This window comes from Hordeum vulgare, chromosome 2H, assembly GCF_904849725.1.
Source record: "Hordeum vulgare subsp. vulgare chromosome 2H, MorexV3_pseudomolecules_assembly, whole genome shotgun sequence".
NCBI lineage: Eukaryota > Viridiplantae > Streptophyta > Magnoliopsida > Poales > Poaceae > Hordeum > Hordeum vulgare.
In genome coordinates, this window is record NC_058519.1 from 456,388,477 (window position 1) to 456,532,655 (window position 144,179).

A 144,179-nucleotide genomic window follows, 5' to 3' on the forward strand; every position below is an offset into this window, starting at 1 on the left:
TGGGTTCAAGGAGTTTATATGATGACCAAGGTGGTATTCAAGGTATTATCCAAAGAATGGTCATAGAGACACAAGGTTGATCAAGATCGTCACACAAAGAGTAAATCAAGATGATCAACACACAAAGCATACAAGATGTACTGAGAGGGATCAAGTGATCCCATGGTATGGTAAGCGTTGTCCATTACGTGTTTGTGTACTAACCCATGGTCTTTGTGAGAAATCTATGTGGGGTTTGGTGTGTTTCCATGGGCTTGCATCAAGAGGAAGATCTCATACAACCCATGGAGCATGACGTCAAGTGGTGATCGTCATCAAGATTGCGGTGTGCAAGTTCAAGTGGATCAACATGAAGATATCATACTTGAAGCTAGACATCCATTGTGGTGGCAATGGATTTCTGAAGATATGATGAAGAGTGATAACCCCCAAGTGTAGGGGATCGCAATAGTTTTCGAGGGTAGAGTATTCAACCCAAATTTATTGGTTCGACTCAGGGGAAGCGTAAAAATATTCTCAAGTATTAGCAGCTGAGTTGTCAATTCAACCACACCTGAAAGATTAGTGTTTGCAAGCAAAGTATCAGTAGCAAAGTAGTATGATAGCAACGGTGCCGGAAACAGGTCTGTTGACGGCAGACTATTCCTAACTTGTTGTATCAATGGCGCCAGTAAAGTGTTGCGGCAAGGAACGGCAAACTAGCAAGTAACAACAGTAGTGACAGCAGTAGCAAGTAACAGAAGTAGTGACAGCAGTAGCAAGTAGCAGCAGAGTAACAACAGTAGCAACAGAGTAACAGCAATAGCGACAGCAGTAGCAGCAAAGTAACGTAGCAAGGACCAGTAGTAAAAGACTCGTAGGCAGTGGATCGGTGATGGATGAGTATGTCGGATGTGATTCATCATGTAACAGCTATTACACGGTGAGATAAGTAACTAGCTCCCGTTCGTCAATCTAATGTAGGCATGTATTCCGTATGTAGTCATACGTGCTTAGGGAAAAGAACTTGCATGACATCTATTGTCCATCCCTCCCGTGGCAGCGGGGTCCTAATGGAAACTACGGGATTTTAAGGTTCTCCTTTTAATAAAAAACCGGACCAACGCATTAACACTTGGTGAATACATGAACTCCTCATACTATGGTCATCTCCGGGAGTGATTCCGGCTATTGTCACTCCGGGGTTGCCGGGTCATAACACATAGTAGGTGACTACAACTTGCAAGATAGGATCTGAAACACACACATATTGGCGACAACATAATAGGTTCAGATCTGAAATCATGGCACTCAGGCCCTAGTGACAAGCATTAAGCATGGCATAGTAGTAGCAACACCAATCTCAGAACATAGTGGATACTAGGGATCAATTCCCGTCAAAACTAACTCGATTACATGATAGACCTCATCCAACTCATCACCGTCCAGCAAGCCTACAATGAGATTACTCACGAACGGTGAAGAGCATCATGGAATTGTCGATGGAGGAAGGTTGATGATGACAATGGTGACGATTTCCCCTCTCCGGAGCCTGGAACGGACTCCAGATCTGCCCTCGAGATGAAGAACAGGAGGTGGCGGCGCCTCCGTATCGTAAAACGCGATGAATCCTTCTCTCTGGCTTTTTTCCGGGAGAGACGGAATAAATAGAGCTGAGTTTGGAGGCGGTGGCGCCACGTGGGCCCCACAAGCCCTCACGGCGCGGCCAGAGGGGGTGGCCGCGGCCTGTGGGCTTGTGGCCCACTGGTTCACCTCCTCCGGTGGATCTTTGCGCAGGTATTTTTCATTAATTCCAAAAAAATTCTCCGTAAATTTTCAGGTCATTCCGAGAACTTTTATTTCTGCACAAAATCAACACCATGGCAATTCTGCCGAAAACAGCATTAGTCCGGGTTAGTTCCATTCAAATCATGCAAATTAGAGTCCAAAACAAGGGCAAAAGAGTTCGGAAAAGTAGATACGACGGAGACGTATCAAAGAGCGGCTCACCCATATTGTGTATGGGGGAGAAATCAACTAGTCTTCATCAAGACAACGCAATCAAGAAAGGTGGTCCATCTTGAGGAAGCCAAGATCATCGTCATCTAGCTCAAGAGGATGAGGTGCAAGGTATAGGTTTGCCCTTGGTATGTTTCTCTTGTAGGATGGATTGTCGTACTATCAAGGGGGGCCCTAAAGTGAGTAGCTTGATCGTATCGTTCGTGAGAGATCAAACCATTTGCATCCTTGCATCATACTTGTTGGTTCTTGTTTGGTGTTTCTCTTTGTTAGTTCTAGAGCTTATGGTCATCTTCATGACAAGCTCGAGTTCATCGAAAACGGAGTCCATATGCATCTTCTATGATGTTTTTGATGTTGGTGTTTGATACGTCTCCAATGTATCTATAATTTTTGATGGTTCCATGCTATTATCTTGTCAACTTTGGATGTTTTGTATGCATTTTATATCTTTTTTGGGGCTAAGCAATTAACTCCGTGCCAAGTGCCAGTTTCTGTTTTTTCCGTGTTTTTGACCTTTTTCAGAGGAGAATATTAAACGGAGTCCAAACGGAATAAAATCTTTGGAACAATATTTTCCGTAACAGAAGATACACAGGGAACTTGAGAAACAAGGCAAAGGATCCCGAGGGAGGCCACAAGCCCCCTAGCCGCGGCCTGGGGGGGCGCGCCTACGAGGCTTGTGGGCCCCCCATGGCTCCTTTGCCCTACTTCTTCCGCCTATAAATTCCCTAAAAATCCAAAACTGCGAGAGAGAGCCACGAAAATATTTTTCCGCCGCCGCAAGCTTCTGTCTCTGCAAAATCCCATCTAGGGACCGTTTTGGTGCCCTGTCGGAGGGGGATTCGGACACGGAGGGCTTCTTCATCAATACCATTGCCTCTCCGATGAAGCGTGAGTAGTTCACCACAAACCTTCGGGTCCATAGCTAGTAGCTAGATGGCTTCTTCTCTCTCTTGGATCTTCAATAAAAGCTCTCCCTGATTTTCATGGAGATCTATCCGATGTAATCTTCTTTTGTGGTGTGTTTGTCGAGATCCGATGAATTGTGGATTTATGATCAGACTATCTATGAATATTATTTGTGTTTCCTCTGATCTCTTATATGCATGATTTCGTATCCTTGTATTTCTCTTCGGGTTGTGGGTTTCATTTGGCCAACTTGATCTATAATTCTTGCAATGGGAGAAGTGCTTGGTTTTGGGTTCATACCGTGCGGTGTCCTCACCTAGTTACAGAAGGGGTAGCAAGGCACGCATCATGTTGTTTCCATCAAGGGTAAAAACACGGGGTTTATATCTATTGCATGAATTTATCCCTCTACATCATGTCATCTTGCTTAAGGCGTTACTCTGTTTGTTATGAACTCAATACACTAGATGCATGCTGGATAGCGGTCGATGTGTGGATTAATAGTAGTATATGCAGAAAGTATCGGTCTACTTGTTTCGGACGTGATGCCTATATGTATGATCATTGCCTTAGATATCATCATGACTTTGCGCGATTCTATCAATTGCTCAATGGTAATTCGTTCACCCCACCATAATACTTGCTTTCATGAGAGAAGCCTCTAGTGAACACTATGGCCCCCTGAGTCTACTTCACATCATATTTTCAGCTCTACACTTTTACTTTGTTGCACTTTCTACCTTCAGATCACACCTTGCAATTAATCGTGAAGGGATTTACAACCCCTTTATAGCGTTGGGTGCAAGTTTGTTTGTTTTTGCAAAGGTACATTGGTGACTTGCCTTGATACTCCTACTGGATTGATACCTTGGTTCTCAAACTGAGGAAAATACTTACTGCTACTATGCTGCATCACCCTTTCCTGTTCAAGGGAAAAACCAATGCAAGCTCAAGAAGTAACAAGAATAATTTCTAGCGCCGTTGCCGGGGAGTATCAAGTCAAGAATAGTCTTCCTTCAACGTGTCAATTTTTGGCACCGGGGACTATTCTAAGTGAAGCTTATGCAAGTAAGTGTCGCAAACTCAGCTTTTGCATTCACTTTTTTGCCTTTTGCCTCTCGTTTTCCACTCCCCCACTTCTGAAAACCAAAAATTTACAAAAATATTTTCCTTTTTCGTTCGCCCTGTTCTTTCGCTTGTTTTCTGTTCGCTTGTGTGCTTGTGTGCTTGCTGAAGTCACCATGACTGAAAACACCAAATTGTGTGACTTCTCGAATACTAATAATAATAATTTTATTAGTACTCCGATTGCTCCCTCCACTAGTGCGGAATCATATGAAATCAATGTTGCTTTGCTGAATCTTGTTATGAAAGAGCAATTTTCCGGCCTTCCTAGTGAAGATGCCGCATCCCATATTAATACCTTCATTGAGTTATGCGATATGCAAAAGAAGAAAGATGTGGATAATGATGTGTTTAAATTGAAGCTATTTCCGTTCTCATTACGAGATCGAACAAAAACTTGGTTTAAATCTTTGCCCAAAAATAGTATTGATTCTTGGAACAAGTGCAAACATGCTTATATATCCAAGTATTTTCCACCAGCTAAGATTATCTCTCTCCGTAATGATATCATGAATTTTAAGCAACTAGATCATGAACATGTTGCACAATCTTGGGTGAGAATGAAATTGATGATTATAAATTGTCCCGTTCATGGCTTGAGTCTTTGGATGATTATACGAATCTTCTATGCTCGTTTGAATTTTGCTTCTAGAAATATCCTTGACTCCACCTCCGGTGGAACTTTCATGGAAATCACATTAGGAGAAGCCACAAAACTCCTAGACAATATCATGACAAACTATTCTCAATGGCACACTGAAAGGTCACCTACTTGTAAAAAAGTGCATGCTATAGAAGAAATTAACTCTTTGAGTGCTAAGATGGATGAGTTAATGAAATTGTTTTCTAGTAAAGGTGGTCCTTTAGATCCAAATGATATGCCCTTGTCTTCCTTGATTGAGAATAGCAATGAGAGCTTGAATGTTAATTTTGTTGGTAGGAATAATTTTGGCAACAACAACTTGATTCTATCGCCTTATGCCTAGCTAAGGGCGTTAAACAATAGCGCTTGTTGGGAGGCAACCCAATGAATTTGTTTTTGATTTTTTATTTCTATTTTGTGGTTTCCACACCATCATAATTCTGTTATGATTGTGTTTTTTTGGGTTTGAGCCAAGAAAAACCTTTATGACTAGTTTTGGTGATGGTTGTTTGATCTTGCTGAAAAAGACAGAAACTTTGCGGTCACGAAATAATTTTTAAATTCCTATCCAAAAAGAGCTTTTGAGTTGATTCTTTTTGCAGCTGGTTGATATGCCAATTGCCCTAATTTTCATAATTGTTCAGAATTTTTGAGATAATAGAAGTATACGAAGTATACAGATTGCTACAGACTGGTCTGTTTTTGACAGATTCTGTTTTTGTTGTGTTGATTGCTTATTTTGATGAAACTATGGATAGTATTGGGGGGGGGTACTAGCCATGGAATAGTGAGAATACAGTAATCTAACATCAGTCTAAGTAGAAATCAAGTTTACTACAGTACCTAAAGAGTTGGTAGTTTGTTTTCTTGTGCTAATGATATCACGAGTTTCTTTTGAGTTTTGTGTTGTGAAGTTTTCTAGTTTTGGGTGATGTTCTCATGGACAATGGGATAAATAGTGGAAAGATCTCAAGCTTGGGGATTCCCAAGGAATCCCAAGCCAAATTCAAGGACACAAAGCATAAGCTTGGGGATGCCCCGGGAAGGCATCCCCTGTCTCGTCTTCAATCCATCGGTAACGTTACTTGGAGCTATATTTTTATTCACCACATGATATGTGTTTTGCTTGGAGCGTCGTGTGTTATAGGAGTCTTTTCTTTTTGTTCTGTCATAATCATCCTTGCTGCACACATTTTTTAGAGAGACATGCACTCATCATGAATTTACTAGAATACTCATTGAGCTTCGCTTATATCTTTTGAGTTAGGCAATTTAGCTCACATGTGCCTCACTTATATCTTTTGAGCTAGATAACTTTGCTCTAGTGCTTCACTTAGATCTTTTTAGAGCACGACGGTGTTATATTTTGGATAAATAAGAACACTCGATCTTCACTTATATATTTTTGAGAGTGCTCTCTCTCAGTAACTTGATAATTGGCTTGTGCTATGAAAGTAGTCCTAAAGATGATAGGCATCCAAAGAGGATATAATAAAAACTTCCATATTCAAGTACATCGATTAGTAAAGAGAAGTTTGATTCCTCTCAATTAGTTTGGAGACATTGATACGTCCATTTTGCATCATGCTTTCATGTTGATATTTATCGCTTTATGAACTATTATTATACTTCGTGGTACCATACTTATGCCTTTTCTCTCTTATTTTGCAAGGTTTATTTGAGGAGGGAGAATACCGGCAGCTGGAATTCTGGACTGGAAAAGGAGCAAGTTTGATTCCTCTATTCTGCGCAACTCCAAATGCCCTGAAAATCAACGTGGATTTTTTTGGGAATATATAAAAAATATTGGGCGAAAGAAGTGCGAGAGGGGAGCTGCCTGGGGCCCACAAGCCTGGTGGCCGCGGCCTGCCCCCTGGCCGCGGCAACAGGGCTTGTGGGCACCCTGGTGATGTTATGTGAACGTCGACTACATAACACTTCACCATATTTGGGCCTAGAGGAAGGCATTGGGGAGTAGTAAGTAGATTATGGGTTGCTAGAGTGACAGAAGCTTAAACCCCAGTCTATGCGTTGCTTCGTAAGGGGCTGATTTGGATCCACTAGTTTAATGCTATGGTTAGACGTTGTCTTAATTCTTCTTTCATAGTTGCGGATGCTTCTGAGAGGGGTTAATCATAAGTGGGATGCTTGTCCAAGTTAGGGCAGTACCCAAGCGCCGGTCCACCTACATATCAAACTATCAAAGTAACGAACGCGAATCATATGAACTTGATGAAACTAGCATGACAGAAATTCCCGTGTGTCCTCGGGAGCGTTTTTCCTCCAATAAGACTTTGTTCAGGCTTGTCCCTTGCTGCAAAAGGGATTGGGCCACTTTTCTGCACCATTGCTATTACTTGTTACTTGTTACTTTTCACTTGCTACGTTTCACCTCACTACACCATCACTTGTTACCGCTACTTTCAGTGCTTGCAGTTATTACCTTGCTGAAAACCGTTTTATGAGAGCCTTCTGCTCCTCGTTGGGTTCGACACTCTTACTTGTCGAAAGGACTACGATTGATCCCCTATACTTGTGGGTCATCAGACATGGATTTGGTAATACTAGAGTTATGTAGTAGGGTGTTGTGAATCTAGAAATACTTGTGTTGAAGTTAGTGATCCCGTAGCATGCACGTATGGTGAACCGCTATGTTAGGAAGTCGGAGCATAATTGATTTATTGATTGTCATCCTTTGTGTGGCCGACGGGATCGCGCGATGGTTAACACCTACCAACCCTTCCCCTAGGAGTATGCGTTTAGCACTTTTTTTTGATTACTAATAAAAACTTTCGCATTAAGTAAATGAGTTATTCATGACTAATGTTAGTCCATGGTATAAATACACTTTGACCTTCCACCATTGCTAGCCTCTCTAGTACCGCGCAACTTTCGCCGGTGCACAAACCCACCATATACCTTCCTCAAAACAGCCACGATACCTACCTATTATGGCATTTTCATAGCCATTCCGAGATATATTGCCATGCAACTCCCACCGTTCCGTCTCATGACTTGTGCCGTCACTTATATATTGCCATTGCATGATCGTACGATAGCTAGCGAGATGTTTCAACGTCATACGCCAAGCTAGATCGTTGCACATCCCGGTACACTGCCGAAGGCATCTCCTATAGAGTCATTATTGCTCTAAGCATTGAGCTGTGAGTAAATAAAAGTGTGATGATCATCATTATTAGAGCATTGTCCCATGTGAGGAAAGAAAAAAAGGCCAAATATGCCCACCAAAAAAATGAAAAGAGGCCAAAGATCCGAAACAAAAGAAAAAAAAGAGAGAGAAAAAGAGAGAAGGGACAATGCTACTATCTTTTTCCACACACGTGCTTCACAATAGCACCATGTTCTTCATGATAGAGAGTCTCTCGTTTTGACACTTCCATATACTAGTGGGAATTTTCGTTATATAACTTGGCTTGTATATTCCAATGATGGGCTTCCTCAAAATTGCCCTAGGTCTTCGTGAGCAAGCAAGTTGGGTGCACACCCACTAGTTCTCCTTTTGAGCTTTCACACACTTATAGCTCTAAGTGCATCCGTTGCATGGAAATCCCTACTCATTCACATTGATATCTATTGATGGGCATCTCCATAGCCCTTTGATACGCCGAGTCGATGTGATCATCTCCTCCTTTTTGCCTCACAACCTCCACCAAACTCTATTCCACCTATAGTACTATATCCATGACTCACGCACATGTATTGCGTGAGAGTTGAAAAAGTTTGAGAAAGTAAGAGTGCGAAAACAATCACTTGGCCAATACCGGGGTTGTGCATGATTTAAATTCGTTGTGTGGGGATGATGGATCATAGCCAAACTATATGATTTTGTAGGGATAACTTTCTTTGGCCTTGTTATTTCAAAAGTTCAAGATCACCTTGCTAGTTGGCTTGAAGTATTATTGTTTTAATTTCAATAGTAAACTATTGTTTTGAATCTTACGGATCTGAACATTCATGTCACAAGAAAGAAGTTACAAGAGACAAATATGTTAGGTAACATTCCACATCAAAAATTCAGTCTTTATCACTTCCCTACTCGAGGACGAGCAGGAGTTAAGCTTGGGGATGCTTGATACGTCTCCAACGTATCTATAATTTTTGATGGTTCCATGCTATTATATTGTCAACTTTGGATGTTTTGTATGCATTTTATATCTTTTTTGGGACTAACCTATTAACTCAGTGCCAAGTGCCAATTTCTGTTTTTTCATGTTTTTGACCTTTTTCAAAGGAGAATATTAAATGGAGTCCAAACGGAATAAAGTCTTTGGAATGATTTTTTCCGTAACAAAAGATACGCAGGGAACTTGAGAGCCAAGGCAAAGGATCCCGGGGGAGGCCACAAGCCCCCTAGCCGCGGCCTGGGGGGCGCGCCTACCAGGCTTGTGCCCCCCCCTGGCTCCTTTGCCCTACTTCTCCCGCCTACAAATTCCTTAAAAATCCAAAACTGCCAGAGAGAGCCACGAAAATACTTTTCCGCCGCCGCAAATTTCTGTCTCTGCAAGATCCCATTTGGGAACCTTTCTGGTGCCCTACCGGAGGGGGATTCGGACACAGAGGGCTTCTTCATCAACACGATTGCCTCTCCGATGATGCGTGAGTAGTTCACCACAGACCTTCGGGTCCATAGCTAGTAGCTAGATGGCTTCTTCTCTTTCTTGGATCTTCAATACAAAGCTCTCCATGATCTTCATGGAGATCTATCCGATGTAATCTTCTTTTGCAGTGTGTTGGTCGAGATCCGATGAATTGTGGATTTATGATCAGATTATCTATGAATATTATTTTAGCTTCCTCTTATCTCTTATATGCATGATTTCGTATCCTTGTAATTCTCTTCGAGTTGTGGGTTTCGTTTGGCCAACTTGATCTATAATTCTTGCAATGGGAGAAGTGCTTGGTTTTGGGTTCATACGGTGATATGTCCTCACCTAGTGACAGAAGGGGTAGCGAGGCACGCATCGTGTTGTTGCCATCAAGGGTATAAAGATGGGGTTTATATCTATTCCATGAATTTATCCCTCTACATCATGTCCTCTTGATTAAGGCGTGACTCTGTTTGTTATGAACTCAATACACTAGATGCATGCTGGATAGCGATCGATGTGTGGAGTAATAGTAGTAGATGCAGAAAGTATCAGTCTACTTGTCTCGGACGTGATGCCTATATGTATGATCATTGCCTTAGATATCATCATGACTTTGCGCAATTCTATCAATTGCTCGACAGTAATTCATTCACCCACCGTAATACTTGCTTTCATGAGAGAAGCCTCTAGTGAACACTATGGCCCTCGGGTCTACTTCACAATATATTTTCAGCTCTACACTTTTACTTTGTTGGACTTTCCACCTTCAGATCTCACCTTGCAATTAATCGTGAAGGGATTGACAACCCCTTTATAGCGTTGGGTGCAAATTTTATTTTTGCGCAGGTACATTCGTGACTTGCCTTGATACTCCTAGTGGATTGATACCTTGGTTCTCAAACTGAGGAAATAGTTACTGCCAATGTGCTACATCACCCTTTCCTCTTCAAGGGAAAAACCAACGCAAGCTCAAGAGGTAGCAGTGCTTTTGCCGGTTCTTCATTCATAGAGGTCTCACATCTCTTTACAATTGGCTTTTTCATATATGTTTGATAGCTCGTGTCTTCCTGAATCCAACAAGAATGGGTTTGCTCAATTCGGAGCTCGTATGCGAAAGTTATGGCTGTTTCAGTGGCGGACGATAGTACCACTCTCTAGGCAGCGGTAGCCTTTTTACTGCCACTCCGTCAGACTTTTTGCGCATCTTTTCCCAGCGATGGTAGGCCCGGTAGTAAGTTTTTACTACCGTGGTTGGTGTGCCTACCAAGTGGTAGTTCCGCTCCCTGCCAAATGGTAGTACCGCTAGGGGCAGCGGTAGTACCGCTCCTCACCTGCGGTAGTACTGGTCCTCACCAGCGGTAGTAGCGCTAGAGGTAGTGGTAGTACCGCTCCTTGCTAGCGGTAGTACCGCTGTGCGCGGGCTGTAAGTGGGCGTAACAGTCTGATTCCTTCCCTCACTATATAAAGGGGGTCTTCTTCCCCCTTGGACTGATCTACCTGCCAAGCTCGTGTTCTTCCCCCATTATTGACCTTCTTTGAACTTGCTAGTTCTGGAGGGAAAAGAGATAGGAGATCTAGATCCACATCTCCACTAATCAATTTCTCCTCTATATGAGGGGAACCCCTTGGATCTTGATCTTGGAGTTTTTTGTGAGCTCCTTTGTTATACATATTTCTACATATGTGGTTTTGGTAATTGATGACAATTCCTATGGACTAATGGTTGCCTTAAGTTATATTTATTGGATTTGTCCATAGGCACTTCTCGAAGTCCATATGTTGGGTTCAAGGAGTTTATATGATGACCAAGGAGGTATTCAAGGTATTATCCAAAGAATGGTCATAGAGACTCAAGGTTGATCAAGATCTCATACAAAGAGTAAATCAAGATGATCAATACACAAAGCGTACAAGATGTACCGAGAGGGATCAAGTGATCCCATGGTATGGTGTGTTTCCATGGGCTTGCGTCTAGAGGAAGATGTCATACACCCCATGGAGGATGACGTCAAGTGGAGGAGGACGGTGGCAATGGACTTGTGAATATATGTTGAAGAGCGGCTCACCCATAGTGTGTATGGGGGAGCAATCAACTAGTCTTCATCAAGCCAACACAATCAAGAAAGGTGGTCCATCTTGAGGAAGCTAATATCATCGTCATCTAGCTCAAGAGGACGAGGTGCAAGGTATATGTTTGCCCTTGATAGGTTTTCTGTTTTACGATAGATTGACGCACTGTCAAGGGGGCCTCTGAAGTGAGTGTCTTGATCATACCGTTCGTTGAGAGATCAAACCATTTGCATCCTTGCATCATACTTCTTGGTTCTTGTTTGGTGTTTCTCTTTGTGACTTTTAGACCTTATGTTCATCTTCATGACAAGCTCGAGTTCATCGAAAACGGAGTCCATATGCATCTTCTATGATGTTTTCGATGCTGAGAGTTTTTACCGGTCTTATTCGAAGAAGGGTTCTCATAATTTTCTTATGGGACTTTTCTCACTTGGTTCTTATTGATATTTCTATCAAGATCGTGTTAGCCCATGTCTTTAGCTTTTCAACGAACTTGGTTTCGTTGAATTCGGAGTCCGTATGCGCAAGTTACAGCAGTTTCACTATCCAATGGTAGTACCGCTCGTGGTGCGAGCGGTAGTACCGCTCGTGTAGCGGTAGTACCGCCCCCGGAGAGATAGTACTGCCCCCGGAGTGGTAGTAATTTTTTACTACCGCTCCATAGCGGTAGTACCGCTCCGTCGCACTATTTTTTGTATCCTTTTTGGCCTCGGCATGGTTGGTGAACCTACCGAGCGGTAGTACCGCTCCATGAGCGGTAGTACTGCTCTGTGCGGGCTGTGAGGCTTAACGGTTGAATTTTTCCCCACCTATAAAAGGGGGTCTTCTTACCCATTGAACCTTATCTCTTTAGCTCGTGTTCTTCGCCCATTGTTGACCTTCTCCGAGCTTGCCAACTCGCAATCCCTCCAATGATTCTTGCTAGTTCTTGAGGGAAAAGAGAGAGGCGATCTAGATCCACATTTCCACCAATCACTTTCTCCTCTAAGTGAGGGGAACCCCTTGGGTCTAGATCTTGGAGTTCTTCGTGTTCTTCTTCGTTCTTCCTCTCATTTTCCTCCCTAGCATTAGTTGCTTTGGTGGGATTTGGTAGAGAAGGACTTGGGCACTCCATGAGCCCTTGTCGTTGCATTAGTTGCATCGGTTTGAGTTCTCCACGTTGATATGTGGAAGTGAAGTTTGAGAAGCTTATTCCCTTTGGTACTTAGTACCCTAGATATTGTTCTTCGTGGATGCTTTGGTGTCCTACAAGCTTGGTGGTGTCTCGGAGCTCAACCATTGTGGTGTAAAGCTCCAGGCAAGAGTCGGGGTCTCCAATTAGGTTGTGGAGATTGCCCCGAGAAATTTGTACGGGTATCGGTGACCGCCCCCAAGGTTTGACATTAGTACGGGTTCAGTGACCGCCCTCAAGGGTCCCTTAGTGGAATCACGGAATCTTGCATTGTGCGAGAGCGTGAGGAGATTACGGTGGCCTTAGTGGCATCTTAGGGAGCATTGTGCCTCCACACCGCTCCAAGGGAGATTAGCATCCGCAAGGGTGTGAACTTCGGGATACATCATCGTCTCCGCGTGCCTCGGTTATCTCTTACCCGAATCCTTTACTTATGCACTTTACTTTGTGATAGCCATATTGTTTATTGTCATATATCTTTCTATCACTTCGTTGTTTATCTTGCTTAGCATAAGTTGTTGGTGCACATAGGTGAGCCTAGTTGTTGTGGGTTTTGTGCTTGACAAATTAAACGTTAGTTTTATTCCGCATTTGTTCAAGCCTATACCGTAATTATTTTAAAGCGCCTATTCACCCCCCCTCTAGGCAACATCCATGTCATTTGAATTGTTATCAGAGCTAGGTCTCTCTTTATTAGGTTTAACCACCTAGAGAGTAAGGATGTCGACTTGGGGTTTAGGATTCACTGACACTCTTAGTTTCGATGGCACAAATTTTGATGTTTGGGTAATTCGCATGCTTAATTACTTTCGGGTCTTGGACCCAAATTTAGAACGAATTGTAGATATGGGTTTTTCTCTTCCAAAGGATTCTCAAAACATATATTTAGAGGATGAGAAAAACTATTATCTCAATGCTCAAGCTTGTAATGTGCTTTTTGATGCTTTGAGAAATGTAGTTATATTTCAACTCATGCCATTCCAGGGTGCTCATGAGATGTGGACAAAGCTTCAAGATAAATATGGTATGTCCAAGATTTGTGGGAATGATTGTTCTCCCTGCACCTCCGGTCGTGTGGTCTTCTCAACTTCATCTACTTCACCTACATGTGGATTGCCACAAGGTAATGATATGGTGAGTGGTGGTGATCATTGCAACGATGATAGTGGGTTTATTGTTGATGATCCTTCATCACTATATTATTGCAATGCTTGACCTTTGGGCATTAACACTTCGAGCACTCTAAATGTTTTACATGCTTGTGTTGACAGTCCTTGCATATCATGTAAAAACTGCTTGACTAAATCTCATGATGATATGCTTCCTATATCTTGTTGCCATGATAAAAATGTATATATTTCCTCGAGTTGTTGTGCTAACAATGTAGAGGAAATTCATCACTCCATGGGACAAGATGTGGCCCTGAATGATGCTTCAAGGGATCCTACATCATCATCTATTGTGACTCACTTTTGCCTTATGGCTAAGGCTTCAAAGGTATCTCCTACTTTGAATCCCAATATATCTCGTGATGATGATGTTGATGATAATGGGGATGGGAATAATGATGAAGAGAGTGATAATATTGCATCCTTAAAATTTAAGGGTGAAACAATTTTTAAATCTATTTATAGGAATAAACTTGCTTGTTCCAAGTTCTTAGAAATCATGTCTATTGCCACTGAGGACAAGAAATACATTGAGGAGTTGGAAGCTCATCTCGAGGAGCATGAGGCCACCATTGAGACAATGGAAGGTCATGAGCGTGAATACGCTAACGAGATCGCGGATCTATCTCAAGCTCTTGAAAATGAACAAACCACCAAGGAATCTCTTGAGCAAACCTTTGTTATAGAATTATCTAGATTAAAGGAATCCCATGATAGAGCTCTCAAGGTCGCTAATGATTTTAGAACTAAAAACGATAAGCTTGAAGTTGCACATGCTAAACTCGTTCAGGACTATGAGCACCTCGAAAATGGCTCAAAGGCTATTAAGAGTTCGCTCATCGAACTCACCGAGTCTCATGCTCAACTTGAAGCTTCATATGCTAAAGAGCTTTCCAAGTTGCCTTCTCCTCTTATTGTTAATAATGATACTTGTGCTACTAATTCTACTTCTTGTGAAGCATCCATTTTAAAGGAGAATGTTGAGCTAAGGGCTGAACTCGAGTTGCTATCTAGCAATTATGGGAAATAGGAAGAAAGTCATGTAATGCTCACAAGCTCTCATGATGATCTTCTAGTATCCCATAATGTGCTAAAATTAGCTCATGAAGCTATTACTACCAAGGTAACATCGAGTGAGCCTCATGTGGACATTAGCACTACTTCTACTCAAAAAGGTATATTGCCATGTGCTAGTCCTCGTAATTCATCTACTCACAATGTTTCTACATCTTGTGATGAATTACTTTATATGCCTTGTTTCCCTAACAATGAAGCTTATACTTCCTATAGTACTTGTGTTGATACTAACCATGTAGAGGAAATCAAAGAGCTCAAGGCCCAAGTCACTTCCTTGAAGAAAGACTTGGAAAAGAGTCATGAAGGAATGTCCACACTCAACAATGTCACGTGTGGGCAAAAATCCCCAAATGACAAATATGGACTTGGATTCAACTCCAACAAGAAGAATAAGTCCAAAAGATTCAAGAAGAAGGGCCAGGAACAAGTCAAGAATTCAACCAAGATTATTTGCTTCAAGTGCAAAATTGAAGGGCACCATGTTAGATCTTGCCGACTAAAGAAGAAGCCCCAAAGTCACAAGCAACAAGGGAAGAGGCCACAAGTGCACTCACATGCTCAACTAGAAGTTGAAGAAAGGCCCCTTCCCAACAAGACCCAAGCCAACACTCCTCATGTTGAGAAATCAATAGGGAATAAATTAAAGGGTAGATGTTGCTACTTAGTACGTGAGAATGGTCACTTCGCTTATTCTTGCATGAGAGGTAATTTATCCAACCCAATCATTATTGATGATATCAATTCACTTGGGAAGGATAAGGTTGGCAATGTGTTTGCCAAGTTTGTTGGTACTCAAAGTGGTGTCAAGAAAAGTACTATTTGGGTTGCCAAGCCTATTGTGACTAACATCTTAGGACCCAACATGGTTGGGGACTAACAAGCTCAAACTTGATCAATAGGTGTTTGTGGAGGACATTACAGACTTGGATACATAATGAAGAATTAAGGGGTCTTCATCATTCATATTTTCTCAAGCCAAGTCATTTGGATTATCGAGTTTCTATCTTATATCCAATGTGCCTCCTTACGGTAACTTGTACTTAAACTATTTACATTGTTAGTTGCTTGCCCCTTTGCATGTTGTGGTTTTGTACCTTGCATGTGTTTGTACATGTTGTGCTTCCAACTTGCTTATGTTGAGTAATTGAGTATGTGTATGTTGGTTTGCATATCATGTACATGTGAGTCTTGTATTGAGCCTTTTTGCATCTTGTTTGTATCTTTGTTGGCTCTTGTGAGAGATTAATGGATTATCCCATTGTGGGGGAGTGATGTGCTTTGCACACCTCACAATCCTATAATTGTGTATACATGGGGAATACCACTTAGGATTTATATTTCAAGATTATCTAGTTTCTATGTGGTATGTCTTACTCATGACAAATTCAAATTCTATATGGTCCATTAATTATCTCTTGTTGGTTTTAATTTGCCACTTGTTAATATTGTTGGGTTATCACATTATGGGGGAGTAATATGCTATGTGCATATTACAAGCCTAGAGAATGTGTACATTTGAGGTATTGCCACTTAGTGTTGATATTGTTAATTATCTTGTTCCTAGGTGGCATCTTTGCTCTACAAGTGTCATTTGCTTACGTTTTATGGGTAAAGATGATCTTGGATATATTTGCGATCTACCAATGAGTATCATTTCCAAAATACTTCTTGTCCTTGACAATTGGTATTCCCATCATGTGCTAGGAATTGCTAATCGTCTTTACATTGGATTTTGTGTTTCGTTTGTCTTCCTTGCCTCTTGTGGATCTATTTTAACATGTCTAGTGTTTTTATAGATATAGAGAAAGTGATGATCCCATCTTGTGCATTTTGTATTTAAATGCAAATTCTATATAATGCACATCCCTTGGGGGAGCTATCCTATTTTCTTTAGAACACTCTCTTTATTCGCCCATCATAAAATCTTTTGATCCTCATCAAGTGTGTGTTGATGGGAGGCAAGTCTTGCTCTTTACGATGCTTTGTGGCATCATTAAAATTTGTCGAGGGTTTGGTTTGTTGGAACCTAGCTCTCTTTTGGAAACTAGATACCTCATGTTTGTTTTCCTTCAATTGCTATCTTGTTTCCTTTTATTTGGCATGTGTAAATGGATATCTCATTCCTTGAGGTATCTTTTAATTGATATACTTCAAGTGATAGTTTTTCGTTTGGTATCTTATTATCACTTGATACCTTGTCTTTTGGTGTGTTATCAACTTTGTGTTGAGTTGATTCTTGAAAGCCTTGAGCATGCATATTTACTATATACAACTTCTTTTTCTTGCTTTCTTTCTTTGACCCAATTTGTAGGGGAAACTCCACCTTTTCATAAATTGGCTAAAGTGTGCATGAAATTCAAATTCATATCCTTGTGCACATATGTATGTGGAGTTTGTCCTATGTAATGTTGGTTTTCTAACTCTTTGGTCCCAATGGGCTTGGGCACCATTTTGTTTGTTTTTTTGTTCCAGGAACAATTGGAGATGCATTGGATGCTTGACTCACCTACAAGGAAGGTGTTGAGACCATGTGCTTATTGGAGCCAAGTTGGGACGATCAACGAACAAATATCTACTACATCAATCCAGTGTTGTCTCGGTAACAAGTATCTACTTCATTTATTCATTTCTTGCAAAGGCCCAAACCGGTCTTTTCTTTTCCAGGTTGCATCATGGCATGAATCTCTTGATTCGTTCTTGTAGTACTTGTTTCCTTTCTCAAAGCATCCGAACGATGATGTCTTATTGCTAGTTGGGATGTCTTTGATGTTCGTATGTTGGAAGTTCATATTGTACAGTAAGAAAATATTAGGCCATGTGCTATGCTTCCAAGCAAAGATCTTATTGATATATTTATGACTTCCTTTTGTATATCTTGTTTGTTCCTTCTTGTAACCATTTCGTGTGTACATCCTTCTTTGTGGATACATATCATCATGATTGTCTTCCACTTAGAATATTTTACACATGAGAGAAGTTACATCTCTAATTGATATCCTCTTTTCTTTCACGTCCACTATTGCATTTCCTTTTTCAGTTTTTGGTGGCTTCGTGAAAGGATATGTCTTGATTGCGTATCTTATTTTCCTACATCTTGATGCACTCTTTGGCTGTGAAGATTATTTTTCCTCATGCTTGTCTTGATGAGGGTTTTGCCATTTCGATTGGTATCCCTCCTCTTGACAAGGTTCTTATTTTCTAGTATGTGTGTGTGGGAATGATATGTCTTGCACTTTGTGTCTCATTTCATCAAGACTATGTTGATGAGTAATTCTCATCCTTATCTTAGTCTTCTCAAGTGCTTTGCCATGACTCACACACATTATTTGGTTGAGCCTATTCTTAAGTTGCTTCTTTTACATGTTGCTTAACCATTTGTTTCGTGCAAAGTGATATGCTTATTGTCTCATCTATCCTCTTGCAATCGTTGTGTGTTTTTATTAATTTTGGGGGAGCAACGACCCTATTTTGTGCACTTGTATCAAATACGAAAATCTCTTATTAGTGCACAAATCATGGGGAGCTTATCTAGCTTTGATAAAACACTTAGTTGCCTTTATCATAATATCTTTTATTCATGTAGTTCGAAGGACCATATGATTGTTTGTTCCATCTGGTATCTTTTGATTGCTTGCCTCTATTTTTGTATGTCTTTGTGGCATACGATCATTTTATTTGGAATCTTTAGGTCCTCGATATAGTTCGTTTTCCTCCAACGTCTTATCATTGTATATGTGTATTTCTCTGCACTCGTTTGTTGAGAAGTACACAATTTTTGGAGCACTACAAGGAATATACTAATACACGACGCTATTTTTTCGTCGCTACATCGTCACGGTTTTTAATTTACGATGATCTCACGACGAAAAACCAAGCGTCGAAAACGGAGCGTCGCATATGAACAACAGCGATGTTTTGATCAAAATCGTCGTAAGTTTTACGATGATTCTTGGATTGTCGTAACCTTTACGACGATCCTGAATCGTCGTTGACAATCTAACCCAGTCCTACGTGGCAGTCCTACGTGGCAAAATTACGATGAAATCGAAATGTCGTGGTTGAAATCAGCCCAACCCATTTCAATTGATCACATGGGCTGCTTTTATTTGTTGGGCCTTTTTCTTGTTGGGGTTCTTTTTGGGCCTTAGCTTATTTACAGCCACTTTTAATATATTTTTCGAATTTTTTTGTATCATTATAATTTGGGTCCTAGCCTTTTAGTGCCCAAATACATTTGATTCAGTTCAGTTTGGCCTTTTTCATTTTTTAATTCAGCAACATTTTTTTATGCTATTAATGGATCTATAAATAACAGCCCATACAACTTTCAAGCCCATACACATAAATCTGAAGCATCTCTAAATGACAACCCACACTACAAAATTTAAAGCATATTTCAAGATCTGATAATATAGCCAAAACCTGTAGCACAACCAAAATCAACTACCAAATCTGTAGCACAAGCTGATACAAAATTACACAACCAAGTGCACAAAATTTGTTACCAAACCAAGTGCTATCACAAAATCTGCTACCAAACCAAGTGCTATCACAAAATCTGCTATCAAGTATACAAACACGGCTACCAAATCTGTTTTGCTTGATGGGCGATGCTTGGTCAGAACTTCCGCAACAACTAAAAAAGAAGACTTTCGCTCTTCGCCTTCTTGTACAGGAGCAGTCATCTTCGCCTTCTTGTACATGACCCTTTCACAGAAGCAGATCAGAGGGGAGCAAACTACCTGCACAAACCGGATGCTCGAATCAGACCATGTGTGTTAGTTACACACATACACTACAAAGTACCCAGCACACATATAAAGATGCATATTATGATCATTCTGCCCTATAAAACCTGGACTTAACATAGATATCTTTGTAACATTACTTCATATGACAAAAAAACTACATGACCTGCACATATACTACTATCAATAGGAGTCAAGTTACCAGGAACTGAATTATAGGAACTGCTAGTGGTTCTACTGCAGCATAAATTGGCTAGGCATCATCACTTGCTAAAGCAAAAATTGGAAATGTTGTAATAATAACATACAAGACACATTTCCATAAGTCTGAATCCTTGTACAAACCTACTTCAAGTGATATTCCCATTGATCGGAGAGTTACTATGAAATTTCAGTCATCGTGTGTCCTATTATGTTAAGCCAGCTCGTGTCCTAGTAGGTTAAGTTTAGAATTCGAGTAGATTCCCTATTAGTGGAAGGTTTTGTTCGTGAATGACCTCTACCAGCACAGAATATAGAATTTCAGAAGTGGTCTACGCGTCTAGTGACGAGTTACTCGTACAATTACTAATTAGGTAAATGAACCCCGCTCTCAAAGTTGTACAAAAGTTTCAGAGCACAGCATCTAATTGATGGTTTCAGTATGATACAGAAGATATTCTCTGAGGTTTACACAAAGGAAAATGAATAAACATGACATTAACAGTTAGCTAACCTGATAAATAGAGTTCCTGCTATGTGCGTTTAATGAGATGTAATCTTGCTTACATGATTGAAAATGATCAAGCCACATCTGCATAATTGTGTAAACATGATCTTGTGAGTATCAGCATCAGCACAAATCTCATTGTGTATGATAACAAGATTAAATCTCAAAAGAATCACATGGTGAAAGTTTCAACAAGAGATGGTGCTTCCAGCGTGAGGAGGTCGACGAAACTGCGGAGGTGCTTACATTCATTATATTGGGATTCACAAGATCTTTCATGTTTAGAGCAAGGATATGCCTCTTGGCCGCAAGCACGGGCTCAAGGTTCTGGTTGGCTGAGGACAACGGAATCTGATCATAAGTCACATCAGTTGCGAGGAAGCGATCATCAGACAAACAGAGAAACACAAGAGTCAAACAAACACACTCGTGGAATAGGAGGGGAGACATGCTGACAGAAATGGTTCGAGTTGCACGCAGGAAAGACATGCTGACATATCTGAAAAAGGCAGAGAAGGAAGGTCAATGTACATTGGGAGAATTATTGAAGGAAGTGTGAAATCTTAGTAAACAATTAAGCAATATTAATAGGCGTCTCTGTCAAAACAAAGTTGAGAGTAACAAAAACTATGTGAATATCCTAACATCAATAACACTAACATCACATCACATCTCAAAGATAGCTGGAATGCGGAGAACATCTGTCTAAGCAGTTGCACCAAAACCCTTAATTACCACTGACTATGCTAGTTAGCTAGCTAGTTCAAAGTGCATTCACATATCACTTTTCCTAGCTTCAGTTCACTAGAGGCCATTGCCTTTCTCTAAGAAGAAGGATCAATGTGAAAACATTAAACTTTCAGTATGTAAGGCCTTAATGACATAATCATAAGCAGGAACCCACTGTGAACTTTCAGTATGAAACATTGACTCAATAGTGTGCATCAGCCTGGAATGAATATCTATCAGAAGAGTAGAAGTGTCTATAATACACCGTAAATTATACATACTGTATGTATCAGCATTATTTAGTTCTGAATGTTCTATCCAAGAAGAACCACACTGATGCAAATTTGAAATCCAGCAATTTCCTCTGCTGATCGGGAGGGTTCACAATGTGGTAGTACTTGATGGCCTGGTACTCCGAGTCGGGGATACCGAGGTGCTCGCTGTCGATGTCCATGAGCTTCATCTCGAAGTCGGCAATCTTATCCTGATCTGTCCATCCATCCATCCATCCAGATCGGGGTCACCGACGTAACCACAAGGAGCAAAGGGGAGAAAATAGATCGAGCGGGGGGGGGGGGGTCGCTTCCTTGACGACTCTAACATGAAGGTGACGGTGTCGGAGCCGTCGTCGGCCTTGATGGTGATGATGTCGTTGCTACCGGCGCAGCGGAGCATCGTGGCCATGTTGCCGAGGTTCATGCCCATGGAGAGGTTGCGGTCGCAGCGGTAGTGCTCGAAGCCCTCGGAGCGGAGGAGGAGGGCGACGAGCGTGACGTGAGAGGAGTCCATGGCCTGCAGCGAGAACCCGGGCCGGAGCAGTCGAAGTTGGCGTCCGTCACCAGCTCCATATTCAAGCAAGTAGTAGTACCATAGTAGGCTGCACACACATTCAAACAACTAGAGAAGCACAACATGAAAAAGTAAACTGTTGAGATCAGTGACTACAACTACTGAAACGAAGCGATTCAACCATCAGGAAAACGAAGCACAACTACTGCTTGCAAAACAGAAACAAAACCATGACCCATTTTTCTCAAAACAAATTCAGCAACCGCGATGAGATTAAGAGCCATCAAGCCCGATCGTGGAGCACGCGTCGAGAATGGTCAGCATCCATGTTCAAAAAATGAAATCAGATGGTCAGCATCCATGTTCAAAAACTAGCAAAACAAAAAATCAGCTGCTACCCGAACTTGTTTTGACTTGGTACTGATTAAACCACTTTTCAGTTTCTTCTTCACTTGGATTGCAGGATTGTAAATCTGCAGATATATTCTCTGTGAGAAAGACAGCTCAAGAGAATATGTCATTCAAATAAGAGGGGGAGTTGAAGGTTGTCTTAGTTGGCTTCACCTCACGTCTCACAGGCCCAAAATTTAACATGACTGTATGATTACAGTAATAAGGACTGAAACCTTTTAGTTGGTCAAAAACTGAAACACGACGGCAAGCGGCGCCATGAGAATTTACAACTAATAGCCAAATGCATTCTCAGAGGTTTTGGTATGCATAAATCTGTGAGACATCGAAATGGCGTACGAAACCATGCTAGGCGCATATCCGAATGGATACTGAGAGCTCCTGGTAACAACATGATTTGTTCTCATTTGCGCTCTCCTGTAATCACGCTGCATCAAAATGTCATCCTTAACTCCTTGATGCATGGAAACCAGTTGATAAATGAGCTACGATGTGTCAAAATAAATCTTATTTCATTTTTTGGTCATTTCTTGATGTATAGGAATCACAAATGAACATGCATATGCTGCTATGCTTGAACACGAGGAAACAAGATGGGCTCTAAAGTTTGTATTCCCAATTCCAAAACTACCACCACTCCCCAACGTATTGTACGCCTTGTCAAAGCCGAAGCAAAACGGAACTCGAATTCAGGCCGGTTCGATCCCCCGAGGCGGCAACGATGGGGAAATTAACAGTGGTTGCTTAGTGTAGTCTGCTTAGAGTTTTCATTTCACACTACATATTTTCACTGAGAATCTGCAACTGAATTGTTACTGCTATGGTAGGACGCTTTAGAGGTTTTGACGCTAGCTTAGAGGGGATGCATCCTACGTATCCCCCACCGACACTGAAATATTCAGACTGTACGAAAACAAAATCTGACAGGCCATAGACGACAGCACGAATTCGGCAGCAGCGACGGCAAAGCTAAAAATGGGGAGGAGCAAAATGCACATCGATGCCCTCGATCTTGACGGTGGACTACATCACCCCCTTGAGCTCACCTCCTTGTTGGCGGCCTTCATCGCGCTCATCTGGACAGACCAACAAAAATCAAGAAAAATGAACAACCGGACTGCAGACGAACTAAACTACAGCAATCAGCAGTGGGGAGGAGGAGGACTCCAGCGACTACATCGGCTTCCTCCCCCCCTCGCAGACGAGGAGAGGACAGGAAGTCACGAGAAGGGGTTTGGCGCACCGGGGAAGAACTTGCCGACGATGCGGATGACGGCCCGGTCGGATCTGTCCGCGCCCTGCACGCAGATGACCCGGAGCTCCTTGAGGTCGGAGAAGTCGTCGCCGAGTTATAGGACACAGTCCTGCCACTCCTCGTGGTCGGCGGGGGAGGTGACGAGTGCCGCGCCGGCGTCCACAATGAAGAGCCTGAAGCGAGCGCCATGGCCGCCCTTCCTGCTGCAGACTGCCCGCAAGCCCGGCGGCGTGCGTGTGTGCTGGGAGTGTGGGAGCCGCAGCGGGTGCGGTGCGAAGGGAGGTGGCGGCGGCTATCTGGAAGGGGAGGTTCGCGAGGACGCGTTGTGGGGATGGGATCTGAGCTAGGGTTTGTGCGGGTGGGGTATCTCTTTTTCATTTTTTTTATTTTTTTCTGTGGATAGATGAACGTATAGATGTGGGATGGAGAGATGGATGGATGGATGGATGGATGGGCGCCATGTCATCGATCCGTGGGTTCGGAAATCAGTAATTTAAAATAGTTTTCAAGTACTAAAAATAGAGTAATTTTGTGAAACATTTATCAAAAATCTTTCCCTAATAATAAAGCACGGAGTGGTTCTGTCGCCCGTCGTTTTCGCAGTTCACCGTCTGATTTATGTTATCCCCTACGAGCCTTTTTTATCACAGACAAGCAAGTAGCAGGGTGGTTTCTCTCTTTCTAAGCTAGCCCGAACACCTAAGTTCGAGTCCCACCTTACACCTTTTTTCGTTTTCAGTTTAAAATCAATTTTTTTACCATGCGGTTATTAAACTACGAGACCGTGAAAACTTAAGAGTACACACGAGTTGTGGTGGCAAGAGCGAACAGACCCAGGTTCGATCCCTCGTTGCCTCAATTTTTTTCATCCCTCACTTTTACTATTTGTTATGTAATTAAAATGCATATATGTATTGTATTGTCCCACCTCGCTCCCTTCCACGGAATACCATCAACTTATGTACCTTTATAACTTGATATCAATATAAGCAGCCCATAAATTCTGTATGGAGTCAATCTGTCTCTCCATAGGAAGAAAAATTGTGGGATTATTATGGGGGAGATTACCGGAAGAAAATTGACACGCAAAAGAAGATGACATGCTTAATGTTTCCAAAGGTAGACACGCTAGAGGTGGTATGGAGGAAAATTGTTAAAACAATATTCACAATTAAAAAGTTGTTTGCAAATAACAAAAATGTTCTTGATTTTCAAAAATATCAAAAGATTGTAAAATTGTTGATGAATTTGAAAAATATTCACGATTCCAAATATGTTCAAGAGTTTAAAAAATATTCTTGATTTCACGGAATTGAGAATGATAGTGTATCTCGATGATGCAGCAAAATGTGATCATGATCATTGAACATTATGAATTTGTTTTGTCCCGTTGCAACGCACGGGCCTTTTTGCCAGTAATTTACAAAAGGGCACCATACAAAATGTCACTAGAATTAGACCACATTTTAAGAATGAGAACCAATTTGTATGCATTTTTTATATTTCTAGCTATTTTTAATCATTTTTCGAGTGATAAAAATATTATCAGAAACAAAGATTGGATGATGAGCTCACATGGATTGTTATATGGGGCTAAAAATTTGTGGAGAGCTATGTTTTGGGCACATAGAAGATGTGGAAAAAATTCAACAAGTGAGGATATTCCTATCTAGTACTTCCTTCACAAAGCAGTTAGCTGAACGAAAACTTTGGAAATTTGTTCAGAAATATTTACTAGGAAAATGGTTTCGAAAGTTTTCATGTGGCGCTGATTTGGATAGGAAAGAGTGCCCAAGAAATATGAGGGTAATCAAATAAATAGAAATATCACTTCCTTCACAAAGTGTAATTCTGAACAGAATAGGAAAATGAATATTTCTGAATTATTTTTGAACTATGGAAGGAAGATTTTTCACATATTTGAGAATATATGATCCAAAGTATTTATGAGAATTTTTCGAGAATTTTTGGAATGACAGAATAGTAGGTTGCTTCACAAACTAGACGGGTTTGGCGCGTGAAATAGAATGGACCCACGAGTGACATGTCAACATAGTTAGAACATGTTACGACATTTTTATAATCGTCGTAAAAGTTATGACGATCTCATCTTATCCGGTTATGACGTTTTTGACTCACATCATCGTAATTTATATGTAGATTTGATCCCCTCAAATGGCTTACGACAATCTCGGATGAAATCGTCATAGATTTATGACGAATTCATCAACGACGTCTTAAAAAACATCATCTATGAGCATATTTCTTATAGTGGAGGACCACCTACTATATTGGCTTTCTAAACTTTTTGTCCATTTTGGCAATCGATGCCAATGGGGGAGAAGTTTAGAGAGTTTAGTTTGGTTATGCTTAGAGGGTTTTGCTTTTATTGCATAAGCATTTACATCTTGTACGCATGCATTACTGCTTTGCATGTGTGTGCTTGGTTATGCTTATTTCCTTATATAAACTCTCTTTAAGTGGTTGTCATCAATTACCAAAATGGGGGAGATTGTTAGAGCATATTTCTCCATATGTGGTTTTGGTAATTGATGACAATTCCTATGGACTAATGGTTGCCTTAAGTTATATTTATAGGATTTGTCCATAGGCACTTCTTGAAGTCCATATGTTGGGTTCAAGGAGTTTATATGATGACCAAGGAGGTATTCAAGGTATTATCCAAATAATGGCCATAGAGACTCAAGGTTGATCAAGATCTCATACAAAGAGTAAATCAAGATGATCAACACACAAAGCGTACAAGATGTACCTAGAGGGATCATGTGATCCCATGGTATGGTGTGTTTCCATGGGCTTGCGTCTATAGGAAGATCTCGTACAACCCATGGAGGATGACGTCAAGTGGTGGAGGATGGTGGCAATGGAATTGTGAAGATATGTTGAAGAGCGGCTCACCCATAGTGTGTGTGGGGGAGCAATCAACTAGTCTTCATCAAGCCAACGCAATCAAGAAAGGTGGTCCATATTGAGGAGGCCAATATCATCGTCATCTAGCTCAAGAGGACGAGGTGCAAGGTATATGTTTGCCCTTGATAGGTTTTCTGTTTTAGGATAGATTGACGTACTGTCAAGGGGGGCTCTCAAGTAACTAGCTTGATCGTATCGTTCGTTGAGAGATCAAACCATTTGCATCCTTGCATCATACTTCTTGGTTCTTGTTTGGAGTTTCTCTTTGTGAGTTTTAGAGCTTATGGTCAGCTTCATGACAAGCTCGAGTTCATCGAAAACGGAGTCCATATGCATCTTCTATTATGTTTTTGATGCTGAGAGTTTTTACCTATCTTATTCGAAGAAGGGTTCTCACCATATTCTTATAGGACTTTTCTCACTTGCTTCTTATTGATATTTCTATCAAGATTTTGTTAGACCATGTCGTTAGCTTTTCAATAAACTTGGTTTCGTTGAATACGGAGTCCGTATGCGAAAGTTACAGCAGTTTCAGTATCTAGCGGTAGTACCGCCCGTGGTGCCAGCGGTAGTACCGCTCTTGTAGCGGTAGTACAGCCCCCGGATCGGTAGTAATTCTTTACTACCGCTCCAGGAGCGGTAGTACCGCTCCGTCGGACTATTTTTTGCATCCTTTTTGGCCTCAGCATGGTAGTACCGCTCTGTGCGGGCTGTGAGGCTTAACGGTTGGATTTTCCCCACCTATAAAAGGGTGTCTTCTTACCCATTGAACCTTATCTCTTTAGCTCGTGTTCTTCGCGCATTGTTGACCTTCTTCGAGCTTGCTAACTCTCAATCCCTCCAATGATTCTTGCTAGTTCTCGAGGGAAAAGAGAGAGGAGATCTAAATCCACATTTCCACTAATCACTTTCTCCTCTAAGTGAGGGGAACCCCTTGGGTCTAGATCTTGGAGTTCATCGTGTTCTTCTTCGTTCTTCCTCTCATTTCCTCCCTAGCATTATTTTCTTTTGTGGGATTTGGGAGAGAAGGACTTGGGCACTCCATGTGCCCTTGTCATTGCATTAGTTGCATCGGTTTGAGTTCTCCACGGTGATACGTGGAAGTGAAGTTTGAGAAGCTTATTCCCTTTGGTACTTAGTACCCTAGATATTGTTCTTCGTGGATGCTTTGGTGTTCCTAGAAGCTTGGTGGTGTCTCGGAGCTCAATCATTGAGGTGTAAAGCTCCGGGCAAGCGTCGGGGTCTCCAATTAGGTTGTGGAGATTGCCCCGAGAAATTTGTACGGGTATCGGTGACCGCCCCCAAGGTTTGCCATTTGTACGGGTTCGGTGACCGCCCTCAAGGGTCCCTTAGTGGAATCACGACATCTTGCATTGTGCCAGAGCGTGAGGAGATTACGGTGGCCTTAGTGGCATCTTAGGGAGCATTGTGCCTCCACACCGCTCCAACGGAGATTAGCATCCGCAAGGGTGTGAACTTCGGGATACATCATCGTCTCCGCGTGCCTCGGTTATCTCTTACCCGAACCCTTTACTTATGCACTTTACTTTGTGATAGCCATATTGTTTATTGTCATATATCTTTCTATCACTTAGTTGTTTATCTTGCTTAGCATAAGTTGTTGGTGCACATAGGTGAGCCTAGTTGTTGTAGGTTTTGTGCTTGACAAATTAAACGTTATTTCTATTCCGCAGTTGTTCAAGCCTAAACCGTAATTATTTTAAAGCGCCCATTCACCCCCCTCTAGGCGACATCCATGTCATTTCAATTGTTATCAGATCTAGGTCTCTCTTTATTAGGTTTAACCACCTAGAGAGTAAGGATGTCGACTTGGGGTTTAGGATTCACTGACACTCTTAGTTTCGATGGCACAAATTTTGATGTTTGGGTAATTCGCATGCTTAATCACTTTCGGGTCTTGGACCCAAATTTAGAGCGAATTGTAGATATGGGTTTTTCTCCTCCAAAGGATTCACAAAACATACCTTTAGAGGATGAGAAAAACTCTTATCTCAATGCTCAAGCTTCTAATGTGCTTTTTGATGCTTTGAGCAATGTAGTTATATTTCAACTCATGCCATTCCGGGGTGCTCATGAGTTGTGGACAAAGCTTCAAAATAAATATGGTATGTCCAAGATTTGTGGGAATGATGGTTCTCCCTCCACCTCCGGTCCTGTGGTCTTCTCAACTTCATCTACTTCACGTACATGTGGATTGCCACAAGGTAATGATATGGTGAGTAGTGGTGATCATTGCAACGATGATAGTGGGTTTATTGTTGATGATCCTTCATCACTATATTATTGCAATGCTTGATCTTTGGGCATTAACACTTCGAGCACTCTAAATGTTTTACATGCTTGTGTTGATAGTCCTTGCATATCATGTAAAAACTGCTTGACTAAATCTCATGATGATATGCTTCCTATATCTTGTTGGCATGATAAAAATGTATATATTTCCTCGAGTTGTTGTGCTAACAATGTAGAGGAAATTCATCACTCCATTGGATAAGATGTGGCCCTGAATGATGCTTCAAGGGATCCTACATCATCATCTATTGTGACTCACTTCTGCCTTATGACTAAGGCTTCAAAGGTATCTCCTACTTTGAATCCCAATATATCTCATGATGATGATGTTGATGATAATGGGGATAGGAATAATTATGAAGAGAGTGATAATATTGCATCCTTAAAAATTAAGGGTGAAATGATTTTTAAATCTCTTTATAAGAATAAACTTGCTTGTTCCAACTTGTTGGAAATCATGTCTATTGCCACTCAGGACAAGAAATACATTGAGGAGTTGGAAGCTCATCTCGAGAAGCATGAGGCCACCATTGAGACAATGGGAGGTCATGAGCGTGAATACGCTAACGAGATCGCAGAGCTATCTCAAGCTCTTGGAAATGAACAAACCACCAAGGAATCTCTTGAGGAAACCTTTGCTATAGAATTATCTAGATTAAAGGAATCCCATGATAGAGCTCTCAAGGTGGCTAATGATGTTAGAACTAAAAACGATGAGCTTGAAGTTGCACATGCTAAACTCGTTGAGGACTATGAGCACCTCGAAAATGGCTCAAAGGCTATTAAGAGTTCGCTCATCGAACTCACCGAGACTCATGCTGAACTTGAAGCTTCATATGCTAAAGAGCTTGCCAAGTTGCCTTCCCCTCTTATTGTTAATAAAGATGCTTGTTCTACTAATCCTACTTCTTGTGAAGCATCCATTTTAAAGGAGAATGTTGAGCTAAGGGCTGAACTGGAGTTGCTATCTAGCAATTATGGGAAATTGAAAGAAAGTCATGTAATGCTCACAAGCTCTCATGATGATCTTCTAGTATCCCATAGTGTGCGGTCTCCGTCGTGGGTGCACAGTCAAGTCTTGGGTCGGGCGCGCTGGTCGTCGCGTGCGTGCATGTGGCTGCTGAGCTCTTGCGTGCGTATGTGTCGGCCAAGGCGTTGCCAACTCATCGGCTAGTGCGAGTGCATGCAGATGCATGCACATGACTTGTTCGAGAAGATGTCACACACAAAAAGATCAAATTAGGGATTGAAAGTGAGGGATGTACTTCTTTTAGGGAGAAAATAAGGATGAAAATGGACACGTCAAGTCACCGACCGGACGGGTCCCCGGCTGTTTTGTGTGGCCAAATTAGGTAGACTTGGATTTAGATACTCTTAGGATTGTTTTTTTACGTTCACGCGTCGTGCCCTGAAAAGCAATAACATCATAGACTTATTTTTTATCAAAACCGAATATAAAATATGAAGCGTACAGTCGAACGAAGCAGATTTTACAAAATGTTTAACCCGTTGCAATGCACAGGCATTTGTACTAGTTAGTAATCATATAAAGTTGGCATTCATTCGATATTTTGATGATATGTATGTTGTTCTTCCTTTAGTGGTGTCATGTGAACGTCAACTACATGACACTTCACCATGTTATAGGCCTACGGGAAGTCATTGTGGAGTAACAAGTAGATGATGGGTTGCGAGAGTGAGATAAGCTTAAACCGCAGTTTATGCGTTGCTTCATAAGGGACTGATTTAGATACACATGTTTCTTGCTATGGTTAGATTTATCTTAATTCTTCTTTCGTAGTTACGGATGCTTGCGAGAGGACTTAATCATTAGTGGGTTGTTAGTTCAAGTAAGAACAACACCTTACCGCCAGTCCACCCGCATATCAAATCATTAGAGTAGCAAACGTGAATCAACTTAATATGATCAACAATACTACAAAGAAATTCCCATGTGTCCTCGGGAGAACTTTCTTTACATAAGAGAACTTTCAGGCCTGTCCTTTGCTATAAAAAGGATTGGCCTACCTTGCTGCACATTTGCTACTATTGTTACTTGTCACTTGTTACGAATTACCTTGCAACAAAACTATCTACCATTGTTACTTACAACACTTGCAGAGAATACCTTGCTGAATACTGCTTATCATTACCTTCTGCTCCTTGTTGGGTTTGACACTCTTACTTATTGAAAGGACTATGACTTATCCCCTATTCTTGTGGGCCATCACTTGCCAAGAGGGAAGCAATGAGAGAGCCTTCCTATTTGGGGGAGGCGACGAGCGAGGGCTCTTCCTCTACCTCATCCAGCAACGCCTTCTTGGGCTCGGCCCGGTCCTTAGACAACAGGGGCTTCTTCTTCACGGGTACCTCCTAAGAAAGCCTTAGGATGTCTTCATCGACAGGGTACATGGTGGCGGTGACCTTCTAGGCATGCTCGAGGGTGTGCATTGCGTCCTTCTCATCATAGTTAATGGTGATGGTGCCACCGCACCCGGGCATCTTGATGAGGTGGTAGTCGTGGTAAGTCATGGCCATAAACTTGGAGAGCGCCGGGTAGCCCAATGTGGCGTTGTAGGGCAGGCTTATGTGAGCCATGTTGAAATTGATGAATTCTATGTGGTAGTTCTTGCGAGTGCCAAAGGTGACGGGTAGGTGCACCTATCCCAGTGGGATAGTGGAGCTGTTGGTGCCACCCGAGAAGGGCCTGGTGGGCATCCGGCGCTCGTAGGGCACTTGAAGTGTCTCGAAGGTCTCCACAGAGAGTACGTTGAGCCCTACTCTACTTTAGATGATAGTCTTGGTGACGAACACGTTGTTAATGGTGGGAGTGCACAGTAGGGGAACGATGCCTATGGTCTTCGTGGACTTGGGGTGGTCGCTAGCGTCGAAGGCGATGGGGAGCTCAGACAACTTGAGGTGGCTGGCGGACTCGACCGTCGAGAGGGCCGCGTTCACCTCACATAAGAAATGCTTGAAGTGGTGGTTGGAGGGAGGGACCAGAGCCTTGCCAAGGATGCAAGCCACCCTGGGGGGCTCCTGTTAGCCCCCAGCATCGTCACTGGGAGGGAGGTCATTGGTGCGCGATGGGCGGGCGTTGGCCTGAGGGTTGGCTTGCCGCGGCAGGTTCTACCATCCGTGGCGGTTGTTGTTGTAAGTGACGTGTTTGTTGTTGTCACTCCAGCATCCACCTCCGTTGTCGCTGCCACGCTCCTTGCATCCACGGCAGCGATCGATGCGGCCCTCGTGAAGCTCCCTAAGCTCGTAGCAGTGCTCGATGCGGTGGGAGTTCACATTGTGGTAGGCGTAGAAGGGCTTCGTGGGTGCTTAGTCGCGTCTGCGCCTACGCTTCTGCTCGGGCTCCACCGCAAGCACAACGGGGCCCTTGCGCTCGGAGTCCTTGCCCTTGGACTTTGCGGTGGGGGGCTTGGCGTAAGGGTTGTTGTGGAGGAAGAGGCATCCTTCTTCGACTTTGGTGTAACAATAGGCGAAGATGAAGAACTGTGCCGGAGAGTCCAGGTCGTCCCTGAGAGAGAGCGTCTCACACATCTTCATGTTGGTGACGACATTGGTGAACGCGGAGACGATCGCAACGTCAGAGGGCCTCGGGATCCGGTTGTGCAACTGCCTAAAGCGTTGGATGAACTTGCGAAGGTGCTCATTGGGGCACTAGCACATGACCCGCAGATCATTAAGCATGAGCGGACGGTCGCTTGTGCCTGCCAAATTAGCGACGAACTTCTTGTAGAGGTCCTCCCACGAGGATATGGACGTCCCGGGTAGATTCATGAGCCATACACGCGCAGCGTTCTTGATGGCCATGGGGAACCAGTTCGCCATGACATGGTCGTCCTCCCTTTCGGCCTAGACAGTGATGGTGTAGAGCAGGAGGATCTTTGTGGGGTTGTTCCTGCCGTCTTAGCGAGGGGGAAGCTTCGGATTGAAACTATCGGGCCAGACCACATGACGCAGCTCAGGAGCGAGGGCTACATAGACCCTCATGGTGAAGGGGCCTCCAGCGAGGGCCACGCAGTTATGGCGCCTGGAGGACATGATCCTCGCGGTTGCGCACCTTCTCGAGGGTCACCTAATCGTTCGGAGGCGCGCACTGGACGATGTGGTAATTGTCGCCGTCGTCGGCTGGCGCTGAAGCCTCGTGGGATAGCTCCGGAGCGCGTGCCATAGGGCGACGTTCGGCCATGTCATGGGCCGGAGGAGGAGGACTATCGTGCTCGGCCTGGTCGACACGTGGCGACGGAGTAAGCAGGGAGCAGGAGGGCACGTGACCACCGTGACTTGGAGCATGACGTGCGGCATCTACGAGCTCGGTGATGCGCTTGAGACGCACGTCATAGCCGTTATTCGAAGGGTGGTAGCGCAGCAGCTTATGGCCCAGGAGTAGCACGACACATGGATCCAGAAGGTCATGACGGACGAGTGTGGAGAAGGTGGCGGAGCGGCCACACGTTTTCTCATTCGCCGATGGGTGAACGGAGGAGAACACCCGCTCCTCGACGGGCTCGGTGGCGGCGCGACGCCGAGCCGGGACACCTCGTACAGCGGGAGTCGCGGGGTTCCTGGTGGTAGCTCAGCATGCAACATGTTCCACGCGAGCGGTGACTTTGTCCATGTTGATGTTTATGTCGAGGTCGAGGGTGCAAAGATGGGAAGTGCCCCCACTTGGCGTGCCAAATATATGAGTTTCGGATCTACGTCTGTGAACTTCTCCAAAGAACAAGGTTCAAACACTAGTGGGCTTGGCATGGCAACCTGCAACAGTACGACAAACACGGCAAGACCAACATTGAGCTCACACCGTCTCACCGGGAGACTATGGGGATGCGCAAGCTACCCATGTTCAGGCCACCAAGTGGTGTCAAACCCTACTCCTGCATGTACTGAATTGATATGTGATGGAGAGCTTGTGGCTTAGGTACGCAAGGTGTGGGGAAGAGAATGGCTCAATCCCCTTAGATGGAAGTGGCCCTGCCCCTCTTGTAGAGCCTTGGTCCTCTTCCTCAAAAATATCAGCGGGAAAGAGTGCACACGGGATGGAAATTCAAAGGGGACATGAGTTCAGAACTATCCTGACTAAAGGTGGTCTTCGCGTGCTAAAGTGGTCTACATGACACGCAGGTGGGCTCGGTGATGACCTCCATCCTAGTGCGCCGATCCGTCCTGATCTCCCTTCACTGAAATGGCAAGATTTGGGAACGTGCTTTTGGAGGGGCAGCGGGCATTGCACCTTAATCACTAAATAGGAAAACCTCCCTATCCACGCCGGCTCGCGCGGTGTCTATCACACCCTCTGTCGGGGATATACCCTGCGGTGCAACCCGGCTTGAAGTATGACCCACCTGGGACTGAGAGACTCACTGGTGACCCGACAGAGCTTGGCTACTCACTGGTGGCTCGACACCTGATGACCCACAAGTATATGGGATCTATCGTAGTCCTTTCGATAAGTAAGAGTGTCGAACCCAACGAGGAGCAGAAGGATCTGACAAGTGGTTTTCAGCAAGGTGATATCTCCAAGCACTGAAATTATCGGTAACAAGTAATTGTGTGACAAGATGATTCGTAGCAAGTAGCAAGTAACAATGGTAACAAAGGTGCAGCAAAGTGGCCCAATCCCTTTTGTAGCAAGGGACAAGCCTGGACACACGGGAATTTCTATCATACTAGTTTACATCATGTTCATATGATTCGCGTTCGTTACTTTGATAGTTTGATATGTTGGTGGACCAGCGCTTGGGTACTTCCCTTACTTGGACAAGAATCTCACTTATGATTAACCCCTCTCGCAAGCATCCGCAACTACGAAAGAAAAATTAATACAAAGTCTAACCATAGCATTAAACTAGTGGATCCAAATCACCCACTTACGAAGCAACGCAGAAACTAGGGTTTAAGCTTCTGACACTCTAGCAACCCATCATCTACTCACTACTTCCCAATGCCTTCCTCTAGGCCCAAATAAAGGTGAAGTGTTATGTAGTCGACGATCACATAACACCACTAGAGGAAAAACAACATGCAACACATCAAAATATCGAACAAATACCAAATTCACATGACTACTTATAGCATGACTTATCCCATGTCCTCAGGAACAAAAGTAACTACTCACAAAGCATAATCATATTCATGACCAGAGAGGTAATGAGTAGCATCAAAGATCTGAACATAAACTCTTCCACCAAGTAATCAAACTAGCATCAACTACAAAGAGTAATTAACACTACTAGCAACCTTACAAGTACAAATCGGAGTCGCAAGACGGAGATTGGTAACAAGAGATGAACTAGGGTTTGGAGATGAGATGGTGCTGATGAAGATGATGATGGTGATGAGTCCCCTCCGATGAGAGGAGTGTTGGTGATAACGATGGCGATAATCTCCCCCACCGGGAGGGAAGTTTCCCCGGAAGGATCGTCCTGCGGGAGCTCTAGATTGGTTCTGCTCAAGTTCCGCCTCGTGGCGGCGGCGAATCCTCCGAAAAGCCTCCTCTTGATTTTTTCCAGACCGAAACCCTTCTTGTAGAAAAAGGGGGGAGCCAGTGGGCCAGCAGGTAGCCCACAAGCCCCCTAGCCGCGGCCAGGGGGTGGCCGCGCCTAGCAGGCTTGTGGCCACCTACTAGCGCCCCTCTAGCACTTCTTTGGCCCAGTATTTTTTATAAATCCCAAAAAAATCCACGTTGATTTTCATGGCTTTTGGAGTTGCGCAGAATAGGCATCTCAAACTTGCTCCTTTTTCAGGCTAGAATTCCAGTTGCCGGCATTCTCCCTCTTCACGTAAACCTTGCAAAATAAGAGAGAAAAGGCATAAGTATTATACCGTGAAGTGAAATAACATCCCAAGAAGCGATAAATATCAACATGAAAGCATGGTGCAAAATGGACGTATTAACTCACCCAAGCTTAGACCTCGCTTGTCCTCAAGTGAAAGCCTAGATCAATAAACATGCCCACATGTTTAGGGAGAGAGGTGTCGACAAAACAAGATACGAACATGCAGGCATCATGATCATGATCAGAACAACAATACCATCATATCAACTCTTATGATAAAGTGACAATTCCTTCACAAAGTAAAGTATGGATCAAGAACCTTACCGAGAATTAACAACCGATAGCCTTTAGTCATTGAAGTAATTGCAATTTATCACAACATCAGAAAGAGTCAAATAAGATCTTTTAAAGCAAATCCACATACTCAATCATCCTTTCGTCTTCTACAATTGCTACAACTCACATGGTACTCATGAGATCAAAGTTTCAGTCGGACACAGAGAAAGATCGGAGCTTATAGTTTCGCCTCCCAACAATTTACCTCAAGGGTAATGTCAAGAATAATAATTCATGAATACTTACTTCCAAGTTGACATATGAATATAGATCTTTCCCTAGCATATGACGTTAGCCAAGACAAAGGCAAAACAAGGAATTGGTGAAGATCACAACGACTCTTTCAGGGGAAAAAAGTAAAGGTACAAGAAAGGCCCTTCGCAGAGGGAAGCAGAGGTTGTCATGCGCTTTTGAGGTTTGGATGTGTGTCCTCTTAGTGTGGAGGAACGTCACTTTATATTGCCTCCTGTGATAAAGAACTTTATTATACAGTCCGTCGCTTTTATATCTTCCTCATCACAGGTTCGTACAAGCTTATTTTCCACACACTAATAGATCATACAAAATTAGGGAGCAATTTTGATTGCTTGCACCGATGAAAACTTACTTGAGGGATCTTATTCAATCCATAGGTAGGTATGGTGGACTCTCATGGCAAAACTAGGTTGAAGGTTTATGGATGCACAAGTAGTATCTCTACTTGGTGCGGGAGTTTTGGCTAATATGAGGTGGAAGCAATCGTCACATGCTAAGGGATCTCTAATCATATAACATTGTTCGGAACCAAGCAAACACAATTAATTATGTTGTCTTCCTTGTCCAACATCTACTTCTAAGCATGTAATAGTTTAGTGAGTGTTCACAATCATAGATGGTGTCCAAGATGATATATTTATATGTGAACCTCTCCTTCTTTATCACTTCCTATTAATTGCAACAATGACCAAGGTCTACGTTTGTCTACCCTCTGCAAGTTTCAATCATCATTCTTTTTATATGTGAAGCCATCACTTCCCATAAGATCATTACATGATCTTTCATGCTTTTGTTCTTTTCTCACACTTTTGATCATGGCAAGAGGCAAAGCCCTCAACTAAGACACTCTTTATTATATGGCTCACGAGCTCGAATACATCGGGGGTGACACAAAGCAAAACTCAAGCCTAAAACACTAAGACCTTTATTCTACTAGAGAAAGAGAAAATTGAAAAGGAACAAACTAAAACAAAGGTAAAGGCAAAATATGTGATGGTGATACGATACCGGGGCAACTCCCCCAAGCTTGGTACAAGCCAAGGGGATTGCCCATACCCATGCTTAGCTGTCTTCCTTTGGAGGTGATGGTGGTGGAGTTGTTTTGTCCTTTGATTCCAAGAGGGTCATCAATCTTTGATTTATACCTTGGAGATCTGTGATATGTTTCTCTAGCAAAACAACTTCACGATAGATATAAGTATTGCTAGCACGAGTTGTTTCACAAAACCTCAAGAGTTCAATCAAGGATGGAGACAGTAGGTGGAGGTAGGGTTGAAGGAAATCCACTTCTTCAACTTCTTCCTTGTTGAACACAGATTTCCCTTCGTCCCACACCTGATTCTCCTTCTTAGTTTTGCCCTTGGTTTATTTAGGTAGCCTTTCCTTAGCCTCCTTGACCTCCATTCTTTTCAGATCAACATTTACTTCTCCATAGACTTGAGGGAGATTGTTCTCCCCCACAAATTCCTGGGACAACATCTTGCTTGAAATCTGCGGCAGAAAACAGGCTCGAAACGATAACACAGGAAATCTGCGTGATACGAGGGTCAGACATTACGGGAGAATATATAATGATTTTTTTCCGACGAGAAGGAGTACTCCACATGAAAACGGAGTCCGGGAGGCACACGAGGTGGCCACAAGCCCCCGAGGCGCGACCAGGGGGTGGGCCCACGCCTGGCAGGCTTGTCGCCTCCTCATGCGCTTTCCGGACTACTTCCAACTTTTCTATTTTTCAAATATTCCAAAACGAAGAAAAATTCCTACTTGAAAAGTTTTGGAGTCTGTTCACTTACCGAAACACATACCTCTTCGTTTTCGGGGTCTGAAACAGGCTGATAAATATCCCTTAGGTATTCCTCCGGAGTTATGCTATTGATAATATTGCTTTCAACATTTATGGGAGTACGTGAGATATATTGTTTGATTCTCTGCCCATTTACCACTCTCGGACAATTACATTCCGTGTTGTTGATCTTGATAGCATCGGAACGATATACTTCCTCAACAATATAGGGACCTTCCCATTTAGAGAGAATCTTGCGCGCAAAAAAATCTTAAACGAGAATTATATAGCAAGACATAATCAACTACATTGAACTCACGCTTTTGTATCCTATTATCATGCCACCTCTTAACCTTTTCTTTGAACAACTGGGCATTCTCATATGCCTGACTTCCCCGTTCATCAAGCAAGCTAATATGAAATAACCTCTTCTCACCAGCAAGTTTGAAATCAAAGTTGAGCTCTTTGATTGCCCAATAAGCTTTATGCTCTAGCTCAAGAGGTAAATGACATGCTTTACTCTACACCATTTTGTACGGAGACATGCCGATGGGATTCTTATAGGCAGTTCTATAAGGCCACAGTGCATCATCGAGCTTCTTACACCAATCCTTTCTAGACCTATTGACAGTCTTTTGCAGAATTAGTTCAATCTCTCTATTGCTTAGCTCTGCTTGACCACTGGACTGAGGGTGATAGGGAGACGCAATTCTATGGTTGACATCGTACTTGGCAAGCGTTTTACGGAAAGCACCATGAATGAAGTGTGAACCACCATCGGTCATTAGATATCTAGGGACTCCAAATCTAGGGAAAATAACTTCTTTAAGCATCCTGATAGAGGTGTTGTGATCAGCACTACGAGTGGGGATAGCTTCTACCACTACTGGAATTCAGAATTTTGCCGTCTGCCTTGCCTTTGACGTCTGCTGACGCATGGCAAAGGTACTCTTTGCCGTCAGCTGTCATAGTGCTGACGACAAAGAGGTGGCTGATGGCAAAGGTTTAATTTGCCGTCGGCCACCTCTTTGCCGTCCGCTGGAGGACGGCAAAGGAGCCCTATGTGGAAGGCAAAGGGTGGGCAGATGGCAAAGCCCCCACCCCCCCAAACGACCGAAACCCCACCCCACCCACCCCGCCCCTTTTCCGTCTGCCTGGGACTCCTTTGCCGTCTGCCTGGGAGCACGGCGAACGGCAAAGGGGACGACGGCCCACCAACCCCACTAACGGCTGCCCCCACGAGATGCCTCCCCCACCTCGTCGCCCTCCTCCCGCACGCCCGCCCCCTCCCCTGGCACCTCCCCCACCTGGCGCTGCCACCACCCTGCACCAGCACTCCCTGCACCGCCCCTCCCTCCTCCGCCCCTCCTCCCTGCGCCGCCACCACCCTGCACCACCCCTCCTCCCTGCGCCACCACCTCCCTGCTCCGCCCCTCCTCCCTGCACCGCCACCACCCTGCTCCGCCCCACCTCCCTACGATGCCCCTCCCCAGCACCCTTCCCTCCCCCGTGGCCACCCCTCCCTGCGCCGCTCGGCACCCTGCTACTGCGACAACAGACCTTCCCCGGCAATGGCGCTAGAAATCCTTCTGCTACTGCGACAACAGACCTTCCCCGGCAACGGCGCCAGAAATCCTTGTGCTACTGCGACAACAAACCTTCCCTCGCAACGATGCGAGGAATCCTGCTGCTACGGCTATGCCTATAGGGACTTCCTTGGCAAATATGCAAAGGATTTCCCCGCGGCCTTGGAGCCTTGCGTTGGTGTTCCCTTGAAGAGGAAAGGGTGATGTAGCGCAGCGGCGGTAAGTCAATCCTTTATAGGTAAGTCAATCCTTGAAGAGGAATTCAGTTTGAGAACCAAGGTATCAATCTAGTAGGAGGAGTGTTCATGTCACAAGTACCTGCACAAACACAAAGAGCTTGCACCCAACGCTATGAAGGGGTTGTCAATCCCTTATAGATTGTTTGCAAAGTGAGAACTGAAAGCAACAAAGTAAACAAAGCAAAGTAAAAGTGAAAGTGGAGATGATAGTTGTGAATAGACCCGGGGGCCGTAGTGTTCACTAGTGGCTTCTCTCATGAAAGCAAGTTGACGGTGGGTGAACGAATTACTGTCGAGCAATTGATAGAACCGGGCAAAGTCATGACGATATCTAAGGCAATGATCATACATATAGGCATCATGTCCGAGACAAGTAGACCGATACTTCTTGCATCTACTACTATTACTCCACACATCGACCACTATCCAGCATGCATCTAGTGTATTGAGTTATCTAAGGCAATGATTATATATATAGGCATCACGTCCAAAACAAGTAGACCGATAATTTCTGCATCTACTACTATTACTCCACACGTCGACCGCTATCCAGCATGCATCTAGTGTATTAAGTTCATGAGAACAGAGTAACGCCTTAAGCAAGATGACATGATGTAGATGGACAATCTCATATCTACGATAAAAGCCCATCTTGTTACCCTTGATGGTAACAACATGATGCGTGCCTTGCTGCCCCTTCTGTCATTGGGAAAGGTCACCAGACAGTATGAACCCAAAACCAAGCACTTCTCCCATTGCAAGAATCATAGATCTAGTTGGCCAAACAAAACCCAAGAGTCGGAGAGACATACAAGGATATCAAATCCTGCATATAAGAAATCAGCAAAGACTCAAATATAATTCTTAGATAATCTGATCACAAATCCACAATTCATCGGATCTCGACAAACACACCGCCAAAGAGGATTACATCGGATGGATCTCCAAGAAGATCATGGAGAACTTTGTATTGAAGATTGAAGAGAGATAAGAAGCCATCTAGCTACTAACTACGGACCTGTAGGTCTGAAGTGGACTACTCACGAGTCATTGGAGAGGCGATGATGTTGATGTAGAAGCCCTCCAACTCCAAAGTCTCCTCCGGCAGGGCACCGGGAAGGGTCTCCAAATGAGATCTCGCGGAAACGGAAGCTTGCGGCGGCGGAAAAGTGTTTTCGTGGATGCCCTGATTTTTCTGGAACTTTAGGGAATTTATAGGCCAAAGAGCTAGGGCAGGGGAGCGCGAGGGAGGCCACAAGCCTGGTTGCCGCTGGCCCCCCTAGCCGCGGCAACAGGGTTTGTGGGCTCCCTGTGGGCCCACTGCCTTGGCCCTCAAGCCTCCCGATCTTCTTCTGTTATGGAAAAATTTATTTCGGGGATTGTATTCCATTTGGACTCTGTTCCAAAATCAGATCTGAAAAGAGTCAAAAACACAGAAAACCAGGAACTGGCACTTGGCACTGAATTAATAAGTTAGTCCCAAAAAAGATATAAATGGTATATAAAACATCCAAAGTTGACAAGATAACAGCGTGAAACCATCGAAAATTATAGATACGTTTGAGACGCATCACGCCCCCTCCCCTAGGTCGGATCCACCCGGCCCCTCCCTGCACCGCTCCCCTCCGTCGTGGACTACCTCCCCCACGACCTCTCCTGCCAGCGCTGCCCCTCCCCTAGGTAAATTTGTTTCTTCTTTTTTTGTTTCTTTTTCTCTTTTGTCATTTTTAGGTTCATGGTAATTAGTTTGTTAGGTTATACTGTATATGCCAATTGTTTATGGTAAAATTAATGACACGAGGATGATAACATTAGTTGTCAAGCATGATGTGTTTTTTTGGTTTTGTTTCTATTTAATGGTATTTGTTGCTTGAAAACGCCAATGTGTTCTGTGTCACACATGTGACACTTATTATTTACAAAAAATAATTTTTTTCTCACAATACCTCTTCATCGGAAAGGCTAACAAAATATAAATTTTTTTGACTCGGGAGTACTGATGATGTGTTTCAAGAAAAAAGTGGTGTCATTAGAAAAGAAAAAGGTTTAGGGTTGAGCACATTATTCTATCTTCGAAGATCGACCCGGTACCCTCCCAAAACAAAAATCGACCTGGTCCAGCTGATTCATGAGCACAACGACGTGGGAAGCAGTATGTTGTGGTGTGTGTGCTTCCACCGGACAAAACAATGAAATTTTGAAACATCCCTCTCAACCATAATATTCTCAACAAAAATACTACTACTACTACTATACGGTGCCATGCGCCACTCGTGCGAGATTTCTTGGACCAGTAAACTTGTTATCGTTCAACCAAACGCTACCGAAAAGATCCACATAAAAGTTCATTGAGCAGAAGGAAGAAAGTTGTGCTTGGCGTCGACGAACGAATCAGGGGGTGTTGTGCGGAGTTGGCTGACCATGATGTATAGCATGGAGGAGGCGACGATGGTGCGGTAGCGGCCGAGCCACGAGTCGGCGACGGTGGCACCGAGCAGCCGCAGCATGGACACGGCGCCGGACCAGGCGTTGACGGTGGCGGCGGCGGCGACCGTGCTCTCCCCGAGCGGGCCGGTCAGGTAGCTGATGAGGTTGGAGGAGATGCCGTAGTACGCGAACCCCCGACCCCCGACCCCCGACGCCACTCACCCTCGACCCCCGACCCCCTACCCCGACCCCGGACGCCACTGACCCCCAACTCCCGAGCCCCGACACCTCTTAGGCCTCTTGTTGACCGAAAAGACACCAACCCCCGACGCCAGTGACCCTCGACCCCCGACGACACTGACCCACATAGTTATGAGTTAGGTCACATAGTTATGTTAATTATAAATACATCATATTTATGTTGATCGTGTGAATTTCAATGTGCAGTTGTTCGACGACCTCCACGTACGTTGGACGAGCTCCGCCCTTGCGTTTGTTGGTGAGCACAAATGACTTCTCCTCCTACCCCCTTAATTTGCTCTGTCCCGGTCTTCGTGCCGATGAAACTTGCAAGCTATAGGTTTCTTCAATCATGAGTATGCGTGACCAGTATGTGTCTCCCGTTCGAAAGGGTGATCTATAAATATGCATTTCTTTGCATATTTATAACCTCCATCCTTTCGAATTGTCCAACATTATCCATGGACAACCCGAGTATGGGTAGATTGGGTTTGTTTTCCCGTATGCTGTGCTCTGGATACGATGCAGAATTTCGTCAGTGCCTCCCTGTTGTTCTCCGGGTACACATCCTCTCTACTTATTGCCGAGACATGTATAAGGAGAACAGCGGGGAGGTGCTGCCGAAATTCTGCGTGGCATCTGGAGAAGAGCATGGGAAAACGAACCCAATCTACACATACTCGGGTGGGATTAGGACCTATCTTTACCTATTAGCGTGTAGGTTGCATGGACGTAATAAAACTGACAAACTTGATTAGCGTATGAATATAGATGATGAATTATATATTTATTTCTTGTGCGCCCATAGGTAGCTAGGCAACATGAGTGATCGTGCTTGGATGTACACTGGTCACGCTAGTCAGAAAGACATGACCCATGAATGGTTAACAAAAACGAGGGGGTTTATGGGAGCCGCATTTGCAAATGGCGAGCAAAAAACATGGTTCCCCTGTCCCAACTGCGACAACTGGAAAAAGCAGACAGAGTTTGAAATGGGTAAACACCTGCAGAAGTGGGGTTTTACGCCTAATTATATGGTGTGGACTTTTCGTGGTGAGTCTGACCAACGTGCCAGAGCTGAGGTGATTCGTCGTCACACCGACGAGCATGGTACCGGGACTGAAGACATGGTGTAAGACTTTGATGATGCTCGGGATTCGGACGATGAGATGGAGGAATGTGCAAAGGCCTTCTATGAAATGTCTTCAAAACGTCCTCTCCACGAGCAAACTGAGCTTTGTCAGTTGGATGCCATCGCGCAAGTAATGGCTCTCAAGGCTCAATTCAACCTAGGCAGAGAATGCTATGACGCGATGATGACGATATTTGGACGCTTTCTACCCAAATGCCATGTACTGCCTGCAAACATGTACCAGTCAGAGAAAATCCTCCGTGTACTTAAGATGCCCTATGAGAAGATACATGCCTGTGAGAATGGATGTGCCTTATTTAGGCTTGAGTATGCGGCCTTGAACTTTTGCCCCATTTGCAGTTCTTCCAGGTATATTGTGGTCGACAATGGTATGGGTGAGAAGAATCAGACCAAAATCCCCATTAGTGTTCTTCGGTATCTGCCAATCGTACCAAGACTTCAAGGTATTTTCATGGTCGAAGAGACGGCCAGACAGATGACATGACACAAATTGGGCAAAAGAACCGAACTAGATGCGGATGGGCACAAGATGCTGGTACACACTTCAGATGGTTTTACGTGGAGGCACTTCGATGCATTACGTAAGGATAAATTGGAAGATCCAAGGCAACCTAGAGTTGCCATCAGCACGGATGGGTTCAATGTGTATGGTATGACGGCAGCACAATCCAGTTGTTGGCCTGTATTTGCCATTCCACTCAATTTGCCACCCGGAGAAATTATGAAAAGAAAGAACATTTTCTTGACGTTGATAATTCCAGGGCCCAACTATCCAGGGAAGAATATGAATGTTTACATGCAACCGCTTAAGGATGAGTTGCAAGAAGCCTGGGATAATGGGATCAAGACCTACGACGCGGCTACCAAAACAAATTTCAAAATGCATGTGTGGTACATGTACTCGACACATGATTATCCGGCGTTTGCGCTATTCGCTGGCTGGTATGTGCATGGAAGGTTCCCATGCACCACATGCAAGGAAGCTCTTCAGTTCCGTTGGATGCAGGCTGGTGATGGCCCACAAGTATAGGGGATCAATCGTAGTCCGTTCGATAAGTAAGAGTGTCGAACCCAACGAGGAGCAGAAGGATCTGACAAGTGGTTTCCAGCAAGGAAATATCTGCACGCACTAAAATTGTCGGTAACAAGTGATTGTGTGGTGAGATGATTCTTAGCAAGCAACAAGTAACAAAAGTAGCAACGATGCAGCAAAGTGCCCCAGTCCCTTTTGTAGAAAGGGACAAGCCTGGACAAAGTCTTATAGGAGGAAAAATGCTCCCGAGGACACATGGGAATTTCTGTCATGCTAGTTTCATCATGTTCATATCAGTAGCGTTCGTTACTTTGGTAATTTGATATGTGGGTGGACCGGTGCTTGGGTACTTCACTTACTTGGACAAGCATCCCACTTATGATTAACCCCTCTCGAAAGCATCCACAACTACGAAAGAAGAATTAAGACAAAGTCTAACCATAGCATTAAATTAGTGGATCCAAATCAGCCCCTTACGAAGTAACGCATAAACTAGGGTTTAAGCTTCTGTCACTCTAGCAACCCATCATCTACTTACTACTTCCCAATGCCTTCCTCTAGGCCCAAATAATGGTGAAGTGTTATGTAGTCGACGTTCACATAACACCACTAGAGGAAAAACAACATAAAACATATAAAAATACCGAACGAATAACAAATTCACATGACTACTACTAGCATGACTTATCCCATGTCAGGAACAAAAGTAAGTACTCACAAAGCATAATCATAATCATGATCAGAGAGGTAATGAGTAGCATCAAGGATCTGAACATAAACTCTTCCACCAAATAATCCAACTAGCATCAACTACAAAGAGTAATCAACACTACTAGCAACCTTACAAGTACCAATCGGAGTCGCGAGACAGAGATTGGTTACAAGTGATGAACTAGGGTTTGGAGATGAGATGGTGCTGATGAAAATTTTGATGGTGACGAGTCCCCTCCGATGAGAGGAGTGTTGGTGATGACGATGGCGACTATTTCCCCCTCCAGGAGAAAAGTTTCCCTGGCAGGATCGTCCTGCTGGAGCTCTAGATTAGTTCTGCTCAAGTTCCGCCTCCTGGTGGTAGCGAAACCACGAAAAAGCTCCTCCCTGATTTTTTCCTGGACGAAACCCTCCATATAGCAAAAGAGGGGGGCCAGTGGGCCAGTGGGATTCCCACAAGCCCCCATGGCGCGGCCTGGGGGTGGTCGCGCCGTGCAGGCTTGTGGGCACCCCCTGGTGCCCCTCTGGCACTTCTTCGGCCCAGTATTTTTGATAAATTGGGAAAACAATCCCCGTTGATTTTCACGGTGTTTGGAGTTGCGCAGAATAGGTATATCAACTTTGCTTCACTTTCAGGCCAGAATTCCATTTGCCGGCATTCTCCCTCTTCATGTAAACCTTGCAAAATAAGAGATAAAAGGCATAAGAATAGTACCGTGAAGTGAAATAACAGCCAAAGAAGCGAGAAATATCAACATGAAAACATGATGCAAAATGGACGTATCAGCTCGTCGCAAGTATTCTTGCTTCGACATGCATAGACAATTCCTGGATCCTAACCATATGTTCAGAAAAGACAAGAAGAATTTCATCAAAGGTAGAGTTGTCAAAAACACAGCACGAGCTGCGTTGACAGGCCAACAGACCCTTGATCAGTTAAACGCTCTCGAGCCTCATCCTTTGCGTACAAGATACTTTAAAGGGTATAATACGGAACACGCATGGACTCACAAGTCATGCTTATGGGATCTGCCTTACTTCAAAGACGTCCTTTGCCCACACAGCATCGACGTGATGCACGCTGAAAAGAATATTGCGGAGGCCATTTTTGGTACATTGTTCGGCATAAAGGGGAAGTCAAAAGATAATCCTAAGGTTTGAATCGACCTGGAGGCTCTATGTGATAGACTGTTGCAAAACTTGCGACAACGGAAAGGAAAGCAAAGCATAGCGAAGCCAAAGGCATGGTTCAATCTTGAAAGGCCAGCTATGAGGGAAATGCTATTGTGGGTGAAAATGCGGTTGATGTTCCCCGATGGGTATGTTGCGAATCTAAAGAGGGGAGCGAGTCTTGAGAAATTGATAATATTTGGTCTCAAGAGTCATGATTGGCACATGAGGATTGAGCGGGTAATGCCGGTGATGTTGCGTGGCTTTATCCCTGTGGATGAATGGCTAGTACTGGTAGAGCTGAGCTATTTCTTCTGTTCTCTTTGTGTGAAAGAACTATCGCCTCGCGTGCTAGATGAAATGGAAGAGTTGGCGGCGGAGTTGATCTGCAAATTAGAAAAGATCTTTCCACTGGGCTTCTTTAATCCAATGCAACATTTGATTTTGCATCTCCCGACCGAGGCAAGAATGGGGGGCCCGTTCAACATTGATGGTGCTACTCAACTGAGAGGATGCAGAATACGCTTCGAGCTAAGTGTAAAAATAAACGTAGAATTGAAGCATCGATGGCCGAGGTATTCATTACTGAGGAGGCGGCAAACTACGTGATAGCACACTACGAAGCCAAAAATCATCATTTGCATAAACAGAAGCCTCGGTACAATGATGGCGATCCAAAAAAAGTTCGATCCAACCTCAGCCTATTCCAAGGTAAGCTCGCACCATCCAGTGCTTCAAAAGGGAAATCGTTGGATGTCGAAGAATGGCGGACTATTTCATTGTATATCTTCACCAACCTAACAGAAGTGCGGCCGTACATTGAGTAAGTTCTCGGTAAATTATTGTTCCGCAACTTCTAATTGCTTCGAACTACTCTTATTCCTGGATATTTGATATAGTCGATACATCGCCGAATTCTCGGATGGAGCGGCCATTGAAAAGGATTCCGTCGAAGAGTATGAGCTTCTCGCAAAGCATGGAGGCGACTATCCCGGTTTCATCTCTTGGTTCAAACAAAGGGTAATTCATTACCATTAAGGGCCAATTTGATTTCTTGGTCTAATTTGTGGCTAATGCATCCATTCTTTCGTATTAAACTTGTAGGCGGATGCAGAGTCTATGGACGCCGAGTTGAGACAAGTCGCTAATGGTTTTGACTATAAGGTTTGTTTATTTGAATACAACATCAACGGGTATCACTTTTGTACCTTTAGCAAAGAGCTATCTAAGCCCGACCTAAAGACTACAAATTGTTCTGTCTCTGCTATCGGCGAAGGAGGCACCGAGTATTATGGAAGAGTTGAATCAATTTATGAACTTCTATTCTATGGTGAAAACCCACCGACCGTCGTAGTCTTCAAATGTTATTGGTTTGAGCCGAGGGAGACTACTCATGAACATATAGGACTAGTCGAAATCAACAAAAACACCCACTTAGATGTTCCCGATGTCTATATTATGGCTCAACAGGCGACACAGGTTTTCTATCTACCCTGGGCCTGCCAAACTAATCCAAATCTCAAAGGTTGGGATGTCGTTTATGAAGTGCCACCACATTTTAGACCACCTACCCTCAATGAAGAGGATTACGAACCTCACATTAACCCAGACACATATGAAGGAGAATTCTTCCAAGAAACACGTATGTCCAAGAAACGTTTCAAGAACCGCTCTACTTCTCCCCACAACATTGAAGTATACAGCGACAGTGAATCCGTCTTAACCCCTGAGCCCGAACAGGAAGAGCTGGAAGAAAAAGAGGTTACTGCTGCGGATGACCTGCCACTTCTTGACCGATTACATAATGGTGGCCTTCCACATGTTCTTCCTGATAGTGATGATGATGATGCATTTATTGATGACAGTGATGATCATGATGCATTTATTGACCCCGAAGCATATATAGACGAACACGATTGTTATTAGTTCATGTCAGATATTCAACTATTATACTATACATATATTTTGAGTTCATGTTAGGTATTTAATTTTTATTAGTCATGTTGGTATTTATGACGATGATACACTTAAATTATATACATTTTATTACTCATCTTGGTATTTATGTTGTACTAATTTCATTTACACTTTGTCATGATACGTGTTGAAAGATGGTGGGAAAGGGTCGAAAGCACTCTGCGGCTCTGCTGCTCGCTACGCCTATAGGGATTTCCTTGGCAAATATGCAAAGGATTCCCCCGCGGCCTTGGAGCCTTGCGTTGGTGTTCCCTTGAAGAGGAAAGGGTGATGTAGCACAGCGGCGGTAAGTATTTCCCTCAGTTTGAGAACCAAGGTATCAATCCAGTAGGAGGATCGCCTCAAGTCACAAGTACCTGCACAAATATAAAGAGCTTGCACCCAATGCTATGAAGGGGTTGTCAATCCCTTATAGATTGTTTGCAAAGTGAGAACTGAAAGCAAAAAGTAAACAAAGCAAAGTAAAAGTAAAAGCTGAGATGATAGTTGGGAATAGACCCGGGGGCCGTAGTGTTCACTAGTGGCTTCTCTCATGACAGCAAGTAGACGGTGGGTGAACGAATTACTGTCGAGAAATTCATAGAACCGCGCAAAGTCATGACGTTATCTATGGCAATGATCATATCTATAGGCATCACGTCCAAAACAAGTAGGCCGATACTTTCTGCATCTACTACTATTACTCCACACGTTGACCGCCATCCAGCATGCATCTAGTGTATTGAGTTCATAAGAACAAAGTAACGCCTTATGCAAGATGACATGATGCAGATGGACAATCTCAAATATATGATGAAAGCCCATCTTGTTACCCTTAATGGCAACAACACGATGCATGCCTTGCTGCCCCTTCTATCACTGGGAAAGGTCACGACACAGTATGAACCCAAAACCAAGCACTTCTCCCATTGCAAGAATCATAGATCTAGTTGGCCAAACAAAACCCAAGACTCGGAGAGACTTACAAGGATATCAAATCATGCATATAAGAAATCAGCAAAGACTCAAATATAATTCATAGATAATCTGATCACAAATCCACAATTCATCGGATCTCGACAAACACACCGCCAAAGAGGACTACATCGGATAGATCTCCATGAAGATCATGGAGAACTTTGTATTGAAGATCCAAGAGAGAGAAGAAGCCATCTAGCTACTAACTACGGCCCCGTAGGTCTGAAGTAGACTACTCACGAGTCATTGGAGAGGCAATGATGTTGATGTAGAAGCTCTCCAGCTCCAAAGTCCCCTCCGGCAGGGCACCGGGAAGGGTCTCCAGATGAGATCTAACGGAAACGGAAGCTTGCGGCGACGGAAAAGTGGTTTCGTGGACGCCCTAATTTTTTCTGGGATTTTAGGGAATATATAGGCCAAAGAGCTAGGGAAGGGGAGCGCCAGGGAGGCCACAAGCCTGGTGGCCGCGAGCCGCCCCTGGCCGCGGCCACATGGCTTGTGGGCTCCCTATGGGCCTCCTGCCTTGGCCCTCAATTCCCCCGATCATCTTCTGTTCTGGAAAAATTTATTTTGGGGATTTTATTCCGTTTGGACTCCGTTCCAAAATCAGATCTGAAAAGAGTCAAAAACACAGAAAAAACAGGAACTGGCACTTGGTACTGAATTAATAATTTAGTCCCAAAAAAGATATAAAAGGTATATAAAACATCCAAAGTTGACAAGTTAACAACATGAAACCATCAAAAATTATAGATACGTTTGAGACGTATCAGGCTCCTTTTTCGTCGGCGGGTGATGGGATGGGTACTTCCATTCGTGCCTCGCCTCTTCGGAGAGTGTTGCTCTCTACTATGCAAGGAGCACCCCCCGTGAGAGGAGGTCGACCCCCCGCGAAGCCGAGAGGTACCAAAGGTACACGTTGTATTCATGTTGGTATTTATGTTGTACTCATATTCTATGCATATTGGTATTTGTATACATTTTATTACTCATGTTGGTATTTCTGTTGTACTTAAGGTACACGTGGCCGCGAGAGAGGTAGGGTGGTGGGTGCCACGCCTTCTAAGCTGGAGGCTACACGGTCTCCGCCACCACCCCAGGCTGATTCACCTGAGCACAGGACTTCTAGGGTGGATTCGTCTAAGGTTGAGGCTACATGGTCTCAGGTTCACGAGCCTCGGGTCGACGAGCCTCAGGTCGACGAGCCTTCGACCCACAAGACTCGTGTCCCAAAGGCTTCGTTCCAGGCGACTCCGGAGCAAAGCACGGATGAGGGTACGTCCCTAGAGACCCAGTGGGATACCTGGGCTGAGCCAAGTGGCCATGCTGGTAGCGACGAGGAGCTGGGTGAGGGGGCTACCGTCTACCAGCGTGGTAGTTTGGGGCTCCCGCTCGTGCTGGCCTATAGTTAGCTCCAAAATAGTTAGCTCCAAAATGACATATTTAACCCAAGTTAGCTCCAAAACGACCTATAGTTAGCTAGGCTTCCACCTAAATGACATAATTAGCTTAGTTAGCTCCAAAATGACCTATTTAATAAAAAATGACCTATAGTTAGCTAAGTTCCCTCCTAAAATACATAATAAGGCTTAGGTAGCTCCAAGATGACATATTCCCCCTAACTTAGGTATTAAATGGCCTATAATTAGCTTAGCTAGATCCAAAATGGCTTAATAAGCATAGTTTGCTCCGGAATGACATATTTTACCCAAGTAGCTCCGAAATGACCCATAGTTAGCTAGGCTTCCACCTAAATGACATAATTAGCTTAGTGTGACAGCCCGATGTCGATGTCCCAGAAGATTCCCCTTCATTTCCGTTTTCGTCGTGTGGTTATTTTTATTTGTCGCATCATCATCGCATCATGCGCATCATCAGCATTGCATCGGCATCTCCGTTGCCGCCAGTTTTCAAAGGTTGCATCCGTTGTTAGTTGCCGGTTCTCGTCATTGTCCGTTCTGAGCCCGACCGCACTCGCACGCGCCCGCGGCATCGTCAAATCTTGTTTTCAAAAGTGTGCATAAAACATTCTCTGATTGGGTTTAGATCTAACGTGCGGTGTTATTTTAATATAGCTAGGCCGCCTGTCCAGTTTCCTCGCAATCGGAGTCCGTCTGGCACCCGAACGGTCGACCGTAGCGGCACCGTATTCGTTCTACCGTTGGACGTTTGTCGGTGTTCCAAATCGCGTTGTCGCACTGCCCGTTTTCCCTCTCTTCTCCGGATAACCACTCTACACTGCCCACTAGTTCCACCTAGCCACTTCCTCCGTTCGTGGTCATCGGATCGCGATCGGACGGACGAGGTCCACCCCAACAAAGACCAACCCTATATATGTAACACCCCCCTAGAGAGACCGTCTCACTTCACTAGGGTTTCCCCTAGTCATTTTGCAGCCACCCCCTAGAAAACTCCACCTGCTAACCCTCGCCCTTCAAAATCCCGCAGCCCAAATCCTCTGGAAAAATCTGGCCATTGGATTCACATCTAATGGCTCAGATTCGCCCAAAAATCCACCTACCAGACATGTCCGTGGTCAAATCCGACATGTCCGCGCGACCAGAGCTTCTCCCGAGCCCTCCCCGTGCATCCCGAGCCTCCCATGGCTGCTCCTCGTTCCGCGCGCCCTAGCCCGAGCTCCACCTGCTCGCCTCGCACGCCGCCCCACCTGGAGGCCTCGCGCGCCGCCCCACCTGCCTTCTTCGCCGCGTGCCTCCCTCGCCGCGTCTGCCCCCGTGGCGTGCCGCTCGCTGCGTGGAGCCGCGTCCCCGTCTCGCGCCAGAGACCAGGTCCCGCCATGGATCCGACAAGATCCCCGCTGTCTTCACCATACCGGTCGCAAGAGCTCCGGCCGCCATTGGGAATGGACGGATCCGGCGATCCCCGTCGAGGATCCTCCTTCCCCCGCCTTCCTCGCCTCTCTGGCCGGAGCCGTCATCGCCAAGTAGTACCGCCGCCAGCCTCGCTCCCGGGAGAACGAAGAAGCCCCAAGCGCCGGCCGCTCGCGACCTGGGCCCCGACATCCCTTCGGCCTAGGAGTCCCTCGGCCTTCCTTCTCCCTCGCCTCGGCCCAGGCTAGGCCAGCGCCAGCAGTCAGGTCCACCATCAGGCCGCCCCGCCTGGGCCTCCTTCCCCAGCTAGGGCCCATCTCGAGCCGTCCCAAGAGACCCCCAAGGTGAGCTGAGATCTTTACCTTCCCCGTGTGCACATTTTATTTAGGTTGCGCCCTGTTACGCCTGTTAGTTATTTAGGTGATTTTCGGAATTAGATAAATTCCAGAAAATAAGCATATATTCTTTTTCCCGTAACTTTTTAACCGTTAGTCGGATCGAGGCGTTTTGTATATGATTTTGGTGTAGAATTTCGCATAGAATCCGAATTTATAACTTGCATATTTGATTGACATCGTTTAGAGTGTCGTATACCTAGAAACACGTGTTGTCCCAATATAAATGCATGTTTGGGTGTGGTTTGCATGCTCTCAAGTTTCTAGAAATAGTGCTGATTTGGAGGTGCTGAAATATTTCTAAGTCTGGAATCTGTTATATTTTGTTGTTGTCCTTGCATGAGTGCATCTTTTGATCTGTAGCTCTTTTGAGCTTGGTCGAATGGAGTTAGTTGTAGACTTTGTCTTTATCTAGCACGCCGTGAACTTTCATGCCATTTGGAGAGTTGTAGCTTATGGTTTTGCTGCTGTCAATATGCCTTCAGATCGAAAACTGCACTTTCATAAAGTGTTATTTCCACTAAGTCTGAAATAGTGTGTGAGAAGCCATTTTGTGACTTCTTCTCCTAGTGATTCATGATGCCATGCCAGTTGTTGTTAGTTGTATGTTTTAATTCTTCTTGCCCTCTATCGTGTCATGCCTTGCTTTAGTTTATAGGAGTTGATTAGCTCGTACTTGTGGGGTGTAGAAAATGCTATGTTGCTGTTTTTGGGAGATTGTAGTGATTTCTTGTTTTTCTCGTAGTTGTCTAACCGTAGCTCCGTTTTGATCGTGTCCTATATGAAACTTGCTTAGAATCTCATGTAGTTTCATTTTCTCTTGCTGGTTGTATGTTTTGAAGTGCTCGTGACCGTCGTTGCCCACATATTGCATTCATGCCATCATATCTTGCGGTGCTTGTATCTTTTGATCCGTAGCTCCGTTGGAGATGTTCTCTATGTGTAAATTGCTTGTAACGACGCGTAGAATCACGTGAACCTATTTGTTTTTCTGTTTAACAACTAATTAAATGTGTTAGTTCATATCTTGACAGAATTGTAAATTAACATGTGAGGTCGTCTCGGAGATGCTATATGTCATTTCCAACCTCATTTAAAATGCCTAGATAGGTAATTTAATTACGCTTCACCTCTTGCCATGTTGAACCACATTTAATTGTTGTGTATCTAATCGTGATAAAACTAAAAAATTAAACGTGGAGTTTCGTCAATATGCAACTCGTTGCATATTGAACTTCACTTAATGTGTAGTGTTTGATTGTGTGATGTGTCATGTCGTGTCTTGCTTGTTTTCAGCTGCTCATGCATCATTTGTGTTGTGCATCGTGTGGTGTATATCGTGTGTTGATTCTTGTTTCCAGTTTCCTTCGTCTCGATAGAGTGCCGCAAGCGTGTCGGATTGTGAGGACCCGTTCGACTAGATCGGTTCGTCTGCTTCACGAAGTCATTCTTCTTCCAAGCGGGATCTCAGGGAAGATGACCATTTCCCCAGATACCATTACTATCATTGACATGCTAGTTTTACCGTTTCTATCGATTATGTCTCGTTGCCTACCACATGTTAAATATCAGCCTCTCAACAATGCCATGAAAACCTTCAACCTGTTCAACCTAGCAAACCACTGATTGGCAATGTTACCGCTTGCTTAACCATGTGTTAGCGTTGCTAGTTCCAGGTGCAGTTGCTTCCATGTGCTAATATGGGATCCTTGTTATATCACCCTATTAAATGCTATTTAATTTAATGGACCTATATACTTGGTAAAAGGTGGAAGGCTCGGCCTTTCTAGCCTGGTGTTTTGTTCCACCTTTGCCCCCTTAGTTTCGGCTACCGGTGTTATGTTCCATAATTGAGCGCTCCTAACACAATCGGGGTTGTTATGGGGACCCCCTTGATAATTCGTTTTAGATTAAAGCTGGTCTGGCAAGGCCCAACTTTGGTACTATATTTGCCTAACCACCTAATAACATTGCATAGGGACTTTCCAGACCCCGAGGATAATTTAATCAACCCCCGGGCCAGTGCTCCTCATGAGTGTTGGTCCAAAACAGAGCAGCTTATTAACGCTACCCGGGGCAACTCAGCGTTTGGCGTGGTAACCATCGCTCATCCGTCGTGTCCTGAGAACGAGATACGCGGCTCCTATCGGGATCGTCGACACGTCGGGCGGCCTTGCTGGATTAGTTTTACCTTTGACGAGATCACTTCTGCATCGGGATTCCACTAAGGAATCCGACGAGATTGCGAGCTTCGTGATCGAGGATTTCTATGCGGCTTGTGGTAATTTGTGATGGACTAGTTGGAGCACCCTTGCAGGGTTAAATATTTTCGGAAAGCCGTGCCCGCGGTTATGTTGCAACGTGGAAACTTTGTTTAACACTGGTTCTAGATAACTTGAAGTTAACTTAATTAAAAATATGCCAACTGTGTGCGTAACCATGAATGTCTCTTTCGGGAGTTCCTTCTCCGATCGAGGACACGGTGGGGTTATGTCTGACGTAGGTAGGTGTTTAGGATCATTCTTTTGATCAACAGTAATTCACGTCTGCTATGCGTAGAACTTCCCCCCTCTTATTTCTTGTACTCGTAAGTTAGCCACCAAATATATCCTTAGCCGCTGCTGCAACCTCACCACTTAAACTTGCCTCACCTATTAAGCTTTGCTAGTCTTGATACCTTTGGAAATGAGATTGCTGAGTCCCCGGTGGCTCACAGATTACTACAACACCAGTTGCAGGTACAGGTAAAGGTTACTTGACGCGAGCGCGTTGATTGTTCATTTGGAGTTGCTTCTCCTTCTTCTTCTTCGTCGATCTAGGATGGGTTCTAGGCCGGTAGCCTGGGATAGCAAGGATGGACATCGTTCTTATTTTCTCGTTTGTTTTCGTCTGTAGTCGGACCCTACTCTTCTTCATGATGATTAAGTATTGTACTACTGTGACTCTGATGTAGCTTGTGGCGAGTGTAATCCAATTCTATATATATATATATATCTCTTCTTTTCAGTACATGTACATGTAACGATATCCATTCTTGCGACACGACGAGATGCGCTTCTATCCCTGACGAGGCCCTCGTGCCAAATTGAGGATAGGGTCGAATCTTGGGCGTGACAGTTAGTTAGCTCCAAAATGGTATATTTAATAAAACATGACCTATACTTAGCTAATTATCCTCGAAATGACATAATTAGCTCCAAAAAGGCATTCTTAGCTAATTTAGCCCGAAGAAGGGGACAAAAGGAGAAGAAAGAGGAAAATGGAAAAGAAGGAAGAAGAAGAAGAAGACAAGAAGAAGACAAGAAGAAGGACAAGAAGAAGGAGAAGAAGGAGGAGAAGAAGGAGAAGGAGCTCCTCCTTCTCCTTCTTCTTCCTCCTTCTTCCTCCTTCTCCTTCTCCTTCTTCTTTTCTTCTTATTCTCCTCTTCCTTCTCCTTCTCCTCCTCCTCCTCCTCCTCCTCCTCCTTCTTTTACTTCTTCTTCTCTTCTTTCTTCTTCTCTTTCTCTTCTTCTACGTAGCTTAGACTGGTCCAACAAAGACCAAATTGGATAATTATCCTACAAAATGACATAATTAGCTTAGTTAGGTGAAAACAACATAAGAACCTTGGTTTGCTCATTAAAATGACCAATTTAGCTAAAAATGAAATAATAAGCTCAAAATGGCATAATCACCTTGGTTTGCTCATGAATATTACATACTTAGCTTGGCTTCCACCCAAATGATATAATTAGCCAATTTAGCTCCAATAGGGCTTAATAAGCATAGTTAGGTTCAAAATGACATATTTAACACAAGTTAGCTCCTAAACGACCTATAGTTAGCTAGGCTTCCAGCTAGATGACATAATTAGCTTAGTTAGCTCCAAAATTACCTATTTAATAAAAAATGACCTATAGTTAGCTAAGTTCTCTCCAAAATGACATAATAAGGCTTAGGTAGCTCCAAGATGACCTATTCCCCCTAACTTAGGTATTAAATGGCCTATAATTAGCTTATCACGATCCAAAATGGTTTAATAAGCATAGTTTGCTCGGGAATGACATATTTTACCCAAGTAGCTCCGAAATGATCTATAGTTAGCTAGGCTTCCACCTAAATGACATAATTAGCTTAGTTAGCTCCAAAATGGTCTATTTAATAAAACATGACCTATACTTAGCTAATTATCCTCGAAATGACATAATTAGCTCCAAAAAGGCATTCTTACCTAATTTAACCCGAAGAAGGGGACAAGAGGACAAGAAAGAGGAAAAATGAAAAGAAGGAAGAAGAAGAAGAGAAGAAGAAGAAGAGAAGAAGAAGGACAAGAAGATGGAGAAGAAGGAGGAGAAGAAGGAGAAGGAGCTCCTCCTTCTCCTTCTTCTTCCTCCTTCTTCCTCCTTCTCCTTCTCCTTCTTATTTTCTTCTTCTTCTCCTCTTCCTTCTCCTTTTCCTCCTCCTCCTCCTCCTCCTCCTTCTTCTTTTATTTCTTCTTCTCTTCTTGCTTCTTCTTCTTCTCTTCTTCTACGTAGCTTAGACTCATCCAACAAGGACTAAATTGGCTAATTATCCTACAAAATGACAAAATTAGCTTAATTAGGTGAAAACATCATAAGAACCTTGGTTAGCTCATTAAAATGACCAATTTAGCAACAAATGAAATAATAATCTCAAAATGGCATAAGAACCTTGGTTAGCTCAAGAATATTATATACTTAGCTTGGCTTCCACCTAAATGATATAATTAGCCAATTTAGCTCTAATATGGCTTAATAAGCATAATTAGCTCCAAAATGACATATTTAACCCAAGTGAACTCCGAAACGACCTATAGTTAGCTAGGCTTCCACCTAAATGACATAATTAGCTTAGTTACTCCAAAATGACCTATTTAATAAAAAATGACCTATAGTTAGCTAAGTTCTCTCCTAAATGACATAATAAGCCTTGGGTAGGTTCAAGATGACCTATTCCCCCTAACTTAGGTATTAAATGGCCTATAATTAGCTTAGCAAGATCCAAAATGGCTTAATAAGCATAGTTTGCTCCGGAATGACATATTTTACACAAGTAGCTCCGAAATGACCTATAGTTAGCCAGGCTTCCACCTAAACGACATAATTAGCTTAGTTAGCTCCAAAATGGTCTATTTATTAAAATATGACCTATACTTAGCTAAGTATCCTCGAAATGACATAATTAGCTCCAAAAAGGCATTCTTAGCTAATTTAGCCCGAAGAAGGGGACAAGAGGAGAAGAAAGAGGAAAAATGAAAAGAAGGAAGAAGAAGAAGAAGAGAAGAAGAAGAAGAGAAGAAGAAGGAAAAGAAGAAGGAGGAGAAGGAGCTCCTCCTTCTCCTTCTCCTTCCTCCTTCTCCTTCTCCTTCTTCTTTTCTTCTTCTTGTCCTCTTCCTCCTCCTTCTCCTCCTCCTCCTCCTCCTTCTTCTTTTACTTCTTCCTCTCTTCTTGCTTCTTCTCTTTCTCTTCTACTACGTAGCTTAGACTCATCCAACAAAGACTAAATTGGCTAATTATCCTACAAAATGACATAATTAGCTTAGTTAGCTCAAAACATCATAAGAACCTTGGTTAGCTCATTAAAATGACCAATTTAGCTAAAAAATGAAATAATAAGGTCAAAATGGCATAACAATCTTGGTTACCGCATGAATATTATATACTTAGCTTGGCTTCCACCTAAATGATATAATTAGCCAATTTAGCTCCAATATGGCTTAATAAGCATAGTTAGCTCCAAAATAACATATTAACCCAAGTGAGCTCCGAAACGACCTACAGTTAGCTAGGCTTCCACCTAAATGACATAATTAGCTTAGTTAGCTCCAAAATGACCTATTTAATAAAAAATGACCTATAGTTAGCTAAGTTCTCTCCTAAATGACATAATAAGGCTTACGTAGCTCGAAGATGACCTAATCCCCCTAACTTAGGTATTAAATGGCCAATAATTAGCTTAGCTAGATCCAAAATGGCTTAATAAGCATAGTTTGCTCCGGAATGACATATTTTACCCAAGTAGCTCTGAAATGACCTATAGTTAGCTAGGCTTCCACCTAAATGACATAATTACCTTAGTTAGCTCCAAAATGGTCTATTTAATAAAACATGACCTATACTTAGCTAATTATCCTCGAAATGACATAATTAGCTCCAAAAAGGCATTCTTAGCTAATTTAGCCCGAAGAAGGGGACAAGACGAGAAGAAAGGGGAAAAATGAAAAGAAGGAAGAAGAAGAAGAGAAGAAGAAGGAGGAAGGAGGAAGAAGAAGGAGACCTTCTCCTTCTCCTTCTTCTTCCTCCTTCTTCTCCTTCTTCTTGTCCTTCTTCTTCTCCTCTTCGTTCTCATTCTGCTCCTCGTTCTTCTTCTTGTTTTTATTCTCCTTCTTCTTCTCATCTTGCTTCTTCTCTTCTTGCTTCTTCTGTTCTTGCTTCTTCTCTTTCTTCTTCTACGTAGGTTATTTCCCCAACAAAGACATACTTAGCTAATTATCCTCCAAAATGACATAATTAGCATAGTTAGGTAAAAACATCATAAGAACCTTGGTTAGCTCATTAAAATGACTAATTTAGCTGCAAAATGACTTAATAAGGTCGAAATGGATTAATAATCATAGTTGGCTACAAAATGACATATTTTATCCAAGTTAGCTCTAGAATGACCTATACTTAGCTAAGCTCTCTCGTAAATGACATAATAAGGCTATGTACCTCCAAGATGACCTATTCCACCTTACTTAGCTATTAAATTGCCTATAGTTAGCTAAGTTCTCTCCGAAATGACCTATATACTTCTTCATCTAGTATTATTCTTCTAACTTTCTTATTTCTCATTTTGCAGATTACATTCACTTCACGGGAAGCTTGGATTATATTGATGGAATGCTTGAAGATGATTTCTTGTACCATTGCTTCACGGAAGCTTGTATTGAAACTATTGTAGTATACGGATATATATGAAACTTTGTATGCATGTGGATGAAACTGGTGTAATATATGGTTTGGTACGCATGGAACTTGCATAATATGTATGTACTATGGTTGAAAGTTATTTTAATATGGTTATGAGTATGGAAACAAATTTATTTTCGTCAAATATATATATATATATCCTGATTATTGTGAAAAATGATGGATATAATATGAAATAAAATAAAAAGGGGTTGGTTCCCCCCTTTCCCGTCTGCCCCCACATGGCAAAGGGGGGATGGCAGACAGGAAAGAGGGGAGAGAGAGGGGCTTAGTTCCCCCCTTTGTCGTCTGCCCGCACATGGCAAACGGGGATGGCAGACGACAAAGAGGGGAGAGAGAGGGGCTTAGTTCCCCCCTTTGCCGTCAGCCCCCACATGGCAAAGGGGGGAGGGCAGACGGCAAAGAGAGGAGGCCTGCCGTTAACACTTAACGGGACCATTGGTGTATCTGCCGTCCCATTTAATTTGTTGTCTGCTCTCTCATGGCAAAGATTCTTTGCCGTCCGCTTTAAAAAAGCATACGGCAAAGAACCTCTTCACCGGATTTTTTTTGCCGTCTACTTTGTCGTCTGCTGACCGACGGCAAAGCCTTTGCCGTCCGTGGTTCCCCCTTTGCCGCCAGCCATGGCAGACGGCAAAAATATAAATTCCAGTAGTGTACCCACTTAGTGACGTAATCAACAGCAACTAGGATATGAGTATACTTGTTGGATTTTGGAAAGGTCCCATATAATCAAAACCCCAAACATCAAATGGTTCAATGACAAGTGAATAGTTCATAGGCATTTCCTGACGTTTACCGATATTACCTATTCTTTGACATTCGTCAAAAGACAGGACAAACTTACGGGCATCCTTGAAGAGAGCGGGCCAATTGAAACCTGATTGCAATACCTCGTGTGCAGTTCTATCTCCCGCATGGTGTCCTTCGTAGCCCTCGGAGTGACACTTCTGTAGGATATGTCCCTGTTCATGTTCAGGTACACAATGTCTAATAACACCATCTACTCCTTCCTTATAAAGGTGAGGATCATCCCAAAAGTAATGTCTCAAGTCAAAGAAGAATTTCCTCTTTTGCTCGTATGTGAAACTAGGTGGTATATATTTGGCAACGATATAGTTTGCATAATCAGCATACCACGGTGCACTACGTGAAGTATTGATGACATTCAATTACTCATCAGGAAAGCTATCATCAATAGGTTGTGGGTCATCAAGAATATTATCCAACCTAGACAAGTTATCTGCTACTTGGTTATCAGCACCCTTCCTGTCGACAACGTGCAAATCAAACTCTTGTAGCAAGAGAACCCATCTGATGAGTCTAGGTTTAGCGTCTTTCTTCTCCATTAGGTACTTAATAGCAGCATGATCAGTGTGAATAGTGACTTCGGAATCAACTATGTAAGATCTGAACTTTTCACATGCAAACACAACTGCTAGAAATTCCTTTTCCATAGTAGCATAGTTTCTTTGGGCACTGTCTAGAGTTTTACTAGCATAGTGAATAATAGTCAACTTCTTATCAACTCTTTGCCCTAGGACAACACCAACAGCATAATCACTATCATCACACATGATTTCAAAAGGTAAGTTCCAATCAGGTGGTTGAACAATAGGTGCGGTTATCAAGGCCTTCTTAAGTATTTCGAAGGCTTCCTCACAATCATCGTCAAAAATAAAAGGAATATCCTTTTGCAAGAGATTGGTAAGAGGCCTAGAAATCTTAGAGAAGTCTTTAATGAACCTTCTATAGAAACCAGCATGAGCAAGGAAACTTCTGATACCTTTGATAGCTGTGGGGTATGGCATTTTCTCGATTGCATCAACCTTAGCCTTATCGACTTCAATACCTCTTTCAGAAATTTTATGTCCTAAGACGATGCCTTCGTTAACCATAAAGTGGCACTTCTCGCAATTCATGACAAGATTGGTGTCTTTACATCTCTGCCAGACCCGATCAAGGTTGCTGAGGTAGTCATCAAAAGAAGACCCGTAAACGGAGAAGTCATCCATGAAAGCCTCAACAATCTTTTCACAAAAGTCAGAGAATATAGCCATCATACATCTTTGAAAGGTGGCAGGTGCATTATATAAGCCAAAAGGCATACGTCTATAAGCAAAGCTACCGAAAGGGCATGTGAAAGTGGTTTTCTCCTGATCAGATTGTGCAACTGGTATTTGGGAGAAACCAGAATAACCGTCTACAAAGCAGAAGTGTGTGTGTTTAGACAGTCTTTCTAGCATTTGGTCGATAAAAGGCAAAGGGTAATGATCTTTCGTAGTGGCTTTATTCAATTTCCTAAAATCAATCACCATCCTATAGCCAGTAATAATCCTCTGTGGGATCAATTCATCCTTATCATTAGGGACAATGGTAATACCTCCCTTCTTAGGGACGCAATGCACCGGACTCACCCAATCATTATGAGCGACATGATAGATAATACATGCTTCCAGGAGCTTTACTATTTCTTTTCTTACTACCTCTTTCATCTTAGGATTTAATCTGTGTTGATGATCAACAACTGGTTTGGAATTAGGATCGGTTTTAATCTTGTGCTGGCATAGAGTGGGACTAATGCCCTTAAGATCATCAAGAGTATATCGAACAGCAGCACAATGCTTCCTCAAAGTTTTTAGTAACTTCTTTTCTTCATCCTCTGAGAGGCTAGCACTAATTATGACATGATATATCTCCTTTTCATCAAGATAAACATACTTAAGAGCATCAGGCAACTGTTTAAGCTCGAACATAGGATCACGCTTTGGTGGGGGTGGATCCCCAAGCAGTTCAAATGGCAAGTTATTCTTAAGGATAGGATATTGTTCTAAGACAACTCTATCTATCTCATCCCTCTCATCCATATGCATATCATTTTCATGCTCAAGCAAGTATCGCTCTAAGGGATCAGTAGGAGGCACGGCAATATAAGCTAGGGAAATAGTTTCATCCTTACTAGGCAACTCTTTTTCATGAGGTTGTCTACCAAACTTGGAGAAATTGAACTCGTGTGACACACCTTCAAAGCCAACAGTGACAGTTTGCTTCTCACGGTCAATATGAGCGTTCACAGTATTGAGAAAAGGTCTGCCTAATATGATGGCACAAAAGCTATCTTTTGTGGTAGCAAGAACGAGGAAATCGCATGATACTTTGTTTTACCACACAAGACTTCAACATCCCTAACAATTCCCACATGGCAGATAGTATCTCTATTGGCAAGCCGAATAATGACATCAATAGGTTCTATCTCGACAGGTGCAATCTCGTCTTTAATTTCATCATATAAGGATTGAGGTATTGCACTAACACTAGCACCCACATCACATAAACCATGATAACAATGATCTCCTATCTTAACAGAAACAACATGTGTGCCAACAACAGACCTATGTTTGTCTCTAGCATGGGGTTTAGCAATTCTAGCAGCATCTTCACAGAAGTGAATATCATGGCCATCAATATTGTCGGACAGGAGATCTTTGATAATAGCAAAGCTAGGTTCAACTCTAATTTGCTCAGGAGGTGTAGGTGTTCTAATGTAGCCTTTACATATCACAGTTGAAGCTTTAGAATGATCCTTTATCCTAACAGGGAAAGGTGGTTTCTCAATGTAAGCACTGGGAACAATAGGATCATTATAGGCAATGACTTTCTCTTCAACTAGATTGGGATTAACTACATTGACTTCTAAGGGCAGATGATATTTAAACCACTTCTCTTTGGGGAGATCCATATGAGAAGCGAATGATTCATAGAATGAAGCTACTATCTCAGAGTCAAGCCCATACTTAGCGCTAAAATCACAAAAGATATTCGTTTCAACAAAGGATTTAACGCAATCAAACTTGAAATTCATACCTGACTCTTTACCTTCATCAAGCTCCCAATATTCAGAGTTGCGTTTAATTCTCTCCAATAAATTCCATTTGAAGTAAATATCTCTCTTCATAAAAGAACCGGTACAAGAAGTGTCAAGCATGGTGCGATCATCATGAGAAAGCCGAGCATTGAAGTTCTGAATGATAATTTCTCTCGAGAGCTCATGGTTGGGGCATGAATATAGCATTGATTTAAGCCTCCCCCAAGCTTGAGCGATGCCTTCTCTGTCATGAGGCCAAAAATTATAAATATAACTCCGATCACGATGTACTAAATGCATAGGATAAATATAGTTCCATGATCATGTGTCATCACATAGCGTATACCATGTCAACGCCCTATCGCTCAAAGATAAGGGAAAGACCTTCTTCTTGACCCCATCCTCGGGAAAACATGCAAGCTTAAATAAACCACAAACTTCATCTACACAGATTAGATGCAAGACTGGATGTGATGTTCCATCTCCTGTTAAAGGAATAGCGAGCAGTTTCCCAAGCATACCCGAAGGAAATTCAAAGAAAATATTTTCAGTAGGTGCAGCAGGTTGAGCAGCAACTCTTTGTGCTTCCATTCGAGGTGAATATACCCCGAACAAGCCCCTCAAAGGATTATTTTCCATAGTGACAAATTTCAGCACACTTATATGAATGTTTCCTTACCAAGTTCCACTTACCAAAGGTGCTTCACTCCCCATCAACGGCACCAGAAAAGAGTCTTGATGACCCACAAGTATAAGGGATCTAATGTAGTCCTTTCGATGAGTAAGAGTGTCGAACCAAACGAGGAGCAGAAGGATCTGACAAGTGGTTTTCAGCAAGGGAATATCTGCAAGCACTGAAATTATCGGTAACAAGTAGTTGTGTGACAAGATGATTCTTAGCAAGTAGCAAGTAATAACGGTAACAAAGGTGCAGCAAAGTGGCCCAATCCCTTTTGTAGAAAGGGACAAGCCTGGACAAACTCTTATAGGAGGTAAAACGCTCCCGAGGACACACGGGAATTTCTGTCATGCTAGTTTTCATCATGTTCATATGATTCGCGTTCGTTACTTGGATAGGTGATATGTGGGTGGACCAGCGCTTAGGTACTGCCCTTACTTGGACAAGCATCCCACTTATGATTAACCCCTCTCGCAAGCATCCGCAACTACGAAAGAAGAATTAAGACAAAGTCTAACCATAGCGTTAAACTAGTGGATCCAAATCAGCCCCTTAAGAAGCAACGCATAAACTAGGGTTTAAGCTTCTGTCACTGTAGCAACCCATCATCTAATTACTACTTCCCAATGCCTTCCTCTAGGCCCAAATAAAGGTGAAGTGTTATGTAGTCGACGTTCACATAACACCACTAAAGGAAAAACAACATACAACACATCAAAATATTGAACGAATACCAAATTAACATGACTACTTATAGCATGACTTATCCCATGTCCTCAGGAACAAAAGTAACTACTCACAAAGCATAATCATATTCATGACCAGAGAGGTAATGAGTAGCATCAAAGATCTAAACATAAACTCTTCCACCAAGTAATCCAACTAGCATCAACTACAAAGAGTAATTAACACTACTAGCAACCTTACAAGTACCAATCGGAGTCGCAAGAAGGAGATTGGTTACAAGAGATGAACTAGGGTTTGCAGATGAGATGGTGTTGATGAAGATGTTGATGGTGATGAGTCCCCTCCGATGAGAGGAGTGTTGGTGATGCCGATGGCGACGATTTCCCCCTCCGGGAGGGAAGTTTCCCCAGCAGGATCGTCCTGCTGGAGCTCTAGATTGGTTCTGCTCAATTTCCGCCTCATGGCGGCGGCTGATACGTCTCCAACGTATCTATAATTTTTGATGGTTTCATGCTATTATCTTGTCAAACTTTGGATATTTTGTATGACTTTTATATCTTTTTTGGGACAAACTTATTAACTCAGTGCCAAGTGCCAGTTCCTGTTGTTTCCGTGTTTTCACCCTTTTCACAGGAGGATTTTAAACGCAGTCCAAACAGAACGAACCTTCCAAAAAGATTTTTTCTGAAACAGAAGAAGATCGGGAAGCCTGAGAACCAGGCCAGGGGCCACCAGGGACCCCACAAGCCCCCTACCCGCAGCCAGGGGGGCCCGCGCCTCCTAGGCTTGTGGGCTCCCTGGGCCACCTCTGCACTAGGTCTTTCCACTATATATTCCCAAAAATTCCAGAAAAATCAGGAGATCATCGTAAGTACTTTTCTGCCGCCGCAAGCTTCTCCATCAACACCATGACCTCTTCGATGATGCGTGAGTAGTTCACCATAGACCTACGGGTCCATAGCTAGTAGCTAGGTGGCTTCTTCTTTCTCTTGGATTTTCAATACAAAGTTCTCCATGATCTTCATGGAGATCTATCCAATGTAATCTTCTTTTGCGGTGTGTTTGTCGAGATCCGATGAATTGTGGATTTATGATCAGAATATCTATGAATCTTATCTGAGTTTCTTCTGATCTCTTATATGCATGATTTCATATCCTTGTAATTCTCTTTGAATTGTGGGTTTTGTTTGGCCAGCTTGATCTATGATTCTTGCAATGGGAGGAGTGCTTGGTTTTGGGTTCATACCGTGCGGTGACCTCACCCAGTGACAGAAGGGGTAGCAAGGCACGCATCGTGTTGTTGCCATCAAGGGTAAAAAGATGGGGTTTTCATCATTGGTTTGAGATTATCCCTCTACATCATGTCATCTTGCTTAAGGCGTTACTCTGTTCGTCATGAACTCAATACACTAGATGCATGCTGGATAGTGGTCGATGTGTGGAGTAATAGTAGTAGATGCAAGAAGTATCGGTCTACTTGTCTCGGACATGATGCCTATATGTATGATCATTGCCTTAGATATCGTCATGACTTTGCCCGGTTCTATCAATTGCTCGACAGTAATTTGTTCACCCATCGTAATATTTACTATTTTGAGAGAAGTATCTAGTGAACACCATGGCCCCCGGGTCTACTCCACACCATATTTTCAGCGTTACTCTTTTACTTCGTTGCACTTTCCGCCTTCAGATCTCACTTTGCAATCAATCTTGAAGGGATTGACAACCGCTTTATAGCGTTCACTGCAAGCTCATTTGTGTTTGCGCAGGTACTCTGGACATGACGAGATTCTCCTACTGGATTGATACATTGGTTCTCAAACTGAGGGAAATACTTACTGCTCCTGTACTGCATCACCCTTTCCTCTTCAAGGGAAAAACCAACGCAAGCAAGTCTCCGTCAACGTGTCAATTTTTGGCGTTGTTGTTTGAGAAGTAGCAAGAAGAATTTATGGCGCCGTTGCCGGGGTGTATCAAGTCAAGAACTCATCCAAGTAAGTGTCGCAAACTCATCTCTTGCATTTACTTTTTTGCCTCTCATTTTCCACTCCCCCACTTCTGAAAAACAAAAATTTACAAAAAGATTTGCCCTTTTCTTCGTTTTCCTTTTCGTTTGCCCTTTTCTCTCCTTGCTCCTTGTTCTCTTGTGTGCTTGCTTGCTTGCTGAAGTCACCATGACTGAAAACACCAAACTTTGTGACTTCTCGAATACTAATAATAATGATTTTATTAGTACTCCGATTGCTCCCGCCACTAGTGCAGAGTCATACGAAATCAATGCCGCTTGCTGAATCTTGTTATGAAAGAGCAATTTTCCGGCCTTCCTACTGAAGATGCCGCATCCCATCTTCATACCTTCATTGAGATTTGCGATATGCAAAAGAAGAAAGATGTGGATAATGATGTGATTAAATTGAAGCTTTTTCCTTTCTCGTTGCGAGATCGAGCAAAAACTTGGTTTTCGTCTTTGCCCAAAAATAGTATGGATTCTTGGGATAAGTGCAAAGATGCTTATATATCCAAGTATTTTCCGCCGGCTAAGATTATCTCTCTCCGTAATGATATCATGAATTTTAAGAAACTTGATCATGAACATGTTGCACAATCTTGGGAGAGAATGAAATTGATGATTAGAAATTGTCCCGCTCATTGCTTGAGTCTTTGGATGATTATACAAATCTTCTACGCTGGCTTGAATTTTGCTTCTAGAAATATCTTGAACTCCGCCTCAGGTGGAACATTCATGGAAATCACGTTAGGAGAAGCCACAAAACTCCTAGACAATATCATGACGAACTACTCTCAGTGCCACACTGAAAGGTCACCTACTAGTAAGAAGGTACACGCTATAGAAGAAATTAACTCGTTGAGTGCTAAGATGGATGAGTTAATGAATTTGGTTGCTAGTAGAAGTGCTCCTTTAGATCCTAATGATATGCCCTTGTCTTCCTTGATTGAGATTAGTAACGCTAGCTTGGTCGTTAATTTTGTTGGTAGGAATAATTTTGGCAACAAAAATGCTTTTAGAGGAAACTATGTTCCTAGGCCTTTTCCTAGTAACCCCTCTAATAACTTTGGCAACTCCTACTACAATACTCATGGAAATTACAATAGATTACCCTCTGATCTAGAGAATAATATCAAAGAGTTATCAACTCGCAAAAGATTTTCAATGCGTCCATAGAGGAAAAACTACTCAAAATTGACGAGTTGGCTAAGAGCATTGATAGAATGTCTAGTGATGTTGATGCTTTGAAAGTTAGATGTGCTCCTCCCAAGATCAATATGGATCAAACTTTCAAAGCTCTGCGTGTTTCCCTGAGTGAGAGCAAAGAAAGAACCGCCCAATCCGTGCTAGACATGAATGGCTTAAAAAGGCGTGTTCTCGTGATAAGAATCACGAAGATCTTAAAGTGCTTGGTGTGACTCCCATTTAATCTTTGTTTTCTTGTGTCAAACCCAATGATGATAGGGCTGGATATCAATCCACTTTGGTTGAAAAACACCCCAATGATTTGGAGTCCATCTATCTTGATGCTAAAAGCATTGAAAGTTGAGTAGAAGACATTAAAACTTTGAGTAGTAATGAAAATACTACTTTGGATTTCAAGGAATTCAATTATGATAGTTGCTCCTTGATTGAACGCATTTCCTTGTTGCAATCCATGCTAAACTCTCCACACGCTTATAGCCAAAACAAGGCCTTTACCGATCATATCGTCGAAGCTATGATAAAACCTCTTGAAGAGAAACTTGAAATGGAAGTCTCTATCGCTAGAAAGCTTCATGATGAGTGGGAACCTACTATCAAAATCAAAATAAAAAACTAAGAATGCAATGATTTGTGTGATTTGGGTGCTAGTGTTTCCATGATTCCAAAGTCTTTATGTGATGTTCTGGGTTTTAATGAGATTGAAGAGTGTTCTCTTAATTTGCATCTTACGGATTCTACTGTCAATAAACCCATGGGAAGGATCAATGATGTTCTTATTATTGCAAATAGGAACTATGTACCCGTGGATTTCATTGTGCTTGACATTGATTGCAATCCTACATGCCCTATTATTCTTGGTAGACCTTTCCTAAGGACTATCGGTGCTATCATCGATATGAAGGAAGGGAATATTAGATTTCAATTTCCTTTAAATAAGGGCGTGGAGCACTTTCCTAGAAAGAAAAGAAGATTGCTTTATGAATCCATTATGAGGGCTACTTATGGTTTGAGCACCAAAGATGACGATACATGATTCTATCACCTTATGCCTAGCTAAGGGCGTTAAACAATAGCGCTTGTTGGGAGGCAACCCAATGAATTTATATTTTTCTTTCTGTTGTGTTGCGTCCACACTATCATAATTCTGTTATGATTGTGTCTTTTGTGTTTCTTTTTGTGTTTGAGCCAAGCAAAACCTTTATGATTAGTCTCGGTGATGGTTGTTTGACCCTGCTGGAAAAAGACATAAACTTTTCGCTCACGAGATGATTTTTCATTTTTATTAAGGAAGAGCTTTGGAGTTGATTCTTTTTTTTGCTGGTTGATATGCCTTTTGCCCAAGCAGTCGTAATTTTTCAGAATTTGTGAGGTACCAGAAGTATACGAAGTATACAAATTGCTACAGACTGGTCTGTTTTTGACAGATTCTGTTTTTGTTGTGTTGGTTGCTTGTTTTGATGAAACTATGGATAGTATCGGGGGGTACTAGTCATGGAAAAGTGAGAATACAGTAGCCTAACACAAATATAAATAGAAATCAAGATTTCTACAGTACCTAAAGGGGTGGTAGTTTTTTTTCTTGTGCTAATGATATCACGAGTTTCTGTTTAAGTTTTGTATTGTGAAGTTTTCAAGTTTTGGGTGATGTTCTCATGGACAAAGAGATAAGGAGTGGAAAGAGCTCAAGCTTGGGGATGCCCAAGGCATCCCAAGACAAATTCAAGGACACCAAAAAGCCTAAGCTTGGGGATGCCCCGGGAAGGCATCCCCTCTTTCGTCTTCAATCCATCAGTAACATTACTTGGAGCTATATTTTTATTCACCACATGATATGTGTTTTGCTTGGAGCGTCTTGTATCGTAGGAGTCTTCTCTTTTTGTTGTGTCACAATCATCCTTGCTGCACACCTTTTTGAGAGAGAGACATGCACTGATCGTGATTTTGCTAGAATGCTCACCATGCTTCACTTATATCTTTTGAGCTAGATAGTTTTGCTCTATGTGCTTCACTTAGATCTTTTAGAGCACGGCGGTGCATGACTTGGTAGTTAGCTTGTGCTATGAAAGTAGTCCCAAAGGTGATAGGTACCCACAGAGGATACAAAAACCTCCATCTTCATGTCCATTGAGTAGAAAGAGAAGTCTTGATTCCTCTCAATTAGTTTTGAGACATGGATTTGGTAATATTAAGAGTTATGTTAGTAGGGTGTTGTGAATCTAGAAATACTTGTGTCGAAGATAGTGATTCCCATAGGATGCACGTATGGTGAACCGCTATGTTAGGAAGTCGGAGCATAATTGATCTATTGATTGTCATCCTTTGTGTTGTGGCCGGGATCGCGCGATGGTTAACACCTACCAACCCTTCCCCTAGGAGTATGCGTTTAGAACTTTGTTTCGATTACTAATAAAAACTTCCATAACAAGTATGTGAGTTCTTCATGACTAATGTGAGTCCATGGTATAGATGCACTTTCGCCTTCCACCATTGCTAGCCTCTCTACTGCCGCGCAACTTTCGCCGGTACACAAACCCACCATATGCCTTCCTCAAAACAGCCACCATACCTACCTACTATGGCATTTTCATAGCCATTCCGAGATATATTGCCATGCAACTCCCACCGTTCCGTCTCATGACTTGTGTCATCACTCTCATATTGCCATTGCATGATCGTAAGATAGCTAGCGAGATGTTTCAACGTCATACGCCAAGCTAGATCGTTGCACATCCCGGTACACTGCCGAAGGCATTTCCTATAGAGTCATCATCGTTCTAAGCCTTGAGCTATGAGTAAATAAAAGTGTGATGATCATCATTATTAGAGCATTGTCCCGTGTGAGGAAAAAAGAGAGGCCAAAGAGCCCAAACAAATAAAAAAACAGAAAAAAGAGGCCCAAGTGCCCAAACAAAAAAAAAAGAGAAAAAGAGAGAATGGACAATGCTACTATCTTTTTGCACACTTGTGCTTCATAATAGCACCATGTTCTTCATGATTGAGAGCCTCTCGGTTTGTCATCACCATATACTAGTGGGTATCTTTATTATATAATTTGGCTTGTATATTCCAATGATGGGCTTCCTCAAAATTGCCCTAGGTCTTCGTGAGCAAGAAAATTGGATGCATACCCACTAGTTCTCCTATTAGCTTTCACATACTTATAGCTCTAGTGCATCCTTTGTATGGCAATCCCTACTCATTCACATTAATATCTATTAATGGGCATTTCCATAGCCCTTTGATACGCTGAGTCAATGTGACCATCTCCTCCTTTTTGTCTCACAAGCACCACCACACTCTATTCCACCTATAGTGCTATATCCATGGCTCACGCTCATGTATTGCGTGAAAGTTGTAAAAAGTTTGAGAAAGTAAGAGTGCGAAAACAATTACTTGGCCAATACCGGGGTTGTGCATGATTTACATTAGTTGTGTGGGGATGATGGAGCATAGCCAGACTATATGATTTTGTAGGGATAACTTTCCTTGGCCTTGTTATTTTGAAAGTTCATGATAGCCTTGCTAGTTTGCTTGAAGTATTATTGTTTTCATGTCAATAGAAAACTAATGTTTTCAATCTTACGGATCTGAACATTCATGTCAGATGAATGAAGTTACAAAGGACAACTATGCTAGGTAGCATTCCACATCAAAAGTTCAGTCTTTATCACTTCCCTACTCGAGGACGAGCAGGAGTTAAGCTTGGGGATGCTTGATACGTCTCCAACGTATCTATAATTTTTGATGGTTTCATGCTATTATCTTGTCAAACTTTGGTTTGTATGCCTTTTATATATTTTTGGGACTAACTTATTAACTCAGTGCCATGTGCGAGTTCCTGTTTTTTCCGTGTTTTTGACCCTTTTCAGAGGAGGATTTTAAACGGAGTCCAAACAGAACGAAAGTTCCAAAAAGATTTTTTCCGAAACTGAAGAAGATCGGGGAGCCTGAGAACGAGGGCAGGGGGCACTAGGGACCCCACAAGCCCCCTAGCCGCGGCGAGGGGGGCCCGCGCCTCCCAGGCTTGTGGGCTCCCTGGGCCACCTCTGCACTAGGTCTTAGGCCTATATATTCCCAAAAATCCAGAAAAAACTAGGAGATCATCGAAATTAGTTTTCCGCCGCCGCAAGCTTCTTTCTCCGCAAGATCGCATCTGGGGCACGTTCTGGTGCCCTGCCGTAGGGGGGATTCAGATACGGAGGGCTTCTCCATCAACACCATGACCTCTCTGATGATGCGTGAGTATCTCACCATAGACCTACGGGTCCATAGCAAGTAGCTAGATGGCTTCTTCTCTCTCTTGGATCTTCAATACAAAGTTCTCCATGATCTTCATGGAGATCTATCCGATGTAATCTTCTTTTGTGGTGTGTTTGTCGAGATCCGATGAATTGTAGATTTATGATCAGATTATCTATGAATCTTATTTGAGTCTCTTCTGATCTCTTATATGCATGATTTCATATCCTTGTAATTCTCTTCGAATTGTGGGTTTTGTTTGGCCAACTTGATCTATGATTCTTGCAATGGGAGAAGTGCTTGGTTTTGGGTTCATACCGTGCGGTGACCTCACCCAGTGACAGAAGGGTAGCGAGGCACGCATCGTGTTGTTGCCATCAAGGGTAAAAAGATGGGGTTTTCATCATTGGTTTGAGATTATCCCTCTACATCATGTCATCTTGCTTAAGGCGTTACTCTGTTCGTCATGAACTCAATACACTAGATGCATGCTGGATAGCGGTCGATGTGTGGAGTAATAGTAGTAGATGCAGAAAGTATCGGTCTACTTGTCTCGGACGTGATGCCTATATGTATGATCACTGCCTTAGATATCGTCATGACTTTGCGCGGTTCTATCAATTGCTCGACAGTAATTTGTTCACCCACCGTAATATTTACTATTTTGAGAGAAGCCTCTAGTGAACACTATGGCCCCCGGGTCTACTCCACACCATATTTTTAGCCTTACTCTTTTCCTTCGTTGCACTTTCCGCCTTCAGATCTCACTTTGCAATCAATCTTGAACAGATTGACAACCCTTTTATAGCGTTGGGTGCAAGCTCGTTTGTGTTTGCGTAGGTACTATGGACTTCACGACATTTTCCTACTGGATTGATACCTTGGTTCTCAAACTGAGGGAAATACTTACTGCTCCTGTGTTGCATCACCCTTTCCTCTTCAAGGGAAAAACCGACGCAAGCAATTCTCCGTCAACGTGTCAATTTTTGGCACTATTGTTTGAGAAGTAGGAGCGGCGAATCCTCCGAAAAGCCTCCTCTTGATTTTTTCCAGACTAAAACCCTTCTTGTAGAAAAAGGGAGGAGCCAGTGGGCCAGCAGGGAGCCCACAAGCCCCCTAGGAAGGGCCAGGGGGTGGCCGCACCTAGCAGGCTTGTGGCCACCTGCGGGCGCCCCTCTGGCACTTCTTCGGCCCAGTATTTTTTATAATTCCCAAAAAAGGCCCACGTTGATTTTCATGGCTTTTCGATTTGCGCAGAATAGGCATCTCAAACTTGCTCCTTTTTCAGGCCAGAATTCCAGGTGCCGGCATTCTCCCTCTTCATGTAAAGCTTGCAAAATAAGAGAGAAAAGGCATAAGTATTGTACCGTGAAGTGAAATAACAGCCCAAGAAGTGATAAATATCAACATGAAAGCATGATGCAAAATGGACGTATCAACACGCGACTAAGACAAACTACAAGGACCCAATGGCCGAGAAGGCGGCTCATGGGAGGGCCGGCTCATAGAGAAGGCCCAAAGAAGAGGAAAGACTCCCTCAAAAAGAAAACAAGACTCGGATTAGGATTCAAGAGAGACTAGTCCTAGTCCTACTTCTAGTAGGACTCTACATGTAAACCGACCCCTTCCACCTATATAAGGAGGGGTAAGGCACTCCAAGAGGGACAAGTTAGCTTGAACCATGACAAGTTCAAGTCATTAGAGATAGACAAATTAGACACCCTCGAGATTAGAGGTAGCGCTTCCGCACCCTTGTAATCGAGATCATCATCTTCATCAATGAAACACAAGCAGGACATAGGATTTTACCTCAATAGGAGGGGCCGAACCTGGGTAAACTCGCGTCTCTCAATTCCGACCAACCCCTCTCAAACTGCCATACAACTGCGATGGCTCCAAACCTAAGTCCTTGCATGAGGATATATGCCGTGACAAAACCACGATATTTCATGCCCACCGTGGGGCAGATTGCAAGATGATATTGTGTTCTTGGAGGGAGATTATCGGGCATCAAAGGGGTGAGGGATTGGTCGGATGAAGAAGAGCCATCAAGGAAACAAATTCCGGTCGATAACCCGGATTACGTTGGGAGCGTCACTGTCGTTGCAAGTCAAATCCGAAAAGAGATCAATTTCTGCTTCTATTGGCACATGTCGGCGAAACCAATAGGAGTTCTAACACGTATAGGCGTTATCCCACCAAGTTAGAGCAACTGCAATGGGGAGACCCACTTCATCTGCCGCCGTCCGTTTGAGTCGGCGCGGACATAAAAGGCGGCCCAACGCGCCGACCCAAATGGACGCACGTCTGGTTTTCGTCTCTGGGTGACCCATTCCCGGCCCATTTTTGAGTCGGATTTGCATCGATGCGGACACGCGATGGGCGCGCGCACGCTTGCCTTCTCGTCCCCCGGGCCCGCATGTTGGTGGCACATTGGCCTCCCCCTATCCAACCCTCGCCCATCTCCTTTGTCGCCGACACCACTGTCCATTTTTGCCGGCGACTCTGCCAGCTGCCGGCGCCTCCACATCCGCCTAGCAATGCCGCACACTCCCACGTCGCCCGCCGCCGCCGTCTTGCCGCCGAGGAGACGACTGCTTCCCACTCCCGCGCCCCCAACCACATAGCCTGCCCCGACCAAGAAGTCGCCAGGCCGCCAAGCCAGATCCTCACCGGCACGCTCATCAGACACCGGCCCACTCGTTGGACGCCGGAAGGGCAGCTAGCTGGTTCGTGCGCACCATGACTCCCCGACGCCGGCCCACTCCTTCATCGACGCCCGCAAGTTGTTCGACGATTTGCCAAGGTACAAAATGGACTCCGCTGACGAGTCCTTTTTTCACAATTTCCTTGTCGACTCCGACGATTCGTCATCCGATTACGAGGAGGAGATATTGGCTGATGTGTTGGTCCATCACCACCTCAACAGCCAGCGGCCGTTGTTCCGTGGATCCATTCCAGGGCACCTTCCGGCGTTGAATCGCAACCGACGGAGCGGGCATTTCTTTCTTTGGAAGGACTACTTTGATACAACAAACACGTTGTTCAAACATCAAAAATTCCGCCACCGTTACGTATGAGTAGGCATCTTTTCAACTATTAGAGAGAGGATGGTCGGCTATGATGACTATTTCGAGTGCAAAGAGGATGCCGTTGGCAAGATAGGTTTTTCCTCTTACCAGAAATGCACTTCCACCATCTGAATGCTTGCATACGGATTGCCCGATGATCTCATTGACGAGTACGTCCTTATGAGCGAGTCTACCTGCCTAGAGTCCCTCTATAAGTTCTGCAAGGTTGTTACTGCTGTGGTTGGCCCTGAGTACTTGAGAGAGCCGACTGTTGAAGATACAACCCGTTTCTTGGCGATGAATGCCATCAAGGGCTTCCCAGGGATGCTTGGTAGCATATACTGCATGCACTAGGAGTGGAAGAACTGCCCTTTTGGTTGGCAAGGGCAGTATAAGAGCCATGTCAAGGCTTGCACTGTCATACTAGAGGCCGTGGCGTCTGAAGATCTCTGGATCTGGTACTCTTTCTTTGGCATGGCCAGATTACACAATGATATGAACGTGCTTCAGCGCTCGCGGGTGTTGGCAAGGCTTGCCGAAGGCAACACCCCACCGGTGAACTTTACTGTCAACGGCCACAAGTACGACAAAGGATACTACCTGGGTGACGGTATCTATCCTCAGGGGACCACTATTGTCAAGACAATACCCAACCCTATCGGAGAGAAGAGGAAAAGATTTCCCAAGAGAAAGAGAGTGCTAGGAAGGATGTCGAGCATGCCTTTGGTGTTTTGCAATCTCGATGGGGCGTCCTTTGGTATCATGCTAATACCTGGAGCATGCAGAAACTATGGAAGGTGATGACTGCTTGTGTGATCATGCATAATATGATCGTAGAAGACGAGCGCCCAAAATGTCTGTACGATCAAGGGTTTCAGTTTCAGGGTGAGAATGTTGTGCCTAAGCATGAAGGAGCGGCAATGTTTGAACTTTGAATAGTTCACCCAATTTCATCAAGACATGCATGATTGGGAAACTCACGTGCAACTGCAAAATGGTTTGGTAGAGCATATGTGGGCTCATGTTGGCAACCAATAGATTTATCTTCTTTTATTCGTTTGCAAAACTATGTGAGAACTATGTTATTTTTATTCGCTCCAAATTATGTTATTTGATTCAAACTATGCAAATTCATGCAAAATAGGGCGGCCAGCCATCCACGCCGGCACATATGGGTCGGCGCGTTGGGCGCGCTGCCGATCCATATCTAAAACAGGGCGGATGCTGGGCGGGCAGCCGACCCAAACGGACAAAAAGCGGACGAAATCGCCGTCCGTTTTGGTCGCCCCATTGGAGTTGCTCTTAGCAATGCTCCTCCCAATGAGATCAGAAGTAACTACGGCCACTACTATTCACGGGTTCAATAGCTACCACTACTGATCAAACAGAGCAAAGCTATCAAAGTGACCAAATTGTAGGATCATGTCCACCATGAGGTCGACAAGAAACCAGATCGGAACATGGGGATTCTATTGAGCAGAGGCATCACAACAACTCCAATGCGGCGACCCATTTCGTCCGTCCGCGTCCGCTTAGGTCGCCGTGGACGAAACAGGCGCCCAACGCGTCGACCCAGTCCCAAATCGCGTCTGCATCGCGTTCGCGCCTGATGACCCACAAGTGTAGGGGATCTATCGTCGTCCTTTCGAGAAGTAAGAGTGTCGAACCCAACGAGGAGCAGAAGGATCTGACAAGTGGTTTTCAGCAAGGTATTCTCTGCAAGCACTGAAATTATCGGTAACAGATAGTTGTGTGATAAGATGATTCATAGCAAGTAGCAAGTAACAAAGGTGAAGCAAGGTGGCCCAATCCCTTTTGTAGCAAGGGACAAGCCTGGACAAACTCTTATAGGAGGTAAAGTGTAACATCCTGTATTTTTTTCTTCCAAGATTTTTTTTTAAAAAGCAAAGGATATTGAAACATAATACTTTATTATGTTGTGTTTAATTTGGTGTTGCTCAAATTATTTTTCGAGGTCGTTAGAATTAATTTAGCATATGTAGGACGAACAAAATCCGTAATATTTTGAGTTGAATTACTTGCTCATAGTTTATTTATTTATTTAAGTTCTTATTTATTTTCGCGCATGTATTCTCAGTTTTTTTAAAGACTTTTGAGTTGTATTTCGTTTTGATTTTGGTGTAGAAATCTTAATAAAAAATAATATTATAATATATTGATTTTCCAAAAATAATCCATTGTTGGCATGTCTCTCTATACATGCACGTAACATCTCCTCTTCTATCTGTTTTTCTTTTTCTTCCTTTTATTCTCTAATCAGCCTTCAAGCTAAACCTGGCCCAAGGCCCATTTCATCCAACACAGGCTCGGCCCATCTGGCGCACGAGCAGGGACGCAGCCCAGCGACCGACACCAAGCGTCGTCTTCTTCCTCCACGATGTGCACGTACAGAAACTGCACGTTCATAGCTGCCACTTCTGCTCCAGATCCCATCAATTTGTTCATGAATTCCATTAGACTTCAACACGAACATTATTCCCCATGACTCAACGGTTCATTCAGTCTGTTCGTTCTTTGTTTGATGGTCTTAATCAAGCACCGGAAACTGACGAACTTAAAGGCCGGCCATTGACATTCGTCCATTGATCTCCTTCCTCCGGCCATCATTCTCCAGACCATTCGCGTCACGGTGTGCGCCAGGAGATCCTCTATAAAAGCCCTCTCATCTCACCCTCCAATTCATTTCATAGCTCTCTCAATCCATCCCGCAAGATAGCGCCATCTGCACTGTTCCTCGCCTACCGTCGCCTCAGGTTAGACCTCAAGTCAAATTACTTCCAGTTTTGGACTCCTCTCATATCAGGCTACCTCATAGACATCTTTTCTAGTCGTATTATCATCGTTGGCCGCGCACGCAATAGCGCCATGTTGCTGCCACCGTTCGCGACCGACGCCATTGTCATTCGTTGACCGTTCGTCGAATCGGTGAACCAAATTCAAACCTATACCATAGAGCGAATATTCAATGATGCTAGGAGCGAGTTTTTGGTTTTCATTTTTGTTTGAATGATTAAATTATATATTGACTTAGCAAGTACGTATATGTTTTTGTATGTATTGTAAATTATATGATTTTATTTTAAAATTATTCATCTCCTTAGCATGCGTGGAAATATGTTCGAATTATTGTTATGATTTTAGGATTATTTTAGAATGTCGTTGAATTAGTTTCGCCTAAAAAAATGATGCATCATAAATGGTTTGGTAATTTTTTGTTTGTATCCAGAAGTAATATATGCATGCGTACTTTTGAATATTTCTATGTTTGGTTTAACCTAACATTAACTTAATTTGTATAGGATAGTATAATTGTTGTTGAAGTGTTAATGAGTATAGGAGATGTGGTGATGCATATCATGAACGATGACTCTTATATTTTTGTTACATGAAATAGCACATGAAATGATCATGTCATGCCTAGGTTATTTTCAACGTGTTGATACATGTGCATTTAGATTATATTATATGGATGCCACATGAGTTGACCGCATAATATGTTGTAATCCTTTTAGCATCATGTATGGTACGTATGACGTTCGTAGCCTATAGTTTACTTTGGTCTTAGTTAGCTTGGTTGACTTTTGCGATGTTTGTTGTTAAAATGAAATAGTTGATGTTTTAACCATTATAAATATTTAGATGTTCGTCTAAATATTTATTTGTGGTTAAATAGGGTATTTTCATGCCATGTTGAGCCATGTCATTCCAATGCATAGGATAGTTGTTTATTTCGTGTGTTCATGCTATGATGTGGCCTTTTATCTCTTTTTGCGTGAGGCTTATATATATTGTGCACTATAAAATTTAGTTAACATGCGAATCAAAACGTTAGTGGGACGACAAAGTTCGACTTAGTGACGGTAGAACCTAAACCCAACCAACCATTCAAATCCATCTACTCATCTTCAATCGTGCCACCTCCTTTGAAATCTCTATTTCCATCCAGATCTTGCTACCCATTATTCTTTTATTTTTTTTTGTTTTTCATTCTGGATGTTATTGGATTGTATTGTTTGTGTATTTATTATTGCTTCGACGTTACTACGAGTAGGAGGTGACGGTACGGGAGAGGAACACTACGAGGAAGAAGGAAAAGGAGAACTGGACAACGAAGGCATGCCTCCTTCTTTGATCATACTTATCCTATGTTTTATAAATTGCATTAAGTTTTTGGTTAAAATATGCATGTTTTTAATATTATAGCTAGCGTGTCGATTGACACATTACCTTGACCGCTTGTCGCCTATCTATTTGACACCTGAGTAGAAGTATATAGTATTCGGGTAGAGTAGAAATGCTTAGGCATGCTTATTACCTATAGGTGCTTTGTTGAATGACCTTTGAGTCATTGACACTTGAAACTTGTAACTCAGCTAGCCAGTTGGACTTGGTGACCTTCTCTATCCTCTTCTACTCTAGGGGAAACTTACCATCTGAATACTAGCACGGGCGACAGCTGAATCAAGGATTGAAGGAGCGATTGGCTGCCCAAGGTGAAGGGAGCAATCAGTCGTCCGTGCCGCATGAGGCCTAATAAGTCTTGGATTTGAAGATTGTGTAAACAGTACAACCACATGCTATATGGGCACTGGCTTGGTCAAGTAAGCTAGTCAGCCTTAGGTGTCGATGTCGCCGTACCGCAGACGGGATAGCTGCCTTGCAAGGAGTATCCTCGGCACAGATGGGGGGGACCGGTTTGAGGACGTACTCTTAGTTCCGTGCACCAGACCCGGTGGGCATGTCACATCTTTGGGGGATCTAGTCCAAAGATGTCACGCCCAAGATGCGACCCTATCCTCAATTCGGGACGAGGGCCTCGTCAGGAATAGAAGCGCATCTCGTCATGTCGCAAGAATGTGAGCCTAGCTCACTTGGCTAGTGGAGTGGATGTACAACCCAGCCACCCAAGTTCAAGTCCCCACGGGCGCGAATTTGGGTTCTTATTATTTAAAAAAAAACTTGTTGTGGGGGGGGTTCCCTTACAGCTTTCCTTCAAAAAAAAAAGAATGGATATCGTTACAAGTACATGTACTGAAAAGAAGAGATATATAGAATTGGCTTACACTCTCCACAAGCTACATCAGAGTCACATGAGTACATTATATAATCATCAAGAATAAGAGCACGGTCCGACTACGGACGAAAACAAACGATAAAAGAAGTATGACGTCCATCCTTGCTATCCCAGGCTGCCGGCCTGGAACCCATCCTTGATCGATGAAGAAGAAGAAGAAGAAGAAGCAACTCCAATTGAACAATCAACGCGCTCGCGTCAAGTAACCTCTACCTGTACCTGCAACTGGTGTTGTAGTAATCTATGAGCCACAGGGGACTCAGCAATCTCATTTCTATAGGTATCAAGACTAGCAAAGCTTAATGGGTGAGGTATGGTTAAGTGGTGAGGTTGCAGCAGCGACTAAGCATATATTTGGTGGCTAACTTACGAGTACCAGAAATAAGAGGGGGAAGATCTACGCATAGCGGACGTGAACTACAGATGATCAAATGAATGATCCTGAACACCTACCTACGTCAGACATAACCCCACCGTGTCCTCGATCGGTGAAGGAACTCACGAAAGAGACAATCACGGTTACGCACACAGTTGGCAAGTTTTAATTAAGTTAACTTCAAGTTATCTAGAACCAGTGTTAAAAAAAGTATCCACGTTGCCACATAACCGCGGGCACGGCTTTCTGAAAGATTTAACCCTGTAGGGGTGCTCCAACTAGTCCATCACAAATTACCACAAGCCGCATAGAAATCCTCGATCACGAAGCTCGCGATCTCGTCGGATTCCCTAGTGGAAAACCTCAACTCTGAGATTACCAAAGCATCACCAGAATCCCGATGCACAAGATATCTCGTCAAAGATAAAACTAATCCAGCAAGGCCGCCTGACGTGTCGACGTACCCGATAGGAGCCGCATATCTCGTTCTCAGGACAGGACGGATGGAACTAGCTACAGGTGCCAAACCTCGAGTTTCCCCGCGGTGGCCCCGCAGGAAAACCGTTTGGGACCAACACCATCAGCACTGGCCCCCCCTGTTTATGTAAAATTACTCCTCGGGTAGCGCTAACTCCCTATGCATTTCAATTTAACAGAATTATTATGTTGGGAAAATGTAGAACCAATGTTGGGCCTTGCCAGACCAGCTTTAATCTAAAACGAATTATCAAGGGGGTCCCCATAACAACCCCGATCGTGTTAGGAGCGCTCGTTTATGGAACATAACACCGTTAGCCGAAACTATGGGGGCAAAGGTGGAACAAAACACCAGGCTAGAAAGGCCGAGCCTTCCACCTTTTACCAAGTATATAGGTGCATTAAATTAGATAGCATTAATATGGTGATATCACAAGGAACCCATGTAATCACATGGAAGCAACTGCACCTGCAACTAGCAATGCTAACACAGGGTTAAGCAAGCAGTAACATAGCCAATCAGTGGTTTGCTAGGTTGAACAGGTTGAAGGTAATCATGCCATTGTTGAGGGGCTGATATTTAACAGGTGGTAGGCAACGAGACATAAACGATAGAAGCGATAAACTAGCATGGCAATGATAGTAATGGTATCTCGGGAAATGATCATCTTGCCTGAGATCCCGCTTGGAAGAAGACTGCCTCCGTGAAGCAGACGAACTGACGTAGTCGAACGGGTCCTCACAATCCGGCACGCTGCGGAACTCTATCGAGACGAAGTAAACCGGAAACACAAATCAACACACGATATTCACCACACGATGCACAACACATATGATGCATGAGCTACTGAATACATGCAAGTCACGGCATGACAATTCACACAAACAAACACTACACATTAAGTGAAGTTCAATATGCAACGAGTTGCATATTGACGAAACTCCACATTCATTTATTTAGTTCTATCCCGATTAAATACACGACAATATTAAATGTGGTTAAACATGGCAAGAGGTGAAGCGGAAGTTAAACTACCTATCTAGGCATTTTAAGTGAGGTCGGAAATGACATATAGCACCTCCGAAACGACCTCCATGTTAATTTACAATTCTGTCCAGATCTGAACTAATGCATTTAAATAGGTTCTCGTGATTCTACGCATCAAGGCAAGCAATCTACACATAGAGAACTTCTCCAACGGAGCTACGGATCAAAAGTTACAAGCACCGCAAGATATGATGGCATGAATGCAATATGTGTGCAACGACGGTCACGAGCACTTCAAAGCATGCAAATAGCAAGAGAAAATGAAACTACACGAGATTCTAAGCAAGTTTCATGTAGGACACGACCAAATCGGAGCTAGGGTTCAATAAATACGAGCAAAACAAGAAATGACTACAATTTGCCAAAATCAGCCACATAGCACTTTCTACGCCCCACAACTACAAGCTACACGACTCCGATAAACTCATGCAAGACATGGCACGGAAGAGGGCAAGAAGCACTACTACGAACAGCTAACAACAACTAGCATGGCAGCAAGGAACACTAGGGAAAGAAGTCACAAAATGGCTTCCCACACACTATTTCATGAGAAAATAATACCTCATGAAAGTGCAGTTTTCGATCTGAAGCAATATTGACAGCAGCAAAATCCTAAGCTACAGGACTCCAAATGGCATGAAAATTCCAGCATGCTAGAGAAACACAAGGGGTACAACTTACTCCATTGGACCAACCTCAAAAGAGCTACAGATCAAAGGGTAGAAGCAAGACAAGACGGCAACAAAATAATAACAGATTCCAGACTTAGAAATATTTCAGCTCCTCCAAATCAGCACTATTTCTATCAACTTGAGAGCAAGCAAAGAACACCTAAACATGCATTTCTATTGCAACAACAAATTCCAGGGGCTAAACAAAACATCCAAGATCAACTCTCTAGTTGACAACTCTGTCAAACGACGCACGGAATAAATCCTAGGAATTAAACAAAAGGGCATCACGGCAAAATATCGCGCGAACTAACTTACTCGAAAGCCAAAACTAATTGCACAGAAATATCCATGGGATTTTTCTACCCCGGAAACATATAAAATATGTGGGGTTGCAACACAAAATAAAGCCACACAATAATGCGGGAGAATCACCTAGATACGGGAAAATAAATTACATGCAAATCCTACACGCAAAAATACGAGTGACCGCTCTAAAATACATGGAAAAGTGATTCCTAAAACGTGGGCATTTCTAATACGGCATCCGGGCTATCCGAACACGCGCGGAAAAATAAATACCGGACGTTCCCCTATTGGGACAGCATGCTAAACAAGGCATTGGCACGTTATACTACGTCAAATAAATGTGCAAGTTCTATAAACAGATTCTACGTGCAAATCTACACGAAAAGCATATAAAAATCATCGTGATCCGACACATGTATTAAAAGTTACGGGCGAAACAATATTCATCTATTTTCCTGAAATACAACTAATTCGAAAAAAATCCTAAATAGAAAATACTACCGGGCCGAATTGGGGCGCAACTTAGCTAGGCCACGCTCGGGCGCAACATAGGGTCTGGGGAAACTTACCTCGGCCTACGAGGCCGCCTGGAGGAGGAGGCCCAGTGGGGCAGCCTAGCTGGGCCGGATCGGCCGCAACTGGCCCACGAGGCCGGGGCGCAGGGGAGCCGTCGCAGGAGAGGGCGGCCCAGGCGATGGGCGGCCTGGAGGGCGTGGTCAACGCCCTTCTCTCCTTCCTTGCTCGCGACAGGGAGGCCGGCCACAGCGACGGAAGGCACGGGCAGAGCCATGGGCAGTTCCACGATGGGGAGGCGCTCGCGACGGCGGGGATCGACCCGGATCTGAGCACCTCCGGCCAGATATGGACGATGGCGGCGCGCAGAAGCCCGGCGGTAGGACAAAGCAACATCTCGGCGACCATGGGGATGCGGCAGCGGGGTCTGGCGAGGTAGGGCTGGTAGGCGGCGGTGGCGGTGACTTAGCGCGCCGGCGGGGAACGGCGACGAGGAGCTACAGGCGGAGGCGGGGCCGACGAGGCACGCGGCGGCGCGCAGGCACCGACTCGGGGCTGGAGGCGGCAGGAGCACGGGCTCTCCCCCCGATGCGGGTGCGCTGCGGGCGGCGGCGACCGGATGGGCCCGGAGGGCCTCGGGCGGGCTGGAGCGGGCCAGCGGCGCTGGTGGGGAGAGTGGCTGCGGCTAGGGTTAGGTGGGGGCTGCACGGAAAAATAGGAGAGATGAGAGGGGGCTGTCTAATTAATGGCATGGGGCTATATATAGACAAACGGGGGAGCTCGGTTAACCGGAATCGCGCTCCGGATCCAACCGCGGGGTCGGATTCGGACGATCCCGAACGCGGGTATGGGTACGCGGCCGTGTAGAGGGAATATCCGGAGACGAGAGGGAGAACGGGCAGCGCGGCACGAATTTTAAAACACCGACAGACGTCCGAGGGTAGACCGAATACGGTGCCGCTACGGTCGACCGTTCGGGTACCAGACGAACTCCGATCGCGACGAAATTCGACAGGCGGCCTAGCTATAACTAATCACGACCGCACGTCAAGCTTCGACTCAATCAGAGAAAGTTTTACGCACGCTTTTAAAACAGGGTTTTGACGGTGCCGCGGGCGCGTGCTAGTGCAGTCAGGCTCGGAACGAACAACGACGAACGCGAAGAGAAGCGGCAACTAATAACGGATGCAAGTTTTGAAAACTGGCGGCACGGAGACGCTGATGCGATGCAGATGATGCGCATGATGCGATGATGACACGACAAATATAAATAGACACACGACGAAAACGGAAAGAGAGGGGAATCTTCTGGAACGTCGGCATCGGGCTGTCACAAAAGACCTCGGCATAATCTCCCTGCCGGTATACCAAATGGTGTACTATGCTAGCGACGGCTAGTGGCAACAAGTCGGGATTGTGTCGTGTGGGTAAAGTGTATAAACTCTGCAGAGTGTAAAAACTATTCGAATAGACGTGTCCACGATCATGGACGACACATGAATCTTTCTTGACATACAGGACCTGTCTTGCTTATTCCCTCTTTGCCCCAATTATTGGAACCTATGATGAGTGTGAGTTGATCGAGGATCCTCACTTTGATGAGAGTTATTCTGAATATTATCATGTTTTCATCAAAAAGTGCTCTTATTCAAAAGATATTGTTTACAAATAAAATTAGCTTTTATGCAAATGAGCCATTTAGCCTTCCTTTGAAGCCACATGTAGCTATTAGGTCCTTCTCCGAGGGAGGCATGTTGAGTACGTAATGTACTCATGGCAATAATTTTGTTGAACAATAGAGATCTATGAAGACGAGGGTGGCGACTACGATTATTATGATGATCCTGAGGAGTGAGGTCACGTGGACTACATCGACTGCGTGTGGCTGAGATGGAGTCGCTACGCATTTTCTTTTCCGCTATGTTTTTTTCTTCTGAATGTAATAAATGTCATGAGACATTCGTTATGTATGCCTTGTGGCAAGATTTACTAAACTCATATTGTATTATTTTTAACGTTCTGCCATGATACCATTTCGCTGTGTTGTCAACAATGATCCTGGGGTTGACGATTAAAGACGGGAGGGTCTGGAAGTAAATTCCAGGTTCTCACATAAAGCACTCTCGAGGACACATGGTAATTTCTGTCAAGCTAGTTTTCATCTTGTTCATATGATTCACGTTCGCTACTTTGATAGTTTGATATGTGGGTGGACCGGTGCTTGGGTGCTGCCCTTACTTGGACAAACATCCCACTTATGATTAAACCCTCTCGCAAGCATCCGCAACTGCAAAAGAAGAATTAAGACAAAGTCTAACCATAGCATTAAACTAGTGGATCCAAATCATCCCCTTATGAAGCAACACATAAACTAGGGTTTAAGCTTCTGTCACTCTAGCAACCCATCGTCTACTTACTAATGCCCAATGCCTTCCTCTAGGCCCAAATAATGGTGAAGTGTTATGTAGTCGATGTTCACATAACACCACTAGAGGAAAAACATCATACAACGCATCAAAATATCAAACGAATACCAAATTCACAAGACTACTTATAGCAAGACTTATCCCATGTCCTCAGGAACAAAAGTGACTACTCACGAAGCATAATTATATTCATGACGAGAGAGGTATTGAATAGCATCAAGGATCTGAACATATAATCTTCCACCAAGTAATCCAACTAGCATCAACTACAAAGAGTAATTAACACTACTAGCAACCTTACATGTACAAATCGGAGTCGCGAGACGGAGATTTGTTACGAGAGATGAACTAGGGTTTGGAGATGAGATGGTGCTGATGAAGATGTTGATGGTGATGAGTCCGCTCCGATGAGAGGAGTGTTGGTGATGACGGCGACGATTTCCACCTCCGGGAGGGAAGTTTCCCCGGCAGGACGGCCTTGCCGCAGCTCTAGATTGGTTCTTCTCAAGTTCCGCCTCGTGGCGGCGGCGATTCCTCCCGAAAGCCTCCTCTTGATTTTTTCTGGAACGAAACCCACCTTATAGCAAAAGAGGGGAGCCAGAGGGCCAACGGGGATCCCACAAGCCCCTATGCGCGGCAAGGGTGGTAGGTTGCACCTAGCAGGCTTGTGGCCTCCTGGTGACTCCTCTCTGGTACTTCTTCCACCTAGTATTTTTCATAAATTCCAAAATCATCCCTCCTTGATTTTCACAGATTTTGGGGTTGCGCGGAATAGGTATCTCAAACTTGCTCCTTTTTCAGGCCAGAATTCCAGCTACCGGTATTCTCCCTCTTCATGTAAACCTTGCAAAATAAGAGAGAAAAGGCATAAGCATTGTACGGTGAAGTGTAATAACAGCCCATAAAGCGATAAATATCAACATAAAAGCATGATGTAAAATGGACGTATCAACTCCCCCAAGCTTAGACCTCGCTTGTCCTCAAGCGAAAACCGAGATCAATAAACATGCCCACATGTTTAGAGGTAGAGGTGTCGACAAAAAAAATACGGACATGCAGGCATCATGATCATAATCAGAACAACAATATCATCATATAATCTCTTATGCTAAAGTGAGAATTCCTTCACAAAGTAAAGTATGGATCAAGAACCCTATTGAGAATTAACAACTAATAGCCTTTAGTCATTGAAGCAATTGCAATTTATCATAACATCGGAAAGAGTCAAGCAAGAGCTTGTAAAGCAAATTCACATACTCAATCATCCTTTTGTCTTCTACAATTGCTAAAACTCACGTGGTACTCATGAGATCAGAGTTTCAATCGAACACAGAGAAAGATAGGGGCTTACAGTTTCGCCTCCCAACTATTTACCTCAAGGGTAATGTCAACAATAATAATTCATGAATACTTACTTCCAAGTTTACATATGAATATAGATATTTCCCTAGCATATGACATTAGCCAAGATAAAAGGCAAAATAAGGAATTGGTGTCGATCACCCTGACACTTTTAAAGGCAAAAAGTAAAGGTACAAGATAGGCCCTTCGCAGAGGGGATCAGAGGTTGTCATGCACTTTTGAGGTTTGGATGTGTGACCTCTTAGTGTGAAGGAACGTCACTTTATATTGCCTCTTGTCATAAAGAACTTTATTATGTAGTCTGTCGCTTTTATGTCTTCCTCATCACAGGTTCGTACAAAGCTTATTTTGCACACACTAATAGATCATACATATTTAGGGAGCAATTTTTATTGCTTGCACCGATGACAACTTACTTGAGGGATCTTGTTCAATCCATAGGTAGGTATGGTGGACTCTCGTGGCAAAACTGGGTTGAAGGTTTATGGCTGCACAAGTAGTATCTCTACTTAGTGCGGAAGTTTTGGCTGATATGAGGTGGAAGCAAGCGTCACATGCTAAGGGATCTCTAGTCATATAACATTGCTCGGAACCAAGAAAACATAATTCATTATGGTCTCTTACTTGTCCAACATCTACTTCTAAGCATGTAATAGTTTAGTGAGTGTTCACAATCATAGATGGTGCTCAAGATGATATATTTATATGTGAACCTCCCCTTCTTTATTACTTCCTATTAATTGCAGCAATGACCAAGGTCTATGTTTGTCCACCCACAACAAGTTTCAATCAAAATTATTTTTATATGTGAAGTCATCACTTCCCATAAGATCATTAGATGATATTTCATGATTTTATTCTTTTATGATTCTTTTCTTTCAGATCATGGCATGAAGCAAGGCCCTTAACTAAAACACTCTTTATTATATGACTCACGAACTCGAATACATCGGGGTGTCACAAAGAAAACTCAAATCTAAAACACTAAGAGCTTTATTCCACTAGAGAAAGATAAAACCAAAAAGGATCAAACTAAGAAAAGGTAAAGGCAAAAGATGTGATGGTGATACGATATCGGGGCAACTCCCCCAAGCTTGGCACAAGCCAAGGGGATTGCCCATACCCGTGCTTAATTGTCTTCCTTTGAAGGTGATAGTGGCGGAGTTGTCTTGTCTTTGGATTCCAAGAGGGCCATCAATCTTTGATTTATACCTTGGAGCTCTGTGATATGTTTCTCCAGCAAAACAACTTCACGAGTGAGATAAGTATTACGAACATGAGTTATTTCACATAACCTCAAGAGCTCGACCAAGGATGGAGGTAAAAGGTGGAGGTGGGGTTGAAGAAAATCCCCCTCCTCAGCTTCCTCCTTGTTGAGCACAGATTGCCCTTCGTCCAACGCCGGATTCTTCTCCTTACTTTTGGCCTTTGTTTCTTTAGGTAGCCTTTCCTTGGCCTCCAAGACCTCCATTCTTTTTAGATCAGCATTTACTTCTTCATAGACTTGAGGGAGATCGTTCTCCCCTACAGATTCCTGAGACGACATGTTGCTCTAAATCTGCGACACAAACAGGCTCGAAACGAAAATAGAGGAAATTTGCGTGATACGAGGTTCATACCTTTCGGGAGAATATATAATGAATTTTTCCTGACCAGAAGGAGTACTCCACAAAAAAACGTAGTTCAGGAGGCACACGAGGTGGTCACAAGCCCCCCAGGTGCGGACAGGGGGGTGGCCCGCGCCTGGCAGGCTTGTCGCCTCCTCGTGCGCTTTCTGGACTACTTTAAATTTTTCTATTTTTCCAAAAATTCCAAAACGGAGAAAAATTCCTACTGGAAAAGTTTTGGAGTCTCTTTACTTACCGAATCACATACCTCTTCATTTTTGGAGTCTGAAATAGGCTGATAAATATCCCTTATGTACTACTGCAGAGTTATGGTATTGATAATATTGCTTTCAACATTTATGGGAGTACGTGATATATAATGCTTGATTCTTTGCCCATTTACCACTCTCGGAAAATTACCTTCCGTGTTGTTGATCTTGATGGCACCGGAATGATATACTTCCTCAACAATGTAAGGACCTTCGCATTTTGAGAGAAGCTTGCCTCCAAAAAATCTTAAACGAGAATTATATAGCAATACATAATCACCTACATTGAACTCACGTTTTTGTATCCTTTTATCATTCCACCTCTTAACCTTTTCTTTGAACAACTTGGCATTCTCATATGCCTGAGTTCTCCACTCATCAAGTGAGCTAATATCAAATAACCTCTTCTCACCAGCAAGTTTGAAATCAAAGTTGAGCTCTTTGATTACCCAATAAGCCTTATGCTCTAGCTCAAGAGGTAAATGACATGCTTTACCGTAAACCATTTTGAATGGAGACATGCCCATGTGATTCTTATAAGCACTTCTATAAGCCCACAGTGCATCATCAAGCTTCTTAGACCAATTCTTTATAGACCTATTGACAGTCTTTTGCGGAATTAGTTTAATCTCTCTATTACTTAGCTCTACTTGACTACTGGACTGAGGGTGATAGGGAGACGCAATTCTATGGTTGACATCATACTTAGCACGCGTTTTACGGAAAGCACCATGAATAAAATGTGAACCACCATCAGTCATTAGATATCTAGGGACTCCAAATCTAGGGAAAATAACTTCTTTAAGCATCCTGATAGAGGTGTTGTGATCAGGACTACTAGTTGGGATAGCTTCTACCCACTTAGTAACGTAATCAACAGCAACTAGGATATGAGTATACCCGTTGGATTTTGGAAAAGGTCCCAGATATCCAAAACCCCAAACATCAAATGGTTCAATGACAAGTGAATAATTCATAGGCATTTCCTGGCGTTTACTGATATTACCTATTCTTTGGCATTCTTCACAAGACAAGACAAACTTACGGGCATCCTTGAAGAGAGTGGGCCAGTAGAAACCTGATTGCAATACCTTGTGTGCAGTTCCATATCCCGCATGGTGTCCTCCGTAAGCCTCGGAGGGACACTTCTGTAGGATCTGTCCCTGTTCATGTTTAGGTAGACAACGTCTAATAACACCATCTACTCCTTCCTTATAAAGGTGAGGATCATCCCAAAAGTAATGTCTCGAATCAAAGAAGAATTTCTTCTTTTGCTGGTATGTGAAACTAGGTGGTATATATTTGACAACGATCTAATTTGCATAATCAGCATACCACGGTGTACTACGTGAAGCATTGATGACATTCAATTGCTTGTCAGGAAAGCTATCATCAATAGATTGTGGGTCATCAAGAACATTCTCCAACCTTGACAAGTTATGTGCTACGGGGTTCTCAGCACCCTTCCTATCAACAACATGCAAATCAAATTCTTGTAGCAAGAGAACCCATCTGATAAGTCTAGGTTTAGCATCTTTCTTTTCCATGAGGTACTTAATAGCAGCATGATCAGTGTGAATAGTAACCTTGGAATCAACTATGTAAGATCTGAACTTTTCACATGCAAACACGACTGCTAAAAATTCCTTTTCAGTAGTAGCATAGTTTCTTTGGGCACTGTCTAGAGTTCTACTAGCATAGTGAATAACATTCAACTTCTTATCAACTCTTTGTCCTAGAACAGCGCCAACAGCATAACACTAGCATCACACATGATTTCAAAAGGTAAGTTCCAATCAGGTGGTTGAACAATATGTGTAGTTATCCAGGCCTTTCTAAGTATTTCCAAGGCTTCCTCACAATCATCGTCAAAAAAAAGGAATATCCTTTTGCAAGAGATTGGTAAGAGGCCTAGAAATCTTAGAGAAATCCTTAATGAACCTTCGATAGGAACCAACATGACCAAGGAAACTTCTTATACCTTTGATATTTGTAGGGCATGGCATTTTATCGATCGCATCAACCTTAGCCTTATCGACTTCAATACCTCTTTCAGAAATTTTATGTCCTAAGGCAATTCCTTCATTAACCATAAAGTGGCACTTCTCCCAATTCAAGACAAGGTTGGTATCTTTACATCTCAGCAAAACTCGATCAAGGTTGCTGAGGCAACCATGAAAAGAAGATCTGTAAACGGAGAAGTCATCCATGAAAACCTCAACAATCTTTTCACAAAAGTCACATAATATAGCCATCATACATCTTTGAAAGGTACCAGGTGCATTACATAAGCCAAAAGGGCAGGTGAAAGTGGTTTTTTCCTGATCAGATTGTGCAACAAGTATTTGGGAGAAACCAGAATAACCATCAAGAAAGCAGAAGTGTGTGTGTTTAGACAATCTTTCTAGCATTTGGTCAATAAAAGGCAAAGGGTAATGATCTTTCCTAGTGGCCTTATTCAATTTCCTAAAATCAATCACCATCCTATAGCGAGTAATAATCCTCTATGGGATCAATTCATCCTTATCATTAGGGACAACGGTAATACCTCCCTTCTTAGGGACGCAATGCACCGGACTTACCCAATCACTATGAGCAACATAATAGATAATACCTGCTTCCAGGAGCTTTAGTATTTCGTTTCTTACTACCTCTTTCATCTTAGGATTTAATTTATGTTGATGATCAACAACTGGTTTGGAATTAGAATCGGTTTTAATTTTGTTCTGGAATAGAGTGGGACTAATGCCCTTAAGATCATCAAGAGTATATCCAATAGCAGCATGGTGCTTCCTCAGAGTTTTTAGTAACTTATTTTCTTCATGATCTGAGAGGCTACCACTAATAATAACAGGATATATCTCTTTCCTTTCAACAGGAAAATTATTCTTAAGTATAGGATGTTGTTCCAAGATAACTCTATCTATCTCATTCCTTTCATCCATATGCATATCATTTTCATGCTCAAGCAAGTATTGCTCTGAAGGATCAGTAGGAGGCACATCAATAGAAGCTAGGGCAATAATTTCATCCTTACTAGACAATTCTTTTTCATGAGGTTGTCTACCAAACTTGGAGAAATTGAACTGATGTGACACTCCTTCAAAGCCAATAGTGACAGTTTGCTTCTCACAGTCAATATGAGCATTGACAACATTGAGGAAAGGTCTACCAAATATGATGGGACAAAAGCTATCTTGTGTGGTAGCAAGAACGAGAAAATCAGCAGGATACTTAGTTTTACCACACAAGACCTCAACATCTCTAACAATTCCCAAAGGGCAGATAGTATCTCTATTAGCAAGCTGGATAGTGACATTGATCGGTTCCACCTCGATAGGTGCAATATCGTCTTTAATTTCATCATCTAGAGATTGAGGTATTGCACTAACACTAGCACCCACGTCACATAAACCATGATAACAATGATCTCCCATCTTAACAGAAACAACAGGCGTGCCAACAACAGGCCTATGTTTGTCTCTAGCATGAGGTTTAGCAATTCAAGCAACATCTTCACAGAAGTGAATATCATGGCCCTCAACATTGTCAGACAGATGATCTTTGATAATAGCAATGCTAGGTTCAACTATAATTTGCTCAGGGGGTGTAGGTGTTTTAATCTAGCCCCTACGTATCACAGTTGAAGCTTTAGAATGACCCTTTATCCTAACAGGGAAAGGTGGTTTCCCAATGTAAGCATTGGGAACAATGGGATCATTATAAGCAAGGACTTTCTCTTCAACTGGATCGGGTTTAACTACATTGACTTGTAAGGGAGGATGATATTTAAGCCAGTTCTGTTTAGGGAGATCAATATGAGCAGCAAAAGATTCACACAATGAAGCTACTATCTCAGAGGCAAGTCCATATTTAGCGCTAAAATCACAAAAAGTATTTTTTTTCGACAAAGGATTTAACGCAATCAAATTTGAAATTCATACCTGACTCCATACCTTCATTAAACTCCCAATCTTCCGAGTTGCGTTAATTCTTTCCAATAATTTCCATTTGAAATCAATATCTCTCTTCATAAAAGAACGGGTACAAGAAGTGTCAAGCATGGTGCGATTATCATGAGAAAGCCGAGCATGGAAGTTCTAAATGATAATTTGTCTCTAGAGCTCATGGTTGGTGCATGAATATAACATTGACTTAAGACTCCCCCAAGCTTGAGCGATGCTTTCTCTGTCACGAGGCCACAAAATATAAATATAATTCCGATCACGATGTACTAGATGCATAGGATAAAACTTTTGATGAAATTCCAATTTCAATCGGTTGTAGTTCCATGAGCCATATCATCACATAGCCTATACCATGTCAATGCTTTATCCCTCAAATATAAGGGAAAGACCTTCTTCTTGACCTCATCCTCGGGAAAACCTGCAAGCTTAAATAAACCACAAACTTCATCTACATAGATTAGATGCAAGTCGGGATGTGATGTTCCATCTCGTGTAAAAGGATTAGCCAACAGTTTCTCTAGGATACCCGAAGGAATTTCAGAGCAAATATTTTCAGCAGGTGCAGCAGGTTGAGGAGCAACTATTTGTGCTTCGTTCGAGGTGAAGATACCTCGAACAAGCTCCTCAAAGGATTAGTTTCCTTACCAAATTCCACTTACCAAAGGCGCTTCACTCCCCGGCAACGGCGCCAGAAAAGAGTCTTGATGAACCACAAGTGTAGGGGATCTATCATAGTCCTTTCGATAAGTAAGAGTGTCGAACCCAATGAGGAGCAGAAGGATCTGACAAGTGGTTTTCAGCAAGGTATTCTGTGCAATCACTGAATTATCGGTAACAGATAGTTGTGTGATAAGATGATTCGTAGCAAGTATCAAGTAACAAAGGTGCAGCAAGGTGGCCCAATCCCTTTTGTAGCAAGGGACAAGCCTGGACAAACTCTTATAGGAGGTAAAGCGCTCCCGAGGACACATGGGAATTTCTGTCAAGCTAGTTTTCATCATGCTCATATGATTCACGTTCGCTACTTCGATAGTTAGATATGTGGGTGGACCGGTGCTAGGGTGCTGCCCTTACTTGGACAAACATCCCACTTATGATTAACCCCTCTCGCAAGCATCCGCAACTACGAAAGAAGAATTAAGACAAAGTCTAACCATAGCATTAAACTAGTGGATCCAAATCAGCCCCTTACGAAGCAACGCATAAACTAGGGTTTAAGCTTCTGTCACTCTAGCAACCCATCATCTACTTACTACTTCCCAATGCCTTCCTCTAGGACCAAATAATGGTGAAGTGTTATGTAGTCGACGTTCACATAACACCACTAGAGGAAAAGAACATACAACGCATCAAAATATCGAACGAATACCAAATTCACATGACTACTTATAGCAAGACTTATCCCATGTCCTCAGGAACAAAAGTGACTACTCACAAAGCATAATTATATTCATGACCAGAGAGGTATTGAATAGCATCAAGGATCTGAACATATGATCTTCCACCAAGTAATCCAACTAGCATCAACTACAAAGAGTAATTAACACTACTAGCAACCTTACAAGTACCAATCGGAGTCGCGAGACGGAGATTGGTTACGAGAGATGAACTAGGGTTTGGGGATGAGATGGTGCTGATGAAGATGTTGATGGTGTTTAGTCCCCTTCGATGAGAGGAGTGTTGGTGATGACGATGGCGACGATTTCCCCTTCTGGGAGGGAAGTTTCCCCAGCAGGACGACCCTACCGGAGCTCTAGATTGGTTCTTCTCAAGTTCTGCCTCGTGGCGGCGGCGATTCCTCCCGAAAGCCTCCTCTTGATTTTTTCTGGAACGAAACCCTCCTTATAGCAAAAGAGGGGAGCCAGAGGGCCAACAGGGAGCCCACAAGCCCCCTAGGCGCAGCCAGGGGGTAGGCCGCGCCTAGCAGGCTTGTGGCCTCCTGGTGGCTCCCCTCACGTAGTTATTCCACCCAGTATTTTTATAAATTCCAAAATAATACCCCGTTGGTTTTCACGGCTTTTCAAGTTGCGCAGAATAGGTATCTCAAACTTTCTCCTTTTTCAGGTCAGAATTCCAGCTGCCGGCATTCTCCCTCTTCATGTAAACCTTGCAAAATAAGAGAGAAAAGGCATAAGCATTGTAGCGCGAATTGTAATAACAGCCTATAAAGCGATAAATATAAATATAAAAGCATGATGCAAAATGGACATATCAGCGCCGACCCATTTCAGGGCCAAATTTGGGCCGGATTTGCGTCGCCGCGGACGCCAAGCAGACGCACCGCGCGTCCCCCTCGTGTTCGCCTCGGCCCCACTCGTTGGCCGGCCAACCTCCCCCGGACGTATTAAATGCGACCACCTATCTACAGGGCCCTCCTGACAGTGGGTGGAAGGTGGGTGGTGGCAGTGGGTGGAAGGTGGGTGAAGCCAGAGGAGTAGGAGGAGGAGTCCGCCTACTAGGCCTCCCTCGTGGAGGCAACGACCTACACCATCGAGGAGCGCAGGTGTGAGGAGGAGGCATGCTGGAAAGGTCTCAAAGAGGCCCTCGTTCTGTCCGTGTCGGGCTACTGCGTCGTGCCCCTCCTCCATCCCCACCGACTGCTCTCGCGATCCGTGTGCCCAAGGCTGAGGCCGAGGCGCGCCAGCCAGACACCAATGAGTGGACTGGACAGCTTCGGGAGTGGGTATTCGCGCCTCCCTTCTGGTATAGGTGCACGGAGGAGCAGGAGCATGAGTACCTCCTGCACCACAGGTCGCTAGCACTAGCGAGGGAGCGAGCCGAGGCGGCAAAGCAGATGAAGCTCGAGCGCAGGTGGGCAGAGGAGGAGGAGGCGGAGCATCGGGAGCGGGAGGAGGAGCGATCCCGTCAGCCTGCGCCGCCGGTTCCACCGGGCATGACACTTCGCACGCTTGGGAGGTAGCGTTCCCTTTCGCTGGGCCGGCGTCGGAGCTCGTCGACCTCACCGCCTCCGACGACGACGACGAAGACAATGCGTAGGGTCGGCACCAGTGCAGACGATGGCGGCCGTGTTTTATTATTTATGTTTAATTAATTTTTATGTGGACTTGGGACAGCTTTGACCGGCCTTTAATGTTGAATTATGTTTAATATCGTTGATTGAGCTTCTTTTTTTTAAATCCGCGTTGATGATTTGCGTCCGAGCCTATGTTAGGCGGACTAGCCGACCCATTTGAAAACCGGACATCAGCATTCGCTCAGCCGATTCAAATGGATGAAAAGCGGACAAACTTTTGGGTGCACGCGTTCGAGTTGCTCTCAATACAACGTCTAGGCTCCATCTAGATTCTTCCCCGCACTGGAGCTATCCGAGAACAGCCGCAAGACGCGCTGACACCAGATCGAGCCAAAGCCTGCGTATGCACCCAATATGCACATTAACTATGGCTAAGGTGGTCTGTCCCCGCACGGATTCGTGTTGCATTATTGTACACCACCAGCGGATCAGCTACCGTGGCAGGATCAATACACGTGGTGGATTCAACCAGATTCAACAAATTCATGCAAAAAGTGCTACTCCCTCGGTCCAGGTGTATAGGGCATGCGCGTAGTTCTAGGTCGTTAATTTAACTACTTAATTATGTATTATATGTAATAAATAATACACCATTAGATTCACGCGGACATATAGTTTCTGAATATGTAATTTTTATTGCATATAATATATATTTAGCTAGTTAAATTGACAACCTAGAACTACGCGCATGTCCTATACATTTGGACGGAGGTAGTACTAAGTGGAGAGCAACATCACGTTGATCAAATACCTAATCAAAGCTAGGAGGCCATGTGACTAATTATGGCACATACTTCAAGATCAAATGGACACTCCTTCTGTTGTTGCAATAGAGGTGACAACCTTGAAGGAATACAAAGCGATTTTAAAAACAGAAGAGATAAGAGCATGGTTAATAGTATAGCCAACTGCTGTCTATAAGCTATCTTATAGCCCATCTTTTAGCTAGCTTGTACAATAGTTAGCTGTAAAAGAGTACTACTTTAATCATATATGCCCCCACCTTTCATTCTCACAAAGCACCTAGGAGCACGTGCTGGAGCTAGCTCTTTACGAAGAGTCCGCTTCCCTTCTCTCTCCTCTTCTCTCTCATCCAACTCAACAAAAATATAGTATTTTAATCTTTACAGCCTGCTAACTATACCTTATTGTACTTGCTCTAAGAAAGCCACGACCAGGAACTGGTCGCACACATGGATTCGTCCTGCCGGCCAGTCAACCATGATCATGAAGAAGAGACACGGACTAAGGCCAACTCTAGCGTGCGACCCACCCAGACGTCCGTTTTGCCCGGATTCTGTCCGTTCGGGGCGGGCGATGGGGTCGTGTCTGGGCCTGTCCTGGGATGCGGTGGTCGGGCACCCAACGCGCGGACGCATCCTTGGCCACATCCTGTCTGCCTTATTTCCAAACACAAGCATTCGAATAGTCACGACCATAGTTCAAGCAAGCGGCCCTAGATCACGCCGGCAACACAACCAATCTACACGTCATCGCCGGCAACACAGCTAGGGACTGGCAACACAGTCGGCTTCCAAAAAAGAATGGGTTTATCGCTGGCAACACAGCCAGCGGCCGGCTCACCATCCAAGCTCCAAAAAAAGAACGGCCACAGCCGATTTGACACCCTAGTTCAGGCCATCGGCATCGAATATCTCTTTCTGCCGGGCCTTGAACCAACTCCTTGTCTTCTCGGTCATCTTGCTCAAGTCCACACTCATGATCGCCAATGCCACCTCCTTTGCTTTGGTTGTTACATTGGCGGCTTCGATGTCGAGATGCCTCTGCCTGGCCGCTTCCTCGATCTCGAGCTGCCTCTGCCTGGCCGCCTGCTCCATGCCGATCTTCCTCTTCTTGGATGCCTCCTCCATGTCGATCTTCCTCTTATTGGCCGCCTCCTCCATGTCATGCTTCTTTGTTTGCAGCTCCATGTATTGCTTGATTTCCTCCTCCTTGCCTTGTCGCTTCTGCTCCTCCCTCACTTCCTTTTGAGACATCATGCCATGCAAAGTCTCATGCAAAGCATACAATGCCGCATCACGCTTGTCGTCAACCTTGGAGTTGGTCTTGCCCCTCGGCCTCTTCAATGCCTCACCATCTCCACCTCCGACCAAGGCGGTCACCTTCTTGCCTCTCTTCCTTTGAAGCGCTCGGTATTTATCTTTAAACTTATGGAAATTGTTGATGATTTGCCAACAATGCGCGAGAGTGTATGGCTTGTCATTGTGCCGGGCCTTGAATTCTTCCAAAGATTAATATGCCTACATGATCAACAACAATTGGACATGCAAAGACAATTAATCATAGAGAAGGCCGAGGCACGACCATAGCAAAGGAAAGAGAAGAGGCCATACCATGTCCCCGATGCCAAGACCACTCACGGGACGTGCTTCAACGCTCTCAGGTGCGGCGCAATATTTGTTGCATTCTTGTTGGATGAACAACCACCTCTTTTAAATCGAGTTGATGTTACGATCGCTCGTAAATTGGCAGGGCAGAAACAACTTTATTTCATGGAATGTTTTGTGAACTCTTGTCCAAAAAACAATTCCCTTTTATTGCGCACCGACTCTAGGATCTTTGCCAATCTCCTTCCAACTTTCCCAAATCAACTTGTCCTCATCTTGTGTGTATGATCCCGTATGAATGCTCTCCGTCCTCTTTTCAACTTCTGATGAACAATGGCTCGCCCGCAATATCGATGTCATCCTTTTCTTCTTCATCACCTTCGCAATATATGTCATCTTCATCATGCCACAAGTCACCATGGTCAGCCTCAAAGTCTTCATCGGCCATGTACTCGCTGCGGCCATCTTGACTCTGGGTCTCCTCCGGATCGAAGGTCCCACCCTGCCCACCCGTCTGAAAGGCCTCGCCACGTCCCTCGAAGATAACATTCTCCATGAACTGGGCATAGAAGGTGTCCTCGACCGTTGGCGTCGGTGTTGGCATTTCGCCGAACACGACGCGGGGCGACAACATGGTGGCCGTAGACGGCGACCGGGCTTGCTTTCTTTGCATCTCCATGCATTGGATACCGTCGCTGCACGACCCTGGCGTGACATTGAGGTTGATGACGGCCGAGGGGTGCGGCGTGGATGGTGCGATCACGCTGACTTTCGGTGACCCCGACAAATGTGTCTGGGCTTGGCACCTTGGCGGAGGGAAATCGGGCGACAATGGCGGGGTCGACGACGTCAGGGAGGGGCACTGCGGAGGCCGTACGACCAACGAGCATGTGCTCGCCGGCCCGACGGGCGCAACCGTGAAGCTTGTCAGACGGCACAACCTCATCATGAGAAGGGTGTGCGCTTTGCTAACGATGGCCTCCTTCTCTTGAGTATCGGCCTTCTGCCACGCGGCCTCCAAGGCAGAGCGCTCGATGGCAGCCACGGCATCCTTCCTCTTCGCCTCCGCCCGCCAATTCTACCTCTTGGACGATTCCACGTCCATCTTTGCGATCTCCTCCGGCATGAGTTCTGATCGCGGCTTCTTAGTACCCTTGGGAGACTTATTCTTCATCGCCTTGGTGTTCGGGGCAACGGCCAGGTCATCGAAATTCGGCTGGGGATCGTCCATGGCGGGAGGGTGGCGGACGGAGGGGAGGGCGGGGCTTGTGAGGGTTTTGGGCGAAATGAAATGGAATGGGGCGTGGGGGCGGGAAGGTCGTGCTGCTTTGTGCCACCGACGGGCGGGCCAGGGGAGGACAAGCGCGCGCGTCCCGCTCGTCCGCGCGGCGTCCGCGCGCTGTGTGTTTCACCTCAAAACCTGACCAATTTTGGATCGAGAATGGGTCGAAAGCGGACAGAAACGGACAAATGTCTATTTATGCCCGCGTGCTCGGCCGCGTGTTGTGTCTGTTTTGCCCCAAACGGACGCGGGTGGATAAGATAGGGTCGCGCGTTGGAGTTGGCCTGATAACCCGCCCGCTCCGCTCCCTGCGTACCAGCTCCATTCACTCGCCTCGCCTGCATTCTCTGCCGCGCGTCAGTGCCGCCACTCCTTCACCACTAATGCACCTTGCCTCTCTTTGCGACCAGTTGCGCGCGCCCTCCACCTACGTGTGCCACTACCCTAGGCAGCCCTCTACATCGTACGCCCCGCGCTCTGCTGCGTTTTGCCGGTTTCGCCACGCGTCTGAGTCTGCCGACTACATGGCCCCTTGGCCGTTGCTGCGCCCCTTGACCGGTCGGACGAGATTAATTTACTGATGGCAAACGGTTGTGATCAGCCTTCATCTACTCGGAGCAAATATACAACAAAAATATGTTCTGCATGAGTCTGTCCCGACCGTCATCGGACGAAAATTATTATTAGGTGCTATTCGTCCTATATATTTTTTAGTACACTTTAATTTATTTTTGAAAAAATATTATCGCCTACAATATATTTACTATGCAGGACAATTACACGTTACAAAAGCAGCGTCATACTATAAGTACGAAGCTTGTGTCAATCAATGCCACGTGCGACTCACTATCTACGTCGGCCTACAGCGTCATGGGCGACCCATCATCCACCCCGGTCTATAACGTCACGGGAGACTCACCATCCGCAACGGCTTACAATGACGGTGCCAACTCTCATGTTCGTGCAACCAATACGGCTTACAATGACGCTGCCAACTCTCACGTCCGCGCGACCAAGACGGCTTACAATAACGCGGCCAACTCTCACGTCTCCACGATCAAGACGGCTTGCAATGACGCGGCCAACTCTCATGTCCGTGCGATGAAGACGACTTACAATCACGCGGCCAACTCTTATGCCCGTTGATATGTCTCCAACGTATCTATAATTTTTGATGGTTCCATGCTATTATCTTGTCAACTTTGGATGTTTTGGATGCATGAATATGCTATTTCATATATTTTTTGGGACTAACCTATTAACTCAGTGCCAAGTGCCAGTTTTTGTTTTTTCTGTGTTTTTGACCTTTTTCGGAGGAGAATATTAAATGGAGTCCAAACGAAATAAAACCTGCGGAATGATTTTTTCCATAACAGAAGATACGCAGGAGACTGGAGAACCAAGGCAGGGCACCTCGGGGGAGGTCACAAGCGCCCTAGCCCCGGCCTGGGGGGGCGAGCCTAGTAGGCTTGTGGGCTCCCTGTGGCTCCTCTGTCCTACTTCTTCCGCCTATAAATTCTCTAAAAATCCAAAACCACCAAAGAGTGCCACGAAAATACTTTTCCGCCGCCGCAAGCTTCTGTCTCCGCAAGATCCCATCTGGGGACCATTCTGGTGCCCTACCGGAGGGGGGATTCGGACACGGAAGGATTCTTCATCAACACCATTGCCTCTTCGATGATGCGTGAGTAGTTCACCACAGACCTTCGGGTCCATAGCTAGTAGCTAGATGGCTTCTTCTCTCTCTTGGATCTTCAATACAAAGTTCTCCATGATCTTCATGGAGATCTATCTGATGAAACTTTCTTTTGCGGTGTGTTTGTCGAGATTCGATGAATTGTGTATTTGTGATCAGATTGTCTATGAATATTATTTGAATCTCCTCCGATCTCTTATATGCATGATTTCATATCCTTGTAATTCTCTTAGAGTTGGGGGTTTCGTTTGGCCAACTTGATCTATAGTTCTTGCAATGGGAGAAGTGCTTGGTTTTGGGTTCATACCGTGCGGTGTCCTCACCTAGTGACAAAAGGGGTAGCAAGGCACGCATCGTGTTGTTGCCATCAAGGGTAAAAATATGGGGTTTATATCATATTGCATGAATCTATCCCTCTACATCATGTCATATTGCTTAAGGCGTTATTCTGTTTGTTATGAACTCAATACACTAGATGCATGCTGGATAGTGGTCGATGTGTGGAGTAATAGTAGTAGATGCAGAAAGTGCCGGTCTACTTGTCTCGGATGTGATGCCTATATGCATGATCATTGCCTTAGATATCATCATGAATTTGTGCGATTCTATCAATTGCTCGACAGTAATTCGTTCACCCACCGTAATATTTGCTATCATGAGAGAAGCCTCTAGTGAACTCTATGGCCCCCGGGTCTACTTCACATCGTATTTTCAGATCTACACTTTTACTTTGTTGCACTTTCCACCTTCAGTTCTCACCTTGCAAATAATAGTGAAGGGATTGACAGCCCCTTTATAGCGTTGGGTGCAAGTTTGTTTGCTTTTGCGCAGGTATATATTGGTGCCTAATCTTGATACTCCTACTGGATTGATACCTTGGTTCTCAAACTGAGGGAAATGCTTACTGCTTCTGTGCTGCATCACCCTTTCCTCTTCAAGGGAAAAACCAACACAAGCTCAAGAGGTAGCACCCGCACGACCAAGATGGCTTACAACACCGCGACCGATTCTCGCGTCCGTGCCAAGTCGCGAGACAACTCTCGCATTAAACTCAACCCGTCGGGGCAGTGCTTGCCTATGCGAGCCGGCCACTCGATGCGCGCAAGATGCCGCCCGTGTAGTCCAGTTTACATCAACATACCGGTGGAGTTCTCGCCTATAGGAGCCGCCCAATGGACGCGTGCAAGCTGTCATCCCCATGGTCTGTTCTTCATCAACATAACGGTGCAGTGCTCGCCTATACGGGCCGCACAGCGGACGCGTGCAAGCCGCTGTCCCCATGGTCTGTTCTCCATCAGCATATCAGTGCAGTGCCCGCCTATACGAGCCGCCTAATGGATGCATGCAAGCCTTCGTCCCCACGGTCTGTTCTCCATCAACATATCGGTGCAGTGCTCCCCTATACGAGCCACCCAACGGACGCACGCTAGCCACCCCCACGGCTCGTCTCCCCCAACAACATTGGAGCAAAGGAAAAAATGGCATTCATATCTTACACGACATCATCAAAACACGCGCCAGCTCCCACTCGCGCTGGGTTTCTGAATGGATAGATACATTGGCCAATACTATCTACTTCAGCATATCAAAGGTAACAGGAGAGTTTGTCAAGGAAACATCCCTGGTGAAGCTACAAATTGAGCCGGCCATCATCGAGCCGGTAGTTCAAAGCAAGCAACAAGGAAGATTAAAAATGGCCCTGGACAAGCCAGGAGAGCCGGACTACCTGAGAATAAAGCATGGGCTAAGAAGGATATGCACTCAATTGGGTCACGATATTTGCCAAAGACATATGATGAGCGCCACAAAGATTATCAGCTCACTACGTCGTCTCCAGTCTGAATAAAAATCCATCATTCAACCATCAACCTCATGCCGGCTTATCCCACAATCAAGTATGGAGACTGTCAAGCCGCCTCCTTGAGTTGACTTAAGACTCGGGGGCTACAGATACATGGCTTGGCAGATTCAACCGAGTTGAATACTTTAAGAATCCGGGGTCATAACAGGAAAGTTAAGTCAGTCCTCGGGGCTAGTATCTCATTGGCGAAAAGATTTATAGTCGCCCAAGAGGACGAGCCGCCATGTTGCAATCGTTCAAACATGGGTGCCTTGCCTCATTGGCGGGTGATTTTTAAAGTCACCTAAGAGGATGAGTCGCCGCCAAGGAGGTCATTCAAAGATGGACGCTATGTTGGAAATATGCCCTAGAGGCAATAATAAATGAGTTAATCTTCCAGATGAGATAGTGATGGTTCTCCAAAGTCACTGACACCAAGCTGTGAGAGCTTCATGATGAAATACAACATATCAAGGATAGATACAATAATCCTTGAGCGATTCGCGATGTTTGACACTACGAAAGTAGAAATCAAGAAGGAACATCAATGGTTGATGGTTAGTAAAACCACTAAGTTTCAAGAAAGGCAAGGGCTACAAGGGATACTTCGTGAAACAGCAAAATAGTTGCTGCACTAATGAAAAGACCCAAGATTAAACCCAAACCCGAGACTAAGTGCTTCTGTTATGAGGGGAACGGTCACTGAGGCGGAGCTACCCTAGATGCCTGGTAGATAAGAAGGCTGGCAAAGTCGAAAGTAGTATATTTGATATACATGATGTTGATGTGTACTTTACTAGTACTCCTAGTAGCACGAGGGTATGGGATACCGGTTCAGTTGCTAAGTGATTAGTAACACGAAATGAAAGCTACGGAATAAACAGATACTAGCTAAAGGCGAGGTGACGATACGTGTTGGACTTGTTCCAAGGTTGATATGATCAAACGTCGCACGCTCCCTCTACCATCGAGATTGGTGTTGAGCCTGAATAATTGTGATTTGGTGCTTGCGTTACGCATGAACATGATTGGATCGTGTTTATTGCAATACGATTGTTCATTTAAAGAGAATAATGGTTACTCTATTTGCTTGAATAATCACCTTCAATGGTTTATTAAATCTCGATCGTAGTGTTACACATGTTCATGATATTGGTGCCAAAAGATACAAGGTAATGATGATAGTACCACTTACTTGTGGCACTGCCGCTTGAGTCATGTTGGTATAAATTGCATGAAGAGGCTCCACGCTGATGGATCTTTATACTCACTTGATTTTGAATCACTGGTGACATGCAAATCATACGACATGAGCAAGGCCTTATTTTCATTGAGATGAAACAAGATAGTAAATTGTTGGAAGTAATACATTTTGATGTATGCAATCCAATAGGTGCTGAGGCACGCAGTGGATATCGTGGTGTTCTTACTTCAATGACGATTTGAGTAGATACAGGAGTATTTACTTAATAAATCACAAGTCTGAAATATTGAAAAAGTTCAATTCTGTTTCAGAGTGAAGTTCGTCGTAACAAGAGGATAAACTATATACGATATGATCATAGAGATGAATATCTGAGTTACGAGTTTTGGTACGCAGTTAAGACAATGTGGAAGTTGTTTCACAGTTCATGCCACCTGGAACACCATAATGTGATGATGTGTCTAAATGTCATAGCCACACCCTATTTGATATGGTCCATACTATGATGTCTCTTATCGAATTACCACTATCGTTTATGGGTTATGCATTAGAGACAACCGCATTCACTTTAAATAGGGCACCGCGTAATTCCGTTGAGATGACATAGTATAGACTGAGGTTTAGAGAAATCTAAACTGTCGTTTCTTGAAAGATTGGGGCCGCGACACTTATGTGAAAAACTTTCAGTCAGATAAGCTCGTACCCAAAGCGGATAAATGCATCTTCATAGGATATCCAAAATAGTTGGATACATCTCCTATCTCAGATCCGGAAGCAAAGTGTTTGTTTCTAGAAAATGGGTCCTTTCTTGAGGAAAGGTTTCTCTCGAAAGAATTGAGTGGGAGAGTGGTGGAACTTGATGAGGTTATTGAACCGTCACTTCAACCAGTCTGTTGCAGGGCGTAGGAAGTTGTTCCTGTGGCGCCTACACCAATTGAAATGGAAGCTGATGATAGTGATCATTGGAGCTTCGGATCAAGCTACTACAAACCTCATAGGTCGACAAAGGTCGCGTACTACTATAGAGTGGTATGGTAACCCTGTCTTATAGGTCATGTTGTTGAGCAACAATGAACCTATGAGTTATGGAGAAGCAATGGTGGGCCCGGATTCCGACAAATGGCTAGAGGCCATGAAATCCGAGAGAGGATCCATGTATAAAAAAAAGAGTAGACTTTGGAGGAACTGCTTGATGGTAGTAAGACTATTAAGTAAAGATGGATCTTTAAAAGGAAGACAGACGATTATGGTGATAAGTGACTATTAAGAAAAGCTCGACTTGTCACAAAGATGTTTCCGACAAGATCAAATAGTTGACAATGATGAGACTTTATCACTCGTAGCGATGCTAAAAGTCTGTTAGAATTATGTTAGTAGTTGTTGCATTATTTATGAAATATTGCACATGGGATGTCAAAACATTGTGTCCTCGACATTTTCCTTGAGGAAAAACTGTATGTGATACAACCAGATGGTTTTGTCGATCCTAAAGATACTAACAAGTATGGAAGCTCCAGCGATCCTTCAATGGACTAGTGCAAGCATCTCAGGGTTGGAATATACACTTTGATGAGATGATCAAAGATTTTGGGTTTGTACGAGGTTTATGAGAAACTTGTATTTCCAAAGAAGTGAGTGGGAGCACTATAGAATTTCTGATAAGTATATGTGGTTGACATATTATGGATCAGAAGTAAAGTAGAATTTCTATAAAGCATAATAGGTTGTTTGAAAGGAGTTTTTAAAAGGAATACCTGGAATGCGCTATTTGAACGTTGAGCATCAAGATCTATCGAGATAGATCGAAACGCTTAATAGAAGTTTCAACAAGATGCATGCCTTGACAAGTTTTTGAAGGAGTTCAAAATAGATCATCAAAGAAGGAGTTCTTGGTTGTGTTCTAAGGTGTGAATTTGAGTAAGACTCAAAACCCGACCCCGACAGAATAAAGAGAATAGACGAAGGTCGTCTTCTATGCCTTGGCCGTAGAATCTGAAGTATGCCATGCTGAGTACCGCACCTGATGTGTGCCTTGCCTCAAAGTATGTTGAGAGGTATAGAGAGTGATCCATGATTGAATCACTAGCAGCGGTCAAAGTTATCCTTAGTAACTAAATGGACTAAGGAATTTTTCTCGATTATGGAGGTGGTTAAAGACTTCGTCGTAAAGGGTTACATCGATGCAAGCTTTGACACTAATCCGAATAACTATGAGTAGTGAAATGGATTCGTATAGTAGAGTAGATTTTTGGAGTATTTCCGAATAGCACGTAGTAGCAGCATCTATAAAGATGACATACAAATTTGTAAAGAACACACGGATATGAAAGTTTCAGAACCATTGACTAAAACCTCTCTCACGAGCAAGACGTGATCAGACCCCAGAACTATATGGGTGTTAGATTCGTTAGAATCACATGGTGATGTGAACTAGATTATTGACTCTAGTGCAAGTGGGAGACTGTTGGAAATATGCCCTAGAGGCAATAATAAATTAGTTATTATTATATTTCTTTGTTAATGATAATCGTTTATTATCCATGCTATAATTGTATTGATTAGAAACACAATACTTGTGTGGATACATAGACAAAACACTGTCCCTAGTAAGCTTCTAGTTGACCATCTCGTTGATCAAAGATGGTCAAGGTTTCCTGACCATAGGCAAGTGTTGTCACTTGATAACGGGATCACATCATTAGGAGAATCATGTGATGGACTAGACCCAAACTAATGAAAGTAGCATGTTGATCGTGTCATTTTGTTGCTACTATTTTTTCTGCGTGTCAAGTATTTATTCATATGACCATGAGATCATATAACTCACTGGCACTGGAGGAATACCTTGTGTGTATCAAACATCGCAACGTAACTAGGTGACTATAAACATGCTCTACAGGTATCTCTGAAGGTGTCCGTTGAGTTAGTACCGATCAAGACTGGGATTTGTCACTCCGTGTGACGGAGAGTTATCTCGGGGCCCACTCGGTAATACAACATCACACACAAGCCTTGCAATCAATGTGACTTAGTGTATGTCACGGGATGTTGTATTACGGAACGAGTAAAGAGACTTGCCGGTAAACGAGATTGAAATAGGTATGCGGATACTGACGATCGAATCTCGGGCAAGTAACATACCGAAGGACAAAGGGAATGACATACGGGATTATATGAATCCTTGACACTGAGGTGCAACCGATAAGATCTTCGGAGAATATATAGGATCCAATATGGGCATCCAGGTCATGCTATTGGATATTGACCGAGGAGTCTCTCGGGTCATGTCTACATAGTTCTCGAACCCGCGGGGTCTGCACACTTAAGGTTCGATGATGTTTTATGCGTATTTGAGTTATATGGTTGGTTACCGAATGTTGTTCGGAGTCACAGATGAGATCACATACGTCACGAGGGTTTCCGGAATGGTCCGGAAACGAAGATTAATATATAGGATGACCTCATTTGATTATCGGAAAGTTTTCGGCATTATCGGGAATGTACCGGGAGTGACGAATGGGTTCCGGGTGTTCACCGGGGAGCCAGCCCACCCGGGGGAAGCTCATAGGCCTTAGGGGTGCCGCACCAGCCCTTAGTGGGCTCGTGGGACAGCCCAAGAGGCCCTATGCACAGGGGAGAAAGAAATCAAATGAAAAGGAAAAAAAAGGGGGAGTGGGAAAGTGGAGAAGGACTCCACCTTCCAATCCTAGTTGAACTAGGATTGGAAGGGGAGGACTTCCCCCTTGCTTCGGCCGACCCCTTGGGGCTCTCTTGAGCCTCAAGGCAGGTCCCTCCCCTCCCTCATATATATAGTGAGGTATTAGGGCTGATTTGAGACAACTTTGCCAGGGCAGCCCGACCACATACCTCCACGGTTTTTCCTCTAGATCGCGTTTCTGCGGAGCTCGGGGCGGAGCCCTGCTGAGATTAGATCACCACCAACCTCCGGAGCGCCGTCACGCTGCCGGAGAACTCATATACCTCTTCATATCTCTTGCTGGATCAAGAAGGCCGAGATAATCGTCGAGTTGTACGTGTGCTGAACGAGTAGTTGCCGTCCGTTCGACACTAGATCGGAGCAGATCGTGGGACGGATCGCGGGACGGTTCGTGGGACGGTTCGCGGGGCGGATCGAGGGACGTGAGGATGTTCCACTACATCAACTGCGTTTATTAACGCTTCTGCTGTGCGATCTACAAGGGTACGTAGATCGGAAATCCCCTCTCGTAGATGAACATCACCATGATAGGTCTTCGTGCGCGTAGGAAATTTTTAGTTTCCCATGCGACGTTCCGCAACACGCTATTAGTATCAAATAGGATGAGTCGCCATGTTGCGATCGTTCAAACATGGATGCTGATAAGCCAAAGAGGACCAGTTGTCATGATGCATGGTTCAAACATAGGCGCCAATTTATGTTCAAGAGAATCAAGTCGGCTTACCCGGGGGCTATTTGTCCCCGGGTTGTTTAGCAGTAATAGCATTATCTTCGGCAACCCTATGCTTGGTTTTCCCTAATCATAGGTCACTTGGGGGCTTCCAACTCATTGCGTTCAGCTTTCTTACCCTCTTGGCTTGCAAAAAATTACCGCTTTACAATGGTTATACTGGACTGTATGCCTTTGCAACTCCCCCTATTGGCCCCGTGTACTTTTGGCGAGTCAATCCCTTATGGACCCTGACTTGTCAACGTTAAAACATAGAGGTTTCATGTGAGAGTCTGCATAAGGAAAATAGACAAACCATGGGTTCATGAAACGTGCTTCATTGAATCCTAACTTGAGCCTGATCCGCTAGTCTAAATTATAAAGGTTATTGCACAAACCTATCTCCGGGTATGAATAGAGCCTTGCAAGCACGTCTACCTGCCGTGACTCACTAAGCTGGCTTATTAAAAATAATTTGATGCCTTATATGGTGTTACCTTTTCTTAGAAAACCGACACTATTCTATCATATACATGCATTGCATCATGCATTGCATCATGCATTGCATCATGCATTGCATCATGCATCATACATACATACCATGTCGGTTCAAACCGGGTCAAAGGATAAAGTTTTGCACGAGTGAATATATCTTTAATGGCCAACATGGTTGGATCTTCATCATGGTTTATCATAACCAGTATTAAATGATCGCGTTTTTTTCAGCCAGCTCGGAAGAATTGACTATTTTTTAAGAGCCGCCCCATCACATATAATGCCACGTCATCTAATTGACCGGCTCTTGGATTTCATCAACTTGTGCTCTGTAGTAAACTAAAACACTTCTGGATTTCTCAAACATATATTTGTCGGGTTACATTGCAACCACGGTCAAGGATTTCTTTCATCAGAAAGGCATCATCAATTTACAAAGTGGATATGATTTTATTCTACAATCGAAGGAATAGTCCCAAGTCGCTACATGCACACAACCAGGCACTTGGGGGCTACATTATTCAAATCAAGATTACATCAAAGTTTAAAAGTCCCATGTTGTTGCAAGCATGCACCATGACACCTGGGGGCTAATGCAAACTGCTCTTTCAAATCATAACATCATCAACATGCTTGGCTATTTCAAGGAGATAAGCCGGCCCTAGGGCTACAAGTCGCTCTTTATTGAAGTATGGATTCAAGGAAGAACTGGCTCATAATTTTTATAATGACCCGGTCCTTGGGGGCTATAGATTGCTACTCAAGTTTACGTAATCAGATCTACAAAGTCCCTGCTCATTATTCTATAATGACCCGGTCCTTGGGGGCTACATCATATGATGTTTTATTTTCAAAGGAGAAGAACGTGTAAGTCCCGAGTCAGTGCAAGAAATTGACCCGGCACTTGGGGGCTACACTACTCACATCAAAATTTCCAAAGTCCCAGGTTGCTGCAAGCAAGACAACGCGGCAGTTGGGGGCTACAACATTCAGTTGTTTAAAGAGATTAGGAGGTCAAAATTGAAGACCCGGCCCATCACACACTAATGACCTAGCCCTTGGGGGCTACACCAGCTGAAGTTTATAAATATAAGATGATTACAAGTCCCAGGCTGCAGCAGGCAAGACAACCCGACACTTGGGGGCTACATTGTCAAAGATATCATTGCAAACCACCAAGTCATCAAGAACTGATAAACTTGGAGCTTGGGGGCTACAAGTAATATTGATATGTGAAAAAATTGAAGAGCACTTTTAAGATGTCAATTGTGAGCGAGACTGGTCTTATTTCGTCATGGAGCTGAAGCATTGAAAGACCGACTCAACATATTTTTCTAACTAATTGAAGCATTGAAAGACCAGGTCAACATCACATGGATTTATTTATTCCCAATAATTGGATCAAGTCACTTGGAGTTCAGTTGTATGACCGGGCATTACCAACAATCATGACCCGGCATTATCAATCCTAACCCGGCAACTTCGACAATCACAACTTGACAAGCTCTAAACATCTTCGAACCGACAGTATTCAAAGCTGGCTCAGCACCACAAGGTTATTTTAAGTCCAATATTTTTGTCAAGCCAAAAGCAATGGAGGCTGACTCAATGGCACAAGTATATTATTACAAAGGACACATAACTGCAAGATGATCGTGAAGACGGCTCATTAATATGAAGAAGAAACCCGGATTTTCAAAGAAGCCATTTCATTGAAGTACGTCGGCCAGGGAAGCAAGATGGTCTCTTGGCATATTTATTTCGGGATCTTACCATGAATAAATTCAAGCTAACATGGGGGCTAATGTCGGGGGTATACCCCGCGGTGCAACCCAGCTTGAAGTATGACCCGGCTAGGACTGGGCGACGCACTGGTGACCCGGCCGAGCTTGGCGACTCACTGGTGACTCGACAGGCGACTCAGACAAACTACAAAGACCCAATGGCTCAGAAGGCGGCTCATGGGAGGGACGTCTCACACAAAAGGCCCAAAGAAGAGGAAAGACTCCCTCACAAAGGAAACAAGACCAGGATTAGGATTCAAGAGAGACTAGTCCTAGTCCTACTCCTAGTAGGACTCTACATGTAAACCTACCCCTTGCACCTATATAAGGAGGGGTAAGGCGCACCAAGAGGGACAAGGCGGTTGAACCATGACAAGTTCAAGTGATTAGATATAGATAGATTAGACACACTTAGCGATTCCGCACCCTTGTAATCAAGATCATCATCTTCGTCAATGAAACACAAGCTAGACGTAGGCTTTTACCTCCATCGGGGGGGGGGGGGGGAACCTGAGTAAACTCGCGTCTCTCAATTCTGACCAACTCCTCTCAAGGCGCCACACAACTGCGATGTCTCCACACCTAAGTCCTTGTACAAGGTCATATGCCATGACAAAACCACGACACCCTCTATGAGGGTGTGTCACCCACGTGGTAACCACGAGAACCTACAGCTGGCGTCGTACGCCAAGCAGCTTCCTAGTAGGGGACTCGCGAGGTGACCTGGTGCTTGGAAACCTCAGTAGGGCCTAGCAAGGCGGCAAGGGGCCTCACGTGGGTTGCTCCTCGCGAGGCGGCTCCCTGAAGAGCGGTTGTGGCCGAGCCACCCGCCGCGGGCCGACACAAGCATCTTCCCCATGGCCATCAGCAGATGGGTTGTCGTACCCCGGATCCCACTAGGCCAAAAATGTTTTATAGCGTACAAGTTAATCCTCTGGTGTCACGGAGTTGCATGATCTCATTGTCTTAGGGACAGATACTTGAGATGAACAAAGGAGTAGCAATAAACTTAAGTGATATGATCATCTACTAAGCTTACGGTTGGGTCTTGTCCATCACATCATTCTTCAAATGATGATACCACATTACCAAATGACCACTCATGTCTATGGTTTGGAAACCTTAACCGTCTTCGATCAACGAGCTAGTCTAGCAGAGGCTCACTAGGGACATAGTGTTAGTTTATGTTGTTGGGGAACATCGCATGGGAAACAAAAAAATTTGTACGCGCACGAAGACCTATCATGGTTATGTCCATCTACGAGAGGGGATGAATGATCTACGTACCCTTGTAGACCGTACAGCAGAAGCGTTAGTGAACGTGGTTGATGTAGTGGAACGTCCTCACGTCCCTCGATCCACCTTGCGAACAATCCCGCGATCTGTCCCACGATCTAGTACCGAACGGACGGCACCTCCGCGTTCAGCACACGTACAGCTCGATGATGATCTCGGCCTTCTTGATCCAGCAAGAGAGACGGAGAGGTAGAAGAGTTCTCCGGCAGCATGACGGTGCTCCGGAGGTTGGTGATGACCTTGTCTCAGCAGGGCTCCGCCCGAGCTCCGCAGAAACGCGATCTAGAGGAAAAACCGTGGAGGTATGTGGTCGGGCTGCCGTGGAAAAGTCGTCTCAAATCAGCCCTAAAACCTCCGTATATATAGGTGGGAGGGAGGGGACCTTGCCTTGGGGCTCAAGGAGCCCCAAGGGAGTCGGCCGAGTCCAAGGGGGAAGGCCCCCCCAAACCGAGTTGGACTTGGTTTGGTGGGTGGGAGTCCTTCCTTCCCTTCCCACCTCCTCTTTTTTTGTCTTTTCTCTTTGATTTTCTTTCCTAGGCGCATAGGACCCTTTTGGGCTGTCCCACCAGCCCACTAAGGGCTGGTGTGCCACCCTCAAGGCCTATGGGCTTCCCCGGGGTGGGTTCCCCCCCCCCCCCCCGGGTGAACTCTCGGAACCCATTCGTCATTCCCCGTACATTCCCGGTAACTCCGAAAACCTTCCGGTAATCAAATGAGGTCATCCTATATATGAATCTTCGTTTCCGGACCATTCCGGAAACCCTCGTGACGTCCGTGATCTCATCCGGGACTCCGAACAACATTCGGTAACCAACCACATAACACAAATACGCATAAAACAACGTCGAACCTTAAGTGTGCAGACCCTGCGGGTTCGAGAACTATGTAGACATGACCCGGGAGACTCCTCGGTCAATATGCAATAGCGGGACCTGGATGCCCATATTGGATCCTACATATTCTACGAAGATCTTATCGTTTGAACCTCAGTGCCAAGGATTCATATAATCCCGTATGTCATTCCCTTTGTCCTTCGGTATGTTACTTGCCCGAGATTCGATCGTCAGTATCCGCATACCTATTTCAATCTCGTTTACCGGCAAGTCTCTTTACTCGTTCCGTAATACAAGATCCCGCAACTTACACTAAGTCACATTGCTTGCAAGGCTTGTGTGTGATGTTGTATTACCGAGTGGGCCCCGAGATACCTCTCCGTCACACGGAGTGACAAATCCCAATCTTGATCCATACTAACTCAACTAACACCTTCGGAGATACCTGTAGAGCATCTTTATAGTCACCCAGTTACGTTGCAACGTTTGATACACACAAAGCATTCCTCCGGTGTCAGTGAGTTATATGATCTCATGGTCATAGGAATAAATACTTGACACGCAGAAAACAGTAGCAACAAAATGACACGATCAACATGCTACGTCTATTAGTTTGGGTCTAGTCCATCACGTGATTCTCCTAATGACGTGATCCAGTTATCAAGCAACAACACTTTGTTCATAATCAAAAGACACTGACTATCTTTGATCAACTGGCTAGCCAACTAGAGGCTTGCTAGGGACGGTGTTTTGTCTATGTATCCACACATGTAAATGAGTCTTCATTCAATACAATTATAGCATGGATAATAAACGATTATCTTGATACAGGAATTATAATAATAACTATATTTATTATTGCCTCTAGGGCATACTTCCAACATATGTATCCACACAAGTATCTAAGTTTTCGGTCAATACAATTCCAGCATGGATAATAGACGATTATCATGGACAAGGAAATAAGATAATAACGAATTTATTATTGCCTCTAGGGTATATTTTCATCAGTCTCCCACTTGCACAAGAGTCAATAATCTAGCTCACAACACCATGTGATTAACACCCAATGACTTATGGAGTTTAATATTGTTTTCCTTATGAGAGAGCCTTTAGTCATCAGGTTTGCAACACTCAAGTCCGTGCATACTTTGCAAATATTTATGTCATACTGTGGATGCTGCTACCAAGCTCCACTTACAGCTATTCCAGATGAATGATCCATTATATCTATCTGGTTTGCTACTCAGAGTCATCCAGATCGGTGTCAAAGCTTCCATCGACATAACCCTTTACGACAAACTCTTTATCAACTCCGCAACCGAGAAACATTTCCTTAGTCATGTAAGGATAATTTTGACCATTGTTCGGCGATCACTCCTAGATCAATCTTGTACCCCCTTGCCAGACTCATGGCATGGCACACATTAGGTGTAGTACACAACATGTCATATACATTATAGAGCCTATGGTTGAGGCATAGGGGACGACCTTCGTCCTTTCTCTTTCTTCTGATGTGATCGAGCTTTGAGTCCTACTCAACTTCACACCTTACAATACACTCAAGAACTCCTTCTTTGACTGATCCATTTTGATCTCCTTCAAAATCTTGTCAATGCATGTGCTCTGTGAAAGTCTTACCACGCACCTTGATCTACCTTTATATATCTTGATGCCCAAAATTTTAGCAACTTTACATAGGTCTTCCTTTGAAAAACTCCTACCAAACAACCCTTTATGCTTTCCCAAAACACTACATCGTTTCCAACCAACAATATGTCATCCACATATACTTATAAAAAATTCTATAATGCTCCCACTCACTTTCTTGTAAATACAAGTTTCTTCATAAACTATGTATAAATACAAGAGCTTTGATCACCTCTTCAAAGCGTATATTCCAACTCCGATAGGATTGCACCAATCCATAGAAGGATCGTTGAAGCTAGCATACTTTTAGCATCCTTAGGATCAACAAAACCTCGAGGCTGTATCACATTCAACCTTTCCTTAAGGAAACTGATAAAGAAACACTGATTTGACATCCAACTGCCTGATTACGTAATCAGAAAACGTAGGAACTCCTAACATAATCCCAACATATTGAAGCATCACTACGGGTGAGAAAGTCTCATCATAGTCACCTCCTTGAACTTGTCGGAAACCTCTTTGCCACAAGTCGATCTTTATAGATAGTTTATGACCCACAAGTATTGGGGGTCAAGCGTAGTAATTTCGATAAGTAAGAGTGTCGAACCCAATGAGGTGACGAAGGAAATGATAAGCAGTTTCAGTAAGGCATTCTCTGCTAGTGATGTGAGTAATAATGATATATAGGTTTGTAGCAAGATTATTCGTAACAAGTGACAAGTAACAATAGTATACATTGTGCAGAAAGATAGCCCAATCTTGATTGTAGCAAAGGACGGGCATGTAAGTACTCTTATATCAAGCAAGCACTCATGACGACACATGGGAATTTCCATCTAGCCATGTTCATCATGTTGAGTTGATTCGCGTTTGTTACATTGATAATTTGATATGTGTGTGGAATGGTGCTCAAGTGTAGTTCTTACTTGAACAAGCAACCCACTTAAGATTTCCCCCTCTTGCAAGCATCTACAACTACAAAAGAAGAATTAATATAAATGTAACCATAGCTAGCATGAAACGTGTGATTCCAAATCAGCCCCGTATGAAATAATGCATAAACTAGGGTTTAAGCTTTTGTTACTCTAGCAATGCATCATCTACTTATTACTCCACAATACCTTCCCTTAGGCCCATAACATGGTGAAGTGTCATGTAGTCGACGTTATCCAAATATCAAACGGATACCAACTTCACACAATTACTTATAACAAGACTTCTCCCATGTCCTCTGGAACAAAAGTAACTATTCACACCTCATAACATGTTCAACATCCGAAGTATAATAATGATGATTAAGGATATGAATATAATATCTTCCACCAAGTAAACAAACAAGCATCAACTACGAGATGTAGTCAACACTACGAGTAACCCATCGGTACCAATATGAGCTTTTGAGACAAACATTGGATACAAGAGATGAACTAGGGTTTGAGATGAGATGGTGTTGGTGAAGATTATGATGAAGATTGGTCCTCCCACGAAGGAGGAAGCATTGGTGATGATAATGGATTCGATCTCCCCTACCGGAGAGAAATTTCCCCGCCGAAATCACTCTATAAGAGAGCAAAAGGTCCTCTACCCAGGTTTCCACCTCGACACACTCGCGCTTCGTCCAGAAATTCTCTCCTTATTTTTTCTAGATCGAAACACACCTTATAGCACAAGAAGGAGGTCGGGGGACTTGCGAGGGGACCATAAGCTAACAGGGCGCGCCTTGTTGGCTTGTGGCGAACACGTGTCCCTCTTTGGTATATTTTTGGCCCAATAATTCACATATATTCCACAAAAATTCTCCGTGAACATTTGGAGTCCAGTGATTTATCAGCCTTTTTCTAGGTTTTCATGTTGAGAATTCCAGTTTTCAGCAATTTCCCTCTTTGTGATGTACCTTGTAAATTCTGAGAGAAGGCATAAGAATTGTATCGTAATGAGGATAATGGAAAAAAATAACATAAATATCAACAGGAAATCATATTGCAAAATGAACGTATGATCTCCCCAAGCTTAGACCTTGCTTGTCCTCAAGAGAAAGTCGAAGTCGATAATAATGACCGCATAACTTCAGAGATAGGTGTTAATAAAAACAGAATATGGACATGAGAGCATCTTGAATACTATCATAGCAGTAAGTTTTTCATTATATGACTCCTCATAAACAAGTAAAAATCTATCCACAATATATGAAGTATGAAGCATAAACTCTATTGACAATCAACAAACTATCTTCTTATATTCACTAAGACAATCACAAGTTATCATATTTCAGAGAAGAGTCTATGTAAGAGCTTTAATTTTAGCAAGTTCACATACTCAGTTATCATTTAGTCTTCTAAGTTTGTTGACACTCATTGCATATTCTTGGAGCTGATGTTTCCATCGGATATAAAGGAAGATATGGGCTTTAGTGCTTTTTCCACCCAACTCATTTACCTCAAGGATAATGTAATAATGAATCATGATCACCTATATCTCGATCTTTCGCCAACACATGATACTTTCCAACTAGAGAGTTAATAGGTAGGAACAGGGATAAACATTATTGACTCTTGCATAAAAGTAAATACATGAAAGTAAAAGATAGGCCCTTCGCAGAGGGAAGCAGATGTTGTCATGAGCTTTTTAATTTAGGATGTGCAAACTCCTAATGTAAAGGAACATAACTTTATATTGCCCCATGTGATAGCAAACTTTATTATGCAGTTTGTCGCTTTTATTTCCTTGCCATCACAAGATCATACAAAGAATATTTTCCCTTACAATACATAATCATACATGTTTTAGGAGAATTTTTTATCGCTTTGTACACCGATGACAACTTACTTAAAGTATCTTATTCAATCCATAGGTAGGTATGATGGACTCCTCATGGCAAGAAACTCGGTCTAAGGGTACCCTTTCGGCGAAATGTAGCAAAAGGAAGTTTAGTTCGAGTTTTTGCGCTAGCAATGGATATAAAGCAACCAATACATGTTGGAGGATCCATGACAATATAAATTCTATGTGAATGTACACAAACATAACCATTATGATGTCTTCCTTGTCCAACATCAACACTTCGATCATTCTATAATATTTGGTGGCCGCTCACAATTATAAAAGACGTCCAAGATAGTATATTTGTATGTGAATCTCCTCCCCTCTATCATAATTTTGCATGGATATAATCAATGACTAATGTTATGTTTGTTCACTCCCAACAACTTTTATCTATCACACTTTTTCCATGTGAAGTCATTACTCCCCATGGGACTAGCATATGATTTTTATGTTTCTTCTATTTCAATGTTATGGTTAATGCATGAGAGTAAAGCAACAAAACTCGAACTAATCTTTATTACTCCCTCCATTTTTATATACAAGGCCACATTCTCACATTACTCGTACCAAGGCAAAAGTTAATGCCTTCTAAGTCAATGTTCCAAGACAACTTATCTCCTTGTTTACCGTGTAGATTAATGTGTATTTCTCTCTCTCATACATATCAAGCCAATGATCTCACTCGTGCATGCATGCAAGCGATAATTAATGTCCTCCTTTGATAGTACTACGAGGCAAACATCATTAATATTGCATCGGTTAGTGTTAGTGGCCTTATATATATGCAAATTGTAATTTTGATAGTGGCCTTGTATATAAAAATGGAGGGAGTATATAACTCTCACAAAAGGTTACAAGGATAGATACATCTCAAAGCAAACACTCAAAGCATAGCAAGATTGAGATTTATTTCTCTAACACGACATAACTAAGGATCGAACTAAGATAGATGGTAATGGTAAAAGTATGGCGATACGATATCGACGCACCTCCCCCAAGCTTGGAACAAGCTAAGGGTCGTGCCCATACCCATATAATCAAGTGTCCTTCTTGGGTGATGATGGTGATGGTGTAGTAGGCTTGTCCTCCGTCTTCCATGGCATAGTCCCCCGTTGATGAAAGAAGAGCTTGTCTGTGGAATACTGAAAGTTGCGACTATACTCATCCTGTTGAAACAAGATTCATACACACAGTTTTGGTTTTGCATATCAAATATTTGGGCTTGTAGATCATGAAGCCTGTCATGGCATTTAAAGATCATCTCCAAAATTTCCTTGATGTCCTTCTTATTCTCAGAAAAAATCCGTGATTATGGAGTGATTGGCCCTGAGTCCACGCTCCACCATACCCTGGCACTTGAACATCTGTTGTTCCACTGCTGCAAGTCTAGCCTTCTCACTTCCCTCCTTATTTGGCACATGTACATCCCATATGTGAAGCACCCCATCACGCATCTCAATGGTTTGAGGGTGTTTCATCACCTCCGGAAGGTTAGCGTTCGTGACCGTCTCGTTGAAATTGTCCTCAGAGGAGATTGATGGCACCATGGTGACCTAGTTCTATCGGGAAAAACAACCTCACACAAGAACAATGGATAAACTTGCAATGCGGTGGTATGTATAATGATTTTTCTAGATGAGAATGTGTGTGAAGAATCCGGAATGCACAGGAGGTGCCCACAAGCTAACAGGGTGTGCCTAGGGGGTGGGCGTGCCGTGTTGGCTTGGGGATCCCTCGTGGATCCCCCTGACTCATTTTTATTTTTGTAATTTTCTAATATACCAAAACCAATAGAACATATTTGTTTTTGGAAATATTGGTCTGATTTTACTTACCATATCACGTACCTACCCCTTTTCTGATTTTTGGGATGTTCCGGAAGGTCTCTCTTATGTGTTCCTCCGGTGTCATCACTTGAATAATATTAGTTTCAACATTAATGGGCATACCTAAAATATAATGTTTAATTCTTTGCCCATTTACCACTCTCCGGTTGTTCCCTCAGAGTTGTTGATTCTGATAGCACTCATGTGATATACTTCTTTGACGATATAAGGTGCTTCCCATTTGGAGATAAGCTTACCTACAAAAAATGTGAAACGAGAATTCTACAAAAGAACAAGGTCTCCTACATTGAGCTCTCATTTTTAGACTCTCTTGTCATTCCATCTTTTAACTTTTTATTTTAGCAACTTGGCATTTTCATAATCTTGTGTCCTCCATTCATCTAATGAGCTAATATCAAATAAACTCTTTTCACCGGCGAGTTTGAAATCATAGTTAAGTTCTTTAGTTGCCCAGTAAGCTTTATGTTATAACTCAAGAGGTAAATGACATGCCTTTCCATAGACCATTTTATATGGGGACATTACCATAGGATTTTTATTAAAAAATCTATAAGCCTACCGAGCAACATCAAGTTTCTTAGATCAATTCTTCCTAGATCTATCAAGAGTCTTTTGCAAGATCAAATTTATTTCTTTGTTTCTCAATTCAACTTGATCGCTAGACCGAGGATGATAAGATGACATAATTTTATGGTTAACATCATATTTAGCTAGAAGTTTATGGAAATCACCATGAATAAAATGCGAATCACCATTAGTCATTAAATATCTAGGGACTGCAAACCTTGGGAAAATAACATCTTTAAGCATTTTAATAGAAGTGGTATGATCAGCACTGCTAGTTGGAAGAGCTTCTAACCACTTAGTAACATAGTCAACAACAACTAAAATATGAGTATACCCATTAGAGGAAGGAAAAGGTACCATATAATCAAAACCCCAAACATGAGATGGTTCAATAGCAAGTGAATAATTCACGGACATTTCTTGACGTCTAACTATATAACAAATTCTTTGACAATCATCGCAAGAAATGACTTACTTATGAGCATCTTTGAAAAGAGTAGGACAATAAAAACCGGATTGTAATACCTTGTGTGCAGTTCTGTCACTAGCGTGGTGCCCTTTGTCGACCTCGGAATGACGTCTAATAACACCATCTAGTCCTTCTTTATAAAGATGTGTGTCATCCTAAAAGTAATGTTTTAAATCACAGAAGAACTTTTTCTTTTGTTGGTACGTAAAGCTAGGTGGTATATATTTAGCAACAGTGTACTTAGCATAATTTGCATACCAAGGAGTACTACGGGAAGCATTTCTAAGAGCTAATTAGTCATGAGCAAAATTATCATCAATAGCCACTGGGTCATCAAGAACATTTTCCATTTTAGACAAATTATCTGCTATAGGGTTTCAGCTCCCTTTCTATCAACAATATGCAAATCAAACTCTTGAAGTAAAAGCACCCACATAATTAGTCTAGGCTTAGCATCTTTATTTTCATAAGGTATTTAATAGCAGTGTGATCAGTGCGGATAGTAACTTTGGAATCAACACTATAAGGTCTACACTTATCACATGCAAACACAACTGCTAAAAAATCCTTCTCGGTAGTTGTGACATCCTCAGCTTTTGGTACAGTGTTGGATGTAATTAAGCTACAGTAAACCTATACAATGAATGCCACGTCACCATGAATTATATCGCTGATCTCGTGTTAGTTCGAAACCGAGTCAAATTCAAAATTTAAAAATAAAGTCAAACGAGAAAAGTTTTATAATGTTTAAAATAAAAATGTCGGTGGAGTAATATAAATTCCCTAATGAATTATAAAAGTGAACCGGGCATTTTAAAATTATTTATTATCACTATATATTTAAAATAGAAGCTATATGTATAAAAAAATTAATTTAAAAAAAAGAAAAGGAAAAGGAAAAAAACCCACAAAAGCCCCTCGCCCAACTGGGCCAATGTGGCCCAGCCGACCACACCCACCAGCCCACCCATCCACTAGGGGTATTTAACCCCGAGGGCAAACCCTAGCCTCACCAACCGCCCCACTCTCTCCCTGCCCCCGCCGCCAGAAGCAACGAGGGAAACCCCCTCGCCAGCTTCTCCCCCGCGCCTCTCGTCCCACGACGCTCGCTAACTCCCCCCTGAGCCACTGTCGCCCCTGCCTCCTGATACGTCTCCAACATATCTATAATTTTTGATGATTTCATGCTATTATCTTGGCAAACTTTGGATGCTTTGCATGCCTTTTATATATTTTTAGGGACTAACTTATTAACTCAGTGCCAAGTGCGAGTGCCTGTTTTTTTCCATGTTTTTGACCCCTTTCAGAGGAGAATTTGAAACGGGGTCCAAACAGAATAAAATCCCTGAAAAGATTTTTTCCATAACAGAAGAAGATCGGGAGACTTGAGAGCCAAGACAGGGGATCCCCAGGGTCCCCACAAGCCCCCTCACCGCGACCAGGGGGGAGGCCGCGGCCACCAGGCTTGTGGGCCCCCTGGACCTCCTTTTCCCTAGGTTTTGCGCCTATATATCCCCAAAAGTTACACAAAAAATCACGAGATCATCGAAAGTACTTTTCCGCCGCCGCAAGCTTCTGTCTACGCAAGATCCCATCTGGGGCACGTTCTGGTGCCCTGTCGAAGGGGGGATTCGGATACGGAGGGTTTCTTCATCAACATCATGACCTCTCTGATGATGCGTGAGTAGTTCACCATAGACCTACGGGTCCATAGCTAGTAACTAGATGGCTTATTCTCTCTCTTGGATCTTCAATTCAAAGTTCTCCATGATCTTCATCGAGATCTATCCGATGTAATATTTTTTGCGGTGTGTTTGTCGAGATCAGATGAATTGTGGATTTATGATCAGATTATCTATGAATCTTATTTGAGTTTCTTCTGATCTCTCTTATGCATGATTTCATATCCTTGTAATTCTCTTCGAGTTGTGGGTTTTGTTTGCCCAACTAGATCTATGATTCTTGCAATAGGAGAAGTGCTTGGTTTTGGGTTCAGACCGTGCGGTGACCTCACCCAGTGACAGAAGGGGTAGCGAGGCACGGATCATGTTGTTGCCATCAAGGGTAAAAAGATGGGGTTTTCATTTCTGGTTTGAGATTATCCCTCTACATCATGTCATCTTGCTTAAGGCGTTACTCTGTTCTTCATGAACTCGATACACTAGATGGATGCTGGATAGCGGTCGATGTGTTGAGTAATAGTAGTAGATGCAGAAAGTATCGGTCTACTTGTCTCGGACGTGATGCCTATATGTATGATCATTGCCTTAGATATCGTCATGACTTTGCGCGGTTCTATCAATTGCTCGACAGTAATTTATTCACCCACCGCGATATTTTCTATTTTGAGAGAAGCCTCTAGTGAACACTATGGCCCCCGGGTCTACTCCACACCATATTTTCAGCCTTATACTTTTTACTCCGTTTCACTTTCCGCCTTGAGATCTCACTTTGCAAACAATCTTGAAGGGTTCTGACAACCCCTTTATAGCTTTGGGTGCAAGATCGTTTGTGGTTGCGCATGTACACTGGACTTGACGAGACACTCCTACTGGATCGATACCTTGGTTCTCAAACTGAGGGAAATACTTACTGCACCTTTGCTGCATCATCCTTTCCTCTTCAAGGAAAAACCAACGCAAGCAAGTCTCCATCAATGTGTCAATTTCTAGCGTTGCTGTTTGAGAAGTAGCACCTCCTCCCCCGTCGCCCCAATCCCACCTCTCCCATCGCTCCTCCCAGTGGCTACGCCTCCCTCCCCAGATCCCGTTCATCATCCCATGGCGCCGCCCCACCCCTCCTCCCACCAGCGCCGCCGCCTCACCGCACGTCCCTGCGCCCTGCCGCCTCACTGTTGGCGCTTACCGCGCCTCCCTCCTCCACGATGCCACCAGGAACGCCACCGGCCGGTTCCTCCTCATGCTTCACCTCAGCGCCGCCGTCGACACCCCCACCGAAGCTCCTCCTCACCAGAACCATGCCACCGGCTTCCCCGTCCTCCTCCACAACGACTCCACCGAGCCTCGCAGCCCCGTTCCCCGACAACGCCGGTGAGCTCCGGGCCCCGGCCACCCCTTCCTTCCTTTCCCCGCCCCTGTTCCATTACGGAGAATACCGCCGCGTTCCGGCGCCGTTAGGTTCGTGCCGGTGGAGATGGGTTTGCCTCCTTCCTCTCTTTGTTGAGAGAGATGCACACAGAGTTAGGAGAGATAGGATAGAGAGAAGAGAAAATAAAAATAAAAAGATGTATATGTGTATGTATGTATGAGATGTATGTATGAATTTTGTATATGTATGTATGTATGTAATATCATGTATGTAAGGAAAATACATTATGTATATGTGTGTGTGTGTGGCCATGGGCCACTAACCAGTGGGGCCAGCCCCACCCCACTGTCTATGACACACGGGCCCCGACCCCCCCCTAAACGGATTAGTATAAAATAATAAATATAAATAAATATAAAAATATATATGTTTTTATTAATAAAATAAATAAATAGATAATTAGATATATTATTTCATTAATTAGTTAATTAATTAAATAGATAAATTAGAATCTGTTAATATAGATAATTGATTATCTTATAGCATATGACACGTGGGTCCCCCACTAAATTAATCTGATTAATTAATAATTTAACCTTAATTAAAAATGGTGTCAATGACACGTAGGATTTAAATAATTAAATATATCTGTTTTTAATTGCTAATTATTGAATAAAACTTTAAAAATTAATATTAAATAAACCGTAAGTCAAATCAAAATATTTTCAACATGAAAGTTGATTAGCAGAACGAGACGAACCTGGATACACGGTCCATTCGTCTGTCACGCGTCTCTAGCCTAACAAACGTGGAACTTTTCCATCATTTTCAGTCTGACCGGTAGTAGCCCCAGACCCGGGAAATATCATCTGATATTTTCCCGACCCGTCTATGACGGATGTTATTGCGTTAGCTCATGCCTAGCCTGCATATTGACATGGCATGCATAGTGTTGCACATGTTGCTGTTGTTTTTTATTTCTCCCCCCTCTTGTTACCGGTAGACCCCGAGACTTACGTTGTTGTCGGGTACATCTAAGACCCTACCGATCCCCCTTGATCATTCCTATATCGCCTATGTCTTTCTTCCTACTGCTTGCATTAGAATTTTGCTACTGTTGTAGTTAGCTCATATATTTGATGCATAGCCTATTTTTGATGAACTGCTACTTTTAGTACCTGCACCTTAAGCTGTTTAGTATAGGTGGAGCAGTCATCCCCTCTGACCCCTTAATTCAGTTGCCCCACTTATTTGTCGAATCTCGATCCCTGATCGACGAGTCAGACCCGACACAGCACTTACACCCCCTCTTATTTGTGCGATGCTACAAAGATACTATCGGGTACCGAGAGTGACACCTCGCGAAGTACTCGTAATGACATCTCTGTAGTACAGCTAGTTAGTCATGCTTATCGAGGGTGATTCCTCTTTCACCATTCCCGACGATGCCTCTCTCGTGCAACCCCTCAAGTGTGGGACCCTTGAGGGTGATTCCTCTAGGTCCACCTTGACGGATACATCATTTGGAAACCAACGAGGGTGATGCCTCGGATCCCCCTGATGTTACAAACCACACAGTTACTTGACCATGTTACTGGGATGTTTGATGAATAGATGTAAGGCGGGTGGATTCCCGCGTGATTGTGTCGATGACTTATTTAAAATGATAATGGATTTGGGTATTTGATCTGGGTTGGTCGGAAGGCCTTATTACGCACTAACCGTCTGAGTGGGAAGAATTATGGGTACTCGACGTCGCGGTATCAGCGGAAGCTCTTCAGACGTCAGTGATGTAGCGGCGCGCGCCCGATTGGTCCCGAGATGCATCGCTGTTGTATTAAGGGATGCTAGGACTGACATCGGCCGCCCTCGGATCATGGAGGAGCGCAAAGGGCAAGTGGGCCCATGAACCCTCTGTGCTTAGGAGTTAGACCGGCGGGCTGGCCTCTCTTCTGATCTTAGGTGGGGTTGCGACATGTCGATATTCTAAGGCCGGGCAGGACCGAGAAAAGTGTGTCCGGCCAGAGTGTTATCGAGCGCGTCGGAGAATATGGTGTGCACCCCTGCAGGGAAGACCTTATATATTCGAATAGCCGTGTCCACGGTTACAGGACGACTTGGAGTCGTGCCCTGATCTTATACAACTACATCTTTTACTTAACTGGTGTTAGTTGCCCCGGGATTGCTTCCTCGCAGGGAGTCGAGGGAGGATCTCTGGGCGTGACCTCATATTAATATTGCTGCAACAATATGTCTAATAATTGTGTTACCTTGTTCTACTCTCGTCTATTGATGCAAGACCCCTGAAGATGCTAGTCTTTGATAGGACTAGGCCTTCTCTCTCTATTTTCACATTGCTGCTGTCAGTCCACATATAACCCCCCTTTTCTTTGATACCGATGCATAATTAGCATAGTTCTGATGTAAGTCTTGTGAGTACTTTGGATGAGTACTCACCGTTGCTTTGCTCCCCCTTTGTCCCCTTGATCCGTTGCTGCGACCAGATGATGGAGCCCCGGAGATGGAGTTTCCTGCCGACGTCTGTCCCTCGATGGTGGCTTCTTCGTGGAGGCCGCTGAAGACCAGGAATAGTTTAGGAGGTTCTGAGGCAGGAGGCCTCGCCTCGTTCGATCGTGTTTCTTTTGTGCTAGCCTTCTCTAAGGCACCCCATGTTTTATGTCTGTACTTAGATATTTTGTTGCTTCCGCTGACTCGTGTGTTTATCGAGCTTTTGTATTCTAGCCCTCGAGGCCCCTGGCTTGTAATATGAATCTTGTATTGTTTTATTTGTGTCTAGAGTTGTGTTGTGATATCTTCCTGTGAGTCCTTGAGTTTGATCGTACGCATTTGCGTGTATGATTAGCGTACGATTAAATCGACGACATCACAGTAGTAGCATAATTTCTTTGGGCATTGTCTAGCTTTTTACTAGCATAACAGATAACATTCAATTTCTTGTCTACTCTTTTTCCTAGATTAGCACCAATAGCGCAATCACTAGCATCACACATAAGTTCAAATGGTAAATTCCAAGTAGGTGGTTGAACAATATGTGCAGAAATCAAGGATTTCTTAAGTATTTGAAAGGCTTCTACACAATCATCATAAAAAGGAATATATTTTTGAAGAAGATTAGTTAATGTCCTAAAAATATCTGAGAAATCTTTAATTAGAAACCTATAGAAACCAGCATGACCAAGAAAACTTCTTATACCTTTGACATCTTTAGGACATGGCATTTTCTCTATTGCATCCACTTTATCCTTGTCTACCTCAATGACTTTTTCAAAAAAATTATGCCCAAGTACTATACCTTCATTCACCATAAAGTGTCACTACTCCCAGTTCAAGACAAGATTAGTTTCTTCACATTTGTGCAAAATACGAACAAGGTTTCTGAAGCAATCATCAAAATAAGATCGATAGACGGAAAAAATCCTTGAATAGATCGACAATCTTTTTACAAAAATCATGGAAAATAGGAGTCATACATCTTTGAGAAGTAGCAGGTGCATTGCATAAACCAAAAGCCATACGTCTCTAAGCATAGGTTCCAAAAGAGCATGTGAAAGTAGTTTACTCTAGGTCCACTTCTGGCACAAGTATTTGAGGAACACCAGGATATCTATCAAGAAAGCAAAAAATGTGTGTGCTTACATAATCTTTCTAACGTTGGATCAATAAAACGCAAGGGGTAATGATATTTTTAGTAGCTTTGTTTAATTTTCTAAAATCAATTATCATCCTATAACCAATCATTATACCTTGTGGTATAAGTTCATTTTTATCATTAGGGACAACAGTTATACCTCCTTTCTTAGGAACACAGTGAACATGACATACCCATATACTATCAACAATAGGATAAATTACACTTGCCTCCATAAGTTTTAGTATTTCAGTTATTACCACCTCCTCCATCTTAGGACTTAGACGGCATTAATGATCAACGACAGGTTCAGCATTCGGTTCCGTATTAATCTTGTGGTGACATAGAGTGGGACCGATGCCCTAAAGATCATACACAGTATATCCAATTGCACTCGTGTGCTTCTTGAGAGTTTTAAGTAATGTCTTTTATTCATGATCTAAAAGGTTAGCACTAATAATAACATGATATATCTTCTTTTCATCAAGATAAGCATATTTTAAAGTATCAGGTAATTTCTTTAGTTCAAACACGAGATCTCCCTTAGGTGGAGGAGGATCCCCTAAAATATCTATAGTTAAGTTATGTTTAAGAATAGTTGTTTGTATAAAGAACCACTACTGTAGGATGCAGCTAACGCGACACTACAATGAGAGACCCTTCGATGAAACTGTGTGCGATCCATGAGTCGCAAATGGTATAGTTCAAGATCCGTCGCCAAAGACACAAAACTATTTGCGATGGTGGTACCATCAAACACGATTCCGAAAAGAGTTGTGTGTGCGATCTACGCCAGACATTATACCCATGCAAACTATTTGTGATGGGACAAAATAACGCAAATGGTTAACTTAATACAAGTGTGTGCGCTCTAAAGCATACAGTTCACTCGTATTAGCTGTTTGCACTCATCAAGTAGAACACAAAGAAATTTCTAGATGATTATGTGTGCGATCGACGACATACACGTGAGTGGGATGAACTGTTTGTGATGATATAAAATAACACAAACAATCACCCAGATCAATGAATGTGCGATAGGCGGCAAACACGTTGCCCAGGTGAACTGTTTGCGATAAGCGAATTTTAACACAAACGGTTGCACATATGAAGATGTGTGTGATAAACAACATACAGATAACTCAGATGAATTATGTGTGGTGAGCCAAAATAACACCAACAAAGAACATAATTGCATAACTAAATTAAACATACAAATACATATGTAATTACACACATAGCAACATGCTTACATAACCTAGTTAAGGATGCAAATACAAAAGTGCCTATACATATAAAATTGGCGCACACCTCAATAAATTATTACATGCATAATAAACTATGATAATAGATAATCAAATCATGTACTTCTTGTGACGCTCGATGCCACCGCTCTACTTGCGGCTCTATCCCAAGTCATCTTCAGGTACGAGGCACTTCCTCGTGTCAACGATCCTCCTGAACATCACGTAGCATGTGTACGCTTCCTTGGTCGCGGTAGGGATGTGATAATCATCCAGTCTCTTCACATAGGCCCTGTGCCAGACATGCTTATTCTTATCGCATGCATCCTTCATGTCTATGTAGTAGGGGTCAATGATGGCCTGGGCGAGGTCAACATGGGAGTCCTTGGCCTTCTTGCTGCCCCAGACCTTGTAGTGTTCATGGTTGTCGACAAGCTTCTCGCAGGCCAAGCCCGAAGTCTTGATCACCATTCGATCGTTGGTGTCGTGGAATGCAGAAAACTTGTACTTGGAGTTGCTGCAACCTGGTGAAATGCTCGCAAGGCTTTGTGGCCACGCAGTAGTGGTAGAGGAGGGCGTGATGGCGCATATACAACTGGGAAACGACAACCTTCTGATCATGCCCAACGCGACTGATGTTGTATGCGAGGTCAAAGCCGAATACTTTGTACTTGTCATACGCAGCAAGCAACCACGCCATGGTGTTTATGGAGTTCTCCAGCATGGTCGGGTCGTTGGTGTACACCTCCATGAGGTCAGTGTTCCTAAAGTGGGTGTCCACATGATGCAGGCCGAACTCCATTGGAGCGCCGCTTATTATGTCGTTGAGGGTGTGCTTATTGTGTTTTGGCAGGCGATCGAAAGTGTGAAGAGACTATGGTTAATGGCCGCATGTATAAATGGGGGTCGGAAGTCCTGGAAAACTGGCATGTCCGGATGGTAGATTTTGCAGCTCGTGATTTAGTCGTGGAGCACATAACTACATGAGGAGACGTAGGTGGTGCAACTTTGTGCATATGGAGCCCCGAACATAATCGTGGACAGGCCCCAATGGCTGGTAGAGTGTGAAAAAATGTGTGCTTCAACATACTCTACGCTTCATGAAGTCGTCTAGTACGGTGAGATGCAACTCCTCAGATGTATGGCCGAGGCTGCATAGCCCTGATATGTCCTTGCACTGTACACTCTATAAATGAAAACCCTCGACTCTGTCGGGACCCCGATCCTAAGCCATAGGAATCTAGCCTGTAACACATTGCATCTCTTTGCGGTCTCACGCACGGTTATCCCCACGACTGCAGCCTTACCTTAGCCAGGACCGTTTGCACCTTTTGACTCCCGTATGCAATTGTGTCGCTAGTAATCCAATGAAAAAGAACCCGGATCGACATGTCTAGTCATAAACCAAAGCGGCAGTTCCGCACAGGGACATGCATACATGACCCAGCAAAGCAGGTGTCGGTCACCAGCGAATGTAGACGAGTCGTAGCAAGCTACAGGGACTCCATTACATTGCGTGACATTTCCCCAAAGGGGACAGACACAACAGCTAAGAAGGACACATGCCGGTCAACCAATGTGTCCGGAGCAGTAGCGAACTACCATGGCTTGTTGGATCACAAAGGGGCATTTCCCTGTAAGGAATGCTACGAAAGCCTACGGCTAGGTAATCAAACCCCATACATATCAAGAACAACACACGTAGGCATGGCATAACGATATGTGTAGATACATCGATGGCATGACAACATAACCATAACATACAACTTTATTTAGAAGGCTCGGAAGAGCCACACACATAATATTACAAGGTAGGGGTCTCACGACCCATCATCACAAATCATACACATAGTTCTTACAAACCAGCGGAAGAGTAAAGCTGTCTGGGTACAGACAGATGGAAAGATAAAGGCACATGGCCTGACTATCTACAGACCCATCCTAGGGCCAGATCGTAGTTGGGATACCAGCTACTCGTCGTCGTCGATGTCTAGATAGAACCCTCCATTAGGGTCATTAACAACCTCTGCAACAATTTATTAAGCAAACGTGAGTACAAAAGTACTCAGCAAGTCTTTAGGATAAGCTAGCTACTCAAGCAATATATCAAAAAGCAGTTGTGGGGTTTCATGCCGAAAGCCAACATTTGACTCGTGGCTAGACAACTTGCATTTTAAACTAGTTTTGACAACTTCGATTTCTCGCACACGAGTCCACTAACACCAGAACAATACTCCATCGTGGAATCATTCTGTCTCCATACGGAAATGCCGTCCACGACACTCACGCTTATCTTGACAATTTTATGAGTAGCCATTAAAGTTAACTATTGTCGGGACCCCGATCCTAAGCCATAGGAATCCAGCCTGTAACACAACGCATCACTTTGAGGTCTCAATCACGGTTAACCCCACGGCTGGAGCCTTACCTTAGCCGGGACCGTTTGCGCCTTTTGACTCACGTATGCAATTGTGTCGCTAGCATTCCAATGTGAAAGAACCCGGATCAACAAGTCTAGTCAAAAACATAAGTGGCAGTACCGCACAAGGACAGGCATACATGACCCAACAAAGCAGGTGTCGGTCACCCGAAAATGTAGTCGAGTCGGAGCAATATACAAGGACTCCATTACATCGCGTGACATTTACCAAAGGGGACAGACACAGCAGCTAAGAAGGACAAATGCCGGTCAACCAATCTGTCCGGAGCAATAGCGAGCTACCATGGCTCGTTGGATCACAAAGGGGCATTTCCCTGTAAGGAGTGCTACTAAAGTTCACGGCTAGGTAATCGTACCCCATACATATCAAGTACGACACACGTACGCATGGCATAGCGATATGTATAGATACATCGATGGCATCACAACATAACCATAAACATACAAGCTTTATTTAAGAGGCTCGGAAGAGCCACACACATAATATTACACAGTAAGGGTCTCACGACCCATAATAGCAATCATTCAGTTACAAGCCAGCGGAAGTGTTTAAAACTATCTGAGTACAGACAGGTGAAACTAGAGGGCACATGGCCTGACTATACTACAGACCCAACCTAGGGCCAGATCGTAGCTGGGACACCAGCTACTCGTCGTCGTCGATGTCTATGAAGAACCCTCCATTAGGGTCATTAGCAACCTCTGCAACATTTATTAAGAAAACATGAGTACGGAGGTACTCAGCAAGACTTTAGGATAACTGTCTACTCATGCAATGTATCAATAAGGTATTGTGGGGTTTCATGCGGAAAGCCAGCATTTGACTCGTGGCTAGACAACTTGCATTTTTAAATAATTTTGACAACTTGATTCCTCGCACACGAGTCCACTAACACCACAACAATACTCCATCGTGGAATCATTCCGTGTCCATACGGAAATGCCGTCCACGACACTCACGCTTATCTTGACAATTTTATGAGTAGCCATTGAAGTTATCTATGAACAACATATGTCTCCAAGTAGTCCATATCCGCGGATGCGGCTATTCGAATAGATCATAACCCTGCAGGGGTGTACTTCGTCACACATGCTCTCGCCACTTATCGCCATGTGCACGTCATGCACCTCGGCAACCTTCAAGCAGAAGCCTAGCGAGGGAGTTGGCCACGACCGTTAACCACGCTAATACCTAGTCCAGGTTTATCGCCTATCTGAGAGTAACCCGTACGGAAGTCCGGCCGAGGTTTCCGCCACGGCCTCAAACGATGTGCGCAGGGTTCCCAAGCCCACCATCCGGGTGCCACTTGGTACACCGTGCCGCTGCCTACCGCATCACAGCCCACCTCTCAGGTCATTGCTATGCACGGCCTCCAGCATGACTATAAACACCAGAAACTAATTGCAACTCCTGGACCGAGTACTAAGCGATTAATAAGTCGAGAGGGTCAATTAAGTATCCCAACGTGTGGTAGTATCTAGTCTTGGATTACATACACGGAACTCAGTTCCTAAGGACAGTTCCAATGAAACAACCCGCCATGTACTCCTACGCAGCCTTTCACCGGTACCTTTACCAAATCAGGTTCTACACACAACCTTTGCTTACCGAACACATTCTCACAATTCTGTTCATCTCCCAGATGACAGACCATACACAGCTCTAAGCATAGCATGCATAGCAGGATAAGGCACATCATGGCCCAAGCAACTACCAGGTATGCTAGGTTGCAAGGTTCTGCTATTTACTATGACAAGGATAGGTCATGCAAAGGAAGTGGGTTCAACTAACGTGGCAATAGCATTTGAAGCATTTGATCCTAATGCAATAAGTAAGTGCAAGAGCAAGAACATGGGATTTATCGGGATGATCAAAATGGTTGCTTGACTTGTTGCTCAGAGGAGGGAAAATATCCGCCAAACGGATATTCTATGGAACCCGGGGGAGCGGAGCCTACCGAAAGGAATGACAACAATCAATAACAAACATATGCAATCAAGATGATGCATGAGGATGGCATGAGGATGCAAGGTGGTATTTTATTATAGGTAACATTTAGTAGGTTTGAAGTTGATTTGAATCAAATTCAAATATCACTTCAATCGAGGTATTCTCGAATAACATTCTAATTGATTCGACCTGATGCTCAGATCAACTTGCTTTTAACATGCATGGTATGACATGTTAGGTTGCTGGTTTGTAATTTGGACAGTGTTTGATCATATCATGTGAAGTGAAATTTAAATATTTTCCAAATTCCATCTCCAAAGTATTTATAAGAATTAACTTATTCATTAATCTACATGTTTGGGTTCACTAACATTTTCAAACATGTTTGCAAATGACATATTCAGATTCCTTGTATTTTTCTGATACTTTTTTATATATAAATTATTTTCATTGGAGTTACAGATTAATTTCTATGATTTTTAGAAGTTTTGGCATTTTTGAGGAATTCTTTTAAATCACAAAACTCTTTATTGCATCAGCATGACATCAGCAGGTCCAACTGGCCGTTGAAAGTCAAACCTGACAAGTGGGACCCACTGGACAGTGACTCTGGCCAGTTTTAGATTAGAATTAATCTTAATTAGCTAATTGACCTCACTGGACCCACATGTCAGTGACTTATTAGATTATTTTGTTTTATTTTTATTATTCCAGATTATACAGAGGCTGGCCCCACACGTCAGTGGCTCAGGCCAGCTGAGATCCACGGGCGGCGAGGTCGTGCTCGCCGGCGGGGAGCCTCCGGCGACCACCAGTACGGTGGAGGGCATCGGAAACTCGCCTCCGACGACCAAACTCACGGCAGTGACCACGGGGAGAACGGCCACTCGACGGCGCGCACGATGGGACAAACCCCACGGTCTGGGGTGGCCGGAATCGACGCCGATGACGAGCTTGGCGGCGACCAAGTTCGGCCATCGTCGAAGCCATCGATCACAGGGTCAAAACGCGTGGGACTGGGCTCCTAAAGCATCTACGTGATGTCCAGAGGCTGCTGGTGAACTCAGACGGACCAACCCTTCACCGGAGGGCTACCGGTGACGAGCTTCAGCGGCCGTCCTTGTCGGGCTCCGGTGGAACTAGGCCTAGAGGAGGGGATCGACGGGGAAATCTTAGGGGAAAGTTGCGCAAGCTCACGAGGAGTGCAGAGGAGGGCTTAGACGGCTCGGCAAAGCACTGAGGGCGACGAATCAAGCAGAGCTCGCCGGCGGCCGAAGGTTGAAGACGACGGTGTCGTGGGCGTTGCAGGGCTCGGAGAGGCTTCGGCTTCTGCAGGGAGGACCAGCTCGTCGAGCCGGATCTAATGGCACACTCGGGAGGAAGATCCTATGGCTAGGGGCACGGGCAGCTCGAGCTCGAGCTCTTGTCAATGGAGGCAGTGGGGATCGGGAGAACCGAGAGGAGAGGGGGGAGAAGGAGCACGGGAATGGATAGCTACGTGCTCGGGGAGGTTATCCCCGTGCTTGCCAGCGCGAAGCGGCGGCCAGGCAGGCAGAGAGCTGCGTGGAGGCGCGCGGCGACGCGGCGGCCACCTCCTGCTCCTACTGGCGAGGAGGAAGACGACAGCGCTACTGGGCCTGGGCTGAGGTGAGCGACAGGTAGTTCCTTCCTCTATTTTTTCTGTTTTGTTTCTGTTTTCCTAACTAATTGATTTACTATTTATTTCAGCTCCAAAATAGTTTGTAAAACCTATTTTGAACACCCCAGAATATTTGTTGGAATATTTCCAACCATTCCTGGAGTTTTCAACATTTTTGAAAACTTAAAGTTTTTGAACTCAAATTTTAAACATGAAACCAGTAGCTTTTTGCATTTATTTAAAATGCCAAAAGTGTTATGGAAATGGTTTTCTTCATTGCTTATTTACTTCCATGATTTATCAGAAAACTTGAACTTTTCTTGAGGCCATTTTGAGTTCATTGATTTGAACAGGTTTATAATTCCTTTGAATTTGAGAAGTGGCTAGGGTTTTTGAGTGTTCCTTCACCACTTTCTTGTTCTTGTTGCAATTCTCTTGGATGCAATGCAAAGAAGATATGAGCACAATGCTAAACCTTGGTTAGGGTTCCAGGGATGTGACATCTCACCCCCACTCAAAAGAATCTCGTCCCGAGATTTAGAAGTCGTCGGGAATAACACAAGATACTCAAGTCGGAGACGATCCTCTCTTTCCCAAGTTGCGTACTTCTAAGAATGATTTGACCATTGAACTTTAAGAAACTGGAGGTTTCGACGTCGAGTGGTACGCTCAGCTTGATCAAGAATACGCATGGGGTATTCTCGGTATGAAAGGTTATCTTGGAGATCAAGCGTTTCGTGGTCCACTTCACGGATAGGATCCGAAAAGCAACGCCTGAGTTGCGAGACGTGGAAGACATCATGAACCTTAGAAAGATGCGGAGGAAGTTCCAACTGGTAGGCAACTTCTCCTCGTTTGGAAAGAATGCGAAAAGGACCAATGTAACGAGGAGCCAACTTGCCCTGGATACCGAATCGATGGGTACCCTTCAAAGGTGTAACCCGAAGGTAAGCCTTCTCGTCAACTTCAAAGGTCACAGCCTTATGATGACGATCATATTCGCTCTTTCGACGAGACTGGGTTGTTTTCAACTTTTCACGAATAATGCGAACCTGCTCTTATGCATCATGGATCATATCCGGGCCAAAGAGTTGCCTGTCTCCGGTTTCTGACCAATTAAGAGGTGTTCGACATCTTCGTCCATAGAGAACTTCAAAAGGAGCTTTGCCCAAGCTTGATTGATAACTATTGTTATAAGCGAATTCGGCGAATGGAAGGCACTTCTCCCAATTCATACCGAACGATATAACACAAGCTCGGAGCGTATCTTCTAGGATTTGATTCACTCTTTCTACTTGACCAGTTGATTGGGGATGGAAAGCAGTGCTAAAAGATAAGTGAGTCCCCATGGCATTCTGAAAACTCTCCCAGAAGAGAGAAGTAAAGATACTCCCACGGTCCGAGTTAATCTCCAAGGGAACACCATGAAGAGACACTATTCGAGAGATATATAACTCCGCTAGCTGGCTAGCTGTTATACTCTCACGAACGAGAAGAAAATGAGCCACTTTGGAGAGTCGGTCAATGACCACAAAGATAGCAATATTTCCTTCCTTGGTCTTGGGAAATCCGGTGATGAAATCCATACTAACTTTATCCCATTTCTATTCAAGAATAGCTAAAGGTTGAAGGGTTCCAGCAGGCCTTTGATGTTCTGCCTTAACTCGATGACAAACGTTGCAGTTAGCAACGAACTCAGCAATTTCTCTCTTCATCCTAGTCCACCAGAACCTCTGGCGTAGGTCCTGATACATCTTAGTACTCCCGGCATGAATGGTGAAAGGAGAATCATGAGCCTCCTTAAGGATCAATTGCCGCTGACGTTTGCTCTTGGGAACCACTAAACGGTTCTGAAAGAACACAACACCTTTCTCATTGATGTAGAAATCCCTAGCGTTACCGCTAGCAATATTCTCCTTGATCCGGGATATACCCTTATCATAAGCCCACACGGCTATGATTAGATCCCTAAGAGTAGGCTTCGCCACCAGGGTAGAAAGGAATCCTTGAGGAACAATATGAAGATTCAACTTCCGAAATTCCTCATAGAGATGTGGTTGACCTTGTTGTAGCATCAAATTGTTACAATAAGATTTACGACTTAGTGCATCAGCCATAACATTGGCCTTCCCCGGGGTGTAAGTTATCCCTAAGTCGTAATCCGAGATCAACTCAACCCACTGTCTTTGCCTGAGATTCAAATCCGGCTGGGTGAAGATATATTTCAGACTTTGGTGATCGGTGAATATTTCGCAACGATTACCCAGAAGGAAATGTCGCCAGGTTTTTAGTGCATGGACCACAGCTGCAAGCTCAAGGTCATGTGTGGGATAATTATCCTCATGTGGACGCAACTGTCGAGATGCGTATGGGATCACCTGATGATCTTGCATGAGAATGCAACCTAATCCTTGTCGCGAGGCGTCCCAATAGATAACAAAGTCCTTAGAAAAATCTGGTGGTAGCAACACAGGTGCGGAAGTCAGGCGTCTCTTCTGTTCCTGAAAACTATGCTCACACTGTGGTGTCCACTCGAACTTTTTATCCTTCTTGAGGAGTTCAGTTAGAGGCTTTGCAACCTTGGAGAAATTCTTGACAAAGCGGCGACAATAGCTCGCTAGACCAACAGAAACTCCTAACTTGCTTAACCGATTCAGGTTGAGTCCAATCAAGGACAACTTGAACTCTCTCGGGATTGACAGCGATACCCTTACCAGAGATTACGTGACCTAGATAGGTCACTTCTGGTAACCAAAATTCACATTTTGAAAACTTGGCATAAAGGCGATGCCCTCGAAGTTTCATCAATACCAGCCTTAGATGCTCGGCATGTTCTTGTTCGTTCTTTGAGTAGATGAGAATATCATCAAGGTATACCATGACGAATTTATCCAAAAACTCCATGAAGATTGAATTCATCAGACGAGAGAAGGTGGCTGGGGCATTGGTTAAACCGAAGGACATGACGGTGTACTCGTATTGGCCATAACAAGTAACAAAAGTCGTTTTTGGAATGTCCGCGTTCTTGATCTTGATTTGGTGGTATCGCAACCTCAAATCCATTTTGGAGAAGACTGAGGATCCAGCGAGCTGATCGTACAGATCGTTGATCCTGGGGAGCGGATACTTGTTCTTTACGGTGTCCAGATTAACTAGTCGGTAATCTACAACCATCCGATCCGTTCTGTCTTTCTTGTTGACGAATAGGACTTGGCAAGCCCAAGGAGAAGAGCTAGGACGAATGAAACCTTTATTCAAGGCCTCATCTAGTTGCTTCTTAAGTTCGGCTAGCTCCAGGGGTGCCATGTTATATGGTCTTCTGGCTATTGGGACAGTTCCGGGAACAAGATCTGTCACAAACTCTACATCTCTGTCAGGTGGAATTCCTGGCAGTTCCTCTGGAAAAACATCCGGAAGTCACGGACTACCGGAATGTCTTCAAGTTCCGGAAGAGGGTTGGCATTTAGGGAATAGAGTTGGCATTTGGCAACTCGAGTAGAGACATTGACTATCTCACCCGAGGGATGGGTAAGCTGAACATTTCTAGAATGGGTATCAATCTTGGCATAGTGAGCTGACATCCAGTCCATACCCAAGATGATAATAATATCCAAAGATTGCAAGGCTATCAATGAAGCTAGAAAAACTAGCCTGTCTACTAGAATTTCATTGTCATAGGTTATCCTAGAGGTTTGCCATTTACTACCAGGAGTTTGGACAACCAATGGAATTGGCATATCACAAAAAGACATGTTATGCAACTGTGCATAACTTTCTGAAATGAAGGAATGAGAAGACCCAGTGTCAAAGAGAACAGACACTGGGTGATGATTAACAAGAAGCATACCCAGTATGACGTCGGGATCCTCTGCAGCTTCTTTTGCTGAGACATAGTTCACTCGGCCACGTGCAGGAGTTGGCTTCACATAGTAAGCTTTGCCTGACTTGCCTTGCCCGACGGACTTTCCAGGTTGCTTGGCACCCACATTTTGAGGACACTCACAGGAATAGTGCCCTGGTTCTCCACACTTGTAGCATATCACTTGGTTGGCACGTGGTGCAGCATTGCTAGCTGGACCACCATAAGTTTTTGCTGGAGGGTTGGTCTGATTCGTCTGAGGCGCCACATAGGATGGCCTCGGAGTGTATCTTGGCGGCACAGAACTGTTCGGAACCCACAGCCTGCGTTTTGGAAACGCGGAACCAGATGACGAGCCAAAGTCACGGGAGTGCTTCCTTGTGGCTTCAAAGTCAGTATGACCAGTCTCGGCACTGATCGCCTTGTTGACCAGGGCTTGAAAGCTTGCACACTCGTGGAGGCGCAGATCACGATGAAGCTCAGGGCTCAGACCCTTACGGAATCTTGCTTGCTTCTTGGCGTCAGTAGACACCTCCTCTGTTGCATAGCGGGTGAGGTTTCCGAACTCGCGGCTATAGGCATCCACGGTCAACTTGCCCTGAGTGAAAGCACATAACTCCTCTTGCTTTCTGTCCATCAGGCCCTCTGGAATATGGTGCAGACGGAAGGCTGCACTGAAGTCCGCCCATGTGGCTGCTGGTTCAGCAGGATGCATAGCTTCAAAGTTCTCCCACCACAGATTGGCGGGTCCTTCCAGGAAATACGCCGCAAAGGTCACCTTGTCGGCCTCAGAAACATTCGCAGAGCGAATCTTGCGTGAGATGCTGCACAGCGAGTCATCAGCGTCGAGGGGATCGACGGAGTGATGAAATTTTGGAGGATTCAGCTTCACAAAGTCGTTGAGGGACACTGCAGCATTCCTAGGCTGACGAGCCGTATTCTGCTCAATACGCTCTAACAGTCGGTTGGTCTCCCTTTTGTTTCTCTCTCCCTCTAGCATAACTTCCGCCAGAGAGGGGGTGAGGCAGGTCTTCCTGCGACGCTTGACTACCCTCGCCTTGCTCATGAGCAGGGGCACGGTTCAACCTGGTGAACACCATCCTGACAAACAAACTCACAGCTTAGACCAATATCATATCAATACTAGCTATGGATTTAGAATGTACTAAACACACGGAATGCGGAAATGAATATCCGAACAACATGGTAACAAGCAACTGCTATATATACACCATGGTTCATACACACCCTTACATAGTTCAGTACAACCTTACTTGAAGAGCAAACTACTGAAATTATGAAACTACTCATCAGAGGCTTACAAGCTTCCTATACATTATTTATCTAGGCCTCCGAAATTCATTTCACATCACACGCATACTTCACAAGTCACGCAGGACTGTGAACGTACGGCTACTACCATACTATCCTTCCGCTCACAGCTCAGGCATCCGCATAGAACATCTCATAGAGATTACTTCCATGACCTGGAAGCTCAACCTGCGGATCAGGAAACACTCTGGCCTGAGATCCCTGGGGATCCATAAGGACACGGATGTGGCCTTGGTCCCCTGACTGGTGGAAAGAGGGGTCCCCGAAGAGGGGTGACTCCTCCTATAGCTGGCTAGTCAACGTGGGCCGGAAGATGGGTCCTAACAGGGTTCAACATCTCCATATCTCCATACCCTCTCTGGACTACCGGTGCCAGCTGCGTCAAAGCCGTCCACAGACGGGCACGGGTAGCATAAAGCTCCATGCGGAGAGCACGAGCATCCCTGTCTCTGTTCTCTAGCATCTCAAAAGTGGACTGCAGTAGTGGATCCTCCATAGAAGAATCAAAATAGACTCCGCCGAGGTATCCCTCTTCACCAGGCTGAGAGGCCGGAACATAGCAGAACTCTGAATTCTACAGCAGTGCATGTCTCGCCCTCATAATGGTCAGGATTGAATAGGCAGCATCTTGTACTGCCATGTCAACAGTGACTCCCAACCCATAGGACCAATGGATTGGCTCCTCAGCTCTAGGGTAGTCTGGAAATACCCTAATAGTGCAGATATACTGACTCTGGTTGAAGTCTCGGTACTGTTCCTCCAATGTGTACTCGGGGTACCAGCGGTAACCGCACACCGACATCACCCTCACCAACATGGTCGTATGACCCGGCACATCAATGCACCTGGTCAGACGTACCACCTGTCGAGAAGGATGGCCAGGCATCTGAAATAGAGAGTAATGCAAAAGCATTAGAGCTCTGAATGCAAAATTGGGCAGCATAACGGCTGTAAATGCTCAAAACAATTTTTGAGACAACCCAAAAATGGAATGACGTAACCACTCAACTATCAAGTTCAATTCTCTGATCATCAAACATACTTCCTTTTTCCTAGGAATGAAAGAAACCCAAATATCTCTTGACCCGTAGTCCTATAATCTACCGATCAGAAACACGAGCCTAGAAGAAGATGAGTAACCTAGTCCTTACTTCCCGCAGAAAAGACGAGGATGACCAGAATAGAATAACTTGAGAAGAGAACAAGAGTCTTAAGTTCCCTTCCACAAACAATTCCCTTATATATAACTAAAGCAATTCTAGACTCAACTTCGACCAGTTTGGCTTAGTAATCCTACAGTCAGTCAGGGTCTGATACCAACGCTGTCGGGACCCCGATCCTAAGCCATAGGAATCCAGCCTGTAACACAACGCATCACTTTGCGGTCTCACGCACGGTTAACCCCACGGCTGCAGCCTTACCTTAGCTGGGACCGTTTGCGCCTTTTGCCTCACGTATGCAATTGTGTCGCTAGCATTCCAATGTCAAAGAACCCGGATCGACAAGTCTAGTCATAAACCAAAGTGGCAGTACCGCACAAGGACAGGCATACATGACCCAACAAAGCAGGTGTCGGTCACCAGCTAATGTAGACGAGTAGTAGCAAGCTACAAGGACTCCATTACATCGCGTGACATTTCCCAAAGGGGACAGACACATGCCGGTCAACCAATGTGTCCGGAGCAGTAGCGAGCTACCATGGCTCGTTGGATCACAAAGGGGCATTTCCCTGTAAGGAGTGCTACTAAACTTCACGGCTAGGTAATCGAACCCCATACATATCAAGTACGACACACGTACGCATGGCATAGCGATATGTATACATACATCGATGGCATCACAACATAACCATAAACATACAAGCTTTATTTAAGAGGCTCGGAAGAGCCACACACATAATATTACACAGTAAGGGTCTCACGACCCATAATAGCAATCATTCAGTTACAAGCCAGCGGAAGTGTTTATAACTGTCTGAGTACAGACAGGTGAAACTAGAGGGCACATGGCCTGACTATACTACACACCCAACCTAGGGCCAGATCGTAACTGGGACACCAGATACTCGTCGTCGTCGATGTCTATGAAGAACCCTCCATTAGGGTCATTAGAAACCTCTGCAACATTTATTAAGCAAACATGAGTACGGAGGTACTCGGTAAGACTTTAGGATAACTTTCTACTCATGCAATGTATCAATAAGGTATTGTGGGGTTTCATGCGGAAAGCCAGCATTTGACTCGTGGCTAGACAACTTGCATTTTAAAATAATTTTGACAACTTGATTCCTCACACACGAGTCCACTAACACTACAACAATACTCCATCGTGGAATCATTCCGTGTCCATACGGAAATGCCGGCCACGACAGTCACGCTTATCTTGACAATTTTATGAGTAGCCATTGAAGTTATCTATGAACAACATATGTCTCCAAGTAGTCCATATCCGCGGATGCGGCTATTCGAATAGATCATAACCCTGCAGGGGTGTACTTCGTCACACACGCTCTCGCCACTTATGGCCATGTGCACGTCATGCACCTTGGCAACCTTCAAGCGGAAGCCCAGCGAGGGAGTCGGCCAGGACCGTTAACCACACTAATACCTAGTTCAGGTTTATCGCCTATCTGAGAGTAACCCATACGGAAGTCCGGCCGAGGTTTCCACCACAGCCTCAAACGATGTGCGCAGGGTTCCCAAGCCCACCATCCGGGTGCCACTTGGTACACCGTGCCACTGCCTACCGCATCACAGCCCACCTCTCAGGTCAGCGCTATGCACGGCCTCCAGCATGACTATAAACACCAGCAACTAATTGCAACTCCTGGACCGAGTACTAAGCGATTAATAAGTCGAGAGGGTCAATTAAGTATCCCAACGTGTGGTAGTATCTAGTCTTGGATTACATACACGGAACTCAGTTCCTAAGGACGGTTCCAATGAAACAACCCGCCATGTACTCCTACACAGCCTTTCACCGGTACCTTTACCAAATCAGGTTCAACACACAACCTTTGCTTACCGAACACATTCTCACAATTTTGTTCATCTCCCAGATAACATACCATACACAACTCGAAGCATAGCATGCATAGCAGGATAAGGCACATCATGGCTCAAGGAACTACCAGGTAAGCTAGGTTGCAAGGTTTTGCTATTTACTGTGACAAGGATAGGTCATGCAAAGGAAGTGGGTTCAACTAACGTGGCAAAAGCATTTGAAGCATTTGATCCTAATGCAATAAGTAAGTGCAGGAGCAAGAACATGGGATTTATCGGGATGATCAAAATGGTTGCTTGCCTTGTTGCTCAGAGGAGGGACAATATCCGTCAGACGGATATTCGGTGGACCCCGGGGGAGCGGAGCCTACCCAAAGGAATGACAACAATCAATAACAAACATATGCAATCAAGATGATGCATGAGCATGGCATGAGGATGCAAGGTGGTATTTTATTATAGCTAACATTTAGTAGGTTTGAAGTTGATTTGAATCAAATTCAAATATCACTTCAAACGAGGTATTCTCGAATACCATTCTAATTGATTCGACCTGATGCTCAGATCAACTTGCTTTTAACATGCATGGTATGACATGTTAGGTTGCTGGTTTGTAATTTGGACAGTGTTTGATCATATCATGTGAAGTGAAATTTAAATATTTTCCAAATTCCATCTCCAAAGTATTTATAAGAATTAACTTATTCATTAATCTACATGTTTGGGTTGAGTAACATTTTCAAACATGTTTGAAAATGACATATTCAGATTCCTTGGATTTTTTCTGATACTTTTTCATACATAAATTATTTTCATTGGAGTTACACATTAATTTCTATGATTTTTAGAAGTTTTGGCATTTTTCTGGAATTCTTTTAAATCACAAAACTCTTTATTGCATCAGCATGACATCAGTAGGTCCAACTGGCCGTTGAAAGTCAAACCTGACCAGTGGGACCCACTGGTTAGTGACACTGGCCAGTTTTAGATTAGAATTAATCTTAATTAGCTAATTAACCTCACTGG

The 144,179-nt window shown here is 43.9% G+C and overlaps 1 pseudogene; it reads right to left on the minus strand.

Annotated features, from left to right (window-relative positions):
- Positions 1 to 21,256: 21,256 nt before the first annotated feature.
- Positions 21,257 to 21,962, minus strand: LOC123428149 (annotated as a pseudogene).
- Positions 21,963 to 144,179: the final 122,217 nt, after the last annotated feature.